Source organism: Balaenoptera ricei, chromosome 19 (assembly GCF_028023285.1).
Source record: "Balaenoptera ricei isolate mBalRic1 chromosome 19, mBalRic1.hap2, whole genome shotgun sequence".
NCBI classification, from domain to species: domain Eukaryota; kingdom Metazoa; phylum Chordata; class Mammalia; order Artiodactyla; family Balaenopteridae; genus Balaenoptera; species Balaenoptera ricei.
In genome coordinates this window covers 4,812,029-4,933,573 of record NC_082657.1, presented here as the reverse complement: position 1 = coordinate 4,933,573, position 121,545 = coordinate 4,812,029, and the positions used below count along the sequence as shown (strand labels likewise).

The following is a 121,545-nucleotide window of genomic DNA, read 5'->3' as shown; positions in this document are numbered from 1 at the left end:
ATGATGACCTTTCTGACCCTCCTTACTTCAATCATCTAAAGCTTGGACTCCATTGACAGCCCAAGCCCCTTCATGAATAGGCATGTACTTTTAGCTTAAAACATCCCCTTGGACTTCCCTGGCAGTCCAGTAGTTAAGACTCTGTGCTTCCACTGCAGGGAGCACGGGTTCGATCCCTTGTCAGGGGAAATAAGATCCCGCATGCCTCGAGGCACAACCCCCAACAAAAAACTTTGCCAATTTTGCTGTTGGTGAGACACAGCATTGGGAAAGATCCCCAGTGTTCTCCTTAACTTGCTGCAGGTAATAAGTCCTTCCTGGGAATTCCCTGGTGGTCCAGTGGTTACAATTCCAGGCTTTCACTGCTGGAGGCCCAGAGTTGGATGCCTGGTCAGGGAACTAAGATCCTGCAAGCCACGTGGCAGGGCCAAAAATAAATAAATAAACAAACCCTTCTGTCTTTCCTGCTTTGCATCTGTTGGCTCCACACCCACTGGAGGAGAGTAACACTGTCTCTAACAGTTTTGTTTGCAGCCTTCTCATTGTGGTGGCTTCTCTTGTTGCAGAGCACAGGCTCTAGGCACGCAGGCTTCAGTAGTTGTGGTACATGGGCTCAGTAGTTGTGGCTCATGGGCTCTAGAGCGCAGGCTCAGTAGTTGTGGCTCACGGGCCCAGCTGCTCCGTGGCATGTGGGATCTTCCCGGACCAGGGCTCGAACCCGTGTCCCCTGCATTGGCAGGTGGATTCTTAACCACCGCGCCACCAGGGAAGTCCCTCTAGCAGTTTTAAGGTAAAAGGTTACATCGTGTGGGACACTTCTGTCAAAAATTATTTGTTTTGTTTTGTTTTTGCCTTGCCGCATGGCTTGTGGGCTCTTAGTTCCCCAACCAGGGATCAAACCCCAACCATTGGCAGTGAAAGCATGGAGTCTTAACCACTAGACCACCAGGGCAGTCCTAGAAACAGATGTTTTCTTCAGGACAAGTTGAACATGGTTTAAGTTAAAATCTATTTTTGCTAGCTGGTTGCAGGCAAGTCCTGCTAGTGAGGCTGAAGCAATTAGCTGGTCTGGAAACTGGGATCTTGGTGAGAGCCTGATTGTGGCCGTGATTGGACCCAGGAACATTTCCCGCAATTAGAATTAGTATAAAATAGATAACCAACAAGGACCTACTGTATAGCATGGGGAACTATACTCAATATTTTGTAATAAACTATAAGGGAAAAGAATCTCAAAATATATATATATGTATTCATTTTGAATATATATTATATATAACTGCATATATACATATAACTGAATCACTGTGTTGTATACCTGAAACTAACATAACATTGTAAATCAACTATACTTTAATTTTTTAAAAAAGAAAATTAATTTAGGTGGTTTAACGAATCAAAAATTGCAGTTGTTTGTGTAGGGATTACAAACAAGAATGTGACATGCAAAACTCTCCTGAGTACAATGGACAGTTTCATACTGACATGCATTTCTGTTTCTATTCAGAAATAGTAACAGCATTTCTGTTTCTATTCCCCATTCACCCAGGAGGCCTGTTGGGCTGCACCCCGAAGGCCTGCAAACCTTGTAAATTCGCAGCCTCAAGACCTAAGAAAGAGCCCGGAGACAGTCACAGACACATCAGTGATTCTATTGGATAGGGGATCTTACATGTCAGAAGCAAGGTCCTGAAATGACACCCCACCATGTATAGCAGAAAGCAGGCAGGCAGAACAGGGCAGCAGTCTTCACTATTGGAGGGGAAGAGGTAGGTTACCAGTTGGTGGGGGAATTGACCTGAGCTTGGTTCATGGGTTACCAAGGAAACTATCATAGTGGAGCTGTTCTGACCTAAAGAGTAAAACAATCACTAGCTGGGGCAGAGGGGTAAGCCTGTAGGCAGTTACTGATTAGGCTCTGTGATTAAAAAATATAAATAGATCGTTTTCGGGTCTGCAGAAACCTGGGAGTGTTTCTGACCCTGAAGCAACACACAGTGAGGAGGGAGGACAGGACAGTGGCAGGGGAGCAGGGAACAAGTAGGGGTGAATTCAGGGCTGATATGGAGGTTTGGTCAGGAAAAAGGAAGGTTCTGGGGGCAGCACCGGGCTTCCCTCTGCTCTGCACCTGGGGGCTTCCTTCTGCCTAACTGAACTGGATCATTGCCTTCTGGACCTCTTGGAGTCTCTGTGGTGTCCTGAGGAGTACGGCTCCTTCCTGCTTATTTCAAAGTAATGTTTGACACAATCAAGGAAAATGCTTAGAGCTGTCATTTTCGGCTACTTATATTGAACACGGTTTTGTTTTGTTTTGTTGGGTTTTTTTCCTTCTTAAATTGAAAAAAGAACTATTTAAATGAAAAATTAGGGGGACTTCCCTGGCGGTCTAAGACTCCAGGCTTCCACTGCATGGGGCACGGGTTCCAAAAAAAGAAAGAAAGAAAGAAGGAAAGAAAGAAAGAAAGAAAGAAAGAAAGAAAGAAAGAAAGAAAGAAAGAAAGAAAGAAAGAAAAGGAAGGAAGGAAGGGAGGAAGGGAGGAAGAAAGAAAGAAAGAGAGAACAGAGGACAAGAAGGAAAGATTTATGTTTCACTGCAAAGACATGATAAACTAAGGAAGACAGCCGGGCATGAGTGGGTGGAGACAGGTACACTGGAGGTGAGATGACTGCAACTGAGCCATGGGGTGTAGGGTGGGTTATCACCCAGAACAGGCTCATTTAGTTAAGCAAGAGATAACAGAGTTATCTTTGTAGGGAACGAAATTGAAAGGTGAAATGCAAAACTCTGCTCGTGCTGACTGAGCATTTTCATACTAAAGGTATAAGAACATCATTTCCATTTCTTTTCCCCTAAAACCCGGGAGGCAGAGACCACCTCTGGTCCAAGGAGTGTAGGTCAAGGGGAATCTGACAGTTTAAGTCAAAAGCATTGCTTTATAACATCAATGTAAAAACAATTTTTTTAAACACATATTAAGTCTTTGGTTCTTTATATTTAATTTGTTGATCTGTTACAATCAGGAGGTAAATTGTTAATTCATAAATATGATTGAAATTAAGCCGAATGGCATCTACTTTTTTCAATCAATTGAAATTGTCTTTTGGCCAACTTTAAGGTCATACTTGCTGTCTTTTCTATGTGTGTGTTGTAAGGACAAATATGAATTTAATCTAAGAGACTTAATTCCTCTTGTATGTGACAGGAATAGACACAACGCAGGCAAAGGAGCATGGAGGGTCCTTCAATGCCATTCAAAGGCATAAACGCTGAGGTTCTTGGGCATGTTTGTTATTATCATTATTAGTTTAAATTTTCTAATATTCCATTATCCAAATGTAACATGGGTATTTGTTATTTTTTGCATTTTGCTTGATGTCACATTATGTAGTGACAATGTTAGACTTTACTCCAATCCTGGAACTCTGGAAAATAGCAAAAGTAAACGAACTCCTTTTCTTCTTTTCTGCAGATGGTAACAGCTTACTTACTAAGAACTATGCTTCCTCTTTAATTTCAGTAAGACTTAGGATAGCCCCCTTGTTTACTTTGGAAACAGCAAGAAAGGAATCCTCAAAATTCCCATCCATTGCTTTATCAACGGTTACTGATTTGTTGGTCCTTATATCAGTGGACACAATGCCAGTTAACATGATTTAATCAAAATTAAGTTTTTCTCCTCTCCCAAATGCCTTAATTTTTGGACCACTTTTGAGCTTTGTAATTCAGAGCAACCTTCCTGCCAGAATATCTGCACCCAAGAGTAAGTGACTTCAGCATAAAACATCATGTGAGAAACTGAGGCTCCTGCCATGTACTCATCCACTCCTCCATATGGGAGTTTTCCTACCTTGTTTACCCCTGGGTATAAAAGAAAAGCTCTTTTTTTGTCTGACTTTTGAGGCTTTACAAATTTTGTGGCAGGGCAGCTTGCTAGATCTTAGTTCCCCGACCAGGGATTGAGCCGTCCCCCGGCAGTGCAAACACAGAGTCCTAACCACTGGACCACCAGGGAATTCCTGGTAATAATCCTTTATAATAAAATCTATCCTAATCTAAGTTTGAGAGTGGTAAGTATTTCAGTCCTTCCACCTGGACTCAAAAATGTATATTCTTTAATTTTTAAGGTCACGTCATACTATATCGTTCTGTTTTTCACATTTTTGAATTGTTAATAATTTGTATCAGTTTCATAATGATATCACGGGAAGACCTGTGTCAAAATCTTCCTGTGATTTAGGAAGTTCCTTTTTTTTCTTGTGAATATGTTAATTTGGCTGCCTTGATAATTATGTAAGGAATGAAATTCCCCATTAAAAAAATGGATTCATGACTTTGCCTTATAATCAGCTTCTCCTCTACCGGTCTGTGTTTAATGTGAAGGTTCCACCATTGAATCATTTCCTTGCTTGGAAACATGGAAGTCCACACTGAAACGTCTTTTTTTGCCAACACGGCTAGTTTCTTTTTTTTTTTTTTAAGCAAGAGACAGGAGACTTCTATATAAAAAAATGTGTTGCTTGCAAGACACATGCAGGGTCTTCCCTGGTGGTCCAGTGGTTGAGAATCCGTCTTCCAACGCAGGGAACGCGGGTTGGAAACCCTGGTCGGGGAAGTAAGATCCCACGTGCCACGGGGCAACTAAGCCGGCTTGCGGCTACTACAGAGCCCACAATCTGGAGGCAGCGCGCCACAACTAGAGAGAAACGACCCCAACCACCCAGCCACCCACCGCCAAGGAAAGATCCCCGGTGCTGCAACTAAGACACAACGCAGCTAAAAATAAATAAATATTTTTAAAAATACATTAAAAAAATATGCAAAAAAAAAGCTAAAAAAAAAAAAAAGGAGAACAAAGGCACCATTCTTAATAATTTTCTTCCACGTTATTAAAAAAAAAAAACAAAAACCTCATAACTACGGTTCCTTTTATTTTCCTTAAAAAAAAAAACCTATCAGGCTTAGGCACAAGTTGCCGGCGCCTGCCAACCAAGCTGGGTCCCCACAGCAGCTCCCTCCCACGAACGGTATGTTTGACTCTTCACGTTTTATACTCAAGGCATCTTTTTCTCTTGTCTGACAAAGTGTATATATTTCCTGCTTGCTTTCTTTACAGTTTTGTTACCGAAAACAAACAAACAAACAAAAAAGGCTCCTTTCGGCCCAGGCCTGGCCAGCAAGGGCTGAGCCGCAGTTTCAGGTGGAGTGACCGCCTCCCACCAGGCTGGCGTGCCGCCGGCCCAGCGGCTTGACGGGGCCAGCAAAGCCCGAGGCCAGCGCCCAGTGACCCGGCAACAGCCCGGGCACGTCCCCCGCTCTGCCCACGGCGAGGCCGCAGAGGACACGGATGGCCTCGTCCCGGTGGTTCTCCATCTCGCTCTGCGCGCCGTGGAGACCCCGATCGTAGCTGGGCGATAAGGCACCGGGGGGCTCCTGCTCGAGGCCACTGTGACTGACGTCCCTGCCGGGCCGTGTGGGGAGCCAGGGGTGGGGGTGGGTGGGGCGCTGGATGAGAAGTTATTGCTTGAGAGATCGAGACCAGTGTCTTCCCAGGGGCGTCCCCGGTGCTGCCAACACGGCTAGTTTCAAACGTTGCATAATAATCTATCTAACGCACATCCCAGAATTTATTCCAGTCACTGCATCTTTTAAAAATGTGGTGTTGGGGACTTCCCTGGTGGTCCAGTGGCTAAGACTCCGCACTCCCAATGCAGGGGGCCTGGGTTGGATACCTGGTCAGGGAAATGGATCCCACATGCTGCAACGAAGAGCCTGAGTGCTGCAGCTAAGATCCGGCGCAGCCAAAAATAAAGAAAATAAAAAGGTGATGTTGTTTGCATGTTGTGTTACACCAGGACCTTCTGCTCATTTTGTCTGAAAATATTTTAAATACGCTAATAGCCCTATGTAAACATCATGTTACAATTGATTGCTGTTTCTCTATGGATGAAATCTTCCACCTGCCAGGGATGTGGGAAAACGTACTGCAATAAATGTTTAATGACAGATATTGCCACAGAAATATTGAGGGCAGAAATGAAGTTACTGCATAGTCGATAATCTAGATTTACTTTCTTTAGGGTTCATATTAAAGAGAATATACCTCCCCAGTAAATGCCCTTAGAAATATGGCAAAGTGAACTATTCCTTAGATGAGAATAAATCCCAATGTCTTCTGAATACTATATATTTTGCAGGCTCTATTATCCACACCTGACAGAACTTTCAGCAATAGAACACAAACAGCTAAAATACATTACAGTTTAAGAATAAAAGGTACATTTCTACTTATTCTCATAATGAACATATTGTGAATTTGAAATTGCATTATATTTAGTTATTGTTGACTTAAGTATATTATGATGTAAACAAGTTTTTCTCAAAGATATTTTAAGGTAATTCAGCACAAGCATGGAATACGATAAGTATTTTACAAAATAAGGCAATTCTTATGGCTCAAAGCCAAAGACAATAACAAAGGAGAAATATATGATTATATGTGTAGAAGAATCCAAAAAAAAAAAGGCAATTCTCATCAAAAGAAAAATTTTTTTTCTTTTATTTCCCTTTCTCTTTTTATTTTATCTATGTGAAATGATGGATGCTAATTAAACATATTGTGGTAATCATTTCACAATATAGGGAAGTCAGACTATTGCTGTACACCTTAAACTTATATACTGATGTATGTAATTGTATAAAGAGTTGTTTATACAATTCTTATATGTCGCTGTGTAAACAGTTGGTTTCAAAACGGCAAATAGGGGACTTCCCTGGTGGTCCAGTAGTTAACACTGAGCAATCCCAATGCAGGGGACCCGGGTTCTATCACTGGTCAGGGATCTAGATCCCGCATGCCTCAACGAAGACCCCGCGCAGCCAAATAAAAAATAAATATTAAAACACACAGAGACAAACACACACAAAAAAACGGGAAATGGGACTTCCCTGGCAGTCCAGTGGTTAAGACCCTGCACTCCCACTGTAGGTGGTGTGGAGCTAAGATCCCACATGCCCCGTGCTGCAGCCCAAAAATAAATAAATAAAAATACTTAGGCTAAAACGGCAAATAATTAAAACCCGTTAGCAAAAAGAAAGAACAATACAATTTATAACAATTTTTAAATTTATTTATTTTTTTCTTCAGGCCGCGCTGTGAGGCATGCGGAATCTTAGTTCCCCGACCAGGGATGGAACCCGTGCCCCCTGCAGTGGGAGTACAGAGTCTTAACCGCTGGACCACCAGGGAAGTCCCAATTTACAACAATTTTTGAAAACGTTTTGCTCTTTTTAAAGCAACTGACCTAAATTATCACTTGCCTTAGTCCTCCAGTCTCAGACCCTACTACTTGTCCCTGAGTCTCTGGAACTAAGTAGATGGTTGAATTTGGCCTCTGGAGTGAAAGGGGAGTAGAAACGGAGAAGCTGTTCTGCAGGGTGTCAGTATGAAATAGCCCATTCAATCCAGGGAGAGTTTTGTGTTTCTCATTCTAGTGTGTAATACAGAGACAAGTTCAGTTCTTAAATTAATTCTAATTGCACAAAATCTTCCTGGATCCAACCACTGATTCATGTCAACTACTCTGGAAGACCCACATTTCCAGAAATATGAATACCTTTGGGCTCATTAGCAGGACACGAGAGCAACCTGCTGGGAAAAATAGCTTTTATTTAAACCACTTTCTACTTGTTTAGAGGAAACATCTTCGTTTCCGACATAACTGGCCCCCACAAATGTAAGCTTTAGCTTAAAATTGTTACAGACTGCAACTTAAGCCAGTCAAGTACAACAAGCACCTTCCAAGCACCTCCCGGGCCCGCCCCCTTCCCGCCCTCCCTTGGTCCCTGCTTGCACCTGGGTTCCCCTCACCTCCCCCCAACCCGGTCCTTAGCGCTCCACCCAGACCCCGCCCAGCCTCTTCACTACGCGCATGCGCACTTCTCTGCGGACCCGGAAACGGAATGCTTGCAACGAAGGTCACACTGCAGACCGTAAGTTTCTGTTTTCTAGTTTAAATCTGTGCTTCGCGGTCTCTTTACTCCATCCTCGGGGTGCTGGAGTCACTGCGGTGTTTAAATTCCCACTCCCGCCCCCTCCTCCCCATGTAAATCACTGTTACACATCGCGGACCGTTTCCCTTTGGGTTTTAAATTTCTCTGAAGCCAGTACCGAAGCCCTTGCCTTTTCTGTCTTCGGTCCACGTAGACACCGTCTTTCGCTACATTTGCCTGCTTAAAACCCTTTAATACCTCCGCCCTGCTTGTAAAGTCCTCTTCCGTGAGGTGGATTCGCGCCCCCCCAGCCTCGCCCTCCGCCTCCGTAGGGCCGCTCCGGCCGCCGTGCTGCCGGAGAGGCCGCGTCCTCTCCCGGTCCTGGGATTCTGGAGAGCCCACCCCTCTCCTGAGACCCCCTTCCCTCCTAGACCCTCTGTCCTCGCGTCTTAGACCGGTCTTTCTGCTCCGCAGGCCTCCCCTTCCTGGTCAGCCCTTCCTCAGACCCCGTGTAGCGGGAGGTGACCTGGGCCAGCCTTGTGACACACAGTGTTCTTCGGTCCCGAGTTCCAAACGGTCTCTTCCAGTATGCGGGCGTCTTATTCAGTCGCCATCCTCGTAAATACAGGGGCGAAGGGGATCAGGAGAAGCAGACACAGAGAGCGACTGAGAGAAACAGAAAAATTGAGGGGGATAAAGAATGAGGGAGAACCAATGGGAACATAGAGGGACTTCTAAGTAGACAGTAAAGTGAACGTGATTAAGCCTGGAAAGTAGCAGGTGAATAAAATAAAGAAGTAAATAAAAAAGCCGGATCTCCAGGGACTGGAGAGCAACAAAGGGTGAGGGACTCTGGGTCAGTGGTGGGAGGGTGGTAACAATGGTGAGGCGTTTCACACAGAGGGTCCGGGAGAGGATAAAAGGTGGAACCATGGCCTTCAGAGCATCATGGTGCTGGGAGAGAAGGAGAGGAAAAATATTGACTACTAGAGCAGAGAGAGCAGGAAGGAAGCATAGCCACCTGGGGTGCCAGAGAGTGGGTAGGAAGGGAGAGTAACAGGGAGAGAAGGAGTGTAAACAGAGGGCAGAGAGGGAACAGAAATGGGGGGAAGAAAGGCAGAAATACATAAAAGTGTAGGTCATCCGAAAGGTTAGGGAGAAAGATCGTCAATAGGGGGAACAAGGTGCAGAGTGGGGCGGGACAGGAGTGAGAAAATAGAGAGGAGGGCAGAAACAGCAGGAGAGTAGAGGGGAACAAAGAGGCAGAGACATAGAAAGAAATTGGGAGACAGATAAACAGAATGAAATGGAAACACATAGTAGTGCAGGAAGAGACCTAGAGGTTATCATACTAAGTGAATTAAATCAGACAAATAGACACGTATGATATCACTTATATGGGGAAAGCTAAGAAAATGGTACAAATGAACTTATTTACAGAGCAGAACTAGACTCAACAGACATTGAAAACAAACTTAGGTTCCCAAAGGTGGAAGGAGGGGGAGGGATAAATTACGAGTTTGGGATGAACTGATACACACTACTATATACAGAATAATTAAACTACAGTGACCTACTGTATAGCACAGGGAACTATATTCAGTATCTTATAATAACCTATAATGGAAAATAATCTGAAAATATATATATATTCAATAAAAAAAGGATAACTTACACTATTTGATCTTCAAAGATCTATCATGCACTGAAAAAAAATAAGTGTAGGAACTTACTTGTTGTTCTCTGTGTGGGAGTTTACTGTCCTGAGCCCCTCCTGGGACAGTGGGCAGCAGGGGACTGTCTGTTCTACATGCTGAGGTCTTCCCTGTGTGTGTGGTGGTGACTCAGGAAGGGGCTGTGTCGATTCCAAGCATTGAACAGCATGTTTTCCACTTTCAGGATCGACCTCTAAAGACTCCTATTGCCTGAGGAAGAAGCCCGGAAGAGGAGGGAAGAGGAAAGAAAAAGGAGTCAGAAATGGCTCTTTCTCAGGTAAAGTCATATTGTCAGTTGATGTTTCTGTCTGTCCTTCCCGAAATGCCCTTCTTTGGACTCGCTGATCTTGTCTGACTCTGAAGTATCCTGCCTGACACCTGTACCGTCACAGTCACCCGGGTCCTTCCCTCAGGGCCTGTCATCTCCACTTAGATCCCGTCTCCCCATGACCCAGTGACCTGGAACTTGTGAAGAGGCTCCACTGGGCCTAGTCCTGGGCAGGACTTCACACCCATGGACTGGAGACGTGGTGTCAGTGCTGTTGGGCAGCAGGGATTGTTGAGAGACCCCATCTGGATGCACTGTCTGCTCTCTGTAAACCAGGATAAAGAAGCTGCACATGCAAGTCAGGTAATAATATGCACTTACGCCTGGTAAATTGTAGGAAACAGACTAATTACAGCAAATACCTTCTGACTCTTCATGCTGCATTAGAAGCGAAATGGGTGTGTCACTGATTTAAAAATCGTAATGATTGGGAATGGAATGGAAAGTTCAGAGATACATCGGTGATAGAGGGTGTTTCATTCTATTATTGATATTAAACTTTGAAATCAACCTAAATCTCTGACACATGGAGATTCTTAACCCATTTTCATCATCTCCAGTCCTTGGAGGTTACCTTTTCACTGTGTTGGTTGCCTCCTCTGACACACAGAAGTTTCTCATTCTGATGCAGGTAAGGTTCCAGCTTTATACTTTTGCTGGTAGATACCCGGTTTCCCAGCACCGTTTGTTACTGAGACTGTCCTTTTTCTATTGGATGGTCTTGGCACCCTTGAAAATGCGTTTTACATATATGCAAAATTAATTTTGAGTGTTCTATTCTGTTGCATTACTTTACGTATCTGTGTTTATGCCAGTACCACACCATCTTGATTATTTCGTGATATGTTTTGAAATCTGTAAAGGGTGCTCTCTATTTTTCTTCTTTGTCAAGAGTATTTTGGCGATTTGGGATCCCTGGAGATTCCCTATGAATTTTAGCATAGTTAGTTCTATTTCTGCAAAAATTGCCATGGGACTTTTCATAGGGATTACATTGAATCTACACAACACTTTGGGTAATAGGGTCATTTTAAGAATATTTAGTCCTTCAATCCATGGGTATAGGGTGTCTATTTATTTGTATCTCCTTGTGTGTCTTTAAGCAACATTTAATAGTTTTCAGTGTACAAGTCTTTTGCCTCCTTGATGAATTTATTACTAAGTATTCTACCCCTTTGATGCTATAGAAATACGATTGTTTTCTAATTTTCTATTGACATTGTTCACTGTGTATAGAAATGCACATGATTTTTGGGCATTAACTTTTGGTATCCTGCAACTTTTCTAGAGTTGTTTTTTGATGTAGCAGTTTCCTTGTGGAATCTTTACTGCTTTTACATATAAAAGTTGTCATCTACGAAGAAAGATAATTTTCCTTTTTTCAATTTGGATAACTTTGATTTCTTTTTCTTGTCTAATTTCTCTGGTGAGGGCTTTCTGTACTTTGCTGGACAGTAGTGCAGAGAGTGTGTATGCTTGCCTTCTTCCTGATCTGAGAAGGAAAGCTTTCTAGTTGAGTGTTTATATCTCTCTTTTTTCTTTTTGGCCTTGCGTTGGGATCTTAGTTCCCTGACCAGCGACTGAACCTGGGCCATGGCAGTGAAAGTGCCGAGTCCTAACCACTGGACCGCCAGGGAATTCCAAGAGTTTTTATATCTTGAAACGTAGTTGAGTTTTGTGAAATGCATTTTTCTGCATCAGTTGAGACGATCATGTGTTTTCTTCCTTTATCCTGTTAATGTGGTGTATCACATTAATCGATTTTTTTATAGTAATAAAGTCCACTTGGTCATGATGTAAAATCATTTTCATGTGTTGTTGATTTTGGTTTGGTACTATCTTGTTGAGGATTTTTGCTTCAGTATTCATGGGGGATATTGGTTTGTAGTTTTCTGTGCTTCGTGTGTCTTTCTCTGGGCTTGGTATAGAGTCACGCAGGCTCCACAGAATGAGTTTGCCAGTGTTCCCTCTGCAGCTCTTCGGAAGCTTTTTATCAGGATTAGAGGTGATTCTGCTGTAAAGGTTTGGTAGAATTATGCAGTGAAGCGATCTGGTCTTGGCTTTTTCCTTGTTCGAGATTTCTGATTACTGCTTGAACCTCTCTAGTTATAATTCATTTCAACTTTCTTTTTTTTTTTTTTTTTTTTTAATTTATTTTTTTGGCTGCGTTGGGTCTTTGTTGCTGTGCGCGGGCTTTCTCTAGTTTCCGTGAGCGGGGGCTACTCTTCATTGTGGTGCACGGGCTTCTCATTGCAGTGGCTTCTCTTGTTGTGGAGCATGGGCTCTAGGCACATGGGCTTCAGTAGTTGTGGCACGTGAGCTCAATAATTGTGCCTCGTGGGCTCTAGAGCGCAGGCTCAGTAGTTGTGCACATGGGCTTATGTTGCTCCGTGGCATGTGGGATCTTCCCGGACCAGAGCTCGAACCCATGTTCCCTGCATTGGCAGGCAGATTCTTAACCACAGTGCCACCAGGGAAGTCTCAACTTTTTTAAGCATTTTTTTTTTTTTTTTAGAGTATTAGTCATTTTTTATTTTTATTTATTTATTTATTTATTTATTTATGGCTGTGTTGGGTCTTCTTTTCTGTGCGAGGGCTTTCTCTAGTTGCGGCAAGCGGGGGCCACTCTTCATCGCGTTGCGTAGGCCTCTCACTATCGCGGCCACTCTTGCTGTGGAGCACAGGCTCCAGACGCGCAGGCTCAGTAATTGTGGCTCATGGGCCCAGTTGCTCCGCAGCATGTGGGATCTTCCCAGACCAGGGCTCGAACCCGTGTCCCCTGCATTGGCAGGCAGATTCTCAACCACTGCACTACCTAAGAAGCCCCCCAACTTTTTTTTTTTTTTTTTTTTAATTTTTATTTATTTATTTTTGGCTGTGTTGGGTCTTCGTTTCTGTGCAAGGGCTTTCTCCAGTTGCGGCGAGCGGGGGCCACTCTTCATCGCGGTGCGTGGGCCTCCCACTGTAGCGGCCTCTCCCGTTGCGGAGCACAGGCTCCAGACGCACAGGCTCAGTAGTTGTGGCTCACGGGCCCAGTTGCTCTGCAGCATGTGGGATCCTCCCAGACCAGGGCGCAAACCCGTGTCCCCTGCATTGGCAGGCGGATTCTCAACCACTGCGCCACCAGGGAAGCCCCCCCCAACTTTTTTATTACTTAAAGATTAGAGCTTAATAGGTTGTATGTTTCAATGAATTTACCTGTATCTTCTAGATTATGTAATTTGTAAGCATTATTGTTCATAGAACCCCTTATAGTTTGTTTTTTTAAATTTATTTTATATATTTACTTTTGGCTGCATTGGGTCTTCATTGCTGCTGGTGAGCTTTCTGTAGTTGTGGCGAGCTGGGGCTACTCTTCATTGCGGTGCGCGGACTTCTCACTGAGGTGAGAAGCTTCTCTTGTTACGGAGCACGGGCTCTAGGCGCGTGGGCTTCAGTAGTTGTGGCACGTGGGCTCAGAAGTTGTGGCTCGCAGGCTCTAGAGCACAGGTTCAGTAGTTGTGGTGCACGGGCTTAGTTGCTCTGAGGCATGTGGGATCTTCCCGGACCAGGGCTCGAACCCGTGTCCCCTGCATTGGCAGGTGGATTCGTAACTACTGCGCCACCAGGGAAGCTCCTCCTTTTGCTAAATTTGATTTTAGTTTATTCTTCTTCTCTACTTCCTTGAGTAGTAAAAGTAGATTTCTGATTTGACTTCCCTGTTAGTATGCCTTTCACTACATTTTATAAATTTTTGTGTGGTTTCATTTTCATCCAGATATTTTAAAAATTCCTTTGTGATTTCTTCTTTGACCCATTGGTTATTTATGAATACGTTGTTTTACTTCCACATTTTGGGGATTTTTCTGTTTTCATTCTGCTGTTTATTTCTAATTTCATTGCTTTGTAGTTTGAGAAAATGCATTTATGCGCTCAGTCTTCTTAAAATTGTTAAGATTTCTTTTATGTCCTAACATGTGGTCTCTCATGGAGAATGTTTTGTTTGTTCTTGAGAAGTGTGTGTTTTCTGCTGTTGTTGGGTAGAGTGATTTGTACATGTCTGTTAGGTCCAGTCGGTCTGTAGTGTTGTTCAAGGCCTCTGTTTCCTTATTGATGTTCTCTTTGGTTGCACCCATCGAAAAAACTGGGGTGTTAAAGTCTCATACGATTATTGTGCTGCTATTTCTGTCTCTGTTTCTGTTAATGTTTCCTTCATTTTTGGAGGGAGCTCTAATGTTAAATATATAAGTATTTATAATTATTATATCTTCTTGGGGAATTGATTCTTTTAATAGTATATATTGTCCTTTGTCTCTTGTATCAGATTTTGTCTTTAGCTTATTTTGTCTGACGTTATGTAGTCGCCCCTGCTCTCATTAGGATGGAATATTTTTTTCCATCCTTTCACTTTTCGCCTTCCCATGTCCTTATATTTGTGAATGTTAACAGTCTCGGCTCTAATACACTCTCTCTGTGTCTCTCACTCTTGTTCCCTGTTTTCCTCCTGTTACTTCCTCTGGTGGTCGCTGCGCAGGCACACTGTACAGTGGTGAAAGGCAGGAGCCCTGGCCAGCCCCCTCCTTCCCTCTAGTGTAATTTCAGAGGGAAAGCATTGAGGGTTTCCTTCTTTTTTTTTTTTTTTTTTTTTTTGGCCGCACTGCGCGGCGAGGGTTTCCTTCTGATTATGATGTTTGGTGCAATGTTCTTGCTTCGTAACAATGCATTTTTTTCTATATTCCTTTTTGTCATGATTTTTAATTCTCCAGGAAGTTTTTAACTTTATTATTGTGGTAAGTCTTTTTCTTAATATGTTAAATTAATGTATAACCGTAATAACTTCTCATTTTGAGTCAGTGTTTTATAAGTGGAATACACAAACTCTGTTCTGCATTTGTTAATACCTACCTATTTTAATTTTAGTGGATAAAACTGTACTTATATTCTTCAATTTAGGTGTTGTATAGAGACAGGAGTTAGAAGTTTTGTATTTTTCTCTTTATGTTTGTACCATTCTTCTTTTACTAGACTCCTATAGAATAATGTTGACGAAGTAAATTAAGTGCAGGTAATACTTTCTTGTTGTTCGAAAATGCTGAAATAAATGTGGATGAAAATGATAAAAGAAAATGTTATCCAAAAATAGGTCAATAGACAACTCCTATCTTTTTTTTTTTTTTTTTTTGGCCAAGCCAAGCAGCTTGAGGGATCTTAGTTCCCCAACTAGGGATTGAACCCAGGGCCACAGCAGTGACATTGCCGAGACCTAACCACTGGACCGCCAGGGAACTCCTGCCTTTTCAATGAATTGTGTGTTTACATGTGTGTGCATGAGTGCATGAAAGTGCAAGTCCATGGTTTTTATAACGACATCATTATTTCAAACCTATCTTTTTGCATTTGAAATTATATCTTTTTTTTTTTTTTTTTTAAGTAGAGCATTTTTTTTTTTTTTTTAATGCTATTCTTGTCTGCTTACATTCTTTTTATTTATGTATGTATGTATGGCTGTGTTGGGTCCTCGCTTCTGCGCGAGGGCTCTCTCCAGCTGCGGCAAGCGGGGGCCCCTCCTCACCGCGGCGCGCGGGCCTTCCACCATTGCGGCCCCCCGTTGCCGAGCACAGGCTCCAGACGCTCAGGCCCAGCAACCGTGGCTCACGGGCCGAGTCGCCCCGCGGCACGCGGGATCCTCCCAGACCAGGGCCCGAACCCGCGTCCCCTGCACTGGCAGGCAGACTCCCAACCACTGCGCCACCAGGGAAGCCCTGAAATTATATCTTAAATGTATTCCTTGGCCTCGAATTTTTTCCACAGTATTGTGTTAACGGTTTAAACAGCAATAAGATTACTAACATTTTATGTGTATCTGTGTGCGAGCCCACATATATGATGACCTTTTATGCCCTTCCACGTTGCTCACCTTGAACTTCTTTCAAAATTTCTCAGGGAACCCTCTGTCAGTGTGTTTTTAATGCCCTTTCTGTTACTCAACTGTTTCATTCCTTAGCTTCAATTCCAGACACCAGCCCTCTGAGTTCTGATACTTCCTGTGTCATTTTTTAGTTTTATGACCTGAGTCAAGTGTCTCCAAGTGTGTCTGACACAATACTATCCTCTGTAAGATTGGAACAGGTCGTCTCTAATGAGCTATTATGTTTATAACAATTTCATACATGTAAAGAATTTATTTAGAATGATATTTAGCATATAGGAATTGTTCCAACACTTCAAGTCATTGCTCTTGTTATCATTATCATAGTTGCAGATTTTGACCTTTCTGTAAAGCCGCTGTGGGCTTTGTCATCTCTGAAGGCACCACTGATACTGTAGCTCATTTAGATTTTGAATATCACGCAGTGTGTAAAACATAATATGTAACACTTCTGCATAGACAGCCTGTTATTGAATTTTATTTCTAAGTTTTTCGTGTGTTGTCCGGAAAAATGAAAAATCTACATTGATTGGAGGATATTGTAATTGCTATGAAAAGGCATAAGAAATTAAAATTAGAGACCCATAATTTCCCTAAATACCTTTACATGGATCTGTCAGACTACATACTTCCACTGAATTGATCCTTACCACTCTCTCCTCTTCTCATTTTGTGTGATAATAAGAACTCTCTTCATGGCCCCTTGATGAGATATGTTTTCATTTCAGGCACCGTTGACATTCAGGGATGTGGCCATAGAATTCTCTCGGGAGGAGTGGGAATGCCTGGACCCTACTCAGAAGGCCTTTTATGTGGATGTGATGTTGGAGACCTACAGGAACCTGCTGTCCCTGGGTGAGGATAACTTCCCTTCAGAAGTTGGAATCTGCCTTTGGGTATCTTTGCATTTTCCCTCTTTGCCCCTTGGGAGCCCTTGTTTTGCTTGACTGATCTGAAATCCCTGTTGACTCAGATATGAAAAGCTTCATGATGTGATATCATGAGTTTAAGCTTCACTTTTCTGCAAATGATCTATCCATTTCATGATACGTCAGGCGTTGTTCCAGAGCTTAAGTATTTATAAAGCTCAGGGCAGGGCTTCCCTGGTGGCGCAGTGGTTGAGAATCTGCCTGCCGATGCAGGGGACACGGGTTCGAGCCCTGGTCCGGGAAGATCCCACGTGCCGCGGAGCAACTAGGCCCGTGAGCCACAGCTACTGAGCCTGCGCGTCTGGAGCCTGTGCTCCGCAACAAGAGAGGCCGCGATAGTGAGAGGCCCGCGCACCGCAATGAAGAGTGGCCCCCACTGGCCGCAACTGGAGAAAAGCCCTCGCACAGAAAAACGAAGAGCCAACACAGCCAAAAATAAATAAAAAAAAAAAAAAAAAAAAAAAAAAAGCTCAGGGCAAACAAGCTCAGGGCAAACTTTTCAAATAACAAATTCTCTTTTTTTTCCCCTGTGCTTTCGATTCACTACTTCTTGGAAGAGAGCTAATTATCTGCATATTACACTGTTCCCTCTGCATTCAGAAGGAGGCAAGTGGTGGAGCAATCGGTGAAATATTTTTCCAGACCCACCCGTCATGTCCTCACTCCTTAGCTGAACAAAGAGCTGGGATTCTGGAAGAGCCACAGATCTTATTTATTTCTTTTGAGAAGCAGAAATTTCTATTTCTGGTCTGAATATTATTTGCATTTTGGAACAAGAGGAAGAGCCCTAGCCTCTGAAGAGTGATGTGAAAATAGCAAAAAACCAAGGGGGTGGGAATTTATCAAAAGTGTGAACACAGGTTAGGTCTCAGGGCAGAGAAGAAGCGGCAGCATTAGTAGTCTTTGGGTAACTCTACCCAAGTGGGAGAGTTCTTTCCGAAAATAGAAGTTTATTTATTTATTGTGAACTCTGAGAGGACATTTTTCTTATTCCTGGGTTATCATTCTGTCATTCAACATGTAAAATGTATTCTTTCACCCTCTGGTGGGGCTGCAGCCCCATCAGAGACAAAGGCAAAGTCTTTTTTATTTTTTTTAATTTATTTATTTTTATTGATTTATTTTTGGCTGCGTTGGGTCTTCGTTGCTGCGCACGGGCTTTCTCCAGTTGCGGCGAGCAAGGGCTCTTCGTTGCGGTGCACGGGCTTCTCATTGCGGTGGCTTCTCTTGTTGCGGAGCACGGGCTCTAGGCTCGCAGGCTTCAGTAGTTGTGGCACACAGGCTTCAGTAGTTGTGGCTCGCAGGCCCTAGAGCGCAGGCTCAGTAGTTGTGGTGCACAGGCTTAGTTGCTCCGCGGCATGTGGGATCTTCCCGGACCAGGGCTCGAACCCGTGTCCCCTGCATTGGCAGGCAGATTCTTATCCACTGCGCCACCAGGGAGGGAAGCCCAAAGGGCAAAGTCTTTATCATGATCTATACTCTGCCATCTGGCCCCTGTGAACTAGTTTTTACTTGACTTTGAGGAGCATGAAGAGGGTTGTTTTAAAGGGGTCTTTTGACCCCTTCATTTCTCTTTCTGTACTTGATTTCATTGGATGCTCAGTTCTCAGTCCGTATAATAAGAGTTGATGCCTCCAGACTCCAGTCCCTGGGCCTTTCTCAGTTTTATCCCTATTTGTGATCTTATATGACCTGATCAGAAGATGGGAAAACACTGGATGCTCTTTCATTCCATCCAGCACCTCAGAACCAGCATGGAGCTGTCTCAAACCCTGTCTGCTTGTTTAGATTTCACAGCCATTTCTTCTGTTCTGACTTTGCCGCACACTTCAGGGATGTGTGAAACAGAGAGGTAGATTGGATCTTGTGTAATTTTTACAGGGCAAAGCTATAAAGACAGTGGACAGAGAGATCCTCTTTTTATCTCCCAGTCCCTGATATGGGGAATATGTGAATCTTTCAGGCTGTCAGTTTGGCATCTTGGATAGAACGCATGGTTTCCTCTCAAGGGCTGTAATATCTGACCCCCATACCTTGTATTTTTTTCGCTCTTGTACTGCTCTACCAAGTCAGTAATGTAGACTCTCCTGATTTCATATTCTTCTAAGTTTGCGTGATTTTGTCTTTTGAAACTTGCTTTTGAAATACATATTCCTAGAGTCTGAAATTTTATCCAGTTTCTTTGCTGTGATAATCCACCTGTAGCAGACAGCTACGGATGGACTCTCTGTAGAGTGGGTTTACTGGGTAACAGGAAATTTTTGTTGGAGAATGCTTTTCCTCTTATGCTGTAATATTTTCCTGCTCCACAGTAGGTCGCCACTTGAAGCTACTCAGTAGAGTGGTCTGCATGTGGTAGGACACGAGATAGAAAGTATCATGAGAGCCTGACTGAGAAGTCTTTCCCGTTTTTTTTTCTGGCTTGGAGGACTGTCACAAAAGCCTCTCTTAAGGGCACAGTGACAATCTTGTTTCCATATACTAATGACCATCCCCTATGAGCCTCAGGAAATGATGTAGGAATTTATCCCAGGAAAACTTTGTCCAAGTTCTCCTCTTCCTGATGCCAGACCCCAGGGCTGGAGGGTCTAACGTGGGGCTCAGAACTCTCACTCCTGTGGGAAGACCTCGATAATGTAATTATTCTCCAGTTTGTCCATCACCCACACAAAGTACGGGATTTGGTGGTCTCATGGGTCCGCCCCCTCCTACGTATCTCGTTGTGGTTTTTCCTTTATGTCTTTAGTTGTGGAGTATATCTTCTGGTAGGTTTCAGTCTTTTTCAGCGATGGTTGTTCTGCAGGTTGTTATTTGGGTGTGCTCCTGAGACGAGGTGAGCTTAGGGTCCTTCCACTCAGCTATCTTGGCCGCTCTCCTCTTGTACAGTTATATTCACACAGCTAGACAATCACAAGCTGTGCTCCCAATACGCATATACCCTGTGCTCCACTCGTGCCCTTTCTCAGACCTGACCTTTCCTGACATGGTACTTTGATGTAGGTGGAACCACTGTTATTGCTCACGTATTTCTGTTGTTCCCCTGATTGTCTCAATTTCCGCAGCACTCCTTCACCCATCCCTCCACCTTCCACATCACTCAGACTATAAAAATGATCCCTCTTTTTCTGTCGAGTAACTTTGTCATGACACGACCGAAATCACTGTGTGCAGCTGTGATGATTCAGAAATCATTTTCAGGAGTGGTGGCTGAATCACATTATCAGTTACACGGCTCACTTCTTTTGCATCTCTCTTGGAGTTTTCTTTTTAAACTCCTGGTATTTGTTTTAATATTTTGTAATCTGTACTGCCTGGGTGGGCAGTCATGCTTTAGAATATGTTGTCTTAGTTTGGAAGTTCAGGTTCAAATCCTGTTTCTCTCAGTACCTTCTATATCAATTGCAGTCATGTACATTAATGTGTGAGTCTACTTCCCTGATTTGAAAAATTGTGTTGATTTCCCTCAAGCCTTTTAAACAAATTAGTGCCATTAGATGGCTTAGAATCTTGTATGTTTTATAGTAAAGACTGAAAAGTTACTTTTTATAAATAGTTATATTAATATTCTGTCATGTTTATTGTCATATTACTTTGTATCATATCTTGTATGCTTTTCATCTCCAATTTGTTCTAAACAACGTTGTGTCTGACCCTAGTTAATAAATATACAGATTGCTCACTCTTTATTACATATATTTTAGAGGCAATGAACTGGAGAATTTAAGCACTCTGTGAAGGTAGGGAATTGCTCTGTTTATTGGCTGTTAGGTTAGGTAACTCTAGAATAGTTCATTTATTAATTTTTTTTGGTGTGTTTTTAAATTTATTTATTTTATTTTTGGCTGCACTGGGTCTTTGTTGCTGTGAGCGGGCTTTTCTATAGTTGAGGCGAGCGGGGGCTACTCTTCGTTGTGGTGTGCAGGCTTCTCATTGCAGTGGCTTCTCTTGTTGCAGAGCATGGGCTCTAGGCACACGGGTTCAGTAGTTGTGGTGCACGGGCTTAGTTGCTCTGCAGCATGTGGGATCTTCCTGGACCAGGGCTCGAACCTGTGTCCCCTGCATTGGCAGGTGGATTCTTAACCACTGCACCATGAGGGAAGCCCCATTTATTAATTTTTAATTGTAATTTATATATGATGGTTTTTCAGCATTTATTATAGAATACAACTGACATGTACCACTTGTTAATGTAGTAAAATATGTATTCTTTATGGGTACATAGTTTTATAGCAGATATTTAGAAAAATATTTTTTGAAAAATTATGTTATCAAATTCTTCATTTTCTATATGCTGTATTTTGTAATTCTATACTGCTAGTTATTCAAATTATTCATTAGATAAGTCTGTTTTGGATTATGTACCATTACAGTACCTTGTGTGTTCTTTAGCATTTATTTATGAACCATAGTGTGCAGAATATATGTATAGTATAATATTTTTTGTGTCCTCATTTATGAGACCGCAGTATGTTTATTGTTAATTGGTATATGCCTTGGTGGAAAAATATTGTTTCTTCAAGAGCTAACATAAGTTTGTCTAGTGTGAATGTTTTTGTTATAGGGTGTTAGAACTAGGCTACCCTAGTATTAATTTGAATTACATGTAATCACTCTTTCTTTAGTAAAGAGTCCTATTATTTTAGTGTTCCTAACATTTTTAAGGTCATGATTGGGAAGTTTAATAACCTTTTTGGGCATAAGTATTACTTTGTGTTTATTTTACTTTATTTTGGCCACGCTGTGTGGCTTGTGGCATCTTAGTTCCCGGACTAGGGATTGAACCCGTGCCCCCTGCAGTGGGAGTGCAGAGCCCTAACCACTGGACCACCGGGGAATTACCTACTTTTGGTTTAATATCATACATTCAACATTAAACGTTTACTCATGAATTGTAATGAATAATACACCTTATGGTTCTTTGTATCTTGTAGATATCTCTCATATACATGTGATCAGGAAATTACAACCAAGAGCAAACAGTGATAGAGGAGAAGTATTCCAAACAGTGATGTTGGAAAGACAAGAAAGCCATGAAATGAAACATTTTTACTTCACGGAAATCCAGGAAGATGACTTTGGGTGTCAGTGGAAGGATGATGAAAGAAATTACAAAGGAATGTCTGTAGCCTGTAAGGAAAATGTAACTCACAGAAGAGATCGACATGGTAGGTGGAATTCAGGAAAGAAGCCCATTGAAAATAGGCTTACATTAAGCTTTCAGGATGAACTGCGTGTATTTAAGAACGATATTTACAAATGTAATGAGTGTGGCAAAGCCTTTAATCATGGCTCATCCCTCCGCAGACACCAGATAATCCATACGGGAGAGAAGTTATATAAATGTGGGGTATGTGGCAATGTTTTTCGTCTAAAGTCACACCTTATAAGTCATTGGACAACTCATACTCGTGAGAAAACTTACAAATGTAATGACTGTGGCAAAAGCTTTAATCATGGCTCATCCCTCCGTAGACATCAGATAAGCCATACCGGAGAGAAACTGTATAAATGTGATGTATGTAGCAAAGTGTGTAGTCAGAATTCCTCCCTTAAACGTCATCAGAGGATTCATACCGGAGAGAGACCTTACCAATGTAATGAGTGTGGCAAAACCTTTAATCGTGGCTCTCACCTCTCCACACATGAGGTAATCCATACAGGAGTGAAATTATGTAAATGTGACGTGTGTGGCAAAGTCTTTAGTCAAAATTCATGCCTTAGAATCCATCGGAGAATTCATAACGGAGAGAAACCTTACAAATGTAATGAGTGTGGTAAGGTCTTTCGTCAAAATTCACATCTTGGAAGACATCAGAGAATTCATACCGGGGAAAAACCTTACAAATGTAAAGAGTGTGGCAAGGTCTTTAATCAATATTCACATCTTGCAAATCATCAGAGAATTCATACTGGAGAGAAACCTTACAACTGTAATGTGTGTGGCAAGGTCTTCAGTCAAAATTCAAATCTTGTAAGTCATCAGAGAATTCATACGGGAGAGAAACCCTATAAATGTAAAGAGTGTGGCAAATTCTTTAATCAAAAGGCATACCTTACAAAGCATCAGAGAGTTCATAATGAAGAGAAGTCTTACAAATGTAATGTGTGTGACAAGGTCTTCAATCGAAATTCAAATCTTGAAAGTCATCAGAGAATTCATACTGGAGAGAAACCTTACAAATGTAATGAGTGTGGCAGGTTCTTTTCTCAAAAGCCAAACCTTGGAAAGCATCAGAGAGTTCATACTGGAGAGAAGCCTTACAAATGTAATGAGTGTGGGAAGGTCTTCAGTCGAAATTCACTTTTTGCAATTCATCAGAGAATACATAATGTAGAGAAACCTTTCAACTTTAATGAAGTTGAAATGCCTTTACTCAGATCTCAACCCTCACTAAATATCCGATAATTTATACGTGGGAGAAACCATGTAAATGTGACATATGTGGGAAGGTCTTCATTCAAAATTTACACCTTACAATTCATTGGAGAATTCATAGTGGGGAGAAGCTGAGCAAACGTCATGAATATAGCAAAGATTTTGTGCCTGCAAGCCTCACTTTCTATCAGATAATCCATAGTGGAGAGAAACCTTACAAATGTAATGAGTATCTCAACGTCTTCAGTCCAAATTCATACCTTAAGATCTGCCAAATACTTTATACTGGAGAAAATCTTTTCAAATATAATGAGTGTGGCAAATCCTTCAGTGTTCTGTCAAGCCTAACTTAACCATCAGGTAATCCATACTGGTGAGAGACTTTAATAATATAGTGATATGACAAGGCTTCTATCAGGCATCCACATCTTAGGCTTCATTAGAAAATTCATTCTGAATAGCAACCAGATAAATGCATTTATTGTGGCCAGGCCTTAAGAGGAGGAATTATTAAAGAACTCATTCTGGAGATTACCTCACAAATGCCACGAATGTGAAATAATAATCTTATTTCTCAGGTAAGACAGTTTATATTTGTGAGTGACAGACCACCTGGAGAACAGTGACCGAAAAGAAGTGGGCGCGTCATCCTTCTCACCTAACAGGAAGTCCAGAGGGTGTAGTGTGGGGTGTGATGGGTCCTCCGCTTCTTCATCCATGAGCACTTGGTCCTCACCTTCCTATAGTAACGTGACTGCTGTATGATTGAGAAGGGTGAAGGTGGAGGGCAAAAACCCTTTTCATTTTAAGATTCTGTCTTGTTTTCATGGAAACATTCATCCCAGATATATTCTCTTTGGGTCAAGCTCTTGTGACATGTCTGAGAACTCTGCATCAAGTTCTGGATTCTGAAGATTTTATTCTATACCGTTTTTCCTAAATCTCTTACAGAATAAAGTTTTAAACTTTGTTTTAAAGCTTTGATTTACTTTGAGCTAATATTTGTACAAATGTAAAGTTTAAATGGAGATCTCTTTTTTTCTTCTTCTTCTTTGAATATTTCATTGATTAGCACCAGTGTTGGAAAGTCGTTCCTTCATTGAATTGCCTGAGTACCTTTGTCAAAAAGTGGTTGGAAGTACACTTGACCCTTGAACAAGGCATGGAGTTAGGGTTTTAGACTCATGAGCAGTTGTAAATTCACATATAACTTAATGTTGTCCCTCTCTATCCATGGTTCCGCATCTTCAGATTCAACCGGCCACAGATCCTGTAGTACTGTAGTAGTATTTATTGGAAAAAATGCCCATATAATTGAATCCACACAGCTCACACCTGTGCTGTTCAAGGGTTAACGGCACTGATGTAGGACTCTTTCTGGTTTCCACATTGTGTTCCATTAGTCTATGTGTCCGTCACTGCACAAATCCCACACAGTCTTGATAACTGTCACTATATTAGAAATCTTGAGGTCATGTGGAGTGATTCCAACCACTTCAGTATTTTTCAGGTATTTTAGCTCTTCTAGTCCTTTTGCCTTTCCCTATTATTTTTAGAAAAATCTTGTTTGAATCTACAGAAATCTTGATTGAAAACACATTAAACCTGTATGTCAATTAGGGGCATTTTAATATCATTTCTATGTTGTGTCTTCCAGTCAATTAATCTGGTATATTTTGTTAACAATTCAATGAATATGGTATGTTTCGCTCAGATGACCTAAATAGAAGGTCATCTTTGTTTCGTTACGGTTGTAGGTTTCAGCATAAAAGTCCTTACTTTGTTAGATTTACACATTTTCCTTCTACTTTTACTTTCTTGAGCATTCAAACATTGTATTATATATTTAATTTCAATTTCCATTTGTAAATTGCATGTGTATAAAATTACAGTGGATTTTTGCACCTTGTACCCTGACACCTTGCAAATTATACTTTTTCTAGAAATTTGTATAGATTGTTTTGATTCTCTACATACATTAATTTATTAAATTTTCTGTTTCTACTGTAACAAATTACCACAAACTGAGGGCCTTGAAGGAACACAAAATTATTCTCTTATGGTTCTGGAGGCGAGACGTGTAAAATGATCCAAAGCACTGTGCTCCTTCTGGATATTCCAGGGCAGAATTTGTTTTCTTGCCTTTCTTGGATGCCAGAAGCCACTTACCTTCTTTGTCTCATGGTCGCCATGTGTATTCGCATGACACTCTTTCAGTTAATTCGTGATTGTATTCAGATATCTTCTTATCATGTGGGCATTTCCTGAACACGTTGTTTACATTAGGACACCCTGTCACTCTCTCATTGTATGTGTACACCTTCATCATACTTAACACCATCATATCTGATCTAATTACTGCTGACTTTCCCTTGTAGAATATATATGCTCCTTGAAGGCAGGGTATTGATTTTGTTTCCTGCTAGATATCCAGTGACTGGAAGCATTCCCAACTGACAGGTGAGTGAATGCGTTTATCAGTGCAAAGAAGGTTTGTGTAATGCATCGGCTCATAGGTCAGTAAGTCAGATGGTCAAATAAACATGTAATTATATTGCATTTGTGGCCTCACATTCTTTACTCCATTAACATTACACCTGAACGTTCTGAACATTTGTCATAAATTCTCACAGTATGATTTATTCACACATTGTGAAATTTTCTCCCACATGGGCTCAACAGATCTAACTCATCAATGAAGAGATGTCTTCATGAAGTATTTTTCATCCACAACATTTTAAGTTTAGGATTCTTTCATTCGTGCTCCATTCCACACCCGTGACAAAATAATAATTCTGTTTCTCAGGTAGTAACTGAAAGAAGTTTATCATTCTCACCAAACAGGAAGTCCAGAGGGTGCCGTGGGCGGTGTGATAGGTCCTCTGCCCCTTCTACCACCATGAGCACTTAAGTCTTCAGTGCCCTCATAGCAACCTGGCTGCAGGATGACGAAGAAGGCTGAGAGGCAAAACCCTCTTCAATTTTAGGTTTTGTCTCATTTTCATGGAAGATTATTAGCCAGTTGCATTAAATGGCCACCGTAATTTTAATAATAATATGAAATTTCAAATTTCATATTTCCCTCAAATAGAGAAAAAAAGTAAAGGGAAAAGGTGTCAGGGACAGATTATATCAAAAGACTTTCTTCTTGGAAACAGGAGTGGCCTTCTGAGAGGTGGTAATGCTTGTCCCTTGATCTAGGGGCTGGTTGCAGGGGTGTGTTTCATTTGTGCAAAATTGATAGAACTGTGCACTTTTGATGTGTTCCCTTTTTGTATGTACTTTATACTATAATAAAAGTTTCATAATTTAAAAATAAAAAGTAAATTAGAGTGGAATATGCCTGGATAAACCCACAAAAAAAAAAAAAGACTTCTTTATCGTGATAGGGTAATATTCCATGTAACACTGGGCTACTCTGTCTGATGTTCAAAATGTCAAGGAAAAGTGTTTAGAGCCCTTGTGTTTTCTAACTCACATATTTATTTCCTTTCTGCTGTGTCTGATTCTAAACACACTTAAATCATTCTCCAATTTTTTTTTTTTTTTTTTTTTTTTGGCTGTGCCCCGCAGCTTGCGGATCTTAGTTCCCTGACCAGGGATTGAACCGGTGCCCTCACAGTGAAAGTGCCAAGTCCTAACCTCTGGACTGCCAGAGAATTCCCTCTCCAATTGTGATGTAGTTATTCTGATTCCAGTATCAGGGTAAGAAGTAAAGGAATCCATTTTGAGATGTTTTTTATCCATGCCATCTTACCTGAATGTGAGAAATATACAAAAGGCTTGTAGTTGGGAAATATTCTAATATCACCTCCAAATATATTTTAATATTAGACTCTATATAGTAATATAACTGCTATATCATAACTGAGATGTTAAATATTGGGGAAGGAACATTAAATATTTTCCGTGAACTACTAGAGGCTCAAATAGGATTTACTTGCTACTATATATAAAATAGATAAGCAACAAGGATTTACCGTATAGCATATGAAATTACATTCACTATCTTGGAATAACCTACAATGGAGATTAATCTGAAAAAAATTTATATAACTGAAGCACTTTGTGGCACACCTGAAACTCATACAATATTGTGAATCATTTATCCTTCGATCAAAAAAAGAAGTGGAACTTCCCTGGTGGTCCAGTGGGTAAGACTCTGCGCTCCCAATGGAGGGGCCTGGGTTCGGTCCCTGGTCAGAGAAGTAGATCCCACACGCATGCCTCAACTAAGAGTTCTCATGCCGCAACTAAGAAGCCCCCATGCCGCAACTAAAGATCCCGCTTGTTGCAACTAAGATCTGGCGCAGCCAAAATAAATAAATAAATGTTTTTAAATAAGTAAATAAAAAAGAAGTATTTCCTTGAAAATACAGAATATATTCAATTGAGGGTAAGCCTTGAAAATGTTACCTTAAAGTTACGCTGTTCTGGAAGACAGGAAATAATTCTTTTTTGTTGTTGTTGTTACCATACTGTTTATTGAAAAATCGGAGTTTAGTGACTTCAAAATATTAGTTTAGCCGCAAATGATTATTTCCTGGGTGATTCATTCTCCTTTTAAAATAATCATTATCCAATGTAGACCTGATTTTACTAGTTAGAAGCTAAATATGATATACATATGTGTGCTACATTTCATCTTAATAATTAAAGTAATTTATAGATGAGCACAGGTGGACTGGGAACATATTTGGTGATTAGTTTTGTGGCAACCTTTTGTACAGGTTGTTACTTTCGGAAAGTTGTAGGTCCTAATATACATTATTTCTTAAATTACCATTTTCCTTTTTATTTGTAGTTTGCAATAAAATATTATTGATCCTTAAAATTCAAATCAGCCAGTTTTGCCAAATAAGATGATAGTGGAAATAATGCACTGCTCGTCTGAATGACCAAATCCACATTTCTTAAAAATCACAATAACCCACCAAGCAATCCACATTTACATATCTACCCAAGGGATTTGTAAACATTCTCCACGTTAACACCTTGTAAAAGATTGTTGATAGAAGCGTTATTTATTTTTATTATTTATTTATTTAAATTTATTTATTTATTTTTGGCTGCGTTGGGTCTTCGTTGCGGTGCGCGGGCTTCTCATTGTGGTGGCTTCTCTTGTTGCGGAGCACGGGCTCTAGGCCTGCGGGCTTCAGTAGTTGTGGCTCGTGGGCTCTAGAGCGCAGGCTCAGTAGTTGTGGCACACGGGCTTAGTTGCTCCGCGGCATGTGGGCTCTTCCCAGACCAGGGCTCGAACCTGTGTCCCCTGCATTGGCAGGCAGATTCTTAACCACTGCGCCACCAGGGAAGCCTGAAGCATTTTTAAAATAATAGCCAAAATGTGGGAAGAACCCAAAGCTCCATTAAATGATGAATGTTTAAACAAACTGGAATGTTTCTCATCAGAAATAAAAGTTACGAAGCACTGATAAAAGTTAATCATGGATAACCCTTGAAAGCATTATGCCAAGTACAAGAAGGGAGATGGCCATATATTGTGACTTAATTTATATAGAATGCCCAGAATAGTCATATCTGTAGAGATGGAAAGTAGCTAAATGTTTGCTTGTGGCTCAGGGTAGAGTGCTGAATAACTATTAATGTGTACAGGTTTTTTTTAAGAGGTGATGACGAATGATGAAAACGTTGTTGGACAGCATTGCAAACATACTAAATCCCACTGTATGGTGAACGTGAAAACTGTATATTTTATTGTATGCAAATTATACAATAAAAGAAACAAGCTAATATCTCCATGTTGAATTCAGAAAATTGTTCCGATTTACTAACCATGGCCTACAAGGTGTTGGAGAGAGGAGTTCCAGTTTCCATTGTACCAGTGGAAGGAAGACATGATGATAGGAACAATGGCAAGAAGGGGAGGAACTGGAGAGATACATTTTTTTTAAATTGAAGTATAGTTGATTTACAAAGTTGTGTCAATCTCTGCTGTACAGCAAAGTGACTCAGTTATACACATATAGACCGTCTTTTTTTAAATATTCTTTCCCATTATGGTTTCTCACAGGATATTGAATATAGTTCCCTGGGCTATACAGTAGGACCTTGTTGTTTATCCATTCTATATATATTAGTTTGCATCTGCTAACCCCAAACTCCCAGTCCATCCCTCTCCCTCCCGACCCCCCCTTGGCAACCACAAGTCTATTTTCTATCTCTATGAGTCTGTTTCTGTGAGAGAGACATTTTTAAGGTAAAATTAACAGACCGTGTTTCCAAAATGCCAGTGATAGGGACTTCCCTGGCAGTCCAGTCGTTAAGACTCCATGCTTCCAATGCAAGGGACGTGGGTTCAATTCCTGGTTTGGGAACTAAGATCCTACATACCATACAGCCTGGCCAAAAATAATAATAATCATAATCATAAAAATAAAATAAAACAAAATCCCAGTGTTGCACCTGCACATTAGCAATAAGTCTCTTGCTATGCCACTGTGAGACTAGTTCATTATCTGGTACTATTCCAGTTCTCTCAATAAACTTGAAATGTGAGGAGATTCTGCCTTCATGGTTATAGAATTCACACATTGCATCTGTCATTTCTCTGTGTACATGCCACACAAATCTTAAAACAACCCCTTGATTTATGCATCCTCCAGGCATTTCAGTGAAGTAAAACGGAAGAAATGCAAATGAAATAGATAAATTGGGCAAACTGTGTTTTTAAAAATAATAATGAAATATATGACTCACAAAATGAGCTTCCTCAGGAAACTAAAAATAGAACTACCATTTGATCCAGGAATTCCACTCCTTGGTATATATCTGGAAATGATGGAAGCACTAGTTTGAAAAGATACATGCATCCCAATGTTCATAGCAGCATTATTTACAGTAGCCAGTATATGGGAGCAACCCAAGTGTCCATCAAGAAAGAGATGGATTAGGGCTTCCCTGGTGGTGCAGTGGTTAAGAATCCGCTTGCCAATGCAGGGGACACGGGTTTGATCCCTGGTCTGGGAAGAGCCCACATGCCGTGGAGCAACTAAGCCTGTGCGCCACAATTACTGAGCCTGCACTCTAGAGATCCCGAGCCACAACTACTGAGCCCATGTGCCACAACTACTGAAGCCTGCACACCTAGGGCCTGTGCTCCACAGCAAGAGAAGCCTCTGCAATGAGACGCCCATGCACCGCAACGAAGAGTAGGCCCCGGTCGCGGCAACTAGAGAAAGCCCGTGCACAGCAATGAAGACCCAACGCAGCCAAAAATAAATAAATTTCTTTTTTTAAAAAGCCATAAAAAAAGGAAAAAGATGCATTAAAGAAGTGGTATACATATCTACAATGAAATACTACTCAGCCACAAAGAAGAATGAAATTCTGCCATTTGCAGCACCGTAGGTGGACCTAGAGCATTATGCTAAGTGAAATATGTCCGACAGAGAAAGACAAATACTACTTGATATCACTTACATGGGGAATCTAGAAAAGAAATGAATGTATATAGTGAAACAGGACACACTCACAGAGAAAACAAACTAGGTTACCTGTGAAGAGAGGGAGGAGGGGAAGGGCAAGATAAGAGTATGGGATTGAGAGAGCCAAGCTATCAATACTTTGTATAAAATAGATAAGCAATATCTTAAAAAATATATTGCACAGCACAGGGAATCATAGCGATTATTTTGTAATAAGTTTTATAATCTATGAAAATTCTGAATCACTATGCTGTGCACGTGCAGTGAATGTCATATTGTAAATCAACCATAGTTCAATAAATAAATATATATCATGCATATGTATCATATAGGATTCACAAAATGGAATTTTATAACAGTTGAGATATAATGCTTATTACTATAACTTAAAATTTTTAACAGCCTTTCAAAAAGCCTCTTTTGAAAAATTATGATTCATATTTATAATCCGATAAATACCTGCACACATTAATTTTCATGAAACAAGTGGAAAATATCCTAGGCAATTCATCTGAACAGTATTTCACAAGTATTTCTAACAGTCATATTGCACCATGAGATCTGTGTGCATCAGGAAGCGGAATGTAGCAAGTGTGTTTTTTTTTTATTTAATTAATTAATTAATTTATGGCTGCGTTGGGTCTTTGTTACTGCTCAAGGGCTTTCTCTAGTTGCGGGCAGCGGGGGTTACTCTTCATTGCGGTGCGTGGCTTCTCGTTGCGGTGGCTTCTCTTGTTGCGGAGCACGGGCTCTAGGCACGTGGGCTTCAGTAGGAACATGGGCTCAGTAGTGGTGGCTCGCGGGCTCTAGAGCATAGGCTCAGCAGCTGTGACACATAGACTTAGTTGCTCTGCGGCCTGTGGGATCTACCCAGACCAGGGCTTGAACCCAAGTCCCCTGCATTGTAAGGCGGATTCTTCACCACCGAGCAACCAGGGAAGCCCTACGTGGAACCTTTTATCTCATATACATTTTCAATTCACTTAGACACGCCAGCAAACTGCTGGCAAAAACAGCTTTTTATTGAAACCATTCTCGACTCGTTAGGAGGAAACATCTTAGTTTCCGATATAACTGGCCCAAGCAACGGTAAGCTTTTGCCTTAAAACTGTAGCAAACAGTAAATTAAAACAAGCAGTTTCAAGCTGCAGGGACCAACCTACCCCTCGCCGCCTCCTGCCCCGCCTGCCGGCGCTCCCTGGACTGACAGGGGCTCCCTCCTCGCCCCGCCCCTCGCCGCTAGCGCTCCGCCCAAGCCCCGCCCCCAGAAGCCCTGCTTCTAACTCCGAGCGCGCGCCGTTAATAACGGAAGCGGAAGCGGACAGCGCGGAGAGAAGGTCACCCTGCTGAGAGTAAGTTTTCTTTTCTAGTGTGAATCTGTGCCGCGCGGCCCCCCTTTCTCCATCCTCAGAGTGTGGGGGTCACCAAGGACCGTAAACCCCAGCACCCGGCCCTACGCTCCCAGTAAATCCAGACGTCGCCGTTACAGGTCGGGCATGTTTTCCTTTGGGTTTGAATTCGCTCTGAGGCGGGTCCCGGTGCCCTTGACTTTTCTGCCTTCGGTCCAGGTAGACACCTCCATTCGCGACATTTTCCTGCTTAAAACGCTTTAGTAGCTCCGCCCCCCCCCCCCCCCCCATGTAACGTCCCCTTCCGCGAGGTGCACTCGCGCCCCCCAGCCTCGCCCTCTCGGCCCCTGGAGGGCAGCGCCGGCCGCCCCGCTCCCGGACAGGCCGCGTCCTCTCCCCGGTCCTGGGGTTCTGCAGAGCCCGCCCCTCTCCTGAGACCCCCTCCCTCCCTCCCAGCCCGTCTGTCCTCGCGTCTTCTCAGGCCGGTCCTTCGGCTCCCCCGGCCTCCCCTTCGTAGTCAGCCCTTCCCCTCGCCCGGCGTAGGGGGCGGGGAGTGACCTGGACCAGGCGTGTGACACCCAGTGTTGTTCCGTCTGAAATTCCACCCCGCTGGAGAATGGTCTCTTCCGGTACGCGGCATGTTATTCCGTCTCCGTCTCTGTAAATATGTGGGCGAGGGGGACCAGGAGAAGCAGAGACAGAGCGACTGAGAGAGAAATAGGAAAGCTGACAGGGTGGAAAGAATGAGGGAGAACGGATGGAGACGCAGAGGATGGCTGAGGAGCTTACAAAGAGACAGTGAAATGAAAGCGACTAAGTAAGCCTTGAAAATAGCAGGTGAATAAAATCGAGAAGTAAATGAAAAAGCCGGATCTCCAGGGATTGGAGAGCAACATAGGGACAGCTGCCCTGGATCAGTGGTAGTAGGGAGAGCGGCAGTGGTGAGGCACTGCACAGAAAGTCTGGGACACGATAAAAGGTGGAACCGTGGCCTTCAGAGCGTCCTGGTCCTGGGAGAGAAACAGAGGACAACTTGTGGCTAGCAGAGCAGAGGAAGAGAGAGAGCAGGAAGCAAGCACAGCCACCTGGGGTGCCCGAGAGTGGGGAGGAAGGGAGAGTAACAGGAACAGAAGGGGTGTAACGGGCCGGGCAGAGAGGGAGTAGAGTTGGGGGAAGAAAGAGGCAGAAATGTATGGATAGGCCAGCAGGAGCACCAGGAGAGTAGATAAGATCAAAAAGAAGGAGACAGAAACAGGGAAAGAAATAGACAGGGGCTTCCCTGGTGGTGCAGTGGTTGAGAATCTGCCTGCCAATGCAGGGGACACGGGTTCGAGCCCTGGTCTGGGAAGATCCCACATGCCGCGGAGCAAGTAGGCCCGTGAGCCACAACTACTGAGCCTGCGCGTCTGCAGCCTGTGCTCCGCAACAAAAGAGGCCACGATAGTGAGAGGCCCGCGCACCTCAATGAAGAGTGGCCCCCGCTTGCCGCAACTAGAGAAAGCCCTCGCACAGAAACGAAGACCCAACACAGCCAAAAATAAAAATAAATAAATAAATAAAATTTTTAAAAAAAGAAATAGACAATAAAATGGAAACACATAGTAGTGCAGGTAGGGGGCAAACTGGGTCCAGGTTGGGGGTCAGTTGACTGGATTTGGACGATTAAGTTATGGTATACTGATTTCTGGCTTTAGACGCTAATACATTGAAATTTTGCTTGCTTAAATTATACAGGTGAGGATTTGTATTGCAAAACTGTAAGGTTTGTGCATTTTGTAATTGTTTGTATGACAAGAAAACTTCCCTTTGCAATCCCTCTTCAGCCAAGGGGCAGTGAGTTGACTCAGACAGTTGTGGGTCACCCTCTTCCATTTCCTGGCGTGGGGTAGAGGACAGGGGAGAGACGAGTGGGGCAGGAAACGACTGACTCTCACTACATGGTGCTTCTTTAAAGAAATATTAAAAATTTTGTTTAATGGACTTACTTTTTTCTCTCTGGTTTCTTTACATTTATGTCTTTTTTTTTTTAACTTTGCATATATCTTAGTGCATTAGATATCTAATTTCCTGCAAATAATTATTAACTTGTGAAATAAGTTTGGTGGCCTTATGTATTCTACTCATGTGATTCTTTTCTAAATATGATAAATCCTCAATTTTTTAAAAACATTGACAGCAGGATCTTTAGATTTAAAAAATTCACAAATTATTTTTTTTTTTTGATTCAGATATAATTGACACCTGAGTTCTTCCCCTGCTTTATCTTTATATACTGGTAAAGTTCTTTGGTAACTAGTAAATAATTTTAGACTCTTTTGATGAGTACTTGGTAGATATGTCAGTGATCTTTTATATTAACAGTCAAAACCTAGTTTAACCAGTTAGTCTAATATTTTTTTCCCCTTTTATTCCTCTATTCATGATGAAGAAGTTTGCTCAGATCTTGTTTCTAAGCTGAACGCTTGCAATATTTTATGCACCAGCAACTATGCTTTTTCAATTTTTATTTTTAAATGATTTTACTGTGATTTTTCTGGAAAAGAAGAATTACCTGTTTGGTGTCAGTGTGATCAGACCTGGAAAGAGAAGTTTCCTTTGATCAGGCACCTGAAAGATGGTGTTTTAAATGGGACAGGCGATAAGGACAGACTCTGCCCACCGACCCCTCAGGATCTCATTTCAGAATTCAGTTACCCCTGATTCTGTTCACTCAACCAGGACTTTCTCAGAAAAGTCTCCCTTCTGGGCCTCAGGGCGCCCACTTGTAACATGGAGATGAGAGACTAGACCAGAAACTCTCAGTCAGAGTAACACTGACCCTGAAGTGATTGGCCAAATTGGGTGTGTGTCTGTGTGTGTCTTCTTTTTGGAGAGAGTGTCTAGTTTTATTTAGAATTGTATATGGGTCCGTGTCTTCCCACAGGGTCGGAGTAGAAGTGACCGTAGTCAGAAATATTTCTCTGCATTAAATAAATCTGAGGAGAGTTTATGCCAGTTCTGGCACTCAGACCTGCACTGGCTCTTATTTGCCCTCAGGACAAATCCCAGCTCCTCACTGTGGCTCCTCAGCCCTGTGTCCTCCTCAGGGCCCTGCCGGTGTCTCCAGCCTCATCCTGGGAGCTGACCCTTTCTCATGGTTCACTCTGCCCCGGGCACATTCACCTTTTGTCTGTTTCCCAAACACCAAAACGATTTCTGTCTGACATCATAGTTCCTGTTCTTACCTTTTGCCTTGAAGTCGCCGTGGCTCAGGCCCTTTGTCTCCCTTCAGCTCTAGGCTCAGAGAGGGCTCCCCATCTCCTCCTGACTATCTGTGTCACATTTTATTGCCTCTGCGTCAATCACCTTCAACAGAAATGGCCCTCCCCGTTGATTATTTGCAGTCTTCCTCCTTTTGCGTTCATTGAAGGAGGCACAGTGTTCCTCTTCTTCCCTGGATGGCGGCAGCACTCCCTCTGGGGGTGTGTTTAGTGGCTGGGGCTGTGGGTTGGGCTGAATAGTCCTCAGGGGAGACCAGGGGAACAGGGTAGGTGATGAGGATGGTTCCTACGTTTGTTCTGGACATTTCAACTCTAATTGATTATTACCCCATGTGGCTGCTTAATTACTCAAAATAAGAGCAGAAAGACGCAGGGAGCGCTAACAAAGCCCTACAGAACTGACGTCCTCATGTAGCGTGCTGAGGTGTCCCCACGTTCAGTGTGCCGTGTCACTGCTCTGCTGTAGCCCCCAGGTGTTCCAGGCTGTGCCCATACAGGGGCCAGTTGCCTCCTTGGTCAGGTGCCTTGACTCCCAGCAGTTCAACTGCTCAGAGTCAGGGATAGTGATTTCACTGTGGTAACTGGGGGCCAAGGTCCAGAACCTAAGGGGGAATGAAGGAGACTTCCCTCAAAGAGTTAGGGTATCCTTTAATTACCTGTGAGCTGGGAGAACAGGAGAGAAGAAACTTGGGGACCATCTGTCTTGGAGACAAGAAATCTGGGGACCGCCTGTCTTTGAGTCTCCCTCAGTGAATTCAAATGTCCTTTGTAACTGGACTCCGTAACATTCTTACTTTCTCGTAAGTTTTCCCAGGAGGGCCAACTTTGTTGACCTGCATATTGAATGCCCAGTGTCCTTTCAGTGGCAGCTTGTGTGTATTCCTGTTGCGATGGCTTTCCTGAGAGGTACTGTTGTCCTTTAGCCCTGTTTGCCCATGAGTGCAAGGAGGAGAGGCAGAACAGTGGGAAAATTGGAGGAGAGCCTGCAGGAGGGATATGGCAGCAAGTGTGGGCTTCAAGATGAGCCCAGTGAATGGTGTATGCATTTGTCCCTTTTGGGCTCAAGGGGTGTGTGGAGCTCCTGGCAAGTAATGTCTCAGTTCTGGCTGGAGCACCTGGAATTAGGTTTATGGGTAGTTGTGGGGTGCATTGCATGGTTTGAGGTGCCCTAGTGTCTTAGCTCAGGTTCCCTGGGACCTAGCTGCTGAGACTGAGGTTTCCATTCATTGGTTTAATCTGGTATTTCATGGCCATACGTGAGGAGGAATGAAGGCAGTGGTTTTAGGCACAGAAAATCATTTTCCTCCGATGTTAGAAGTATGGCCTGAGCTGAGCCCACAGGGATTCTTGGGTGCAGGAGGGGGGGTGCCTTGTCCTCAGGCGATGGAGCTAGAGGGTGCCCTACAGCGTCCACTCCGCAAGTGACTTGTGTTGGGTATTCTGGGAGGTAAGAATCATTGTGCAGGGACACTGCTTTGGGAAAGATCTCTGGTGTTCTCCTTACTTGCTGCAAGTAATAAATCCTTCCTGCTCCAGAAAAAAAAAAAAGAGAGGGAGAAAGAGAGAAATCATTGTGCAGTTTTTAGACTAATATGGAGGTCATTTTGTTGTTTACCTTTGCTACTTTTTAGTATTTTGTGTCACAGATAAAGAAATTTTCAGTTGCACTGTGAAACATACAAAAGGGGAATTGGAGTGTTGCCTTGGGGGATGTTTGGGTCTCACTGGGGGATGTGCATAGTTGGAAACATCTTTCTTTTATATGTAGTTTTTGAAGATGACAATGTTTGGGCTGTGGTTACTGTGAATGAAAATATGGTATTTTACATCTACCGGTTCCTTGGGTGTCTTATATGTATTTTTCCCTCTGGCATGATTTATTAGAGTTTGACATGTTTTCTGGTATTTTCTAGCACGATGAGTTGATCATTATGGGTTTTATCGAGACTGTGTTGGACCCCATGAAAGTTTGTAAGTTCATTTGAGTCCAGAAGGGAAATTATGAGTAGTAAGCTTCAAATGGCAGAAGGTTTTCATTAGGGAGATTTTGCTAGGTATGTTTCTGTGGACAGAACCTGAGAGGGGCCATTAAGTTCTTTAATGTAGGGAGAGATTGTTCCAAGAATCAGAGGGCCAGCAGCACCACAGTGATCAGTAGTACAGAGGCACATTCTTGGGAAGGTGTAGCCGTTACTTTCTTGCTGCCAGGCCAGTGCTGGTTCCTCTACGGTCCTCTCCCTACCTGTCTCAAAGCGCGCACACACACACACACACACACACACACACACACACACACACACACAGAATAGGGAACGCTTGTGCTTCATTGGTAGGAATGTAAATGGTATGGCTATTACGGAAAACAATTTAGAGATTCCTCTGTCTAGATATCCAAAGGAAATGAAATCATTATATTTAGGTAAATATTTGCAACATGTTCATCTAATGTTCATCGTGCTGACTATCGTTAATCATACTGTGTTTCTCTATACCTGGTATTTGCTGAGAGAATAACACTTGACAGTTCTTAGCACACAGAAATAAAATGGTCGTTGTGAGTTGATGGACATGTAAAGCACTCTATTGTGAATATTACACAGTGTATACATCTGTCTAATAATCACACTGGACGCCTCATATGTACACCATTGTTATACATCTGTTATGCCTCAGTAAACCTGGAAAATGAAAAGCAAGTGGGAGGGTGTGCTGGGCTTGCCTCCTCTTAGTGCCGCTCAACTCAGGCCTTTCCTCAGATCGATGAAGAATTTTGTATATACATGTTTTGTACCCTCTGACCAGGGATTCTTCTTCATACTGTCAGTGTGGGGGTCCAACCTTAACAATAGTTAAGGTTCCCGAGAATATTCCAATCTGGATCCCTCACTGAGCATCGTGACTCTGGGTCCCCCCATTCCTGAGGGCTGAGGTCTGGGGTGAGGCTGAGGGGCTCTGCTCTGCGTGGGGGTGGATCAGGGCTGGTCTGTGACCTGCAGGGGGTCGTCGGGTCCAGCTGAGGTGCCCACTGCTGCTGTGTACGTGGGGGCCTCACCAGGAGGGGAGCCTGATCTGAAGGAAAGTGTGGGGAAACTCACTGGTTGGTCTCTGTGTGGGAGTTTACTGTCCTGAGCCCCTCCTGGGACAGTGGGCAGCAGGGGACTGTCTGTTCCACATGCTGAGGGCTTCCCTGTGTGTGTGGCTGTGACTCAGGAAGGGGGTGTGTTGATTCTAAGCATTAAACAGCCTGTTTTCAACTCTCAGGATAGACCTCTAAAGACTCTTGTCTGAGAAAGAAGCCCGGAAGAGGAGGGAGAGGAAAGAACAGGAGTCAGAAATGGCTCTTTCTCAGGTAAAGTCATATTGTCAGTTGATGTTTCTGTCTGTCCTTCCTGAAATGCACTTCTTTGGACTCGCTGATCTTGTCTGACTCTGAAGTATCCTGCCTGACACCTGTACCGTCACACTCACCCGGGTCCTTGCCTCAGGGCCTGTCATCTCCACTTAGATCCCATCTCCCCATGACCCAGTGACCTGGAACTTGTGAAGAGGCTCCGCTGGGTGTAGTCCTGGGCTGGGCTTCACACCCATGGACTGGAGACGTGGTGTCAGTGCTACTGGGCAGCAGGGATTGCTTAGGGCCCCATCAGGATGCACTGTCTGCTGTCTGTCAAGCAGGATAAAGAAGCTGGACATTAATGTGCACAGTATCTGGTAAAATCTGGAAAACAGACCAATAAGAGGTAATTTGTTCTGTCTTTTTAACTTTTTTTTTTGTTTTTTTGCCGCGCCCCACAAAGGCTTGTGGGAACTTGGTTCCCCGACCAGGGATTGAACCCCGGCCCACTGCAGTGAACGCGCCAAGCGCTAACCATTGGATCACCAGGGAATGTTTTATTCCATTCTTGAGTTTGAACTATGAAATCAACCTAAATCTCTGACAGTGGGAAATTCTTTAAATCACTTTCATCACCTGCATTCCTCAGAGGTTGTCTTTTCACTCTGTGGCTTGTATCCTGTGATACAGAAGTTTTTACCTTTGATGCAAGTAAGGTTCCATCTTCAGTCTTTTGCTGGTATGTATATAGTTGCTCAGCATCATTTGTTATTGAGACTGTCCTTTCTCCTTTGTGTAGTCTTTGCACCCTTGTCTGTACATTTTGTATATATTCACTGGATTATTTCTGGTATTCTAATCTCTTCCACTGGGTTATGTATCTGTGCTTATACCAGTACCACATCATCTTGATTACTTTGTAGTATGTTTTGAAATCTGAAAATGATGTCCATCTTCTTTTTCAAGAGTATTTTGGCTGTTTGGGGTCCCTTGAGATTCCCTATGAATTTTAGTATGATTTTTTTTTCTTTTAACTGCAAAAATTGCCTTTGAAATTTTGACAGGGATTCCATTGAATCTGTAGAACACTTTCAGTAATAAAGTCATTTTAAGAATATTAATTCTTCCAATTCGTGAATCAGGGTGTCTTTTTATTTATTTGTATATCCTTGGATTTCTTTTAGCAACATTTAGCAGTTTTCAGTGTGCAAGTCTTTCACCTCCTTGGGTAATTTTTTCCTAGTCTGTCTCTTGATGCTATAGTAAATAGTATTGTTTTCTAACTTTCTTTTGAATTTGTTCATTGTGTATAGAAAGGCAACTGAGTTTTGTGTGCTGATTTTTTTTTTCCTTTCTCTTTTTTTGGCCATGCCTTGCGGTTTGTGGGATCTTAGTTCCCCCACCAGGTTTTGAACGCAGGGCCATGGCAGTGAAAGTACAGAGTCTTAACCACTGGACTGCTGCGGAATTCCCTGCTGCAATTTTTCCAAAGTTGTTTTTTCTTTGTTTTGTTTTGTTTTGTTTTTTTGGCTGTGTCAGGTGTTGTGGCACTTGGGATCTTCATTGAGGCGTGCGGCATCTTTCGTTGTGGCGTGCAGGGTCTTTCGTTGAGGCACATGCTCTTCGTTGTGGTGCATGGGCTTCTCTCTCTAGTTGTGGCGTGCAGGGTTTTTTTTTTCTCTCTCTCTAGTTGTGGCACACGGGTTCCAGAGTGCGTGGGCTCTGTAGTTTGCGGCACACGGGCTCTTTTGTTGAGGCGCGCAGGCTTAGTTGCCCTGTGGCATATGGGATCTTAGTTCCCTGACCAGGGATTGAACCCAAGTCCCCTGCCTTGGAAGGTGGATTCTTTACCACTGGACCAACCAGGAAGTCCTTGAAGTTGTTTTTTGAAGTGGTAGTTTTCTCATGGAGCCTTTTTGGTTTGCACATGTAAAACCTTGTCACCTAGAGAAAAAGGTAATTTTACTTCTTTTTCAATTTGTATAACTTTGATTTCTTTTTCTTGTCTAATGGCTCTGGCTAGGACTCTCAGTACATTCTTGAACAGCAGTACAGGGTTTGCATCTTTCCCCTTTTTTGTTGTAAGCATTTAGCATTGCAGACTTCCCTTTTACTATGGTTTTGACTGCCTGTTATAAATTTTGGTATATTGTGTTTTTATTTTCTTTCAGATATTTTTACAATTTCCTTGTGATTTCTTCTTTGACCCATTGCTTCTTTTTTTAAAAAATAAATTTATTTATTTTACTTTTGGCTGTGTTGGGTCTTCATTGCTGCATGTGGGCTTTCTCTAGTTGTGGTGAGCAGGGGCTACTCTTCGTTGCAGTGGGAGGGCTTCTCATTGCGGTGACTTCTCTTGTTGTGGAGCACGGGCTCTAGGCACGTGGGCTTCAGTAGTTGTGGCGCTGGGGCTCTGTAGTTGTGGTGCACAGGCTTAGTTGCTCCGTGGCATGTGGGATCTTCCCGGACCAGGGCTCGAACCTGTGTCCCCTGTATTGGCAGGCGGATTCTTAACCACCGAGCCACCAGGGAAGCCCGGGCCATCGCTTCTTTAAGAATCAGCTGTTTAATTTGTACATTTTGGGGGTTTTCCTGTTTTCCCTCTGTTCATTATTTCAAGTTTCATTTCATTGTGGTTAGAGAAGATACTTTTTAGATCTCAGTCTCCTTAAATGTGTTAAGATTTGTTTTGTGGCCTAAGATGTTTTGTGGTCTGTCATGGAGAATGTTTCATGTTTGCTTGAGAAGGATGTTTTTTGGTGTTGGGTGGAGTGTTCTGTACATGTCTTTTAGGTACAATTGTTATTTAGTGTAGTTCAAGTTCTCTTTCCTTATAAGTTGTTTCCATGTGTAGATAAAACTAGAGTATTGAAGTCTCATACTGACATTTTGCTGTTGTCTATCTCTGTTGTTTGCTTCATATTTGGTCAAGCTCTAATGTTAGATGTATATATATTTATAATTGTTATATCTTCCTGGTGAATTGACTGTTTTATTATATAATATCCTTTGTCTCTTGTGTCAGTTTTTGTCTTTATTTTTTCTGATGTAATATAGTCACCCCTGCTGTCTTTAGGTTGGACTGTCTTTTCACATCCTTTCTCTGTTCTTAGATTTCTATGTCCTTAGATTTGTGAATGTTTGCAGTTCCAGCTCTCTGACACACTCTCTGTGTGTCTCTTGCCCTCTGTTTTCCTCCTGTTACTTCCTCTAGTGGTCCCTGCTCAGGCACCCTGTGCAGTGGTGAAAGGCAGGCGCCCTGGCCAGCCCCCTTCACTCCACTGTAACTCCAGAGGGAATGCGTCAAGTTTCCTTCTAATCATGACGTTTGGTGAAATATTCTTCCTTAATTACAATATGCTTTTTTCCATATTCTTTTTAGTCATGGTATTTAATCCTCCAAGTAGTTTTTAACTTTACTATTGTGATAATTTTTTTCTTAATCTCTTAAATTAGTGTATAATGGTAATAACTTTTCTAATTTTGAGTCAGTGTTTTATGTGTGGAATACAGAAATAAACTCTGCTTTGCATTTGTTAATACCTACCTATGTCAATTTTGTGGTTTAAATTGTATTTATGTATGGGTATTCAACAGACATTGCAGTTAAAGGATCCTATTTTTTTCATGTTAGTACCATTTAGTACAGTTGATACTTTTTCATTGTTCCAAAGTTGCTGAAATTCACATAAATAAAAATGATGATGAAAAAAATCATGCAATAATATATCCAGAGACAACTTCTCTCGTTTCAGTTATTTGTGCATTTACATGTGTGTCCATGAGATCATGGATGTGCAAGTCCATGGTTTTGATAAAAGACATCATAATTTTATAACTATGTACTGCATTGCAGTTGAAATTACATCAAAAATATATTACATGGCCTTGAATTTTTCCTACACTATCCTGTTAATGGTTCAAATACTAGTAAGATTACTAACATGGGGCTTCCCTGGTGGCGCAGTGGTTGAGAATCTGCCTGCTAATGCAGGGGACACGGGTTCGAGCCCTGGTCTGGGAAGATCCCACATGCCGCGGAGCAACTAGGCCCGTGAGCCACAACTACTGAGCCTGCGCGTCTGGAGTCTGTGCTCTGCAACAAGACAGGCCGCGATAGTGAGTGGCCCGTGCACTGCAATGAAGAGTGGCCCCCGCTTGCCACAACTAGAGAAAGCCCTCGCACAGAAACGAAGACCCAACACAGCCAAAAATAAATTAATTAATTAAAGAAAAAAAAAGATTATTAACATGTTGTGTGTGTGTGTGCGCGCGCGCGCATGCGCCTACATCTGTAATGACCTTTTACTGCCTTTCATGTTGTTCAACTTCTTTCAAGTTTTCTGGGAGAATTCTCTGGCAATGTGCTTCCAATGCTCTTCTGTTACTTCAGTTTTTGCTTCTTTATCTTCAGTTCAAGACCGCATCCACCTTAATTCAGCTGCTTGCTGTATCATTTCTTAGCTTGAACTAAGTTGAGTTTCATCCAAATGTCTCTGACAGTTTTCTCCTCTGTAGGATGGGAACAGATCTTTCTCTACTGAGCTACAATGTTGACTAAAAAGTTCATATCTGTAAAGCATTTAGAGTAATGCTTAGCATTTAGAGTAATGCTTAGCATCTGTGAAGTATTCAAACACCTTTAGTCATTGCTGTTATTATCGTCATTGTAATTTAAGATTTTGATTTTTTTTTTAAAGCACTGTGGACTTTGTCATCTCTAAAGCCACCACTCATAGTGTAGTTCATCTAGATTTTGAACAGCACTCGGTGTGTAAGACATAATCTAACACTTCTGGATAGAGAACTCACTGTTGAATTTTATTTATATGTATTTCATGTATTGTCCAGAAAAATGAAAAATACACATTGATTACAGGTTATCATAATCTCTATGAAAAAGCATAAGAAATTAAAATTAGAGACCCATAATTTCCCCAGATATCTTTATATGGATCTGTCAGAATACATACTTCAACTTGATCTTTTCACCTCTTCTCATTTTGTGTGAAAATAAGAATTCTCCTCATGGCCCCTTGGTGAAATGTGTTTTCATTTCAGGCACAGTTGACCTTCAAGGATGTGGCCATCACATTCTCTCAGGAGGAGTGGGAATGCCTGGACCCTGGTCAGAGGGCCTTGTACAGGGACGTGATGTTGGAGACCTACAGGAACCTGGTCTCCCTGGGTGAGGATAACTTCCCTCCAGAAATTGGGATCTGCTCTTAAGTATCTTTGCATTTTCCATTGTGTGCCTCCTGGGAGCCCCTGTTTTGCTTGACTGATCTGAAATCCTTGTTGATTCAGAAATGGAAAGCTTCAGGATGCAGCATCAGGAGTTTAAATCTACCTTTTCCTGTGATGACCTGCCCATTTCATGATACATCAGGAGTTGTTCCAGAGCTTACATATATATAAAGCTCAATGGGGAACTTTTAATATACCCATTTTCCTGTTTCCTACCCCTGTGCATTTGATTTAGAAGTTTTAGGAAAAGAGCTACGTTTCTGCACATTATACTGTTCCCTGTGTATTCAGGAGGTAAAGAGCAGGTCAGTTTTTCGAAATATTTTTCTGTTTCCATCTGTAGTCACCTCAATTCTCAGCTGAGCAAGAGACCAGGATTCTGGAAAAGCCACAGCAAATCATGTTTCCTTCCTCTTATGTGGAGGAATTTCTGTTTCTTATCTGAATATTTTACCCACTTTGTAACAAGAGAGAGAGCCCTGGGCTGTGAAGAGTGATCTGAATACCTCTGGGGATGTATCAAAGTGTGAACACAGGTCAGATCTCAGAAGGGCTGAGGGGAAGCCTCGTTATTAATAGTGTTTGGAGACCTTCCCCTCATCAGAGAGTTCTGTGGGAATACAAAAATTTACTTGTTATTTGAACTCTCAGAGGAAATTTTTCTTCTCCGTAACTTTTCCCTCTTTCCTTCCGCATGTGAAATGTGTTCTTTCACCCTCCAGTGGTGCTGCAGCTCCTACAGAGACAGAGGCAAGGTCTTTATCACGATCTATAACACTCTGCCATCTGGCTTCTGTGAGCTCCTGTTGCTTGACTTAGCAGAGCATGAGGTGGACTTTTTCAAAGGGGCCTCTTGCCCCCTCATCTCTCCTTCTCGCCTTCATTCCATTGGATGCTCAGTTCTCAGTCCACATAGGTAAGAGCTGATGCCTTCAGGCTCCAATCCTGGAACTTTCCCGGTTCCATCCCCATTGGATGTTTTTAGGAGACCTCATCAGAAGATGGGAGACACTGGCTGCTCTTTGATTCCATGTGGCACCTCATAACCTGCATGGAGCTGTCTCAAGCCCCGTCTGCCTGTTTAGATCCCTCCTGCATTTCTTCTGTTCTGCTTTGGCCACATTCTTCAGGCTTGTGTGTAACAGGGAGGTGCATTCTATCTTCTGTAATTATTACTTAGGAAAACTAAGGACAGTGGACAGAGAGATCACCTCTTTGATCCCCAGTCTTACTGAGGAGCATATATGTGTCTTTCAGGCTCTTAGTTTGGCATCTGTGGCTAGAGCACATGGTTCCATCTGAAGGTTCTATGATGTCTGATGCACATATCTCATATTTTTTTCACTCCTGTACTGCTCTACCTAGTCTGGGAATGTATTCTCTTCCTGATTTCATACTCTCCTAAGTTTGTGTGATTTTGCCTCTGAAACTTGTTTATGAAATACATAGAACTAGACTCTGAAATTTTATCCAGAATCTTTGGTGTGATAATCCACCCTTCGTTAATCAACAACTTCTGGTGGACTTTCTATAGAGTGGGTTTACTGGGTGACAGATAATTTTGAATGAGAATAGTATCCCTCATATATTGTAATATTTTCCTGCTATATAGAAAATCACCACTTAAAGCTATAGTGAAGTGGTCTGCATATTCTATGATATGAAATAGAAAGTATCACCAGAGACTGGCTGATAAATCTTTCCAGGTTTTTTTCTGGTTTTGAGCAATGTCACAAAAGCCTGTCTCAAGGGCACTGTGATAGTGGTGTTCACATGTACTATGACCATCCCCTTTCACCCTCAGTAAATGGTGAAGAGGAATTTCTCCTCAGTATAACATTGCCCAAGTTCACATCCTCCTATTTGTGAGGCTGTTGTGTAAACTGTTGTTGACACCATTTTGGGGTCACCTGTGTGCTATTGTTCTTTCTACATCAACAGCTAATTTTGAAACATCTAAATCAGAGAACTTATGAAGTGGAGTGATACCTTCAATCTGAACCATAATTCGTTTTGTTTTGTTTAATGGACTGCCCTTCCCCCATTGAGTGGTCCTGATATTCCTGTGGAACATCATTTGACCACATACATAAGAGTTTATTTCTCATGTCTCTGTTGTATGCCACTGGTCTCTCTCTGTCTTTATGCTGGTACCATACTGCTTTGGTTAGTTTAGGTTTCTAAGAATTTTGAAATAATTGTGAAACCTCCAACTTCATTCCTTTCAACCTTGGTTTTGCTATTGAGTGTCTTTTGAGATTGCATTTGAATCTTAGGATGGATTTATCTGTTTCTTCGCGACACACTATTGGGATTTTATTAGGGATTGCATTGAATCTGTTGATCACTTAGGGTAGTATTTACATACTGACAATATTTACTTCTAATCCATGAACTGGGGATATCTTTGCATTAATTTGTGTCTTTTCAAATATTTTTCAGCTGTGCTTTTAGTTTATAGTGCATATATCTTTCCCTTCTGTAAAGTTTTGCCAAGTACTTTATTTTTTTGATGGTGTTGTAAATGGAATTGTTTTCTGAATTTCCTTCTTGATTTTTTTATTGTCAGTGTATAGAAACAGTATTGATTTTTGTTTGTCAATTTTATATATTGTCATCTTTCTGAGTTCATTATTTCTATCAATTTTTTTTTAAGAATCTTCACAGATTTTTATTTATTTATTTTTATTTTTTATTTTTTTGCCGCGTTGCACGGCTTGTGGGATCTTAGTTCCCATACCAGGGATCGAACCCAGGCCCCCAGCAGAGGAAGCATGGAGTCCTAACCACTGGACCACCAGGGAACTCCCCAGGGTTTTCTACTTATTAGATCATTTCATTTGTCAAAAGAGATAGTTTTGCTTCTTTTTGCTATTGGAATTGTTGTTTTTATGTCTTTTTCTGCTACCTGCGTGTACTTGCTAGGAATTCCAGTAATTTTTTTTTAGAAATACTGAGTGCAAGTGTCCTTGTCTTTTTCTTGATCTTAGAGGAAAAGCTTTAAGTCATTCCCCATTGAGTATGATGTTAGCTGTGGGCTTTTAATACATGTCCTTTACTATGTTGAGGTCATCTTTTCCTATTTCTAGTTTACTGAGTGTTTTTGTCATGTTTTTAGCGTTTCCCCGTGAGGACACCTCTGGTAATTGGGAGGCTCCTTCCAGCTCAATCTCAATGCAATGTAAGAAGGAGGTGGGGAGTCGCAGGCCAGGAAATTGTCATGAACTTTCCTGCATTTTTCGGTTTAGTGTTTTCAGGATAGGCAATTGCCTGGGTGCTGCCACTTTTTTTACTGGTTTGTAGAGTTTTCCCAAATTCTTTTTTGTTTATTGTTTTTAACTTGGCTTCCTCATGGCTCTAATGAGTACCTGTGGTTTACTGTTCTGCTGACATCACTCCTCACGGTTTTGTTTTTCTTTGCAGAGTTTGTGTTAAGAAATTTAATGATACGATTTTCAGTATTTAGAGAGGCCAGCTAAAAGAACACTGTCATGTTTAATAACAAGGAGTGTTAACATAAACATTTTATATACCAAATTATGTTATGTAATCGATATTTTAGTTAGTAACATTTGTTTCTTTCTTTGCTTACTTAACTATTGTGATCCTATCCTGAAATTGCTCAGGCTTTCTCAAACACTTCCTGCTATCTTTGTTTCCCCATACAAACCCTGCTCACCCAGCCAGGAGATCTTCATTCTGAAATCATGATCTCCCTACTTTACAGTAGTGTTGATCTGATTACTTTGTTCTGCATGTGTGTGTACAGAATAGACTGATCCGTCTCCTTCTGGTGGTCTTCTCCTGGTTTTTCCTTCTGCTTTCTGCTAAGAACATTATTGCACCATCTCCTTGAATATTATACATGTTTTTATTGAATATGTGCATGGAAATACAGCTATTGGAATTTGATACCTTGCATAGCAAATAGTGTAATAGATTTAAAGTTAATTTCTTTCTACAGTGTTTAAATCTCTTTCAGTTCTTCCCATACTCATAGTATAATTCCCATGGTTAAAAAACTCTGTGCTCCACTCAGGCCCTTTCTCAGTCCTGACCTTTCCTCACATGGTACCTTGATGTGGATGGAAAGATTGTTATTTCCTAGCACATTTAAGTTATTCTCCTGAACTTCCCAATTTCTACAGCACTCCTTCACCCATCCCTCCACCTTCCACATCACTCACACTGTAAAAATAATGCCTCTTTATATATTGAACAACTGTCTCATGACACAACCTAAATCATTTTGTGTGTAGCTGTGATGGCTCAGAAACCTTTTCCAGGAGGGGTGGCTGAATAACCTTAGCAGTTATCCAGCTCACTTCCTGCATCTCCCTTGAAGTTTTCTTTCTCAACTCCTGACATTTGTTGTAGTATTTTGTAATCTATACTGCTTGGGTGGGCGGTCATGTTTAAGGATATGTTGTCTCAGTCTATTGGTCAAGGTTCACATCATGGTTCTCACTACTTTCTGCGTCAGTTGGGGTCATGTACATAAACCTGTGATTCCACTTTCCTTACTTAAAAAATTCTGATAATTTTCCTCAAGCCTTTCAAAAGAAACTAGTAATGTTAGACGGCTTGAAATAGTGGGGGGATTTGGAGGGGGGGGTTTTGTTTGTTTGTTTTTTTGGCCACACCACGCTGCTTGCGGGATCTTACTTTCTCAACCAGGAGTGGAACCTGGGCCCGTGGCAGTGAAAGTGCTGAATTCTAACCACTGGACTGCCAGGGAATTCCCAGAAATAGTGCATTTTTTATATTAATGAATCAAAAGTGGCTTTTATATAAAAAAGATATATTAATATACTGGCATGTTTATTATGATGTCCCTTTTTTTGCCTTATATATTGTATGCCTTTCTTTTGCAATTTGTTGCATGAACCTAGTTAAATAAATTCACAAATTGCTCTCTCTTCATTACATATATTTTGGAGCCAATGAACTGGATATTTTAGGGCACTGAACAGGTAGGGAGTTGTTCTATTTAATGGCTGTTAATATAACTGGAGAATATTTCATTTATTGATATTTAATTGTCATATACAGAAGGTGGTCTTTCAGAATGTTTTATGCTTCTTCCTGGGTACATAGCTTTACAACACATTTTTAGAAGAACATTTTGTTTTTTAAAATACTGTTTTATCATATTCACCATTTTCTCTAAGCTATATTTGTTTCCCAATTGGAAACCGCCACTCCTTGAGATTATTCATTGAATAAGTTAGTTTTGGATTATTTACTGTTACAGTTATTTACTGTCTGTTTTTTTACCATTCATTTCTATTTAACAAGTATGCACAATATATGTATAGTATAATATTCTTTTCTCCTCAGTTACGAGGCACCAGTATGTTTACTGCTAATTGGTATGTGCTTTGGTGTCATGGTTGAAAAATACACTTTCTTTGATAGCTAACAGAAGTTTTTCCAATGTGAGTGTTTTTATCATAGGTTGTTTGAAAATTGGGTGCTCTAAATTTAAGTGGAATTACCTCGGATCACTTTATCTTTAGTAAAGAATCATTCCTTTTGTGTTTGTAAACGTTTTAATATCATGGTTGGGAATTTTCATAACTCTGTTTTGTGTAAGTACTAATTTTGGTGTAATATGTATTTAACATGAACTATTTACTTATGAATTGGGATGAATAGGATACTTATGGTTCTTTATGTCTTGTAGATATCTCTCACGTACATGTGATCAAGAAATTACAACTAAATGCAAACACTGATAGAGCAGAAGTATTCCAAACACTGATATTGGGAAGACATGAAAGGAATAAAATCAAGCATTTTTACCTCAGGGAAATCCAGGAAAATATACATGACTTTGAGTCTCAGCCAAGAGATGAGGAAAGAAATTATAAAGGAATGCCTATAAAACGTAACAAAAAGCTGACTGATAAGAGAGATCGGCATGGTAGAAGCACTGCAGGAATCAAGCCTATGGAAAACAGGCTGGCATTAAGCTTTCAGGATGAACTGCATATTTTCAAAAGTGAAGAGAAAATTGATGAATTTAATCAAGCTGACAAGAGTATCAGCATTAGTGCCTCATTTTCACCACTTCAAGGAACTTCTACTGTCCAAACCACCATTTCTAATTCGTATGAGAATGATTTTATGCATCCTTCAATACGGACACAAGACCAGAGTGCATGCATGGAAAGCCCTTACAAATGTAATCAGTGTGGCAAAACCTTTCATCGGGGCTTAAATCTCACTCAGCATCAGTTGATCCATACAAAAGAGAAAATATTTAATTGTGATGTATGTTGCAAAGGCTTTAGTCGAAATTCAGACCTTGCAATTCATCGAACAATTCATACTGAAGAGAAATCTTACAAATATAACGAGTGTGGCAAAACCCTTAATCATGGCTTGCACCTCACTGGACATCAGATAGTCCATACAAAAGAGAACTTATATAAATGTGATGTATGTGAAAAAGTGTTTAGTCAAAGTTCATACCTTGCAGTTCATCAGAGAATTCATACTGGAGAGAAACCATACAAATGTAATGAATGTGGCAAGGTCTTTAGTCAGAATTCATACCTTGCAAAACATCGCAGAATTCATACTGGAGAGAAACCTTACAAATGTAATGAGTGCGGCAAGGCTTTTAGTCAAAAAGGAAACCTTGCAAGTCATCAGAGAATTCATACTGGAGAGAAACCTTACAAATGTAATGAGTGTGGTAAGGTATTTAGTATTAGATCAACCCTTGTCAGTCATCAGATAATTCATACTGGAGAGAAACACTACAAATGTAATGAGTGTGGCAAAACCTTTTATTTTGGCTCACACCTCATACAACATCAAATCATCCATTCAGGAGATAAGCCATATAAATGTGATGTATGTGGCAAAGTCTTCGGTCAAAATTCGTACCTTGCAGTTCATCGGAGAATTCATACTGGGGAGAAACCTTACCAATGTAAAGACTGTGGCAAAATCTTTAATCACAGCTCAAACCTCAGGAGACATCAGATAATCCATACAGGACAGAAATTATGTAAATGTGATATATGTGGCAGAGTCTTTAGTTATAATTCATACCTTGCAATTCACCGGAGAGTTCATACTGGAGAGAAACCTTACAAATGTAGTGAGTGTGGCAAGGTCTTCAATCGGAATTCAAATCTCGTAATTCATCAGAGAATTCATACTGGAGAGAAACCTTACAAGTGTAATGAGTGTGGCAGCTGCTTTAGTCGAAAAGCATACCTTGCAAAGCATCAGAGTGTTCATACAAAAGCGAAACCTTACAAAAGTAAAGACTGTTGAAAAACCTTTACTTAGATCTCAACTCTCACTACATATCAGGTAATAAATACAAAGGGGGAATCATAGTAACGTGATATATGTGGGAAGGTCTTCACTCAAAATTGACACTTTGGGCTTCCCTGGTGGCACAGTGGTTGAGAATCTGCCTGCCAATGCAGGAGACACGGGTTTGATCCCTGGTCTGGGAAGATCCCACATGCTGCGGAGCAACTAAGCCCGTGCGCCACGACTACTGAGCCTGTGCTCTAGAGCCCGCGAGCCACACCTACTGAGCCCGCATGCCACAACTACTGAAGTCTGTGCGCCTAGAGCCCATGCTCTGCAACAAGAGAAGCCACCGCAATGAGAAGCCTGCGCACCACAACGAAGAGTAGCCCCCTCAATGAAGACCCAATGCAGCCTTAAATAAATAAATAAATAAATAAATAAATAAATAAAATTTTGAAAAATCCTTAAAAAAAAAACAAAACAAAATTGACACTTTAAATTCATGGGAGATTCATAGTGGAGAGAAACTATGCACATGTCATGAGTGTGGCAAAGCCTCACCATCACATAATCTATACTGGATAGAAACTCTAGAAATGTATTGAATTTCTCAAAGTCTTCAGTCAAAATTCATACCTTAAGGTGCACTGAAGTTTCATATTGGAAAGCTGCCTGACAAATATGATGAGTGTGAAAAATCCGTCAGTGTACTTAGAAGCTTATCTTACTGTCAGGTAATCCACATTGATGACGAACTTCAAGCAAGGGTTTTAGCAGCTGTCCACGTCTTAGGCTTCACTGAAAATATCATTCTGGAGAGAAACCGGGTAGGTGTGTTTAGTATGACCAGTCCTTAGACAAGGAAGTCATTCACCAAAGAATTCATTCTGGAGATTACCTCACAAATGCTATGAATGGGCAAAACCTTTACTCAGGGCTCACATCCCGCCAATCATCAGATAATCCATACTGGGGAGAACATTACAGATGTACCAAATGTGGCAAAGTTTCAAGTTAGTGTTCACTTGTCACTAGATATTGGAATATTTATCCTGGAGAGAAACCACTCAAATATTATGTGTGTGGTAAGGATTTTACACAAAGATCACAAGATGGGAAGGTACTGGAACTATCCCTTACTAATGCAACTAGTGTGGCAAAATCTTTACCTTGAGTTCAAATATTAGGCAACAGTGGAGAGTCCACTGAAGAGAAACACTACAAATGTATGAGCAGAGGCTTTATCCTGGCTGCACAATTCACCAGACTTCTCAATATATATCTTTGAGAGGAACCACACGAACTAATATGTGTGCTAAGGCCTGTACCTAAAGATGAAATTTCTGAAACATAGAGGATTTAGTTTGGAGAGCAACGTTTCAAATGTAATGAATGTTGTAAAAGTTTTCATCAGGTATCTACACCTTTAGTGTAATGATAAAATTCATACAGGTCGGAAACTATAGAGATTTACTGAACGTGGAAAGAATTTGATGAAACGATGCGTCCTGAGGTTTCACCACAGAACTCATATGAGGGATAATCCTTACAAATGTAATGAATTAGGTAAATTTTTTGTGCCATTCTTAAATCAGCCTACATATCAGAGAATCTATACTAGGCATAAGTACTTCTCCAGGATTAATGTGAGATTGTTATGTACCTTAGAATCATTACAAGTCACAGTATGTTAAAAATTATGAAATGGTATGTATATGACAGGAAGAATAACGTGTAAATGGCCAATTATCTTCACTGTAAATATTCTGTTAATTGAATTTTATTGAAAAAGCCACATTACTATTTATGCCTTTCAACCTGAAGTTTGAAGTCTGTTGATCTTATGCCTTCATTACAGGCCTTTGATGATTGTCTCTGGGAAGGAATCAGTAACATAAGGGGGCCAACTTCGTTAGGTGTGGTTCATTCACATCCATGTTCCCTGGAAAAACAAGGCCCCTGAATTACCAAATTCCATAGTTGTGAATCAGCAATAGGGAGGAGCAGAGAATAACATAAAACTGCCTTGACTCATCATGCTTGTTATGTTCAGGGTGCATGGATAGGTCACTGTGGTTACAGGACAGAATGCTCTACCAGCTGACCATCAGCAGAGCAGTAGGGACCTAAAGGGACTGGACTTGCCATGAGAGGAGAGTGACAGGTTGCTAGGGACTGATTATGTGGTAGGAACGATGTGTCGGAAAAGTTGGTCACCTCTTCCACTGCATGTGAATAGGTGGTGTTTGCATCTATGTTTAATGAGAAATTAGACTCATTCTTGGGAATTGAAGGGAGAGCAGTAAACGTTAGAGGAAATTTTAATTACTGGGTGAGGCTTGGTGGAGGATAAGCTTACGGTTTGAATGTCCAGTTTCTCTCAAAGGAAGGAGCCCTTAGGCTTTTTTATCAGTCTGTCCAGATAGGCTGAATAAGAAGAGGTTTTCCTGAGGATTAAGAGGTGTCAATAGTCAAACATCAAAAAATGGAGTCAGGGGAATTCCCTGGCAGTCCGGTGGTTAGAACTCCGAGCTCTCACTGCCGTGGGCCTGGGTTCAATCCCTGGTCGGAGAACTAAGATCCCACAAGCCGCATGGTGCAGCCAAAAAAAAAAGAAAAAAAGAAAAGAAAAGAAAAAATGGAGTCAGACTCTTTAATAAAACACTGAGGCAGAGCCCCCTCGCCTACCCACTTGTATCCCTCACAAGTGTCCTATATTAATAAGTCTACTTCTTGCCTGTCACTTTACCTCTCGCTGAATTCCTTCTGCGCTGAGACACAAAAGAACCTGAGGCTCAGGAAGTCTGGAGACCAGATACTGAAACCCCCACCAGGTGGGAGAAATGAACCGTGTGCTACCCACAAGCATGTACACCCCAGACTGGTGGGAAGGAGAAGGTTGAGGATGTTGACTCCCGCTTACCTCCCCACCAACCAATCAAAAGAATGTCCACGAGCTGATCACGCCCTCTCTGAACCATTACTATAAAACTCACTACCCCCTCCAGGTTGGGACACACAGTTTTGAGGGCATTAGCCTGCTGTGGCCCCTTTGCCTGGCAGAGCAATAAAGCTGTTCTTCTCTACTTCACCCAAAAAGAAAAGAAAACAAAACAAACACTGAATGCTTACTCTTGAAATTCCTGAGTTCTTGACTTGGCAAACCACACTTTTCTTCATGCTAATACTTTCTTACATTTCTTTTCCTGCAGCACACATACATTCCATTGTTCAATATGGTTCTTGAAAATGCTTGTAAAATACTATTTGGATAACTTGTCAGAGATATTTTTACCTTAGTTTAATAAAATTAATGTTTGGAAATGTTTATTAGATAATGTAACTAAGCAATTTACTCAGAGCAATTTTCTAAATGCTATTAAAATTTGAGTTTCAAATTAGGCTAGTACACAATGTGTTACATTGTTTTCTACTGTAATAAAAAATGTTTTGAATTGTTTCCTTAGCGATAATTTTTTCTGTCACATATATTTCTCCTGTTTTATAGCATGGGATATGTAAATTAGTGGGTTGTTTTGGGACTTCTGTGACATGATAATGCCCATAAGGCAATGACAGGTACAAAGTAGGTGCATTATAAATATGAAGAAAAACTGGTACTTTAGGGCTTTAGTTCAGTGAAAAAACTGGAGTGGCAAAATGGTGACATGAAATCTCTCTTGTGGGAGTTGGCTATGGTAAGGTGCTTGAAAATCAAGTGTGTGGAGTTGAACAAACATGCAGTGAAGTGAAAGAAATTACAAGGATGAATGAGATAGACTGCAGAATTCCAATTATAGTTTGTGACAAGGAGAGAATCTCCATTCCCAAGTGTCTGGAAGCTGTGCCGCCCTTTCCTATTGATATGTTCACATTCAGAACCAGAAGATCTTGCAGAGAAAATAACATTTGTGCTACTTTTGGTATGTCAACTGACACCCAGTATCCTCCACATAGAATTTGTTCCCAACCAAGAATAATGTATTTTTCTCTGATAAGTGATCTTGATTATTATTATTATTTATTTATTTATTTATTTATTTAGGCTGTACCATGTGGCTTGCAGGATATTAGTTCCCCAACCAGGGATTGAACCTGGGCCCCGGCAGCAAAAGTGACGAGTCCTAACCACTGGACCACCAAGGAATTCCCTGACTTATATTATCTTTAATATGAATTCTTTCTATGATTCATTTCTGTTTGTAATATTTTATGATGAATTTTGCAATCTTCATGTGGGATTGAATTGGTCATTTTGTTTACTTTCTCTTTTTTTTCTATTAACTTTGTCTAGTTTTTTATCCTAGTAATACTGGCCTTATAAATTGAGTTGACAAGTACTCCCTCCTTTTCTTGTCTTAAAAAGAAATTTTATAGCCTGCTGTATAGCACAGGGAACTCTACTCTATACTCTGATGGCCTATATGGGAAAAGACTCTGAAAAAACAAAAAAAAGAGTGGATATATGTATAACTGATTCACTTTGCTGTACACCTGAAACAACATTGTAAATCAACTATACTCCAATAAAAGTTTAAAAATTAAAAAAGAAATCGTATGGAATTACTGGTAGTTCTTTATAAATTTGATAGAATTGTTGAATGCCATCGTTGTGACTTTGTTAAATTACCTTTTGTAAAGTTGAGCCCCTGAGTGTTGAAAGTTAGGCAACAACTCCACGAAAGACTGCAAGAGAAAGTGAAATGGAGACGTTTATTACTCACAGATTCTGGAGGAGCTACAAGGTATAGCTGGAGGGAACATGTAAGAAGTCCAGGTAGGGTCTAGACAGAGAGCATGGGGCCAGACCTGGGGCGTAAACCTTCTTTAGGGTCCATGGATAGGCTGTTTAAATGGAATTGGTGAATTCAAACCAGAAAGAATAGGAATTACTAAGCTTCAGTGGGGGAAGGGGAGCCAGATTTAAAGAAGAACCAGGGGAAGGCCGTGGGTGATGGGGAAGTGTGGTTGTCACGAGGGCAGTCCAAGGAGTCATATCCCTGTGACTCTGGGCTGTTAACCTAGGATGTGCTGTCAAAGGAAAGGCTGGTGTCAGTTCACGGCCCCAGCAGGCCACTAGACTACACCAAATAGATACTGAAACAGCCATATTATGGAGTAGTTTATCTAGGATCTCACAGTCACCATCTCAGCTTGCAGATTTCTTTCTTGGCTAGTGGGGATTTTGAAATTTAAAATTTACTTTGTAATTCAAGGTAGTTATTCAAATAATCTGTTTCACATTGGTGATTTGTTTTAGGTTACTCGTTTCATGGAATCAGTCCATTTCATCTTAGTTTTTAAGTATTATTTTGTAGAGTTTTTGTAATAGTTCATTTCTATCCTTTTCTTGTCTGCCTGTTCTGTAGTGATATTCCCTATTTTATCTAATAATCAGTAGTTTTATTTAGTGTGAACAAAGGAGGGAAAAATCATTTCTGAGAAAAGCTGCAGTTATCATATATACTAATATTATTTACAATCATTTATCACCCTTCTGTGAGATCATACATGTCTGCCCTTTGATATCAGTCTTGGCCACTTGACTTAGGCAACCCTTCCTTTCACTTGAGAAGATTGCACTTCCTTGCCCATTTTATGCAAGCTTGGCTTTTTGAGTTCCTGGGCCAATTTGGTGTGAGTAGAAAGGCACGTTTCAAGTTTAAATGGAAGCTTTCAAATCTTTTGTTTGTTTCGTATAACCCTGTCTTCTCTACTGCAAGAAGGGTCTTGGATAGACTGAAATTTTATGCTGAATGACAGAATCAAATTATACAAACAAGCAAGAGGTGAATAATGATACATACGAGGAAGAAATAAATGTTTGTTGTTGTAAGACATTGAAAATTCAGGAATACTTGTTACATAGCAAAACGTGTAAAAACGTGACTGGTTCATTTTCAATGACCTTTTCTTTTTTCATGCCCACCTTAACCTCCCAAAGTCAAGGTTATAGGTGAGAACTCATTGTCTCTCATTCCTTCTCTCATATATTGCCTCCTTCCTTTAGAATGTCCATTTAATTTTGATTCAACTACAAATATATTACCTTCTTTGTCTAACTACACTGGGTTGACTACAGGTTTTCAGTTTTAACACTTCCAACTGGTTTATCATTGAATATTTGTAAAATAACCTTACTAAAATTGCCCAGTTACATGGTGCTGCCTTCACCTGAGGAAGGAAGCCTCAGAACTACATGAACTCAGTTAATACTTCAGTCCCACCACAAACAGGAAGTTCACACTGAGGGCTAGAAAGCCAAGCAAAGAAATGAAACGAGCCCTTAGACTTTTAGTGTATTGGTAAATTGCTGTTCCTTTTCGATGAGCGCTCTTATTAACTCCACATTTAATTTAATATTAAACTATGTGATATTAACATACCTGTTATATCTGAGGGATGATCAGAATTGGAGAAGCTACCTTAAGTATTTCCTATAGAGGAATAGAGAAATAAGATTTCCTTGAAACTACAGAATATATTCAATTGAGGGTAGGCACTTAAAATGCTACTTTAATTTTTATTTTATTATTTATTTGTTTAATCATTCATTTAAAAACAATTCTATTGGCCCCACTGCACAGCTTGTGGGATCCCAGTTCCCTGACCAGGGATCAAACCCGTTCCCACTTCAGTGGAAACGCAGAGTCCCAACCACTGAACCGCCAGGGAACTCCCCCTTAAAATGTTATTTTAAAGTTATGTTTCTTTTTTTGGCCCGGTAGCAGGGCTTGCAGGATCTTAGTTCCCCGACCAGGAGTTGAACCTGGGCCCTCGGCAGTGAAGGCTTGGAATCCTAACCATTGGACTGCCAAGGAATTCCAGAAAGCTATATGTTTCTGGACATGAAATGATTCTTATATTATCATTTTTAATTTTCTTTTTTCATTGTCCACATACAAAATATTGACTCCCAAACAGGAAAATTACATTAAATATATGTACTACAAGTATCCACATTACAATCCATTCTCAAGCATCATTTTTTTTTTTTTTTTTTGGACCGCACCGTGCAGCTTGCAGAATCATATTTCCCCAACCAGGGATTGAACCCTGGCCCTCCGCAGTGAAACCTCAGGGCCCGCCAGGGAATTCCCAAGCATATATATATATTTTTTTGACCGAGCCACACTGCATTTAGGATCTTAGTTCGCCGACCAGGGATCCAACCCGCTGCCCTGCAGTGGAAGCGCAGAGTCTTAACCACTGGACCGCCAGGGAAGTCCCATATTTCCTTTTTTTAATAAGATACCTGGGACTTCCTTCTTCCTTGGTGGCTCAGTGGTTAAGAATCTGCCTGCCAATGCAGGTGACACGGGTTGGAGCCCTGGCCTGGGAAGATCCCACATGCCACGGAGCAGCTAAGCCCGTGTGCCACAGCTACTGAGCCTGCGCTCTAGAGCCCGCAAGCCACAACTACTGAGCCCATGCACCACAACTACTGAGCCTGCCCTGTGCTCTAGAGCCACGAGCCACAACTACTGAGCCCATGTGCCACAACTGAAGCCCGCACACCTAGAGCCGGTGCTCCGCAACAAGAGAAGCCACCGCAATGAGAAGCCCACGCACCGCAACTAAGAGTAGCCCCTGCTTGCAGCAACTAGAGAAAGCCTGGGCGCAGCAACAAAGACTCAGTGCAGCCAAAAATAAATTTATTTAAAAAAAAATAAAGATACCTGGGACTTCCCTAACGGTCCAGTGGCTAAGACTCCACGCTCCCACTGCAGTGGGTCCGGGTTGCATCCTTGGTCAGGGAACTAGATCCCATGTGCATGCCGCAACTAAAGATCCAGAACCAACGCAGCCAAATAAATATCTTTTTTTAAAGATACCTTGGACTTCCCAGGTGGTCCAGTGGTTAAGAATTCGCCTGCCAATGCAGGGGACACGGGTTCGAGCCCTGGTCTGGGAAGATGCCACATGCTGCGGAGCAACTAAGCCCATGCACCACAACTGCTGAGCCTGCGCTCTAGAGCCCGCGAGCCACAACTACTGAGCCCGCGTGCCTAGAGCCCGTGCTCCACAAGAGAAGCCACTGCAATCAGAAGCCCGCGCACCGCAGGGAAGAGTAGCCCCCGCTCACCGCAACTAGAGAAAGCCCACGAGCAGCAACGAAGACCCAATGCAGCCAAAAATAAATAAGATACCTTAGGCGTATTTTTTACAACAAAAAGTGCTATATAGATATCATATTTATACTTTGCTCGTTATGTATGATGGAGACCATTCCAGTCTACTGACCTTCCTCACTATACTAGCTTCTCACGCATAGCCGTGTATTCCGCTAGTTTCTCACTCCCCTCACCTAAAGGCAAGGCCATAGAACCAGTTTTGCCAAATGCGGAGGTACTAAAGGGTTTCAAGCAGGAAAATGTCCCGAAAGGCGGTTTCTACGTGGACCGAAGGCAGAAAAGGCAAGGGCTTCGGTACTGGCCTCGGAGAAATTTGAAACCCAAAGGGAAAAGGTCCGCGATCTGTAACAATGACGTCTGGATTTACGTGGGGAGGAGGGGCGGGAGTGGGAATTAAAAGACCGCAGTGATTCCAAAACCCTGAGGATGGAGTAAAAGGACCGTGAAGCACTGATTTCAACTAGCAAAGACAAACGCTCTGCATTGCTACTTCGTTCCAAGAATTCCATTTCCGGGGCCGTAGAGAAACGCGCACGTGCCTGGTGAAGAGGCCGACCGGCCGGGGCGGGGCCTGGACGGAGAGCTACGGCCGGGTTTGGGGGGCGGTGAGGGGAAGCCGGTCCGGGAAGGGAACGCGGGAGGGCGGGGAAGGGGGCGGGCCCGGAAGGTGCTTCCCTGTATTTGACGGGCTTGTTTCAAGTTGCAGCCTGTAAAAATTGTAAGTTAAAGCTTACCATTGGGGGCTTCCCTGGTGGCGCAGTGGTTGAGAATCTGCCTGCTAATGCAGGGGACACGGGTTCGAGCCCTGGTCTGGGAAGATCCCACATGCCGCGGAGCAACTGGGCCCGTGAGCCACAATTACTGAGCCTGCGCGTCTGGAGCCTGTGCTCCGCAACGAGCGGCCGCGATGGTGAGAGGCCCGCGCACCGCGATGAAGAGTGGCCCCCGCTTGCCACAACTAGAGAAAGCCCTCGCACAGAAACGAAGACCCAACACAGCCATAAATAAATAAAAATAAATAAATTAAAAAAAAAAAAAAAAGCTTACGATTGTGGGGGCCAGTTATGTCGGAAACTAAGATGTTTCCTATAAAGAAGTTGAACACGGTTTAAATAAAAGCTGTTTCTAACAGCAGGTTGCTCTCATGTCCTGCAAGGCCAAAGTTATTCAGGTTTCTGGAAATGTGGGTCTCCTAGACTGGTGGGCATGGGGCAGTGGTTGGCTCCAGGAACATTTTGTGCAATTAGAATTAATTTTAGCAGTTTAAGGAAATAAGAACTGAACTTGTCTCTGTATTACACACTAGAATGAGAAATACAAAACTCTCCCTGGGTCGAATGGGCTATTTCATACTGACACCCTGCAGAATAGCTTCTCCGTTTCTATTCCCCTTTCACTCCAAAGGCCAAATTCAACAATCTGCTCAGTTCCAGATACTCAGGGACCAGACGTAGGGTCTGAGACTGAAGGACTAAGGCAAGTGATAATTTAGGTCAGTAACCGTTGCTTCAAAAAGAGCAAAACGTTTCCAAAATTGTTATAAATTGTATTGTTCTTTCTTTTTGCTAACGTGTTTTAAATATTTGCCGTTTTAAAACCAAGTCTTTACACAGTGAGTTGTATAAACAACTCTTTATACAATTACATACATCACTATATGTTTAAGGTGTAAAGCAAAATAGTCTGACTTCCCTATATTGTGAAATGATTACCACAATATGTTTAATTAGCATCCATCATTTCATATAGATAAAATAAAAGGAGGAAGGGCAATAAGAGAAAAATTTTTTTCTTTTGATGAGAACTGCCTTATTTTGTAAAATGCTTATCCTATTCCACACTTGTGCTGAATTACCTTCAAATAGCTTTGAGAAAAACTTGTTTACATCATAATATACTTAAGTCAACGATAATAACTAAATATAATGCAATTTCAAATTCACTATATTCATTATGAGAGTAATTAGAAATTTACCTTTGATTTTTAAACTGTAATGTATTTTAGCTGTTTGTGTTCTATTGCTGAAAGTTCTCTTATGAGCCTGTAAAATATATAGTATTCAGAAGACACTGGGATTTATTTTCATCTAAGGAATGAAAGGAACTTTGCCATATTTCTAAGGGCATTTAGTGGGGAGGTCCATGTTCTCTTTAATATGAACCCTAAAGAAAGTAAAACTAGATTATCAACTATGCAATAACTTCATTTCTACCTCAATATTTTTATGGCAATATCTGTCATTAAACATTTACTACAAAGTATGTTTTTCTACATTCCTACAGGTGGAATATTTCATCCATAGAGAAATGGCAATCAATTGAAACATGCTGTTTACATAGGGATATTAGCATATTTAAAATATTTTCAGTCAAAATGAGTAGAATGTCCTGGTGTAGCATACATATGAAAACATAACATTTTTAAAAGTTTCAGTGACTGGAATAAATTTTGGGATGTTTATTAGAAAGATAACTCTGTATTATGGAAAATTTCAAACTAGCCATGTTGGCAAAAAAGACGTTTCAGTGTGGACTTCCATGATTCCAAGCAGGGAAATGAGTCAGTGGTGGAACACTTCATTAAACACAGAACAATAGAGGAGAATCTGATTATAAGGCTGTCACGAATCCAATTTTTAATGGGGAGTTTTGTTGCTTATATAATTATCAAGGCAGCCAAAATGAACATATTCACAAGAAAAAAAGGAAATTTCCTAAGTCACAGGAAGATTTTGACATAGGTCTCCCTGTGATATCATTATGAAACAGATACAAACTAATAACGATTAAAAAATATGAAAATCACAAGGATATAGTATGAGGTGTCCTTAAACATTGAAGAATATACATTTTGTGGGACTTCCCTGGCGGTCCAGTGGTCAAGACTCCAAGCTCCCAATGCAGGGGGCCCGGGTTCGATCCCTGGTTGGGGAACTAGATCCCGCACGCGTGCTACAACTAAGATCCCGCATGCCACAACTAAGATCCCGCGTGCCGCAACCAAGTCCCGGTGCAGCCAAAATAAATAAATAAATAATTTTTTAAATTAAAAAAATAATAAAGTGATTAGGATAGTGAACACAGCTAGCACTGTGTCCTTGTATTCTCCAGGTATCAAGGCAATGAATTGCCCAGGCATAGAAGTCATTCACGAAACTTACACCCATGAAGGTGTAACCTCTAGGTCCCCCACATAAGTGATAGTATCTATGGATTCATTCAATTGTATAGAGGCATTAGCGCTACTGAACCAAGGCTCAGATATTGTGTTCTTATTACACACAGAGGTTACCTAGATATATAGATACCTCATTAAGTTTTTAGATGACCTGACTTGCACTGGCAGTTCGACAAAACTTTTCATGAAAATATTCAAAAGGTCTTGTTTTCCTGTCCCAGGGCTGTATCAAATTGAAGCTAGGAAGAGTTCAGATAGGCTGAGCACCCTAGCTCCATAAAATGGGCCAGTGGAACACTTTGGACAGAAAACAGCATCTGGAACCCCAGTGACATATAGGGTGAACCAAAGGGTCGTTCCTCCTTGGATGGACTGAGATTTCTGATGGCAAATCTAGCAATCAGACAGGCTTCCCATTTTACAACTGATTGGGGAATATGGACGAAGGCATTGTCCTTCTCTGGAAGGGAAGGAGAAAACAAGCTAAGAGATTGTATTGAAAGGAAGTTATACAAGCCTGGTCTTGATAGCTTGGGAAAGCCATCAGCCTCAGACATCATCTGCTTCTGATTTTCGTGAGCTTTATCTTCAGGTTGTCAGATGGTGTGGAGGTCCAGCTGGGGTTGACTGCCTTCTTTAGGTGCACCATGTGGATCCAGAAGTGTACTCCCTGGAGTTTGGAATTACAAAGTTTAGTCAACAGTACCAGATAGAGTCCCTTCCAGTGAGCCTGCAGAGAGTACATCTGGAAGTGTCTTTTCCAGTACACATCTTAGGGCTGTAGAGTGTGATATTTGTTTTCATCTCCTGGGAATGTATTAAGAAAACAGTGCTCTACAGAGCATTATTATTTTTAGGTCTTTAAAATACTGATTTAAGTTTTACTTTATCAGTCCTGGATCAAATGAAATAGGAGGTAGTTGCACCAGGTATCATGTTACAAAGAAAACAGACTCCTAATGAACCCACTTCATTGTTATGATCTTAAAGTTACAAGAACTGTATTTCCGAGTGCCCGTCAGAATCATTTCATTGAATTTCTCTGAAGAGGAAACACATTTGCAAAAGCATCAGGGTAAAGCAACAGCTGTCTATAAATTACAAAAAGTCTTGAAAATGTTTATTATTTTTAATTTTTATTGGAGTATACTTAATTTACAAAATGGGCTCATTTCAGGTGTACAGAAAAGTGAATCAGTTACACATATACATATATCCACCTTATTTTTTTTTTTTAGATTCTTTTCCCGTATAGGCCATTACAGAGTATTGAGTAGAGTTCCCTGTGCTATACAGCAGGTTCTTATTAGTTATCTATTTTGTGTACAGGAATGTGTATACGTGAATCCCAATCTCCCAATTTGTCCCTCCCTCCTGAAAATGTTTATTATTAAAGACCTAATGAGAGATCATTATAATGGGATTAACAAACAGATCTGCTTATTTCTGTGACATAAATTGTTAAATTAGGACTGATAACATTATATCAGGGCATCTTAGAATTTCAGGAATTTCATACAATTTTGGAACACTTCTGTTAATATATTCCTATATAAATATAAGGTTAAAAGATTTCGTTTTTCTTTTTTTATTTGACAAAGCTTCCCTGAAATTTAACATATTAAAAGCCTTATTCGTTTGACATTTTACCAGGTAAAGAACAAATCCTTCAAGATATTTCAGGGGACCTCTAAAAGAGCCCCGAGTTTTTTCAATGTCAAAAGTCTTCATTCAGATCCTGATTTTTGGGAATTTTGTCAAAAATATCAAAAGGTTTTGGACATTTGATCCAAGAGGACCACACGACATTAGAAAATGTTGCAAGACTTCTCTGGTGGCGCAGTGGTTAAGAATCCGCCTGCCAGTGAAGGGGACACGGGTTCGAGCCCTGGTCTGGGAAGATCCCACATGCCTCGGAGCAAAAAAGCCTCCCAATAGGCCTGTTCGGTGGAATCCATCTTGGCTGACAGATGCACATGCGCACATGGGAGGATGCTGAGATACACCAAATACGACACAGAACGAGCCAAATCAAAATGATTGGCCAAAGGAAACCCGGTACAACTTCCCCATGTAAGTGACTTAAACTACCACGAGGGCGCGACTCTCTCTCTTGAGTCTGCCCGTGTCTATCCACACATACTGTGCTCTTTTCCTCCTAATAAACACTTTACCGGTTTCACTACTTTCCGTCTTTCTGGGAATTCTTTTCTGCAAAGCTGAAGGGCCAGGGCCTTGTCACTGACAACTGGTCTAGTGGCTAGGATTCGGTTCTCTTACTGCTGCGACCCGACCTCAATCTCTGGCCGGGAACCGAAACCTGGCTTCAAGCCGCTGCAGGCCAAGGTCACCCAACATCAATTCTACGCAGGGAGAATTTTATTGGTTATTTTCGTTTGTAAAACAGAGACAAGCCCAGTTCTTGTTTCTCGTAGTTGCTTAAATTAATTCTTGCAACCAATGCTCCCGGATGTAACCAATGTCCCATTTCAACCCCTCTCAGAGACTAAACTTCCCAAAACCCTGAATTGCTTCAGTCTCACTAGCAGGACATTGACAACAACCTGTTGGGAAAAAAAATCACTGAATGCTTTTTTTAGTTGTTGTTGTTTATTTTTTTGGGGGGGGGGGCACTCCGCATAGCTTGCAGGATCTTAGTTCCCAGACCAGGGATTGACCCCGGGCGCTCGGCAGTGAGATTCCCGAGTCCTAACCACTGGACCGTCAGGGAATTCCCTTACTTAAACCATTTTCATCTTAAGAGGAAACATCTTAGTTTCCAAGGTAACTGGCCCACACAACTGTAAGTTTTCCTTAAAACTGTTAGACTGTTGTATGTTCATATGTATGTATATGTGTGTTGTAGGTGCATGGTATTGCCAAAAATCAATTCGTAAAAGAGCTCTACTTAATTGGCTTTTAAAAAAATTAAGGGCTTGTATAAATACTCAGAAATAAAAAATAATCTGGCCAGAATGAATTTCAGGTGCATGTCATCTGGAAAATATTCAGTACTAAACTGATTTCTGGTATTGAAGGTGGCTTAAGCTTGTTGGTTTGATTAATATAGACATGTCTTTAAAGTCATCAATGTTAAGTATAATACTTCTGTTGTACCTAGGTTTACTAGAGGTCAAATAAGACCTTATTCTTCTGTTATAAATTTGTCAACCAAAAAAGTAACTCGATGTGAAAAAAAAAAAAACTTTTAAGGAAAGTAACATGTATGTTTTCAGTAAAAGAAGGTGGGAGGAATGAGAAAAAAAAATACTGAAAAAAGAGTTGTGCATGATAAGGATTTTCTAAGACTGGACTAAATTTAGTTGGGTAAATGGATTTTGTTGGGAGTGGGCTGGGAGAAGACTGGATTTGGTTTCTCCCTCCAAAGTTTTCTTGAAATGCTGCTTTTAATATCAGATAGTATGAGTTTCTTTGCCTTTAAGTGATCTGTATTTTCTTTTGAGCTCTTTTGTAACGTTGGTTAAGAAATAAGTATTGTCTCACAGTGACCTATGATCTTTCTTGACCAAGTGTTTGAAAACTTTTTGACAAACTTCCCCAATATCAAATTTTAATTAAATTTCTTTTGATTTCCGGCTAACTCAGGGGCCCCTGAGGTAACTTAAAGAGAAACATTTAACTAGGATTATTTGGTACGTTATTGTAACCAAGTTTCTTTATCGATTACACTGTAATCAGATATTTTACCATGCCTTTTAAGTCTTTTGTCATTTATAGATATTTTTGTACTCTGATGCTGTTACAAAAAGTGCTTCAACAACATGCAAGTTGTAGTAACAGTCACACCAAGATGATGGCTATGCAAGGATTCCTGCCCATGCTGACTTAAAACAGGGAGCTGTCCTGCTCCCTGGGGCGCCTAGATCAGGCATCCAGAGATTTTTACTCCCTGACTGTCAGGGTCGACGCCCCTACTCGGCCTTGAAGTAGTTACAGAAGACTGACCATCTGCCCTCTTCTTCCCATAAGAATATGGGAGTAGAACCCCTGAGGGGGGAATGAAACAGGAGGGAAGGGGGCAGGGCACAAACTTTAAAAGAATGACATAGCCCAAGGACACAACGTAAAATGATTAGAACCAAATAGGTCCAAGATGGCAGCGAGTCGACTTCCACTAGACCTTGAGCCTCGGTATATGCTCATTGTAACAGAACAGCAAGCTAAGTGACAGTTCTGAGGCAAATCATCCAAGATCAAAAAGTGGGCGGTGGCCCAATTCCTGGAAATCCCCGCCCCTTCTGGAAAGAGTTGGAATAATCCTCCCACGCATTAGCCTATGTAATTACCCAGCCCATAAAAACTAACCACGCCATGTTTCCAGGCTGCTCTCACCTGCTGAGAGGGCCCACCTTCTGTCTGTGGAGTATGTTTCTCTCTAAATAAATCCACTTCTTACCTATCAAAGCAAAATAAAACAAAAAAAAACTGTTACAGACAGTAACTTAAAGGAAGCCCATGAGCTTACCGGTAAGCACCTTCCAGTGCCCGCCCCCTGCCCCTCCTCCCTCTGCCCCTCCTTCCTCTGCCTGGGGCCGACCTGGGCACTCTCCTCGCCCCGCCCCTCGCCGGAAGTGCTCTGCCCAGGCCCCGCCCCCCGGAAGCCCTGCTTCTAATCCGGCAGTAGTAGTTTCCATAGGACCTGGAAGTGGAGAGTAGGGCGTGAAGGTCTTACGACAAACAGTGAGTTTTTTCCTTTCTGCTGAAAAGTTGCGCTGCGGGCCTCTCTTACTCCCTCCTCAGGGTCTTGTGAGTGACTACGGACCTAAAATCCCCACACCCGCCCCTGAATTTACTCCAGGTAAATTCAGATCTAGCCGGTCTGAATCTTTTCGGGGATCTTTTCTCTTCGGGTTATAGATTTCTCTGAGGATGGTCCTTGCCCTTGGTTTTTAATACCTTCCGTCCAGGTAGACACCACCTTTCGGAACACTTCGCTGCTTAAAACCTGTTAACTGTCTCGGCCTCCCCTTGTAAAGTCCTTGACCGCGGGGTGGATTCGCCCTCCGCCCCACCCCCAGCCTCGCCCTCTCGGCCCCTGGAGGGCAGCGCCGGCCGCCCCGCTCCCGGACAGGCCGCGTCCTCTCCCCGGTCCTGGGGTTCTGCAGAGCCCGCTCCTCTCCTGAGACCCCCTCCCTCCCTCCCAGCCCCTCTGTCCTCGCCTCCTCCTCAGACCGGTCCTTCTGCTTCTCTGGCCTCCCCTTCCTGGTCAGCCCTTCCCCTCACCCCGCGTAGGGGGACGTGACCTGGGCCAGCCTTGTGGACGCCCATGGTTCTTCCGTCCCAAGTTCAACTCAGGTGGAAAATGGTCTCTTGCGGTAGGCGGGCATCTTATTCACTCCCCATCTTTCTAAATATGGGGGCGAAGGGGAATCAGGAGAAGCAGAGACAGAGCGACCGAGAGAGGGATAGAAAAACTGAGAGGGAGAAAAGAATGAGGGAGAACCAATGGGAACTTAGACTGCGGCTGAGGGACTTGCAAAGAGAAAGTGAAATGAAACAGATTTAGCCTTGAAAGTAGCGGGCGAATAAAATAGAGAAGTAAATAAAGAAAGGCGGATCTCCGGGTGAGCAGCACGGCGAGAGCCCTGGATCAGCGGGAGGAGGGAGGGCAGCAGTGGTGAGGCACTCCGCACGGTGAGTCCGGGAGAGGAGAAAAGGTGGAACCGAGGCTTTCAGAGCACCAGGCGCTGGGAGAGAAAGAGGACAGAGGGGGACACGAAGAGCAGAGGAAGACAGCAGGAAGGAAGCGTCGCCAACTGCAGTGCCGGGGAGTGGGGAGGAGCGGAAGTTAAGGGCACTAGAAGAGGTGTAACCCAGAGGGTAGAGAGGGAGCGGAGGCGGGCGAGAAAGAGGAACAAGGGGGAACAGGGTGCAGAGTGGGGCAGGGCAGGTGTAAGGGAGGAAATAGAGACGAGGGCAGGAACGGCAGGAGAGCGGAGGGGAGCAAAAAGACGTAGGCAGAGAAAGAAATAGGGAGGCAGATAAACGGAATGAAATGGTAACACGTAGTAGTGCAGGTAGGTGGTGGGAGCTGGACGCAGATGGCTGGTGAGTTGTTTGGATATGGATGATGTCGTGATATATGATTTGTGGCTTTAGAATATAGTACATTTAAAATTTGTTTAAGTTACACAAATGAGGATGAGAATTGCAAAACTGCTGTCTACAGGCTTATGCATTTTGTAATTCTTTATATGAGAAGATAACTTCCGTTTGCAATCCCTATTCAGCCAGGGGGCAGTGACTTGATTCCCTTAGTTGTGGGTCACCCCCTTCCCTTTTCCTGGCGTGGATTAGGGGTCAGGGGAGAGGACACCTGGGGCAAGAAATGACTGACTCTGTCACTACATGGTGCCTTGTTAGAGGAACATTTATTTAAAGTATTTTTTGTGTGTAATGCATTTAGTTTTTCTTTATTCTGTATAATTTTTTTTGTAAGTTGTAATAAATCTTAGTTCATTCAATTTCTCCTTTCCTATAAATAAGTATTTCTTTCTGGAATAATTTTTGGTCTTCTATAATCAACTCATATCATTCTTTTCTAACCTTATAGTCTCAATTTTTAAAAACTTTAGCACCAGCATTTTTATTTTTATTTTATTATTTTTTAGATTATTTTATTTATTGTTTTTGTCTGTATTGGGTCTTCGTTGCTGTGCGCGGGCTTTTCTCTGGTTGCAGCGAGCGGGGGCTACTCTTCGCTGCGGTGCGCGGGCTTCTCATCGTGGTGGCTTCTCTTGTTGTGGAGCACCGGCTCTAGGCGCGTGGGCTTCAGTAGTTGTGGCACGTGGGCTCAGTATTTGTGGCTCGTGGGCTCTAGAGCACAGGCTCAGTAGTTGTGGTGCACGGGCTTAGTTGTGCCGCCGCATGTGGGATCTTTCTGGACCAGGAATTGAACCCGTGTCCCCTGCATTGGGAGGCAGATTCCCAACCACTGCGCCACCAGGGAAGCCCGACACCAGCTTTTTAAATGAAAAAAAATTTACAAATTATTTCTTTTAAAAATGTGTTTCAGGTTCCTTTGAGGCCTGCCTGCTTTCTCCTCTTTATCTTCTATATGGGAAAAGTTCCTTGGTAACTAATAAATAATTTTAGGCTATTTTGATGAGTACTTGGTAAAGATATCAATGACTGTGTATATTAACAGCCAAAGCCTAATTTAACCAGTTAGTCTCATATTCCGTTTTCTTCCTTTTTGTGTGATCTATTAAAATTGTGAGCTGTGAGGTGACATAAAGATGTTTCCCTTGGGACTTCCCTGGTGGTGCGATGGTTAAGAATCTACCTGCCAATGCAGGGGTCACGGATTCGAGCCCTGGTCTGGGAAGATCCCACATGCCGTGGAGCAACTAAGTCCATGCGCCACAACTACTGAGCCTGCGCTCTAGAGCCACAACTACTGAGCCCGTGTGCCACAACTACTGAAGCCTGCGTGCCTAGAGCCCGTGCTCTGCAACAAGAAGCCACTGCAGCGAGAAGCGCTCTCACCGCAATGAAGAGTAGCCCCCGCTTGCTGCAACTAGAGAAAGCCTGCGGGCAGCAACGAAGGCCAAACACAGCCAAAAATAAAATTGATTAATTAATTATTTTAAAAAAAGATGTTTCTCTCAGGGCCCTGTTGACTGTTCTCTGCAAGTGAGGAAGGATGGGCTGGATTGATGTGAAACCTTCCAACAGAGCCCCTCTATTCATGATGAAGAAGTTTGCTCACAGCTGATTTCTTTCTTTTTTTATTTAATAATTTTTTTTAAACATTCTTTTTAAAAAATTTTTTTTCATTTTATTTATTTATTTTTGGCTGCATTGGGTCTTCATTGCTGTGCACGGACTTTCTCTAGTTGCAGTGAGCGAGGGCTACTCTTTGCTGCAGTGGGCGGGCTTCTCATTGCGGTGGCTTCTCTTGTTGTGTGTGGAGCACGGGCTCTAGGTGTGCAGGCTTCAGTAGTTGTGGCACACGGGCTTCAGTAGTTGTGGCTTGCGGGCTCTAGAGTGCAGGCTCAGTAGTTGTGGCGCATGGGCTTAGTTGCTCCGCGGCATGTGGGATCTTCCCGGACCAGGGCTCGAACCCTTGTCCCCTGCATTGGCAGGTGGATTCTCAACCACTGTGCCACCAGGGAGGCCCCCTCACAGCTTATTTCTAAGCTAACCCCCTTCAGACTTCTTCCCCACCAGCAGCTATGGTTTTGCAATTCTGTGTTTTTAAAATATTTTTCTTTGATTTTCTGAAAAAGAAGAATTAAATGCTTGATATCAGTGTGAGCAGACCTTGAAAGAAAAGTTTCCTCTGCTCAGGAACATGAAAGACCTTCCCTGGGTCTTTGTTTTTTGTTTTTTTAAAAAATATTTATTTACTTATGTGGCTGTGTTAGGTCTTAGTTGCGGGATGCAGGCTCTTCCTTGCGGCACGCTGGCTCTAGTGTGCACAGGCTCAGTAGTTGTGGCGCGCACAGGCTTCGTTGCCCCATGGCATGTGGGATCCTAATTCCCGGACTAGGGGTCGAACCCACGTCCCCTGCATTGGAAGGCAGACTCTCGACCACTGGACCACCAGGGATGTCCCTGTCCCTATGTTTTAAGCGGGATGGATGGTAAGGACAGACTGCCCACTGGCCCTTCAGGGAGCTTTTCAGAATTCAGTTCCACATGGTTCTCTTCACTGAATTCAGACCTTCTCAGAAATATCTCCCCTCTGGCCCTCGGGGAGCCCACTGGTAAAATGGAGATGAGAGAATAGACCAGAAATTCTGAGCGTGAGCAACAGTGACCCATGAAGTGATTGGTCAGATTGGGTGTGTGTCTGTGTGTGGCAGTTCTTCTTGGAGAGTGTCCTGTTGTCTTTAGAATTTTAAATGTGTCCCTGTGTTCCCAGAATGAAAATCAAAAACCAGAACGCTTGAATGGAGACAAGAATATAGGCTCAGAGTAAAAGTGACCATAGTCAGATGTATTTCTCTGCATTAAGTGTAATTTAAGGAGAGTTTATATGGGTCCTGGTACTCATACCTCCACTGGCTCTTATTTGCCCTCAGGACAAAATCCTGACTCCTCACTGTGGCTACTCAGCCCCGTGTCATCCTCAGGGCCCTGCCGGTGTCTCCAGCCTCATCCTGGGCGCTGACCCTTTCTCATGGTTCACTCTGCCCCGGTCACATTCACCTTTTCTCTCTTCCCCAAAACCAACACGTTTTCTGTTTCACATCTTAGTTCCTGTTCTTACCTTTTGTCTTTAAGTCACCATGGCTCAGGCCCTCTGTCCTTCTTCAGGTCTAGGCTCAGGGAGGTCTCCCCAGCCCCTCCCGAAAATCTCTGTCACATTCACAAGGTTTTATTGCCTCCATATCCATCACTGTCAAAAGAAATGCCCTTCTCCATTGATTAGAGTCTTTCCCGTTTTCCCTTCATTGAAGGGTTTACAGTATTCATCTTCTTCCCAGGATGCCTGCAGAATCTCACTCTGAGGATGTGTTTAGAAGCTAAGACTGTGGGTTGGTTTGAACAATCCTCAGGGGAGACCAAGGGAACTGGGTAGGTGATGCGGATGGTTCCCATATTTGCTCTGGACATTTGAGGTCTAATTGATGCTTACCTCATGTGGCTTCTTAATTACAAAAATAAAAGCAAAAAAGATACAGGGAAGCCTAAAAAGCCTTCCAGATCTGGTGTCCTCATGCAGCGTCCTGAGGTGTCCCCATGGTTAGTGTGCCGTGTCACTGGTCCGCTATAGCCCCCAGTGTTCCAGGCTGGGCACGTCCAGTGACCAGGAACCATCTCGGACAGGAGCTTTGCCTTCCGGCAGGTCATCTGCACAGAGTCAGCGGTAGTGATTTCACTGTGCTAAGGGTGGGCAGAAATCCAGAACCTAAGGGGGCATAAAGGAGGCCCCCCCCCCAAAAAGGGCTAAAATGTCTTCCAAGTAGTTGTGAGTGGGAAGAACAGGAGACAGTGAGAGCTGGGGACCCTCTCCCTTTGAGTCTTCCCCACTGAACTCAAATGCCTTTGTAACTGGACTCCAGAATGTCCCCAGCTGCGGGCAAACTTTGATGGGGGGGGCGCTTTTGTGATCTGCATACGGAATACTCCGTGTCCTTTGGGTGGCAGCTCGTGTGCATTCCTGTTGCCATGCTTGTGCCAGGAGACCCTTGTGCCTTTTAGCCCCATTTGCTCAGTCATCATGGCAGGGAGATAGAAAAATGGGGAAAGCGGAGGGGAGCCTGTAGGGGGCCGCGGGAGCCATATGGCAGCCAGTGTGGGCATCAAGATGAGCCCAGTGAATGGTGTATGCACCTGTCCCAAGTGTAGTTACGGGATCGAGGGCTGTGTGACGCTGTTGGACAGGAATGTCTAAGTTCGGGCTGGAGAACCTAGAAGTGGGTTTTTTGGTAGTTGCAGGTTTCGTGGAATGGTGTGGGGTACCATAGCGTCTTGGCTCAGGTTCCCTGGGACATAGATGCTGAGACTGAGGTTTACGTGCATGGGTTTAATTGGGAAACTCACCTCACACCTGAGAAAGAATGATGGAAATGGAATTAGGCCGAGAGAAACAGTTTCCCGCAATGGTAGTAGAACCAAGGTCTGAGCTGAGCCCACAGGGAGCTGTGGGTGCACGATGATGGGTGCCCTGGTCCTGAGGGGCTGGATCTAGAGTATGCCCCACAGATGCATTCCACTGTCTGACTTTCGTTGACTCTTTTGGTAGGGCAAGCATCGTTGTGCACCCCGTGGAGTAACATAGGGAAAACCCCAGAGATCATTTTGTGGCTTACCTTTGGTACCTTTGAGTGTGTCGGGTTGCAAGTGAGGAAAGTTTCAGATGCACTTTGAAAGATACAAAAGAGAATCTGTAGTGTTTCCTCGGAAGATGTTGGGGTCCCACTGGGACATGTACATCCTTGGAGACATTTCTCTTTTATTAGTCATTTCTGGAGATGACAGTGTTTGGTTTGGGTCACGGGAAATGAAAGTAGTGTGACTTGGTTCTGGTGGGCCCTTGGGTATCTTCACATGTATTTTTCCCTCAGGTATCAGTTATTAGAGCTTGGAATGTTTTCTGTTATTGTATAACAGGATGAGGGGATCATTATGGGCTCTCTGGAGACCGTGTTGTACCCCATGAGAGTTTGTAAGTTTGTTTGAGTCCAGAAAGGGAAATTATAGAGTATTAAGCTTAAGATTGCAGAATGTTTTCAGTAGGGAATATGTCCTGCTAGATATGGGTCTGTGGGCTGAGGCTGAGGGGCTCTGCTCTGCATGGGGATGGATCAGGGCTGGTCTGTGACCTGAAGGGGGTTGTCGGGTCCAGCTGAGGTGCCCACTGCTGCTGTGTACGTGAGGGCCTCACCAGGAGGGGAGCCTGATCTGAAGGAAAGGGTGGGAAAACTCACCTGTTAGACTCTGTGTAGGAGTTTACTGTCCTGAGCCCCTCCTGGGACAGTGGGCAGCAGGGGACTGTCTGTTCCACATGCTGAGGTCTTCCCTGTGTGTGTGGCTGTGACTCAGGAAGGGGGTGTGTTGATTCTAAGCATTAAACAGTCTGTTTTCCACTTTCAAGATAGACCCCTAAAGACTCATGTCTGAGGAAGAAGCCTGGAAGAGGAGGGAGAGGAAAGAACAGGAGTCAGAAATGGCTCTTTCTCAGGTAAAGTCATATTCTCAGTTGTTTCTTCTGTCTGTCCTTCCTGAAATGCCCTTCTTTGGACTCGCAGATCTTGTCTGACTCTGAAGTAGCCTGCCTGACACCTGTACCGTCACAGTCACCCGGTTCCTTCCCTCAGGGCCTGTCATCTCCACTTAGATCCCATTTCCCCATGACCCAGTGACCTGGAACTTGTGAAGAGGCTCCACTCGGTGTAGTCCTGGGCAGGGCTTCACACCCACAGATTCAGACATGGTGTCAGTGCTGTTGGGCGTCAGGGATTACTTAGGGGCCCCTATCTGGATGCTTTGTCAGCTCTCTACAAACCAGGATGAAAGAAGCTACACGTGGAGGTCAGGTATTAATATGCACAAATGCCTGCTAAATTCTGGAAGAGACAAGTGAAGAGAAATTTACTCTGACTTTTTATAATATATTTGAAGCTAAATGAGTGAGGCACTGGCTTCAAAATGTTTTTTTGTTTTTTAAATTTATTTATTTTTGGCTGCGTTGGGTCTTCGTTGCTGCGTGCGGGCTTTCTCTAGTTGTGTCGACGGGCTTCTCATTGCGGTGGCTTCTCTTGCTGCGGAGCACGGGCTCCAGGCGCGCAGGCTTCAGTAGTTGTGACGCATGGGCTCAGTAGTTGTTCACAGGCTCTAGAGTGCAGGCTCGGTAGTTGTGGCTCACGGGCTTAGTTGCTCCGTGGCATGTGGGATCTTCCCAGACCAGGGCTCGAACCCGTGTCCCCTGCATTGGCAGGCAGATTCTCAACCACTGCGCCACCAGGGAAGCCCCATTAATTGATTTTTGTATCTTGAGTCATCCTTGCCTTATAGGAATAAAATCCACTTGTTCATGATGTCAAATCTTTTTAATGTGCTATTGAATTTGCTAGTATTTTGTTAAGGATTTTGTATTGGGGTATCGGTTTCTAGTTTTCCTTTCTTCTTATGTGATGCTCTGGTTTGGTATCACAGTCATGCTGGCTGCATAGAATGAATTTGGCAGTGTTTTCAACTCTTTGTAAGATTTTTAGCAGCATTAGTGGTAATTCTTTTGTAAATGTTTGGTAGAATTATGCAGTAAAGACATCTCTTCCTGAGTTTTTCTTTGAGGTTTCTGATTACTACTTGAATCTCTCTAGTGATAATTCTCTTCAAATTTTTTATTTTTTAATGTTTCCAACTTGGTAGGTTTATGTTTCTATGAAATTATCTGTATCTTATTTATTGATTATGTAAGGTGTGGGCATTATTGTTCATAGTACTCCCTTTTAATCCTTAAAAAAATTTTTTTTGATATCAGTTGCAATCAGTCGTCATGATTTCAGAAGTATATATCTTTTGTAGTTGAAATTATATCTTCAGTATATATTTGAGTTTTTCCTACACTATCATGTTAATGGTTTAGATAGTAGGAAGATTACTAACATTTTCTGTGTATGTGTGTGTGTTTGTGTGGGCCCACGTATATAATGACCTTTTATGCCATTCCATGTTGTTTACCTTGAACTTCTTTTAAGTTTTCTCAGGGAACCCTCTGTCAGTGCACTTTTTTTTAAACAATTTAAAAAATATTTATTTATTTATTTAGCTGCACCGGGTCTTGGTTGCAGCATGCGGGATCTCCAATCTTCGTATCTCTGTTGTGGCTTGTGGGATCTTTAGTTGCGGCATGCAGGATCGTTTTTAGTTGTGGCATGCGGGATCTTTAGTGGCAGCATGCAAACTCTTAGTTGCAGCATGTGGGATCTAGTTCCCTGACCAGAGGTGGAACCTGGGCCTTCTTCATTGGGAGCGTGGAGTCTTAGCCACTGGACCACCAGGGAAGTCCCTGTCAATGTACTTTTAATGCTCTATTACTAAACTCTTCTATTTTTTAGCTTCAGTTCCAAAGCCGAACCCTCTGGGTGGAGGTGCTTGCTGTGTCATTTCTTAGCTTCTTGACCCGAGACCTCAGAGTGTCTCTGACACAGTTTTCTCCTCTGTAAGATGGGAACAGGTCTTTTCCTAATGACCTGTTATGTTGATAACAATTCATACCTGTAAAGTACTTATTTAGAGTAATGTTTACATATTGGAAGTGTTCAAACACTTTTAGTCATTGCTGTTGTTATCATTATCATAACTGAGGATTTTGACCTTTCTCTAAAGCCACGGTGGACTTCGTCATGTCTGAAGACAGCACACATACTGGAGCTCATCTGGCTATTGAATATCAGTCAGTGTTTAGAACATAATATCTAACACTCCTGCATAGACAACCCGTTCTTGAATTTTGTTTCTGTGTGTTTTATAATTGTCCACAAAGATGAAAAATCTGTATTAATTGGAGGATATCATAATCTGTTATGGAAAAGCATAAGAAATTAAAATTAGAGACACATAATTTGCTCCAAATACCTTAACATGGATCTTTCAGAATATATACATCAACAGAATCAGTCCTTACACCTTCCTCATTTCATTTTTATAAAGGTAAGAAGTATCCTCATGGCCACTTGGTTAAAAAAAATTTTTTTTAGTTGAAGTATAATTAATTTATGATGTTGTGTTAGTTTCAAGTGTACAGCAAAGTGATTCAGCTATATATATATTCTTTTTCAGATTCGTTTCCATTATAGGTTATTTCAAGATATTGAGTATAGTTCCTGTGCGATTCAGTAGGTCCTTTTTGTTTATCTGCTTTATATATAGTAGTGTGTATATGTTAATCCCAAACTCCTCATTTATCAAATCTCCCCCACCCCCCACCCCGTGAAATGTTTTCATTTCAGGAACAGTTGACTTTCGAGGATGTGGTCATCGATTTCTCTCAGGAGGAGTGGGAATGCGTGGACCCTGGTCAGAGGGCCTTGTACAGAGACGTGATGTTGGAGACCTACAGGAACCTGCTCTCCCTGGGTGAGGATAACTTCCCTCTAGACTTTGGGATCTGCCCTGTCGTGTTATGCATTTTCCCCTGTGTGCCTCTTGGGAGGCCCCTTGGACTCAGACATGATGCAGCACCATGAGTTTAAACTGACCCTTTCTTCAGATGATCTGTCCATTTCATGAAACATCAGAGGTTGTTCCAGAGCTTAATTATGTATAAAGCTCAATGGCAAACTTTTAAAAAATATCTGAGTTCCTGTTTTCTGCCCCTTGCTTTTGACTCACTACTTCTTGGAAGAGTGTTAGATATATGTATTACACTGTTCCCAATGCATTTAGAAGGAGGCAAGCAGTGGATGAATTTGTGAAATATTTTTCTAGACCCACCCATCATGTCCTCACTCCTCAGCTGAACAAAGAACTGTGATTTTGGAAAAACCACAGCACTTCACATTTCTTTGTTCTGATAAGCAGGAATTTCTATTTCTGATCTGAACATTATCTCCATTTTAGAGCAAGAGAAAGAGCCCAGGGCTCCGGTGAGTGGTGTGAAAATAGCAAAAAACCAAATGGGTGGGAATGTATCAAAAGTGTGAACAGAGATGGGATCTCAGGGCAGAGAGGAAGCCACGACATCTAGTAGTGTTTGGGAACCTCTTCTCAGGGTAGAGAGTTCTTTGGGAAAACCGAAGTTGATTTATTGAAAACTCTCAGAGGAAATTTTTCTTCTCCGTAATTTATCCCTCTTGTCCTTCCGCATGTGAAATGTGTTCTTTCCCACTCCAGTGGGGCTGCAGCTCCTACAGAGACAGAGGCAAGGCCTTTATCAGGATCCACAACACTCACCATCTGGCTCCTGTGCACTGGTTGTTGCTTGACTCTGAGGAGCACGAGGCGGGCTGTTTTTTCAGGGTCTCTTGCCCCTTCATCTCTCCTTCTGGTCTTGATTCCACTGGATGCTCAATTAGTCCCTGTAGATCAGAGCTGATGCCTCTGGAGTCCCACCCCTGAGCCTCTGAGTTTGATCAGAGTTGCTGTACTTGGAAGACATAATCAGAAGATGGGAAAACACTGGCTGCTCTTTGACTCATCTGGCACCTCAGAACCTGCATGGAGCTGTCTCAAGCCCTGTCTGCTTGTTTAGATCCCTCAGCCATTTCTTGTGTTCTGCTTTTGCCATGCCCTTCAGGGTTGTGTGTAACGGGGAGATGGAGTGGTTCTTCTGTATTGTTAGTTAGGAAAACTAACGTCAGTGGACAGAGAGATCCTCTTTTTTTAAAATAATTAATTAATTAATTAATTAATTTCTAATTTTTTATTTTTGGCTGCGTTGGGTCTTCGTTGCTGCACGCAGGCTTTCTCTAGTTGCAGTGAGTGGGGGCTACTCTTCATTGCGTTGCGCGGGCTTCTCATTGCAGTGGCTTCTCTTGTTGCAGAGCACGGGCTCTAGGCGCGCAGGCTTCAGTAGTTGTGGCACGTGGGTCAGTAGTTGTGGCTTGCGGGCTGTAGAGCACAGGCTCTGTAGTTGTGGCTCACGGGCTTAGTTGCTCTGCGGCATGTGGGATCTTCCTGGACCAGGGCTCAAACCCGTGTCCCCTGCATTGGCAGGCGGATTCTTAACCACTGCACCACCAGGGAAGTCCCGAGAGATCCTCTTTTTGATCCCCAGTCCTACATGGGGAGCATATATGAGTCTTTCAGGCTCTTAGGTTGGCATTTGTGGGTTGAGGACGTGGTTCCATCTCAAGGTCCTCGAGCATCTGACTCCTGTATCTTGTAATTTTTTGGCTCTTGTACTGCTCTGCCTAGTCTGGGAATGTGTACTCTTCCTGATTTCTTATTTTCCTAAGTTTGTACGATTTTGCCCCTTAAATGTGCTTTTGAATTACATAGTCCTAAGGACTGAAGATTTTTCCAATTTCTTTGCTGTGATAATCCACCTGTAGTTTGTGGACAACTTTTGGTGGACTCTCTGGGGAATGGGTTTACTGGGTAACAGAAAATTACTGATGGAGAACACTTTCCCTCGTGTGTTGCAATATCATCTTACTGCATTCAGAGTCACCACTTGAACCTACTCAGTAGGGTGGTCAGCAGGTTGTAGGATACAAGATAGAAAGTATCACGAGTGCCTGACCTATAAGTCTTTACAGTTTTTTTTTCTGGTTTTGAGGACTGTCACAAAAGCCTGTCTCCAGGGCCCCGTGACAATGTTGTTCACATATACTAATGACCATCCCCTTTGAGCCTGAATAAATGGCACCTTAATTTCTTCTATGAATAACATTGTCCACGTTCACATCCTGATATCTGTGAGGCTGTTGACTAAACTGTTGTTGATGCCACATCTTTTGTCGCTTGTGTGCCACTGTTCACTTTATCTGCACACCTACTTTTGAAGCATCTTAATGAGAGAGCTTATGAAGTTGAGTGAGACCTTCAATGATGAACCATAATTTGTTTTGTTTAATACACTGGTACTTTCATTTTGTACTTTTCTGTGAGTTATAAATGATCTTGATTTTTATGTATTTTGTCATTACTTTCATACTTTTTATGTTAGCCTTAGTGTTTTTCTTATTTGCAATGTATGGGATGGTTGATTGAGGAAGGCCCCCCCGCCCCCGGCCCCATGGTGGAATTGGTGATCAGTCCCTTTTAGAATTCTTTCTATATTCCAGACATTAATCTATTATCAGATATCTGATTTGCAAATATTTTCTCTTATACCCTAGATTGTGTTTTCACTCTACTGAGTGTGCTTTAATGAATAATAGTTTACGATTTTTTAAAAAATTTATTTTATTTATTTATTTTTGGCTGCATTGGGTGTTCGTTGCTGCATGTGGGATTTCTCTAGTTGTGGTGAGCAGGGGCTACTCTTCATTGCGATGCATGGGCTTCTCACTGTGGTGGTTTCTCTTGTGGAGCATGGCCTTTTGGTGCACGGGCTTCAGTAATTGTGGCATGTAGGCTGTAGAGTGCAGACTCAGTAGTTGTGGCGCACGGGCTTAGTTGCTCTGTGGCATGTGGGATCTTCCTGGACCAGGGCTCGAACCTGTGTCCCCTGCATTGGCAGGCGGATTCTTCACCACTGTGCCATCTGGGAAGCCCCATAGTTAACAATTTTGATGTAGTTCAGTTTATCTGTTTTTACTTTGTGGCCTCTGCTTTTGGTGTTATATCTGACAAATCATTGGTGGATCCAATGTCAAGAGACTTTCCTGTATGTTTATGTCTAGGAGTTTTATGCATTTGGGTCTTAGGATTAGGTCTTTCATCCATTTTGAGTTAATTTTGTATGTAGTGTAAGATAATGGTCCAACTAAATTCTTTTGTATGTGAATATTCAGTTTTCTCAACACCTTTTGTGGAAAACACTGCCGTTCCCCTATATAGTGATCTTGAGGCCATTGTGGAACATCATTAGACTATATATACAAGAGATTTTCTCTGTCGGCTCTGTTGTGTTCCACTGGTCTCTGGAAACTTTGGAATAAGTTTTGAAATGAAGTGTGAGACCGCCGATTTTGTTCTTTTCAAGCTTGTTGTCGCTATTGTCTCTTGAGATTCCGTATGAATAGTAGCATGGATTTATCTATTTCTTCAAAAACGCTATTGGGATTTCACTAAGGATTGTTTTGAATCTGTTGATCACTTTGGATAGTATTGGCATCTTGACAGTATTGACTTCCAATTCATGAACTTGGGACATCTTTGCATTTATTATGTCTTTTCTAATATTTTTCAGCAGTCTTTTTAGTTTATAATGTATAAATCTTTCCCTTCCTATATAACTTTATGCCTAAGTACTGTATTTTTTTGATTCTCTTCTAAATGGAGTGGTTTTCTGAGCTTCTTTTTTGATTGTTCATTGTCAGTATTTAGAAACTCAATTAATTTTTAAACTTTTTTTTCATTTTTTAAAATCAATTAATTAATTAATTAATTAATTTTTGGCTGCGTTGGGTCTTTGTTGCTGCACCCAGGCTTTCTCTAGTTGCTGGGAGTGGGAGAACTCTTCCTTGCGGTGCTCGGGCTTCTCATTGCGGTGGCTTCTCTTGTTGTAGAGCATGAGCTCTAGGCATGCGGGCTTCAGTAGTTGTGGTGCACGGGCTTAGTAGTTGTGGCTCATGGGCTCTAGAGCACAGACTCAGTAGTTGTGACACACGGGCTTAGTTGCTGTACAGCAGGTGGGATCATCCCGGACCAGGGCTTGAACCTGTGTCCCCTGCATTGGCAGGCAGATTCTCAACCACTGCATCACCAGGGAAGTCCCGAAACTCAGTTGACTTTTGCACGTTGATTTTTTTACTTTTTTTTCTGGCCGCACAGCTAGGCATGTAGGATCTTAGTTCCCAGACCTGGGATGGAACCCTTGCCCTGTGCAGTGGAAGTGCGGAGTCTTAACCACTGCACCGCCAGGGAAGTCCCTGCAGGTTGATTTTATATCTTGTAATTTTGGGGGAATTCTTTCATTTTTTCTAGCAGGGTTTTCATTTTGCAGAATCTTCAGAGTTTTCTACATAATTAGATCATGTCAGTTGTCAACAGATAATTTTGCTTCCTTTTGCTGTTGGGATACCTATTGTCTCTTTTCATGCCTATGTGTTCTTGCTAGAACTTCCAGGTATATGGAAATATCGAGAGCCTGTATCCTTGTCTTGTTCGTGATCGTAGAGGAAAAGCTTTCATTCTTTCACCATTGCGTCTGATGAGAGCTCTGAGGAACTGCTCCGCTGAAGCATGGTTTTCAGCATAGTTTTGTACCTTTTCCTGGCAAAGAACATGCATAAGACATCATGATATTGAATCCAAGTTCATGTGCCTGTTGTTCAGTGAAGGCAAACAAACAGAAACGTTGGAGTTTGGAGCAATGAAAGGCTTATTATCCGAGGTGGCACCAACCAGGAAGATAGGAGACCCAGGCTTGACTCAAATCCATCTTGATGGCTGGCCAGGGTGTAAGATTTTTAAAGGCAAAAGGAAGGAGGGGAGTGCCTGTGATCCCAGGTTTCCTGTAAGATCTCAGCTGTAGCCTTTTGGGCACCACATTGTGACTTCCTTTGTGATTATTCTGTACGTGCCTGCAAAACAAGCTCTTAAATCACCATCTTGGGATTCCTTAACTTCTTTCTAGGAGAGAGCAAAGGCATTAGTTGAGATATTTTATTATTTACTTAGAGCCAATGTTAACAGGTTAAGAATTTCATTTCTCAATTCACCCTACAGGTGTCATCAATTTTTAAATCTTTTTGGGGCCAGCTGGATGAAGCTGCAGTTAGGGGTCGTAAATCAAGGTATCGGTTTAAGCTACCCATCATGGGAAAGATTATGCCGGACTTGCTTTTCCTTTGCTTCTGCGTTCCCTCACTCTTCTAATAGTAACGGCTTGAATCTGCTCTTTCAGTCTCTGGTAAAGTCTAGGAGACTAAGCCTTTTTCCATGAACAAGAAACGGGGACACGGAAAGGCTGGCAGGGCCCCACAGGGTCTTCCTCAGTCTCAATCCCCCCCACCCTTTTTGATACCCTCAGTCTTAAGGGGAGCAGGTGTGGGACAAGAAAGGGAATAAAATATTCTATAAAGAGGTTAATCAAACTCGGCAGGGGAACTGAAATGTAGGGGGACTCGGTTTCAAAATCATGATCTGGGGCTTCCCTGGTGGCGCAGTGGTTGAGAATCTGCCTGCTAATGCAGGGGACACGGGTTCGAGCCCTGGTCTGGGAAGATCCCACATGCCGCGGAGCAACTAGGCCCGTGAGCCACAACTACTGAGCCTGCGCGTCTGGAGCCTGTGCTCCGCAACAAGAGAGGCCGCGATAGTGAGAGGCCCGCGCACCGCGATGAAGAGTGGCCCCCGCTTGCCACAACTAGAGAAAGCCTTCGCACAGAAACGAAGACCCAACACAGCCAAAAATAAATAAATTAATTCATCAATTAAAAAAAAAAAATCATGATCTCCTTCCTACTCGACTGTACTGTTGATTTGATTTCTTTGTATCTGCATGTGTGTGTACAGAAGAAATGCATCCATCTCCTTTTGAGTCGCCTTTTCCTGATTTTTTCTTCTGGTTTCTGCTAACAAAATTCTTGCACAGTCTCCTGGAATATTATGTATGTATTTCTCCAAAATAAGCATGACCGTGGAACTTATGGAGTATACAGTTGGATACATTACATAGCAAATAGTGTAATAGATGTAATCCTACTTTCTCCCTACAATCTCTTTTTAAATCTCTTTTTAAATCTCTTTTGTTTCTGTCCCATACCCATAGTATAATTTCTATAGTTAAAAATCGGACAGTATTATGAAAATTGCTGAACCAGTTATTATTACTATTATTTTATTCATTTATTTATTTTTTTGGCTGTGCCGTGCAGCACGCAAGATCTTAGTTCCTCGACCAGGGATCAAACCAATGCCCCCTGCATTGGGAGTGCAGAGTCTTACCCACTGCACCTCCCGGGAAGTCCCTCTTTTCTTTTAAGGTCACTATTTTAGTTCCTCTCGTACAGTTATATTCACACAGATGTGCAGTCACCAGCTGTGCTCCCACATATGCATATATCCTGCATGCCACTCAGACCCTTTTTGTCCTGACCTTTCCTCACACGTACCTTGACGTAGATGGGAGGCACTGTTTGTTTTTTAAATCTACTATCTTATTATTTTCATTCTATTTCTCCTACCTTTTCTATGGTCTGTTTTTTTCTTTGATTTGTTTATTTATTTCTGGCTGCATCGGGTCGTAGTTGCAGCCTGCGGGCTCTTTGTTGTGGTGCACAGGCTTCTCTGTAGTGGTGGCACGTGGGCTCCAGAGCGCACGAGCTAAGTAAGTAGTTGGGGTGCACAGGCTTAGTTGCCCTGTGGCATGTGGGATCTTAGTTCTCCGACCGGGGATTGAACCCGCATCCCCTGCATTAGGAGGCGGATTCTTAACCACTGGACCACCAGGGAAGTCCCCGAAAACAATGTTATTTCCTAGCATATTTAACTTGTTTTCCTGATAGCCCCAATTTCCACAGCGCTTTTTCACTCATCCCTCCACGTTCCACATCACTCATACTGTAAAATGACCCCTCTTCATCCATTGAACAACTATCCCAGTACACGACCTAAACCACTATGTGCAGCCTTGACTCAGAAAGTTTCCAGGAGAGATGGCTGAATAACGTTATTGGTTACATGGCTCACTTCTTTTGCATCTCCCTTGAGGATTTCTTATTAAACTCCTGATTTTGTTGCAGTATTTTATATTCTGTACTGCCTGGGTGGGCGGTCATTCTTTTTTTATATATGTATAAATTTATTTATTTATTTATTTTTGGCTGCATTGGGTCTTTGTTGCTGTGCACGGGCTTTCTCTAGTTGTGGCGAGCGGGGGCTACTCTTCGTTGCAGTGTGTGGGCTTCTCATTGCAGTGGCTTCTCTTGTGGTGGAGCACGGGCTCTAGGCGTGTGGGCTTCAGTAGTTGTGGCACGTGGGCTCAGTAGTTGTGGCTCACGGGCTCTAGAGCACAGGCTCAGTAGTTGTGGCGCATGGGCTTAGTTGCTCCGCGGCATGTGGTATCTTCCTGGACCAGGGATTGAAGCCCTGTCCCCTGCATTGGCAGGTGGATTCTTAACCACTTTGCCACCAGGGAAGCCCCAGGGCGGTCATTCTTAAGAGTATGTTGTCTCAGTCTGCAGGTCCAGGTTCACATTTTGATTCTGTGTCCGTCGGGGTCACGTACATAGAGCTATGCGTCTACTGCTCTGATTTGAAAAATCATGTTAATTTACCTCCAGCCATTTGAAACAAATTAGTGCTGTTAGATGGCTTAGAATATTGCATGGTGTATAGTAAAGACTTAAAAGTTACTTTTGTATAAAAAGATAGTATTAACATTGTTGCAGGGTTTTTTTCCTTTTGTTTTTTAGTATTTTATTTATTTATTTATTTATTTGGTTGCACCAGGTCTTAGTTGCAGCAGGCGTGTTCCTTAGCTGCAGCTCGCTGGCTCCTTAGTTGTGGCTTATGAACTCTTAGTTGTGGCATGCAAGTGCAATCTAGTTCCCTGACCAGGGATTGAACCCAGGTCCCCTGCATTGGGAGCACAAAGTCTTAACCACTGTGCTACCAGGGAAGTCCCGTCACAGGTTTTTAATATCCCTTTATTATATTTTGTATGCTTTTCTTTTGCAATTTTTCTGAACATTTTGTCTGACCATGGTTTAAAAATTTACAAAGTGCTCACTCTTCATTACGTATATTTGGAGCCAATAACTTAGATAATTTAAGGGTACTGCACATGTAGGGATTGCTCTAAATATTGCCTGTTTGATACCTGGAGAATCTTTTATGTATTCATTCTTTTGTTTTTTTAAAATTAATACTTTTACTTTTTTTTTTTTAAGTATTTATTTATTTATTTATGGCTGTGTTGGGTCTTCGTTTCTGTGCGAAGGCTTTCTCTAGTTGTGGTAAGCAGGGGCCACTCTTCATCGCGGTGCCCGGGCCTTTCACTATCGCGGCCTCTCTTGTTGCAGAGCACAGGCTCCAGATGCGCAGGCACAGTAATTGTGGCTCACGGGCCCAGCTGATCCGCGGCACGTGGGATCTTCCCAGACCAGGGCTCGAACCCGTGTCCCCTGCATTGGCAGGCAGACTCCCAACCACTGCACCACCAGGGAAGCCCCTGTATTCATTCTTAATTGTGATTTCCAGATGATGGTTGTTTGGTGTGTATTCTGCAATACAACTGACCTGCACTACTTGTTAATGTTGTAAAATGCCTTTTATTTATGGGTACATAGTTTTATAGCATCTATTTAGAAAAATATTTTGTTTTCTTAAAAATTGTTTTATCAAATCTTTATTTTCTCTATCATATATTAATTTTTCAATCCTAAACAGCCAATTAATTAGATTATTTATTAGGTAAGCTTGTTTGGATTATTTAGTATTACAGTATATTGTCTGTTTTTTAGCATTTATGTATGTACAGTAAGTATGCAGAATTTATGATATTATATTTTTTCTTCTCAATTATGAGACAGTGGTATGTTTAATGTTAATTGGTATGTGCTTTGGGTTCGTGGTGGAAAAATACCCTTTCTTCGATAGCTGATGTCCAGTGTGAGTGTTTTTGACGTAGGGTTTGTGAAACAAGGCTACCTTAAAATTAGATTGAATTTTATGTTATTACTCTTTCTTTAGTAGAGAATTCTATTCCTTCAGTGTTTCTAAAAATTTTAAGATCATTGTTGGGAAGTTACTTAACTCTGGTGTATTACTTTTGGTGTAATATATATTCAACATGAAGCATTTATTTATGGACTAATGAATAGGATAACCATGGTTCTTTATATCTTGTAGATCTCTCTCCTATACATGTGATCAAGCAGTTACAACCAAAAATGAGCAGCAATATAGGAGAAGTATTCCAAACAGTGATGCTGGGAAGGCCTGAAAGTCATGAAATCAAACATTTTTACCTCAGGGAAATGCATGAAAATATTTATGACTTTGAGTCTCAGCAGAGAGGTGATGAAAGAAATTATAAAGAAATGCCTATAACTCATAACAAAAATCTCACTGATGGAAGACATTGCCATTGTAGACGGGATGCACGAATCAAGCCCATTGGAAACAGGCTTGGATTAAACTTTCAGGATGAACTCCATCTAATGAGAAGTGAAGGGGAAATTTATGAATTTAATCAAGCTGACAAGAAAATCAACAGTAGTGCCTCATTTTCACCACTTCACATAATTCCTCCTAGTGTTCAAACCAGTATTTCTAATACAAATGAGAATGATTTTATGCATCCCTCAGTACTGACACAAGACAAGAAAGCCCACAGCAAAAGATGTTACCAGTGTAACGAGTGTAACGAAACCTTCCTTAACAGCTCAAACCTCACTAGACATCAGAGAATCCACACAGGAGCAAAAGTGTATAAACGTGATATATGTGGTAAAATCTTCGGTCAAAATTCACACCTTGTGGGTCATGGGGAAAGTCATGCTGTAGAGAAATGTTACAAGTGTAATGAGTGTGGCAAAATCTTTAGTCGTGGCTTATACCTCACTCAACATCAAATAATCCACACAGGAGAGAACCCATATAAATGTGACGTATGTGGCAAAGTCTTCAGTCGAAATTCAGTCCTTGCAAATCATCAGAGAATTCATACTGAAGAGAAACCGTACAGATGTAATGAATGTGGAAAAACCTTTAATCACCGTTCAAACCTCATTAGACATCAGAAAATTCATACAGGAAAGAAGTTATATGAATGTGATACATGTAGCAAAGTCTTCAGTCAAAATTCAAACCTTGCAGTTCATCGGAGGGTTCATACTGGGGAGAAACCTTATAAATGTAATGAGTGTGGCAAGGTTTTTAGTCTATATGCAACCCTTGCAAGCCATCAGAGAGTTCATACTGGAGAGAAACCTTACAGATGTAATGAGTGTGGAAAAACCTTTAATTACCGCTCAAACCTCATTAGACATCAGAAAATTCATACAGGAAAGAAGTTATACTGACTTTCTCCCTCTACCTCTTCAGAACAATTCCTCAGAGCTATCTGAGACACTGTCTCCTAGATTATAGCCCTCATTTTGCCCCAAATAAAATAACTCACAACTCTTGGATTGTGCATTTTTTTCAGTCGACAGTCTCATAAAAAGAAAATTATATTTTCTGTTTTTATTTTTTTTTTTGCTTTCTCTTTTAGTGATATCTATATGATGATGGATGCTTACTAAACTTATTGATAACTATTTCAATATATGAAAGTCAGCACATTATGCTGTACACCTTTAACTCATACAGTGATGTATATCAAATACATCTCAGTAAAACTGGGGGAAAACGTTTTAAGAGGCAAATAAAACACTTTGGGGAAAAGAAGAAACAATGAACAATGCAATTTAGAACAATTTTTCAGAGTGTATTTCTCTTTTTAAAGCAATGGTTAGCGACGGAAATTATCACATGGCTCAGTCTTCTAGTCTCAAGGCTCTGGGATTTGTCTCTGAGTCTCTGGAACCGACACGTGTTGTCATTCAGCCTGGCTGAATGAGGAACAGAAAGGAAAAACTGTTTTGTAGGGTGTCAGCATGAATACCCCAATCTACCCAGGGAGCATTTCATACTTCTCATTCTAGTTTGTAATATAGAGGCAAGTTCAGCTCTTCTTTCCTTGAACTGCCTAAATTGATTCTTTCTTTTTTTAAAGAACCAATTTTATTTATTTATTTTTGGTTGTGTTGGGTCTTCGTTGCTGCGCACCGGCTTTCTCTAGTTGCGTCGAGTGGGAGGTACTCTAAATTGCGGCGCACAGGCCTCTCATCACGACGGCTTCTCTTGTGGAGCGTGGGCTCTAGGCGCATAGGTTCAGTAGTTGTGGCATGTGGGCTCAGTAGTTGTGGCTCGTGGGCTGTAGAGCGCAGGCTCAGTAGTTGTGGTGCACAGGCTTAGTTGCTCCGCGGCATGTGGGATCTTCCCAGACCAGGGATCAAACCCGTGTCCCCTGCATTGGCAGGTGGATTCTTAACCACTGCGCCACCAGGGAAGTCCCCTAAATTGATTCTAATTGCAGGAAATGTTCCCAGATGGAACTAGCCCCTCACAACAACCACTTGGGTAGAAGGGGTGTAATCTGGAGGGCAGAGAGGGAGCAGAGATGGGGGAAGAAAGAGGCAGAAATACTTAGAGATGTAGGGCAATCAAGAAGGCTGGAGAGAAAGAGGAACAAGGGGGAACAGGTTGCAGAGTGGGGCAGGCCAGGTGTGAGGGAAGAAATGGAGAGGAGGGCAGGAATGGCAAGAGAGCAGAGGGGAAGAGAATGAGAGACAAAAAGAGTTAAAATAGGGAGAAAGATAAACGGAATGAAGTGGAAACACAGAAGTACAGGTAGAGGGGAGAAACTAGATACAGATGGGTAGTGAGTTCTTTGGATGTGGATGATTAATTTGGGATGTATGTTTTGGGGCTAGAATATAGTATATTTAAAATTTGCTCAAATTATACAGATGAGGAGAATTGCAAAACTCCTGTCTACAATGCTTTTGCATTTTGTAAATATTTGTATATTTAATGTGCCTGAGGTGATTCCAGTCCGGATGCATCACTGAGCATCATGACTCTGGGTCCCCCCGTTCCTGAGGGCTGAGATCTGGGCTGAGGCTGAGGGGCTCTGCTCTGCGTGGGGATGGATCAGGGCTGGTCTGTGACTTGAAGGGGATTGCTGGGTACAGCTGAATAAATAAATTTATAAATATAAATTTATATAAATAAATATTTATATAAATAAAATTATTTTTAAATAATGAGTTAATTTCCACAATTTGGGAATTTTCTGTTTTCCTTCTGCTGTTTTAGTTTTATTTCACTGTGATTGGAGAACATACTTTTTATGATCTCAATCTCTTAACATTGTTAAGATCTGTTTTTTGGCCTAACATGTGGTCTGTCATGGAGAATGTTCCATGTGTGTTTCAGGAGCATGTTTTTGCTGCTCTTGGGTGGAGTGATCTGTATGTGTCTGTTATGTCTACTTGGTCTATAGTGTTGTTTAAGTCCTCTGTTTCTTTATTGATCTTCTCTTTGGTTCCATCCATGAGTAAACCTGGGCCATTGAAGTCTCCCATGCTGTTTCTGTCTTCATTGCTGTTAACGTTTGCTTCCTTTTTCTTGGAGATCTAATGTTATATGTGTATATATTTTTTCTTCTATCTTTTTGTTAAATTGACCCTTTTATCATTATATAACGTTCCTTGTGTTCATTTTTTTCTGATATTATGTAGTCACCACTGCTCTCTTTTTAGGATGGACTGTCTTTTCCATCCTTTTGCTTTTCGCCTTTCCATGTCCTTCGATTTGTGAATGTTCAGCTTTTAACTCTCTCACAGGCTGTTTCTGTGTCTCTCGCTCTCTGTTTTCCTCCTGTTACTTTCTTTAGTGGTCCCTGCTCAGGCACCCTGTACAATGGTGAAAGGCAGGAGCCTTGGCCAGCCCCCTTCCTTCCACTGTAACTTCAGAGGGAATTCATCGAGGGTTTCCTTCTCGTCATGATGTTTGGTTAAAATGTATTTTTTTTAATAACAATATGTCTTTCCAATATACTTTTTTCATGATTTTTAATTCTCCAAGTTCATAACTTTATTATTGTGGTAATATTTTTCATAATCTGTGAAAATAGTGTATAATACTATTAACTTTTCTCATTGTGAATCTATGTTTTATTATTAGAAAAAACAGAGAAACGCTTTGGCTGTTTTTAATGCCTGTGTATGTAAATTTTAATGGATAAAATTGTATTTATATTTTTGAATATAGTTATTGAGATTGGAGTGAAAATATTTTGTTTTTTTCATGATTGTACCATTTTTCTTTTTTTAGGCTATTATAGAACCATGTTGACAAACTAAATTCAGTACAGTTGATACATTTTCATTGTCTGAAAGATGCTGAAATACGTGTGAATAAAACGATGGTTAATAAAATTGAAAATCTGTCAAGAAACAATTCCTCTCATTTCAGTCTTTTAGTGTGGACATGTGTGTGCATAAGTTCATGGATGTGCAAGTCAACCATGTAATTTATTTTTAAAATTAATTTATGGCTGTGTTGGGTCTTCATTGCTGTGCACGGGCTTTCTCTAGTTGCGGCGAGCAGGGGCTACTCTTCATTGCAGTGCATGGGCTTCTCATTGCGGTGGCTTCTCTTGTTGCGGAGCACGGGGTCTAGGCGCATGGGCTTCAGTAGTTGTGGCTTGTGGGCTGTAGAGCACAGGCTCAGTAGTTGTGGCACAGGGGCTTAGCTGCTCCGTGGCATGTGGGATCTTCCCGGACCAGGATTCGAACCTGTGTCCCCTGCATTGGCTGGCGGATTCTTAAGCTCTGCACTACCTGGGAAGACCCTAAACCATGTTATATACCTTTCATAGTCTAATTTATATCTTTGAATTTATATCTTCGAATTTATATCTTTATTTAAATCCTCTGTGTCTCCCAGAGTCTGCTAATACCTGAGATGGGTGGATATAGGACTCAACACCCTAAGGTGTTTAGGACCCTAAGGTCCTAAAATCACAACTTAGTCTGCCTGTGTCAGGAGTGTTGGTTGTCACAGCAGAGGTTTGGGTGGAGCCAGGAGCAGTGTAGCCTGTGCCGGGGGATCAGGGAGCAAGGAGGGTGGAAGCGCAGCCCAGCCAGGAAGGTATGGGGGGATGGGGGATGACGTGGGGACAGAGGAAGGGGTGACACCTGGTGGGGTCTGAGGGGCCGTGGCTGTCACAGCTCAGGGCAGGGTTGCTCCTGAACATCTACGCGGCACCCACGGCACAGCCGAGGTCGAGAGGCTGTGGTGTGAAGAGTCCCCAGCCTGTCTCGAGTACCGCTGAGTTCACAGCAGGGTCCAGCACTCCACTGTGGGTTCATTTTCAGTGCCCTTAACAAGGTTGGATCCAGCACTTCCTGAGCTTGAGTGAGTCAATTAGGCAGAATTGACCTTGGAATCAGAGTGAGGTAAAATTAGCCTAGTGACTCCTCACCAGGGTAGATTCTAGGGATGCCCTTGAGTTTAGGTGGTGCCCTTCCAATAGCCTCACTGGCGGCATTTTTAGTAGGAGGAGGTGGCAAAATCCCTCTTAGAAGACCATGCTTATTTCTGGTGGTTTTGTTTTCTGAAACAATACTCTTCAGTGCCACTTTGAAACAGCATCCTTTCAAAGTAGTGTTGGGGGGGGCATGCCCTCTTCGGCACACACTCAGCCTGCTGTCTTTGGAATCACCCCCTCTTCCCGCCCGCCAGCTTCCTGTCTCTGCACTGTTGATGACGGTCAGCCTGAGCCGAGCCCTCCCGTCTCCATGGAGCCCCTTGTGACTGGGTCGGTTCCGGGTTCCGGGCTCCCGGGAGACAGTGGCGGAGGCGGAGCTATTGCGCCATTTCTTCTCGAGACAGCAGTGATGGTGGTGGTGTGATAGTGGGACAGTGGTGATAGTGGTCATGTTACCAAAACGCAAGTCCCTGTGCCTGACGCACAGTGAGGCCGAACAATATCAAAACGCTGGGGTTTGGAACAGAGAAAGGTTTGGTGCAGGGCCATGCAAGGAGATGGGTGGCTCACGCCTTAAAAACCCCAAACTCCCTGAAAGCTTCCAGCAAAGCCCTCTTATAGGAACAGTGAGGGAGGGGTGTGGTTAGTTGTTGCAGACTTCTTGGTGGCAGATCCTTTGTACCTGAGGTCAGGTCATGGGCAGGTAAAGATGTTCCTGTAAACCTCCACCAAACAAATGTTACTCTCTGTCCTGACAAGAAAGGGGAAGGTGCCAAGGCACAACTTTCACCTTCCGAGGTCCAGGCCTGGCTAAGAGAAGGGGGTCCCTGCAGGGGGGCCAGTTACCCTGCCCCAGAGCATTCATCCAGAACCAGGTTTGGGGCCTACCGCCAGTGCCCAGGCCTGGCGGAAGATGATGATCTCAGTTGGCAGCTCCCTCAGGGCCAGGTCCCCAGACCCTGCCCAGCTGTGATCGCTGAGAGAGCCAGGCACCCAGGACCCAACTGGCCTTCCGGCTCCTCTGGCCACCCAACAGCAGGGGGCCAGGTCCCGCAGACAGCGGCCCATGCAGACTGCTGCTGCCATTAGGTCGCAGAGGCGGGGATGGGGCAGAGGGTCACCGCTGCCTCAGGGCCCAGGCAGTGGGCGGCCTTGGCGAGGGCTCTGGAGCCCTGCAAGACACACCCCCAGCCTGTTCCCTCGGCCTCCCAGCTCCCCTGCCGGCCCAAGGAGAAGCGGAGGGGAGAAGGCCGGGATCCCTCTCTTACTTCACTCTCTGCCTGACCACCACCACTCTGCGGACATTTGGCTGAATGGGTCCACTAAATGTCACTCATTGACAGTTGGTCGCTTGAGGGAGGGGCTCACGGTGGCGCCGACCAATGGCTGAATGGGAGCTCTGAGGCCACTCCAACCATCCCTTCAGTGGTCTCCTGGTAACCGTTGCCTGGTAACGGGGGTGGGGGGCACAGCGTGCGCCAGGGGCCCTGTGCTAAGGGCTGCCCACTGCTGTGCTCTATTACAGTGTGATCACCTCCAGGTCTCCACCTGCACTGCTCTGCGTTTCCATTTCATTCTGTTTATCCGTCTCCCTGTTGCTTTCCATGTCTCTGTCTTTCTGTTCCCCTCTACTCTCCTGCTGTTTCTCCCCTCCTATTTTCTCACTCCTGTCCCGCCCCACTCTGCACCTTGTGTCCCCTATTGATGCTCTTTCTCCCCGACCTTTCTGATGACCTACATCTCTATGCATTTCTGCCTCTTTCTTCCCCCATCTCTGCTCCCTCTCTGCCCTCTGGTTACACCCCTTCTGTCCCTGTTACTCTCCCTGCCCACTCTCCGGCGCCCCCTGGTGGCTGTGCTTCCTTCCTGCTCTCTCTCTCTGCTCTAGTAGTCAGTATTTTTCCTCTCCTTCTCTCCCAGCACCATGATGCTCTGAAGGCCATGGTTCCACCTTTTATCCTCTCCCGGACTCTCTGTGTGAAATGCCTCACCATTGTTACCACTCTCCTACCACTGATCCAGAGCCCCTCTGCCTTTGTTGCTCTCCAATCCCTGGAGATCCGGCTTTTTAATTTACCTCTCTATTTTATTCACCTGCTACCTTCCAGGCTTAATCACTTTCACTTTACAATTTACAAGTCCCTCTATGTTCCCATTGGTTCTCCCTCATTCTTTATCCTCCTTAGTTTTTCTATTTCTTTCAGTCGCTCTCTGTGTCTGCTTCTCCTGATCCCCTTCGCCCCTGTATTTACGAGGATGGCGACTGAATAAGACGCCCGCATACTGGAAGAGACCGTTTGGAACTCAGAACCGAAGAACACTGTGTGTCACAAGGCTGGCCCAGGTCACCTCCCCCTACACGGGGTCAGAGGAAGGGCTGACCAGGAAGGGGAGGCCTGCGGAGCAGAAAGACCGGTCTAAGACGCGAGGACAGAGGGGCTGGGAGGGAGAGGGGTGGGTTCTCCAGAATCCCAGGACCGGGGAGAGGACGCGGCCTCCCCTGGAGCGGGGGACCGGCGCTGCCCTCCAGGGGCCTAGGGGGCGAGGCTGGGGGGCGCGCATCCACCTCGCGGGAGAGGACGTTACGTGGGGGCGGGCGGAGGTAGTAAAGGGTTTCAAGAAGGAAAATGTAGCGAAAGGCGGTTTGTATGTGGACCGGAAGCGGAAAAGGCAAGGGCTTCGGCACTGGCCTCAGAGAAATTTAAAACCCAAAGGGAAACGGTCCGCGATCCGTAATACTGACGTCTGGATTTACATGAGGAGGAGGAGCGGGAGTGCGAATTAAAAGACCACAGTGACTTCAGAACCCTGAGGATGGAGTAAACGGACCGCGAAGCACAGATTTAAACTAGAAAAGAGAAACTTACACTCTGCAGTGTGACCTTCGTTGCATTTCATTTCCGGGACCGTAGAGAAGTGCGCATGCGCTTGGTGAAGAGACGGGGCGGCCGGGGCGGGGCCTGGGCGGAGAGCTAGCGACGAGGTTGAGGGGCGGTGAGGGGAACCCGGGTTTGGGAAGGGAACGCGGGGGGTGGGGCGGGGACGGGGAAGGGGGCGGGCCCGGAAGGTGCTTCTCCGTGCTTGACGGGTTTATCTTAAGTTGCAGTCTGTAACAGTTTTAAGGTAAAGCTTACGTTTGTGGGGGCCAGTTATGTCGGAGACCAAGATGTATTCTCTAAACAAGTTGAAAACGGCTTAAATAGAATCTATTTTTGCCAACAGGTTGCTCTCATGTCCTGTTAATGAGGCCAAAGATATTAAGGTTTCTGGAAATGCAGGCCTCCCAGAGTGGTTGACATGCGGCAGTGGTTGGCTCCAGGAAGATTTTGTGAAATTAGAATTAATTTAAGCAGTTTAAGGAAACAAGAACTGAACTTGTCTCTGTATTACACACTAGAAGGAGAAATACAGAACTCTCCCTGGGTTGAATGGTCTATTTCATACTGACACCCTGCAGAATATCTTCTCCGTTTCTAGTCCCCTTTCACACCAGAGGCCAAATTCAACAATCTGCTCAGTTCCAGAGACTCAGGGACAACACCTGGGGTCTGAGACTGTCGGACTAAAGCAAGTGATAATTTAGGTCACTAACCATTGGCTTAAAAAGAGCAAAACGTTTTTAAAAATTGTTATGTATTGACACTTTCCTGGTGGTTCAGTGGTTGAGACTTTGCACTCCCAATTCTAGGGGCCATGGGTTCGATCCCTCGTCAGGGAACTAAGATCCCCACATGCCGCAAAGTGTGGCCTAAAGAAAGAAAGAAATAATTGTTATAAATTGTATTGCCCTTTCTTTTTGCTAACGTGTTTTAATTATTTGCCGTTTTAGCCTAAATTTTTTTTTTTTTTTTGGCCGCACCAGGCCAAAAAAAAAGTTTAATTTTTTTAAATTAGCATCCATCGTTTCATATAGATAAAGTAAAAGGAGGAAGGGCAATAAGAGAAAACATTTTTTTTCTTTTGGTGAGAACTGCCTTATTTCATAAAATGCTTATCCAATTCCACACTTGTGCTGAATTACCTTCAAATATCTTTGAGAAAAACTTGTTTACATCGTAATATATTTAAGTCAATAACTAAATATAATGCAATTTCAAATTCCCTTTATGTTCATTATGAGAGTAATTAGAAATTTACCTTTGATTTTTAAACTGTAATGTATATTAGCTCTTTATGTTCTATTGCTGAAAGTTCTGTCAAGGGTGGATAACAGAGCCTGTAAAATATATAGTATTCAGAAGACATTGGTATTTATTTTCATCTAAAGAATAATTAACTTTGCCATATTTCTAAGAGCATTGAGTGGGGAGGTCCATATTCTCTTTAATATGAACCCTAAAGAAAGTAAAACTAGATTATCAACTATGCAGTAACTTCATTTCTGCCCTCAATATTTCTATGGCAATATGTGTCATTAAACATTTACTACAGGGGCTTCCCTGGTGGCGCAGTGGTTAAGAATCCGCCTGCCAATGCAGCGGACATGGGTTCGAGCGCTGATCCGCAAGGATCCCACACGCCACAGAGCAACTAAGCTCCTGCGCCACAACTACTGAGCCCACGCACCTAGAGCCTGGTGCTCCACAAGAGAAGCCGCACCGCGACGAAGAGTAGCCCCCGCTCTCCGCAACTAGAGAAATGTCCACGCGCAGCAATGAAGACCCAACGCAGCCAAAAATAAAAAAATAAATAATAAAAACATTTACTAGAAATTATGTTTTCCTACATCCCTCAGGTGGAAGATTTTGTCCATAGAGAAATGGCAATCAATTGTTTACAATTGATGTTTACATAGGGCTATTAGCATATTTAAAATGTTTTCAGACAAAATGAGCAGAATGTCCTGGTGTAACACAACATGCAAACAACATCACATTTTTTAAAGATGCAGTGACTGGAATAAATTTTAGGATGTCTATTGGATAGATAATTCTGTATTATGCAACATTTGAAATTAGCCGTGTTGGCAAAAAAGACGTTTCAGTGTGGACTTCCATGATTCCGGTCAAGGATGAGTCAATGGTGGAACATTTCATTAAACACAGAACAATAGAGAAGCTGATTATCAGGCAAAGTAATGGATCCATTTTTTTAATGAGGAATTCTATTGCTTACATAATTATCAAGGCAGCCAAATTAGCATATTTACAAGAAAAAAAGGAAATTTCCTAAATCACAGGAAGATTTTGACACAGTTCTCCCTGTGATATCGTTATGAAACTGATACAAATTATTAAGGATTCAAAAATGTGAAAAACACAAGGATATAGTATGACGTGTCCTTAAAAATTAAAGAATATACATTTCTGAGTCCGGGTGGAAGGACCGAAATATTTACCACTCTCAAACTTAGTTAAGGATAAATTTTACCAGAAGGGATTATTACCAGGAATTCCCTGGCCTTCCTGTTGTTAGGACTACACGCTTCCACTGCAGGAAGCACGGTTTGATCTTTAGTGCAGGAACTAAGATCCCACAAGGTGTGCTGCACGGCCAAAAAAAAAAAAAAAAAGATTCTTACCATACAGAGAATGTTGCAACCACAAAATTTGTAAAGCCTCAAAAGTCAGACAAAAAAAGAGCTTTTCTTTTATACCCAGGGGTAAACAAGGTAGGAAAACTCCCATATGGAGGAGTGGATGAGTACATGGCAAGAGCCTCAGTTTCTCAGATGATGTTTTATGCTGAAGTCACTTACTCTTGGGTGCAGATATTCTGGCAGCAAGGTTGCTCTGAATTACAAAGCTCAAAAGTGGTCCAAAAATTAAGGCATCTGGGAGAGGAGAAAAGCTTAAAAATTTTTTGATTAAATCATCTTAACAAGCATTGTGTCCACTTATCTAAGGACCAACAAATCAGTAATTGTAGATAAGGCAATGGATGGGAATTTGGAGGATTCCTTTCTTGCTGTTTCCAAAGTAAACAAGGGGGCTATCATACGTCTTACTGAAATTAAGGAGGAAGTGTAGTTCTTAGCTCATAAGCTGTTACTGTCTGCAGAAAAGGAGTTCTTTTACCTTTGTTATTTTCCAGAGTTCCAGGATTGAAGTAAAGTCTAACATTGTCACCACATAATGTGACATCAATCAAAATTCAAAAAATAACAAATACCCATGTTACATTTGGATAATGGAATATTAGAAAATTTAAACTAATAATGATAATAACAAACATACCCAAGAACCTCAACGTTTATACCTTTGAATGGCATTGAAGGACCCTGCATGCTCCTTGTGCCTGTGTTGTGTCTATTCCTGTCACATGCAAGAGGAATTAAGTCTCTTAGTTTTAATTTGTATTTGTCCTTACAACACACACATAGAAAATGCAGCAAGTGTGACCTTAAAGTTGGCCAAAAGACAATTTCAGTTGATTGAAAAAAGTAGATGCCCCTAGGCTTAATTTCATTCATATTTATGAAATAGCAAGTCACCTCCTGATTGTAACAGATCAACAAATTAAATATAAAGAACCAAAGACTTAATATGTGTTTAAAAAAATTTTTTTTTACACTGATGTTATAAAGCAATGCTTTTGACTTAAACTGTCAGATTCCCCTTGACCTACACTCCCTGGACCAGAGTTGGTCTCTGCCTCCTGGGTTTTAGGGGAATAGAAATGGAAATGACGTTCTTATACCTTTAGTATGAAGACGCTCAGTCAGCACGAGCAGAGTTTTTGCATTTCACCTTTCAATTTCCGTTCCCTACAAAGACAACTTAACTGAATGAGCCTGTTCTGGGTGTAGTCAGCACCCACATTGACCCTCCACCTAGAACCCTAGACACCCTGCATCCCACGGCTGAGTTGCAGTCATCTGACTCCCAGTGTACCTGTCTCCACCCACTCATGCCCCGGTGTCTTTCTTAGTCTATCATGTCTTTGCAGTGAATCATAAATCTTTACTTCTTGCCCTCTGCTTTCTTTTTTTTTTTGGAACCCGTGCCGCAGTGGAAGCCTGGAGTCTTAACCACTGGACCACCAGGGAAGTCCCCCAAATTTTTCATTTGAACAGTTCTTGTTTCAAGCTAAGAAGGAAAACAAACAAACAAAACAAAACAAAACCGTGTTCAATATGTGGCCGAAAATGACAGCTCTAAGCATTTTCCTTGATTGTTTCAAACATTACTTTGAAATAAGCAGGAAGGAGCCGTACTCCTCAGGACACCACAGAGACTCCAAGAGGTCCAGAAGGCAATGATCCAGTTCAGTTAGGCAGAAGGAAGCCCCCAGGTGCAGAGCAGAGGGAAGCCCGGTGCTGCCCCCAGAACCTTCCTTTTTCCTGACCAAACCTCCATATCAGCCCTGAATTCACCCCTACTCGTTCCCTGCTCCCCTGCCATGGTCCTGTCCTCCCTCCTCACTGTATGTTGCTTCAGGGTCAGAAACACTCCCAGGTTTCTGCAGACCCGAAAACGATCTATTTATATTTTTTAATCACAGAGCCTAATCAGTAACTGCCTACAGGCTTACCCCTCTGCCCCAGCTAGTGATTGTTTTACTCTTTAGATCGGAACAGCTCCACTATGATAGTTTCCTTGGTAACCCATGAACCAAGCTCAGGTCAATTCCCCTACCAACTGGTAACCTACCTCTTCCCCTCCAATAGTGAAGACTGCTGCCCTGTTCTGCCTGCCTGCTTTCTGCTATACATGGTGGGGTGTCATTTCAGGACCTTGCTTCTGACATGTAAGTTCCCCTGTCCAACAAACCACTGATGTGTCTGTGACTGTCTCCGGGCTCTTTCTTAGGTCTTGAGGTTGTGCAATTACAAGGCTTGCAGGCCTTCGGGATGCAGTCCAACAGGCCTCCTGGGTGAATGGGGAATAGAAACTGAAATGCTGTTACTGTTTCTGAATAGAAACAGAAATGCATGTCAGTATGAAACTGTCCATTCTACTCAGGGAGAGTTTTGCATTTCACATTCTCATTTGTAATCCCTATACAAACAACTCTGTTTTTTGTTTTCTTAAACCAACTAAACTAATTCTCTTTTTTAAAAATTGGAAGTATATTTGATTTACAATGTTACATTAGTTTCAGGTATATAGCACAATGATTCAGTTATCTATATACATATTCTTTTTGAGATTCTTTTCCCTTATAGTTTATTACAAAATACTGAGAATAGTTCACCATGCTATACGGTGGGTGCTTGTTGGTTTTCTATTTTATAATAATTGTAATTGCAGGAAATGTTCCTGGGTCCAATCTCTGCCACGTCAGGCTCTCACCAAGATCCCAGTTTCTAGATCACTTAATTGCTTCAGCCTCACCAGCAGGACTTGCCTGTAACCTGCTGGCAATAATAGGTTTTGACATAAACCATGTTCAACTTGTCCTGAATGAAACATCTCAGTTTCTGGGAATTCCCTGGCGGTTCAGTGGTTAATACTCCATGCTTTCATTGCTGAGGTCCTGGGTTCGCTCCTGGTTTGATCCCTGGTTGGGGAACTAAGATCCCGGAAGCCACGTGTGCAGCAGAAAAAACAAAAAACATCTCAGTTTCTGACAGAAGTGTCCCACATGATGTAAGCTTTTACCTTAAAACTATTAGAGACAGTGTTAATGTTACAGGGAAAATCTTGGCGGATGTGTAGACAACAGACACAACCAAGCCAAAGCAAGCAAGAAGGAATGATTTGGTTTTTTATTTTTTTGGCCACGCCGCATGGTTTGCAGGAGCTTAGTTCCCTGAGTGGGGATCCATCCTGGGCCCCCACCAGTGAAAGCCTGGAATCCCAACCACTGGACCACCATGGAATTCACAGGAAGGACTTATTACTTACAGCAAGCAAGGAGAACACTGGGGATCTTTTCCAAAGCAGTGTCTCCCCAACACCGAAAGTGGGAAACCTTTTTTTGGGTAGGGGGCTGTGCCGCGCAGCATATGGGATTTTTTAAAAAATTTATTTAATTTATTTACTTATTTTTGGCTGCATTGGGTCTTCACTGCTGCACGTGGGCTTTCTCTAGTTGCAGTGAGCAGGGGCTACTCTTCGTTGTGGTACACGGTCTTCTCATTGCTGTGCCTTCTCTTGGCTCTAGGTGCGCGGGCTTCAGTAGTTGTGGCTCGCAGGCTCTAGAGCACAGGCTCAGTAGTTGTGGCACACGGGCTTAGTTGCTCCGCGGCATGTGGGATCTTCCCGGACCAGGGCTCGAACCCGTGTCCCCTACGTTGGCAGGCAGATTCTTAACCACTGCGCCACCAGGTAAGCCCCATACGGGATCTTTGTTCCCCAGCCAGGGATCAAATCCTTGACCCCGCAGTGTAAGCGTGTTGTCTCAACCAACTGACCACCAGAGAGGTTAAAGGGGAAGTTTTAAGCTAAGGGTACATGCATATCCATGAAGGGGCTTGGGCTTTGAACAGCGTCCAAGCTTTAGCTGATTGGTCAAGAGGGTCAGAAAAGGTCAACATCAACATCCCTTAGGTTCCAGTTGACCTGGTGGTTGAGTGCTTCAGGCTAATCTTTACTACTGAAACAGAACTGGGAGTCTTTACAACTGATATGTTATCTTTGCTATTGTTACTTCTCTTGCCTGATAGCGGACTACTTTTCTGCGTTCCTTTATTCCCTTAAGATCTTTAATTCCTGAGACCTGTTCAAGGGCAAGCATCGTGGCCAGGCTTAGATCACGAAATGGCTAAGGCAAAAATGGTTTCTTATATATCAAGAAATCCATGCCTGGTTCTCTTTCTACTGGGACCCCCTACCCTGTCTGGTTACATTACCAGACCAGGTTCCTTTGTCCAATACTCAGCAAGATGTGAAGGTTTGCAGCAGAGAAAGCTTTATTCATGAGGCAGCCAAGCTACGTGATGGGAGAAGAAACATCAAATCTGCCTCCCTGACTGCAAGACCCTCTGGTATTTAAGGATAAAGAAAGAAGGTGGCCTGGGACACGGGAAAAGTGGTTGGAGATAAGAAAAATGTGAGGTAATCCTTGTTCTGCACCAGCTCAGCTTAGCTACAGGTTTCTGCAGGGAACTCATGTTCAGAAAATGGCTCTTAGCTTGTTCAGAAGGTGGAGTTTTTGGCCCTCTGATGTCAAAATGTCACAGAGCAGACACTCGCAGATGCGCAGGTGGAGGGTCAGTGGTTCTAACTAGTTGTAACCAGCTCGGCATGAAACTGGACACAGCTGATTCCAAGTTTCTAAAAAACAACTTGGACAAACATCTTTAGCTAAATGACACTTGCAGGATGTGCAAGCTTTCCTACAAATAACTGAAGTGGGCTTGATCCTCAAAAGCAGGTTACAGTTTTATTATTTAGCAAGTTAAATAGATCTAACTGGTGACTACCTTTGGTTTCAACAGTAAATCAAAATAAGCAGGAGACAAAGCGGCTACACAAAGTTCAAAAGACACACGTTTCTAAATCCCTAAGAGTAGCTTTACAGGCAAGGCTGGGGTGGGGGAGGGGATGCAGAGGCCCCGCCTCCTGCCCCGCCCACTAGGGGGGGGTCTCCTGCTGGCCTCGGCGCTCTCCTCGCCCCGCCTCCTGGCGTAAGCGCCTTTCGCAGTCCCCGCCCTCAGGCGGCTCCTTCTAAGCATTCTGCACCTGCGCAGTGGTCTACGAACCGGAAAGCGGCGGGCTGAGCCGGGGTTACCGCGGAGAGCTGAAGTCACTCTTTGGTGCGTGATTTCTTTTTTCTAGTGTCCCGGCGCTTCGGGGTTCCCCCATACATCCTCACAGTGTGGGACTCACTACGGAATTTAAAATATTCGCCCCCGCCCTTCCATCCTAAGTAAATTCAAGGTGGGGGTCGTTAGTTGAAATCGCTCTGAGGCCGCTCCGTGCCCTTGGGTTTTACATCCACGCGGACGCCGCCTTTCGCGCCGTTTTCCTGCTTGAAACCTTTTACTACCTCCGTCCTTGCCATGTAAAGTCCTCATCCACGGGGTGGATTCCCTCCACCCTAGCCTCGCCCTCTCGGCCCCTGGAGGGCAGCGCCGGCCGCCCCGCTCCCGGAGAGGCCGCGTCCTCTCCCCGGTCCTGGGGTTCTGCAGAGCCCGCCCCTCTCCGGAGACCCCCTCCCTCCCTCCCAGCGCCTCTGTCCTCGCGTCTCGTCAGGCCGGTCCTTCTGCTTCTCTGGCCTCCCCTTCCTGGTCAGCCCTTCCCCTCACCCGGCGTCGATTGCGGGGGGCGGGGTAACCTGTGCCAGAGGTGTGACACCCAGTGTTGTCGTTCCCCAATTTCACGCCGTTGGAAAATATGCACTTCCGTAGGGGGGCATCTCATTCAGTCGCCAGCCCAGTAAATACGTGGACGATGGGATTAGGAGAAGCAGAGACAGAGAAGGACTGAGAAAGCGAAAATCTGAGGAGAAAGGAATAAGGGAGAACCGATGAGAACGTAGACGACGGCTGAGCATCTTGCAAAAAGACAGTAAAAATAAATTTAGCCCTGAAAGTCCTAGTTTTTTTAATATAAATTTATTTATTTTATTTATTTATTTTTGGCTGCATTGGGTCTTTGTTGCTGCACGCGGGCTTTCTCTAGTTGCAGCGAGCAGGGGCTACTTTTTTTGTTTTTTTCTTTTTCTGAACGAACTTTTTTTTTTTTTTTAATTTATTTTTCGTTGTGTTGGGTCTTCGTTTCTGTACGAGGGCTTTCTCTAGTTGCAGCGAGCAGGGGCTACTCTTTTTTTTTCTTTTTCTGAACGAACTTTTTTTTTTTTTTTTTTTAATTTATTTTTGGTTGTGTTTTCGTTTCTGTACGAGGGCTTTCTCTAGTTGCGGCAAGCGGGGGCCACTCTTCATCGCGGTGCGCGGGCCTCTCCTTGCCGTGGCCTCTCCCGTTGCGGAGCACAGGCTCCAGACGCACAGGCTCAGTAGTTGTGGCTCATGGGCTTAGTTGCTCCGCGGCATGTGGGATCTTCCCTGACCAGGGCTCGAACCCGTGTCCCCTGCATTGGCAGGCGGTTTCTTAACCACTGCGCCACCAGGGAAGCCCATGAAAGTCGTTGTTTTATAAAACAAAGAAGTAATTGAAAGAAGATCTGCAGGGATTGGAGAGCAACGTTGGGACGGGGGCGTGGCTCAGCTGTGGGAGGGAGGGTAACAATGGTGAGGCGCTTCACACAGAAAGTGGGGGCGGGGGGATAAAATGTTTGGAACCTTGGCCTTCAGAGCAACATGGTGCTGGGAGAGAAAGAGGAAAACTAGTGATTGGAGGAGCAGAGGAAGAGAAAGAGCCGGAAGGAAGCACAGCCGACTGCGGGTGCCTGAGTGGGGACGAAGGGAGCACGACAAGGACAGAAGAGGTGTATCCCAGAAGTCAGATCTGGAGCCGAGATGGGGGAAGAAAGGGGCAGCAGTAAATAGAGATTCAGGTTAATCAGGAAGGTTGAGGGGAAAAACCCATCAGAGGGGAAACAAGTTGCAGAGTGGTCACGAAATGGGTGAGTTTTGCAATACGAGGGCGGGAACAGCAGTAGAGTAGAGGGGTACAAAATAGAGGAAGAGAAAGAAATAGGGAGGTAAGTGAATGGAATGGAATGGAAACACACTAGTTAGGTAGTGGGGGAAACTGGATCGAGATGGATGGTGAGTTTAAAACAAATTTAAATGAAGATTGCAAAACTGTCTATAAGGTTTGGGCATTTAGTAATTTATATCAGAAGATAAAATCTTTTTGCAATTCCTGTTTAGCCTGGGGGCAGTGACTTCAATCAGATAGTTCCCTTTTCCTGGCATCTGGTAGAGGTCGGAGGGAGACGAGAAGTAGAGCAAGAAAGGCGTGAGTGTCGCCTCCTGGGGCCTCTTTAAAAGAACATTAAAAGTGTTTTTTTTCTGTGTGTGTGTTTGTGTGCTGGATTTACTTTTTCTTTCCTGTTTGTTTTCATTGAATTATTTAGGGCTTGAAATAAGTCTTATATTCAAATTCTACTTTCTTATAAATAATTATTAACTTCTGAAATAAGCTGTGGTGGCCTTCTATAACTAACTCATGTCATTGTTTTCTAAATATGATATATTGTCAATTATTTAAAGCGTCGAGGCCAGAATTGTTATTTTTTTAATCTATTTTTTACATTTATTTATTTATTTATTTTTATTTTTGGCTGCCTCCCGTCTTAGTTGCGGCACGCAGGCTCTTGGTTTTGGCGCGTGGGCTTCTCTCTAGTTCTGGCGCGAGGGCTCCAGAGCACGTTGGCTTAGTTGCCCCGCGGTATGTGGGATCTTAGTTCCCCAACTAGGGATCGAACCCGAGTCCCCTGCATTAGCAGTCTGACTCTCAACCACTGGACCACCAAGGAAGTCCCAAGGCCAGAATTTTTAGATTAAAAATAATTCACAGGGAGTTCCCTGGTGGTCCAATGATTAGGACTCAGTGCTTTCACTGCCGTGGCCTGGGTTCAATACCTGGTCGGGGAACTAAGATCCTGCAGGCTGTGGCCAAAAAATAAAAAAAATAAAAAATAAAAAGTAATTCACAAATTAATTCCCGTTAAAATTTTTTTGAGCTTTATTTGATATGTGTGAGCTTCCATCTGGTAAAAGTTCTTTGGTAACTAGTAAATAATTTTAGACTATATTGAGGAGTACTTGGCAAAGATGTCAATGATCTTTTTTTTTTTTTTTTTTTTTAAAGGGAACGCTATTTATTTATTTATTTATTTAGGCTGTGTTGGGTCTTCGTTTCTGTGCGAGGGCTTTCTCTAGCTAAGGCGAGTGGGGGCCACTCTTCATCGCGGTGCGCGGGCCTTTCACTATCGCGGCCTCTCCTGTTGCGGAGCACAGGCTCCAGACGCGCAGGCTCAGTAGTTGTGGCTCACGGGCCCAATCGCTCCGCGGCATGTGGGATCTTCCCAGACCAGGGCTCGAACCCGTGTCCCCTGCATTGGCAGGCAGACTCTCAACCGCTGCGCCACCAGGGAAACCCAATGATCTTTTATATTAACATTCAAATCCTAGTTTTAGCCTTATATTCTGTTTTCTTCCTTTTTCTTTGAACTGTTAAAATTGTGAGCTGTAAACAATATGAAGATGTTTCCCTCAGGTCTCTCTTGACTGTTCTTTTCAAGTGATGAAGGATGGGCTGTATTGACTTGGAATCTTCTTCCAACAGAAGAAGTTTGCACAGAGCTTATTTCTAGGCTGACCCCTTCATGTTTTCTGCTCCAGCAGCTATGCTTTTGCAATTCTGTATTTTAAAAATTATTTTATGTTTTATTATTTATTCATTTATTTATTGGCCGCGCCTTGTGGCACGCGGGATCATAGTTCCCCAACCAGGGATCGAACCCGTGCCCCCTGCACTGGGAGCGTGGAGTCTTAACCACTGGACTGCCAGGGAAGTTCCTTAAAATTTTTATTTTTTAAAAATTTTATTGATGTACAGTTCATTTACAAAGTTGTAATTTCTGCTGTACAGCAAAGTGATTCAGTTATACATATATTCTTTTTCATATTCTTTTCCATTATGGTTTACCACAGGATATTGAATATAGCTCCTTGTGCTATACAGTAGGACCTTGTTGTTTATCCATCCGATACATAATAGTTTGCCTCTGCTAGTCCGAAACTCCCAATCCATCCCTCCCTCTACTCCTCCTCCCCCTTGGCAACCTCGAGTCTCTTCTCTATGTCGGTGAGTCTGTTTTCATTTTGTAGATATGTTGATGCGTTTCTGTATGTTGAGATTATTTTACTGTGATTTTTCTGGAAAGGAATAATTAGCTGCTTGGTGTCAGTGTGATCAGACCTTGAAAGAAGTTTCCTTTGCTCAGGAACATGAATGATGGTCCTGGTGTTTTAAATGCAGCGGGCAATAAAGACCAGCTCTGCCCACTGACCCTTCAGGATCCCATTTCAGAAGTTAGATACACCTGATCTGTTCACTCAACTCAGACCTTCTCAGAAATCTCTCTCCTCTGGGCCTTACGGAGCCCACTTGTAACATGGGGATGACAGACTAGACCAGAAACTCTCAGTCCGAGCAACACTGACCCCGAATTGATTGGCCAAATTGGGTGTGTGTCTGTGTGTGGCTGTTCTTTTTGGAGAGAGTGTTGAGTTTTGTTTAGAATTGTATATGGGTTCCTGTCTTCCCAGAATGAAAAACAAAAACACTAGAATGGAGACAAGAAAGTAGACTCAGAGTAGAAGTGACTTAGAACTATTTCTCTACATAACATGTATTTTTTAAAATTAATTAATTTATTTTTGGCCGCGTTGGGTCTTCGTTGCTGTGCGCGGGCTTTCTCTAGTTGTGGCAAGTGGGGGCTACTCTTCGTTGCGGTGCGCGGGCTTCTCATGGCGGTGGCTTCTCTTGTTGCGGAGCGTGGGCTCTAGGTGCGCGGGCTTCAGTAGTTGTGGCTTGCGGGCTGTAGAGTGCAGCTCAGTAGTTGTGGCGCATGGGCTTATTTGCTCCGCGGCATGTGGGATCTTCCCGGACCAGGGCTCAAACCCGTGTCCCCTGCATTGGCAGGCGGATTCTTAACCACTGCACCACCAGGGAAGTCCCTAAATTACATGTATGTTTGAAGAGAGTTTATGTCCGTCCTGGCACTCAGACCTCCACTGGCTCTTATTTGTCTTTAGGACAAAATCGAATCTCCTCACTGTGGCTACTCAGCCCCGTGTCATCCTCAGGGCCCTGCCAGTGTCTCCAGCCTCCTCCTGGGAGCTGACCCTTTTCTCATGGTTCACTCTGCCCCGGGCACATTCACCTTTTCTCTCTTCCCCAAAAGCAACACCTTTTCTGTGTCAGATCTCAGTTCCTGTTCTTACCTTTGGTCTTTAAGTCACCGTGGCTCAGGCCCCTTGTCCTCCTTCAGGTCTAGGCTCAGAGAGGTCTCCCCAGCCCTTCCTGACAATCTCTGTCATTTTCACCAGGTTTTATTGTCCCTTCCCCAATCATCCTCTTTAGAAATGCCCTTCTCCATTGGTTATTTGGAGTCTTTCCCATTTTTCCTTCATTCAGGGGCTCACAGTGTTCCTCTTGCTTCCAGGCTGATGGCAGCATCTCACTGTGGGGATGTGTTTAGACGCTAGGACTGTGGGTTGGGCTGAGTAATCCCCAGTGGAGACCAAGGGAACCTGGTAGGTGATGAGGATGGTGCTCATATTTATTCTGGACTTTTCAACTGTAATTGGTCCTTCCCCATGTGGCTACTTAATTACTCAAAATAAGTCAGAAAGATGTAGGGAGTCCTAAAGAAGCCTTACAGAATTGGCGTCCTCATGCAGTGTCCTGAGGTGTCCTCACGTTTAGTGTGCTGTGTCACGGCTCCACTATGGCCCCCAGTGTTCCAGGCTGTGGACCTCCAGGGACCAGTCGCCACCTTGGACGGGAGCTTTGCCTTCCAGCAGGTCATCTGCTCAGAATCAGGGATAGTGATTTCACTGTGCTAAGGGTGGGCAGAAGTCAACCCTAATGGGGCATAAAGGAGAACCCCCTCAAGGAGCTAGGGTATCTGGTATTTTTTAATTACCTGTGCATGGGGGGAACAGGAGACAAGAAATTTGGGGACCGCCTGTCTTTGCGTCTCCCTCGCTGAATCCAAATGTCCTTTGAAACTAGACTCCATAATGTGCCTGGTTTCTGGTCAGTTCTCCCAGGAGGGCCGACTTCTTGACCTCCATACTGAACGGCCAGTGTCCTTTCGGTGACAGCTTATGTTTATTCCTGTTGCGATGCCTTTGCTGAGAGGTCTTTTTGCTTTTCCCCCCGTTTCCTTGTGTTCACGTAGAAGAAGGATAGAGAATGAGGAAATTGGAGGGGCGCCTGCTGGGGACTGTAGGAGGGACCTGGCAGCCAGTGGGGGCATCAATACGAGCCCAATGAATGGTGTGTGCACCTGTACCCTGTGAGCTCAAGGGATGTGTTGAATTGTTGGTGGAGGGTGTCTCAGTTCTGGCTGGAGCACCTGGAAGTGGGTTTATGGGTAGTTGTGGGGTGCCTTGCATGCTTTGAGGTGGCATAGTGCCTCATGTCATGTTCCCTGGGACCTAGCTGCTGAGACTGAGGTTCTGTGCATTGTTTTATTCGGGTATTTCATGGTCATACGTGAGGAGGAGTGAATTTAGGCTGAGAGAAACATTTTCCTCCAATGTGGTTAGAAGTGTGGACTGAGCTGAGCCCCACAGGAGGATGGGTGCAGGAGGATGGGTGCCTTGTCCTCAGGAGATGGAGCTGGAGCGTGCCCTACCGCATCCACTCCACAGGTGTCTTGTGTTGGTTCTTTTGGAAGGCCAAGAGTTAGTGTGCAATTTTTAGAGTAATACAGGGGAAATTTCCGGGATCATTTTGTGGGTTACTTTTGGTATTTTTTTAGTACTTTGGATTGCAAATGAAGAAAGTTTTAGATGCACTATGAATGATACAAAAGAGCATTTTGAGCGTTTCCTTGGGAGGAGATGTTGGGTTCTTACTGCAGCATGTGCATCATTGGAAACATCTTTCTTATATGTACTTTTGGAGATGACAGTGTTTGGTATGTGGTCACTGTGAATAAAAATATGGTGTTTTGCATCTAGTGATTCCTTGTGTGTCTTCATGTATATTTTTCCCTCAGGCATGGTTTATTAGAGTTTGGAATGTTTTCTGATATTTTATAGCAGGATTAGTGGATCATTATGCGTTTTATGGAGACTGTTTTGGACCCCATGAGAGTTTGTAAGTTCATTTGTGTGCAGAAGGGAAATTATGAGTACTGAGCTTCAAATGGCAGGTTGTTTTCTTTCTTTTTTTTTTAAAGTTCTACTGTTTTTTTTTTAATAACTATTTATTTATTTTTGGCTGCTTTGGGTCTTCGTTGCTGCACACGGGCTTTCTCTAGTTGCGGCGAGCTGGGGCTACTGTTCGTCGCGGTGCGCGGGCTTCTCATTGCAGTGGCTTCTCTTGTTGCGGAGCATGGGCTCTAGGTGCACGGGCTTCAGTAGTTGTGGCATGAGGGCTCAGTATTTGTGGCTCATGGGCTCTAGAGCGCAGGCTTGGTAGTTGTGGCGCACGGGCTTAGTTGCTCAGTGGCATGTGGGGTCTTCCCGGACCAGGTCTCCAACCCATGTCCCCTGCATTGGCAGGCGGATTCTTAACCATTGCGCCACCAGGGAAGCCCGGCAGATGGTTTTCATTAGGGATATTCTGCTGGGTATTTGTCTGTGGACGGAACCTGAGAAGGGCCGTTAAGTTCGTTGATGTAGGGAAAGATTTTTCTGAGAATTTTTCCAAGAGGGCCAGGAATACCGCAATGATCTGCAGTCCATAGGATCATCCTTGGGAAGGTGCCGTTGCTACTTTCTTGCTGCCAGACCAGTGCTGCTTCTTGTATTGTCTTCTCCCTACCTGTCTCAAACACACACACACACACACACACACACACACACACACAGAGTACAGAGAATAGGGAACCCCTGTGCTTTGTTGGTGGGAATATAAATGCTATGGTCTTATGGAAAACAATGTGGAGGTTCCTAAGTAAATTAAACATAGAACAGGCAGACAGTGTATGACACCTTCCTCTGGCTAGTTATCCAAAGGAAACAAAATCATTCTAGTGAGGGAACTATTTGCCCTCCATTGACCATTACTGCATTATTCACAGCAGCCAAGATGTTGAAAGAACCAAATGTTTGTTGACAAGTGAATGGATGTAGAAAATTTATGTCATCCGTAAATTATGACATTATTATGACAGAAAAAGACAGACATTTTTTGAGGAAAGTAGAAATATCAGACTTATAGAGCCGTAGAGTATAAAGGTTCTTACAAGGGTTTGGGTGGTGTGGTAACTGGGGAGATGTTGGTCAAAGGATACAACATTCAGTTGTAAATGTGTACAACATACACATCTCATGTACAGCATGCTGACTATAGTGAATCCACTGTGTTATTATATACTTGGAATTTCCAGAGAGTAACACTTAAGTGTTCTCAGCACACAGATACAGAGATTACTGTGAGTTGGTGGAATTGAAAGTTACTTTATTGTGATTATTATTGCACAGTGCTTACATCTGTAAAATAACCACATTCGATGACTCATATGTACACCATTCTTAGTTATCAATTATACCTCAATAAAGCTAGAAAAATAAAGAAAGTGGGAGGTGTGCTGGACTAGGCTACGGTGGGTGGTGCTCCACACAGGCTTCCGTTAGATCATTGAGGCATTTTTCATATACATGTTTGGTACCCTTTGACCAGAGATTTAACTTAATATTGTCGGTGTGGGGTCCAACCTCAATAATATTTGAGGTGCCCCAGGTGATTCCAATCCGGATCCCTCACTGAGCATCGTGACTCTGGGTCCCCCCGTTCCTGAGGGCTGAGATCTGGGCTGAGGCTGAGGGGCTCTGCTCTGCGTGGGGATGGATCAGGGCTGGTCTGTGACCTGCAGGGGGTCGTCGGGTCCAGCTGAGGTGCCCACTGCTGCTGTGTACGTGAGGGCCTCACCAGGAGGGGAGCCTGATCTGAAGGAAAGGGTGGGAAACTCCCGTGTTGGTCTCTGTGTGGGAGTTTACTGTCCTGAGCCCCTCCTGGGACAGTGGGCAGCAGGGGACTGTCTGTTCCACATGCTGAGGTCTTCCCTGTGTGTGTGGTGGTGACTCAGGAAGGGGGTGTGTTGATTCCAAGCATTAAACAGCCTGTTTTCAACTCTCAGGATAGACCTCTAAAGAGTATTGCTGCCTGGGTAGGAAGCCCGGAAGAGGAGGAAGAGGAAAGAAAAGGAGCCTGGAATGACTCTTTTTCAGGTAAAGACTTTTTCTCAGTTGATTGTTTTGTCTGTCCTTCCTGAAATGCCCTTCTTTGGACTCACTAATCTCTGACTCTGAAGTATCCCAGCCTGACACCTGTACATTCACTGTCACCCGGTTCCTTCCCTCAGGGCCTGTCATCTCCACTTAGATCCCGTCTCCCCATGACCCAGTGACCTGGAACTTGTGAAGAGGCTCCGCTGGGTGTAGTCCTGGGCAGGGCTTCACACCCATGGATTAGAGACGTGGTGTCAGTGCTATTGGGCAGCAGGGATTGTTTAGGGCCCCATCTGGATGCAGCGTCCGCTCTCTGTAAACCAGGATAAAGAAGCTGCACATGGAGGTCAGATACTAATATGCACAATACCTGGTAAAATCTGGAAATCATACCAATTATGGGCAATTTGTTCAGACTTTTTTAAGGCAATTAAGCTAAACGAGTGAATCACTGACTTCAAATCTTAATGATTGGGAATGGAATGGAAAGTTCAGAAACAGACATCAGTGATAGAGGGTGTTTTAGTCCATCAGCAAATTTAGTCTTGAAATCAACCTAAATCTCTGACAGTTGGAAATTCTTCATATCACTTTCATTACCTCCATTCCTCAGAGGTTGTCTTTTTTTTTTTTAATAAATTTATGCATTTATTTATTTATTTTTGGCTGCATTGGGTCTTTGTTGCTGCATGTGGGCTTTTCTCTAGTTGTGGTGAGTGGGGGCTACTCTTCATTGCGGTGCGTGGGCTTCTCATGGCGGTGGCTTCTCTTGTTGCAGAGCATGGGCTCTCGGTGTACGGGCTTCAGTAGTTGCGGCTTGCAGGGTCTAAAGCGCAGGCTGAGTAGTTGTGGCGCACGGGCTTAGTTGCTCCGCAGCATGTGGGATCTTTCCGGACCAGCGCTTCAACCCGTGTCCCCTGCATTGGCAGGCGGATTCTTAACCACTGCGCCACCAGGGAAGTCCCTCAGAGGTTGTCTTTTTACTCTGGGTTGTATTCTATGACACAGGAGTTTTTACCTTTGCTGTAGGTAGGTTTCCAGCTTCATCTTTTTGCTAATAGATCTAGTTTCTCTGCACCATTTGTTATTGAGCCTGCAGTTTCCCCTTTGTAATCTTGGCATCCTTGTCTATACATTTTATATATTTTCAAAGGCTTGTTTTTGATATTCTCATCTGTTCCATTAGTTTATGTGTCTGTGTTTCTGTCAGTACAACATCATCTTGATTACTTTGTAATATGTTTTGACATCCAAATATGATGGCCTCCATCTTCTGTTTCAAGAGTATTTTGGCTCCTTGGAATCCCTTGAGATTCCATATGAATTTTAGTATGATTTTTTCTATTACTGCAAACATTGCCATTGAAATTTTGATAGGGAGTCCATTGCATCTATAGAGCACTTTGGGTAATATGGTCATTTTAAGACTATTATGTCTACCAATCCACGAGTACAGGGTTTGTTTCTATTTATTTGTATCTCCTTGGACTTCTTTTTGCAGCATTTAGTAGTTTTCAGTGTACAAGTCTTGCACCTCCTTGGCTAATTTTTTCCTAAATATTCTATTCCTTTTGATGCTATAGTAAATTGAATTGTTTTCTAATTTTCTTTGACATTGTTCATTGTATACAGAAATGCAACTGATTTTTGCGTGCTGATGTTTTATGCTCCAGCTTTTGTAAAGTTGTTTTTTGAAATAGTTGTTTTACTGTGGAACCTTTTTAGTTTGTACATATATAACCTTGTCACCTAAAAGAAAAGATAATTTTACTTCTTTTTCGATTTGAGTAGCTTAGAATTCTCTTTCTTGTCTAATGGCTCTTGCTAGGAAGTTTATTACTTTCTTGAACAGTAGTGCAGAGTGTGTATCTTTCCCCTTTTTTGTTGTAAGCATTTATCAGCGTAGACTTCCGTTTTAGTGCAGCTTTGGTTACCTGTGATAAATTTGGTATGCTGTGTTTTTATTTTTATTCAGATATTTTTCCCGTCTCCTTATAATTTCCTCTTTGACCCACTGCTTCTCTAAGAATGAGGTGCTTAATTTCCACATTTGGGGGATTTTCCTGTTTTCCATCTGCTCTTTATTTCTAGTATCATTTCATTGTGCTTATTTATTTGGCCACTTCGGCTGGTGGGCTCTTAGTTCTCTGACCAGGGATTGAACCTGGGCCCTTGGCAGTGAAAGCACGGAGCCCTAACCACTGGACCGACAGGGAATTCGCAATTTCAATGTGTTTGGAGAAGATATTTTTTTATCATCTCAATCATCTTAAATTTGTTAAGATTTGTTTTGTGGTATAAGGTATGTTCCATCTTGGAGAATGCTTCCGAAGGATGTGTTTTTTGCTGTTGTTGGGTGGAGTATTCTGTACATGTCTGTTAGGTACAGTTGTTCTATGGTGTTGTCCAAGTCCTCTGTTTCTTTATTGACCTTCTTTTTGTTCTCATGCATATGTAAAACTAGAGTATTGAAGTCTCTTACTCACGTTTTGCTCTAGTCTATTTCTTTCTCTGTTTCTGTTAATGTTTGCTCCATTTCGCGGGGAGGTCTAATGTTAGATATATATATATATATATATATATATATATATATATATATATATATATATATATATGTTTATAATTGTTATATCTTCTTGGTGATTTGTATCTTTTATTATTATATAATACCCTTTGTGTCTTGTGTCAGTTTTTCTCTTTAATTAAATTTGTCTGACATAATATTGTCACCTCTGCCCTTTTTAGCATGGAATATCTTTTTTTTAAAAGTTATTTATTGGGCTTCCCTGGTGGCGCAGTGGTTAAGAATCCACCTGCTAATGCAGGGGACACGGGTTCGAGCCCGGGTCTGGGAAGATCCCACATAAAAAAAAAAAAAAGGTATTTATTTATTTATGTATTTATTTATTTTGGCTGCGTTGGGTCTTCGTTGCTGCGCACGGGCTTTCTCTAGTTGCGGCAAGCGGGGGCTACTCTTCGTTGCAGTGTGCAGGCTTCTCATTGCAGTGGCTTCTCTTGTTGTGGAGCATGGGCTCTAGGTGCGTGGGCTTCAGTAGTTGCGGCACACGGGCTCAGTAGTTGTGGCACGCAGGCTCTAGAGTGCAGGCTCAGTACTTGCGGCTCAGGGGCTTAGTTGATCTGAGGCATGTGGGATCTTCCCAGACCAGGGCTCGAACCCATGTCCCCTGCATTGGTAGGCGGATTCTTAACCACTGCGCCACCAGGGAAGTCCCCCAATTGTATCTTAAATATATTCTTTGGCCTTGTATTTTTTTACACTATCATGTTAATGGTTCAAATAGTAGTAAGATTACTAACATTTTATGTGCATTTGTGTGCGTGTCCACATCTATAATGACGTTTTATGCCCTTCCGTGGTGTTCACCTTGAGGTTAAGTTTTCTCAGGTGACTCTCTATCAGTGTACTTTTAATTCTCTTTCTGTTACTTAAGTTTTTCTTCTTGATGTTCAGATCAAGAGCCGAACTTCCTTAGTTTATGTGTTTGTGTGTTGTTTCTTAGTTTCTTGACCTGAATTGAGTTTCTCAGTGTGTTTCTGACAGTTTTCTCCTCTGTAACTTGGGAACAGACCTTTCTCTAATGAGCTCTGATGATGATTAAAAGCTTACACCTGTAAAGCATTTGCAGTAATGCTTAGTATATGTTAAATATGCAAACACCTTTAATCATTGCTGTTGCTACCCTTATCATAATTTAAGATTTTGACTTTTCTTTAAAGCAACTGTTGGGGACTACCCTGGTGGTCCAGTGGTTAAGAATGGGCCTTCCGGGCTTCCCTGGTGGCGCAGTGATGGAGAATCCACCTGCCAATGCAAGAGACATGGGTTTGAGCCCTGGTCCAGGAGGGTCCCACATGCTGCAGAGCAACTAGGCCCGTGTGCCACAACTACTGAGCCCACATGCCACAGCTACTGAAGCCCGTGCTCCTAGAGCCCGTGCTCCACAACAAGAGAAGCCACCGCAATGAGAAGCCCGCACACCGCAATGAAGAGTAGCCCCTGCTCGCTGCAACTAGAGAAAGCCTGCATGCAGCAACGAAGACCCAACGCAGCCAAAAATTAAATAAATAAATACATAAATACATAAATACGTAAATAAATTTATGAAAAGAAAAAGAAAGCGCCTTTCAATGCAGGGCACTCGGGTTCGATCCCTGGTTGGGGAACTGAGGTCCCACGTGCCGCAGGGCAGCTAAGGCCATGCGCCACAACTGCTGAGCCCGTGAGCCGCAACTACTGAAATCCAAGCGCTCTGGAGCCTGCGCACCACAGCAGATTGCCCGCGCGCCGCAACAAAAGATCCTGCACACCGCAACGAAAGTTCCCGCATGCTGCAATGAAGATCCCGAGTGATGCAACTAAGACCCCATGCAGCCAAAAAAAAAAAAGCCACTGCTGACTCTGTCATCCTTGAAGATACCACTCAGTGTAGCTTATCTAGATATTAAATATCAGTCAGTGTGTAAAATATAATATGTAACACTTCTCCATAGACAATCCATTGTTGAATTTTATTTGTATGTATTTTATGTATTGACTACAAGAGGAAAAAAATCCATTGATAGATGGGGGATATCATAATGTTAAGAAAAAGCCTAAGAAATTAAATTAGAGAATGACAGTTTCCTTCAAATAGCTTTACATGGATCTGTCAGAATATTTACTTCAACTGAATTGATCCTTACTCCTCTGTCCTCTTCTCATTTTGTGTGAAAATAAGAATCTCCTCAGGGCTCTTTGGTGAAATGTGTTTTCATTTCAGGAACGGTTGGCCTTCGAGGATGTGGCCATCGAGTTCTCTCAGGAGGAGTGGGAATGCCTGGACCCTGCTCAGAGGGCCTTGTACAGGGACGTGATGCTGGAGACCTACAGGAACCTGCTCTCCCTGGGTGAGGATAACTTCCCTCTAGAAGTTGGGCTCTGCCCTTGGGTATCTTTCCATTTTCTCTTGTGGGCCTCTTGGGAGGCCCTGTTTGCTTGACTGATCCGAAATCCCTGTTATCTCAGACATTGAAAAGCTTCATGATGTGGCATCAGGAGTTTAATCCTACCTTTCCATAGATGATCTCCCCACTTCATGATTTATCAGGGGTTGTTTCAGAGCTTATGTATTCATAAAGCTCAATGGCAAACTTTTAATATACCCACGTTCCTATTTTTCTACTCCTGTGTTTTTTGAGTTAGGAGTTCTAGGAAGTGAGCTACATTTGTGCATTTTATACTGTTCCGTGTGTATTCAGAAGGAGGGGAAAAGTGGATGAATTTTTGAAATATTTTTCTAGATTCATTTGTAATCTTCAGTTGAACAAAGAATTAGAGTTCTGGAAAAGTCACAGGAAATCACGTTTCTTTCTTCTTATGTGGAGGGATTTCTGTTTCTCAGCTGAATATTTTACTCACTTTGTAGCAAGAGAAAGAGTGCTGGGCTGTTGAGAGTGATGTGAATGCCTCTGAGCATGTATCAAAGTGTGAACCTAGGTGAGATCTCAGAAAGGCCGTGAGGAAACCTCATTATTAATAGTGTTTGGTTAACTCTCCCCTCATCGGAGAGTTCTGTGGGAATACAGAAGATAATTTATTATTGTGAACCCTCAGAGGAAATTTTTCTTCTCCCCAACTTATCACGTTGTCCTTCAACATGTAAAATGTGTTCTTTTACCCTCCAGTGGTACTGCAGCTGTACCAGAGACAAAGGCAAAGTCTTTATCGTGATCTACCACACTCTGCCATCTTGTTCCCTGTGAACTAGTTGTTGCTTGACTTTGAGGAGCATGAGGTGGGATTTTTTAAAGGGGTTTCCTGCCCCCTCATCTCCCCTTCAGGGCATGATTCCACTGGATGCTTAGTTCTCAGTCCACATGGTGAAGAGCTGATGCCTCCAGACTAATCCCTGAACCTTTCTTGGTTCCATCCCCATTGGATGTTTTTAGAAGACCCAGACAGAAGATGGGAAAACACTGGCTGCTCTTTGATTCCCTCTGGCACCTCACAACCTGCATGGAGCTGTCTCAAGTCCTGTCTACTTTCTTTTGTTCTCCTCTTGCCATTTCTTCTGTTCTCCTCTTGCCGCACAGTTCAGGGATGTGTGTACTAGCCCTGTTGGTTGGATCTTCTGTTATTGTTACTTAGGAAAACTGTAAGGACAGTGTACAGAGAGATCCTCTTTTAATTTTTTTATTTTATTTTATTTTTTATATTTTATTATTATTTTATATTTATTATTATTACTCATTATATTTTTATATTTTATTTTATTTTTTATATTTTATTTATTAAAACCTTGTGCCAGGTCTTAGTTGCGTCAGGAGGGCTCCTTAGTTGTGGCATGCAAATTTTTAGTTGTGGCATGCAAATTTTTAGTTGTGGCATGCATGTGGGATCTAGTTCCCTGCATTGGGAACGCAGAGTCTTAACCACTGCGCCACCAGGGAAGTCCCGAGATCCTCTTTTTAATCCCCAGTCCCTCATGGGGGGAATATGTGCATCTTTCAGGCTTTTTGTTTGGCATCTGTGGGTAGAGTGCATGGTTCTATCTGAAGGTCCTATAATATCTGACAAACATATCTTGTATTTTTTTCACTTGTGTACTGCTCTACCTAGTCCGCGAATGCGTAATCTTCCTGATTTTGTATTCTCCTAAGTTTGCATGATTTTGCCTCTGAAACTTGCTTTTGAAATACATAGTCCTGGACTTCCCTGGTGACACAAAAATAAATAAATAAATAAATAAATAAATAAATAAATAAATAAATAAATTCATTAAAAAAAAAGAAATACATAGTCCTAGGTTCTGAAATTTTATCTAGTTTCTTTGCTTTGGTAATTCACCCATAGTTCATGAACAGATTCTTTGTTTTTTGGCTGTGTTGGGTCTTCGTTGCTGCACGTGGGCTGTCCCTAGTTGCGTCGAGTGGGGGCTGCTCTTTGGTCCAGTGTGCGGGCTTCTCACTGCAGTGGCTTCTCTTGTTGTGGAGCATGGGCTCTAGGCGTATGGGCTTCGGTAGTTGTGGCACGTGGGCTCAGTAGTTGTGGCTTGGGGGCTCTAGAGTGCAGGCTCAGTAGTTGTGGTGCACAGGCTTAGCTGCTCCGCAGCATGTGGGATCTTCCCGGACCAGGGCTTGAACTTGTGTCCCCTGCATTGGCAGGCGGATTCTTAACCACTGCACCACCAGGGAAGTCCTGCCATGTGTTCTTGCTAGGACTTCTGGTAATATGTTTTTAAAAATAGTGAGAGCAGGTATTTTCTTATTCGTGATCTTAGAGGAAAAGCTTTAAGTCATTCACTATTGAGAATGATGGTAGCTGTGGGCTGTTAATATATGTCCTTTATTAGATTCAGGAAATATTTTAAATTTCTAGTTTATTGAGTGTTTTTGTCATGAAAGGCTGTTGAGTTTTGTTAGATGCTTTTTCTGCATCATTAGGATCTAAACCAGAGGCTAAAGGATCTTCCTGGACCAGGGCTCAAACCCGTGTCCCCTGCATTGGCAGGAGGATTCTTAACCACTGCGCCACCAGGGAAGTCCGGCATGTGGGATCTTTAGTTGCACCATGCAAACTCTTAGTTGCGGCTTGTGGGATCTAATTCTCTGACCAGGGATCGAACTTGGGCCCCCTGCATTGGGAACATGGAGTCTTAGCCACTGGACTGCCAGGGAAGTCCCTTTCCCTGCAATTTTGACTTTTAATTAACATATAACACGGTGTAACTTTAAAGTGTACAGTGTGATTATTTGGTGTACGTTTATATTGGAAAATGTTTAACTCAATAGGTTTCTGAACACTTTCATCCACTCGCTTAAGTGCAGTATTTTTTGTGTGGTGAGAACATTTAAGCTGTACTATCTTAACAGCTTTTAATTATATACTACATTTTTTTTTGGATAAATTTATTTATTTTATTATTTTATTTTATTTATTTATTGTTTCTGGCTGCGTTGGGTGTTTGTTGCTGCTTCATTGCTTTTCTCTAGTTGCAGCGAGCAGGGGCTACTCTTTGTTGCAGTGTACAGGCTTCTCGTTGTGGTGGCTTCCCTTGTTGCGGAGCATGGGCTCTAGGCGCGCAGGCTTCAGTAGTTGTGGCATGTGGGCTCAGTAGTTGTGGCTCTCAGGCTCTAGGGTGCAGGCTCAGTAGTTGTGGCGCACGGGCTCAGTTGCTCCGTGGCATGTGGGATCTTCCTGGACCAGGGCTCGAACCTGTGTCCCCTGCATTGGCAGGCGGATTCTTAACCACTGTGCCACCAGGGAAGCCCCAAGAATCCTGTTTTTTTTGTGTTGCTACAGTTTTTAAGATCATGGTAGGTAGTTTCATAACTCTCTTTGAAATAAGTACTATTTTTAGTGTAGTATCATGTATGTAACTTGAAATATTTATTTATGAATTACAATGTGTAGGATACATATGATTGTTTGTATCTTCTAGATATTTCTCATATCCATGTGATCAAGAAATTACACCTAAAAGCAAACACTGATAGAGAAGAAGTATTCCAAACCTTAATGCTGCGAAGACATGAAAGGAATGAAATCAAACATTTTTACCTCAAGGTTGTCCAGGAAAATATTTATGACCTTGTGTCTCAGCGGAGAGCTGAGGTAAGAAATTACAAAGGCATGACTATAACCCATAACCAAAATCTCACTGGTAAGAGAGATGGACATGGTAGAAGTACTGCAGGAGTTGAGCTTATTGAAAACAGCCTTGCCTTAAGCTTTCGGGATGACCTGCATATTTTTAAAAGTGAAGAGAAAATTGATGAGTTTAATCAAGTTGACAAGACTATTAGCAGTAATGCCTCATGTTCACCACTTCAAGGAATTTCTTCTGGGGTCCAAACCAACATTTCTAATATACATGGGAGTGATTTTATGCATCCATCGTTACTGACAAAATACCAGAAAGCACCCAGGGAAAGACCTTACAAATGTAATCTGTGTGGCAAAACCTTTCTTCAGGGATCACGCCTCAGTAGACATCAGATTGTCCACACCAGAGAGAAATTACATAAATGTGATATTTGTGAAAAAGTCTTCAGTCGAAATTCAAACCTTATGGTTCATCAGAGAATTCATACTGGAGAGAAACCTTACAAATGTAATGAATGTGTAAAGGTGTTTAGTCGGAAATCAAACCTTGCAGTTCATGAGAGAATTCACACTGGAGAGAAACCTTACAAATGTAGTGAGTGTGGCAAGGTCTTTAATCAAAAACAAATCCTTGCAAGTCATCAGAGAATTCATACTGGGGAGAAACCTTACAAATGTAATGAGTGTGGGAAAACGTTTAGTCAGGGCTCAAAACTCAGGCGTCATCAGATAATCCATACAGCAGAGAAATTACATAAATGTCATATATGTTGCAAGGCCTTTAGTAGAAATTCAGACCTTGCAGTTCATCAGAGAATTCATTCTGGAGAGGAACCTCACACATGTAATGAGTGTGGCAAGCTCTTTAGTCGGAAATCAAACCTTGCAGTTCATAAGAGAATTCATACTGGAGAGAAACCTTACAACTGTAATGAGTGCGGCAAGGTCTTTCGTCAAAAAGCCACCCTTGCAAAGCATCAGAGAATTCATAATGGAGAGAAACCTTTCAAAAATAATGAGTGTTGAAAAGACCTTACTCACATCTGAACCTTCACTACACATCAGATAATAAATACAGAGGGGAAACCATATTAATGTGATATATATGGGAAGGTCCTCATTCAAAACTGACAGTTTAAATTCATGGGAGATTCATAGTGGGAGGAAACATGCACATTCATGACTGTGGCAAAACCTCGCTTACCATCACATAAGCCATACTGGACAGTAATCGTAGAAATGTCATAAATGTTTCATAGTTTTTAGTCAAAATTTGTACCTTAAGGTGCACCAAAAAATTCATACTGGAGAGAAACCTTACAAATATAATGAGTATGGCAAATCCTTTATTGTACTTTGAAGTCTAACTTACTATCAGGTAATCCATATTGGTGAGGGACTTTAAACCACGGTTTTAGCAAGTGTCCACATCTTAGCTTCACTGGAAAAGTCATACTGGACAGATATCAGGTAAATGTATTTACTTTGACCAGGCCTTTAGGCAACAACTTCATTCACCAAATAATTCATTCTGGAAATTATTACCTCACAAATGCAGTGAATGGGAAAAACCTTTACTTGGGGCTCACATTTCATCAATCATCAGATAATCTATACGTGACAGGACATTACAGATGTACTGAATATGGCAAAGCTTTTTGGTTGTGTCTTAAA

At 42.7% G+C, this 121,545-nt stretch overlaps 4 protein-coding genes and 1 non-coding gene across 5 annotated transcripts; 4 read left to right on the top strand and 1 right to left on the bottom strand.

The window, feature by feature from the left end:
• The first annotated feature begins 7,933 nt into the window (after positions 1 to 7,933).
• Positions 7,934 to 24,884, top strand: LOC132354276 (zinc finger protein 160-like). Its single transcript, XM_059906059.1, is given in 5 exon segments — positions 7,934 to 7,990; positions 9,890 to 9,982; positions 16,670 to 16,796; positions 21,802 to 23,229; positions 23,232 to 24,884. Coding segments are annotated over 4 exon segments (1,938 nt in total). The 5' UTR covers positions 7,934 to 7,990; positions 9,890 to 9,967; the 3' UTR covers positions 23,600 to 24,884.
• A 7,169-nt stretch (positions 24,885 to 32,053) lies between these two features.
• LOC132354277 (zinc finger protein 160-like) lies at positions 32,054 to 55,678 on the top strand. The gene is made up of 4 exons (XM_059906060.1): positions 32,054 to 32,180; positions 38,562 to 38,649; positions 43,696 to 43,822; positions 49,568 to 55,678. Exons 2-4 carry the CDS (start codon positions 38,635 to 38,637, stop codon positions 51,172 to 51,174), a joined length of 1,749 nt encoding a protein of 582 aa, XP_059762043.1. The 5' UTR covers positions 32,054 to 32,180; positions 38,562 to 38,634; the 3' UTR covers positions 51,175 to 55,678.
• Positions 55,237 to 55,308, bottom strand: TRNAK-UUU (transfer RNA lysine (anticodon UUU)). The gene has a single exon. It is a non-coding gene; the product is annotated as a tRNA-Lys (tRNA).
• An 11,441-nt stretch (positions 55,679 to 67,119) lies between the features above and the next one.
• LOC132353920 (zinc finger protein 480-like) lies at positions 67,120 to 117,029 on the top strand. Its single transcript, XM_059905410.1, has 4 exons — positions 67,120 to 67,176; positions 74,045 to 74,131; positions 116,048 to 116,215; positions 116,952 to 117,029. The coding sequence occupies exons 2-4, from the start codon at positions 74,063 to 74,065 to the stop codon at positions 117,027 to 117,029; spliced, it is 315 nt and encodes a 104-aa protein (XP_059761393.1). The 5' UTR covers positions 67,120 to 67,176; positions 74,045 to 74,062.
• Positions 117,030 to 119,784: 2,755 nt separating this feature from the next.
• LOC132353918 (zinc finger protein 239-like) lies at positions 119,785 to 120,897 on the top strand. Its single transcript, XM_059905409.1, has one exon. It carries the CDS (start codon positions 119,785 to 119,787, stop codon positions 120,895 to 120,897), a length of 1,113 nt encoding a protein of 370 aa, XP_059761392.1.
• Positions 120,898 to 121,545: the final 648 nt, after the last annotated feature.

Excerpts from the sequence above, each read along its gene's own strand:
- LOC132354277 (XM_059906060.1), top strand. Across the intron at positions 43,823-49,567 it reads CAGGAACCTGGTCTCCCTGG|ATATCTCTCACGTACATGTG; the intron begins GTGAGGATAACT and ends TATGTCTTGTAG.
- LOC132353920 (XM_059905410.1), top strand. The coding sequence starts at position 74,063 with ATGTCTGAGGAAGAAGCCTGGAAGAGGAGGGAGAGGAAAGAACAGGAG. Across the intron at positions 74,132-116,047 it reads CAGAAATGGCTCTTTCTCAG|GAACGGTTGGCCTTCGAGGA; the intron begins GTAAAGTCATAT and ends TTTTCATTTCAG. Across the intron at positions 116,216-116,951 it reads AAGTTGGGCTCTGCCCTTGG|TGGTACTGCAGCTGTACCAG; the intron begins GTATCTTTCCAT and ends TTTACCCTCCAG.
- LOC132353918 (XM_059905409.1), top strand. The coding sequence starts at position 119,785 with ATGCTGCGAAGACATGAAAGGAATGAAATCAAACATTTTTACCTCAAG.